Here is a 103,329-nt window from a genome sequence, read left to right as displayed (position 1 = left end):
AAGCAAAGGAAACCATAAACAAAACGAAAAGACAACCCTCAGGATGGGAGAAAATATTTGCAAATGAAGCAACTGACAAGGGATTAATCTCCAAAATATGCAAAGAGCTCATGCAGCTCAATATCAAAAAAACAAACAACACAATAAAAAAACGGGCAGAAGACCTAAATGGACATTTCTCCAAAGAAGACATACGGATGGCCAACAAACACATGAAATGATGCCCAACATCACTAATTATTAGAGAAATGCAAATCAAAACTACAATGAGGTATCACCTCACACCAGTCAGAACGGCCATCATCAAAAAATCTACAAACAATAAATGCTGGAGAGGGTGTGAAGAAAAGGGAACCCTCCTACACTGTTGGTGGGAATGTAAATTGGTGCAGTCACTGTGGAGAACAGTATGGATGTTCCTTAAAAAACTAAAAATAGAGCTATCATATGACCCAGCAATCCCACTCCTGGGCATATACCCTGAGAAAACCATAATTCAAAAGGATGCATGCACCCTGATGTTCATTGCAGCACTATTTACAATAGCCAGGACATGGAAGCAACCTAAGTGTCCATCGACAGAGGAAAGGATAAAGAAGATGTGGTATATGTATACAATGGAATGTTACTCACCATAAAAAGGAATGAAATAGTACCATGTGCAGAGACGTGGATCGACCTAGAGAGTGTCATAGAGTGAAGTAAGTCAGAAAGAGAAAAACAAATATCGTATAATATTGCTTATATGTGGAATCTAGAAAAATGATACGGATGAACTTATGTGCAAAGCAGAAATAGAGTCACAGATGTGGAGAACAAACTTATGGCTACCAAGGGGGGGTGGGATGAATTGGGAGATTGGAATTGACATACATACACTACTATGTATAAAATAGATAACTAATGAGAACCTACTGTATAGCACAGGGAACTCTACTCAGTGCTCTGTGGTGACCTAACTGGGAAGGAAATCTAAAAATGACTGGATGTATGTATGCATACAACTGATTCACTTTGCTGTACAGCAGAAACTAACACAACATTGTAAAGCAACTGTACTCCAATAAAAATTAATTTTAAAAAAGAAAAAAAATGTAAAAAAACAACAAAAAACCTGTGGACTAGACATAAATACATTAAATAAAAATTATTTATATAGATAGCTATATGTCATACATAAGTGTATATCATGCATATATGATAAAATATGTATGTAAGATACTATAATGGTGGATACATGACATTATGTTTTTGTCAAAACCCATAGCATTGTGTAACACAAAGAGAGAACTTCAGTGTGAACTATGGACTTTGGTTGATGATGATGTGTCAATATTGGTTCATTATTTGTAACAAATATACTACACTAATGCAAGATGTTAATAATAGGGAAGAATATGAGGGGGTTGGGGTGCATATGGGAACTCTCTGTACTGTCTGCTCAATTTTTCTGTAAACCTAAAACTGTTCTAAAAAAAAAAAGTCTATTGATTATTTTAAAATTTACTTGTTGTGTATAAATCTATTATTTATAAATGTACCTAAATATATATTCATTATATGTAAATTATATCACAATAAAAAAATGAAGCAAGACACAGGCAATGACATATAATATGATTGCACTTATAGAAAGTGCAAAAATAGGTTTATCTGAACTATACTTTTTTAAAATAAATTTATTTTATTTATTTATTTTTGGCTGTGCTGGGTCTTCGTTGCTGCACGCGGGCTTTCTCTAGCTGCGGCGAGCGGGGGCTACTCTTCGTTGTGGTGCGCAGGCTTCTCATCGCGGTGGCTTCTCTTGTTGCAGAGCATGGGCTCTAGGTGCGCAGGCTTCAGTAGTTGTGGCTCGCGGGCTCAGTAGTTGTGGCTCGCGAGCTCTAGAGCCCAGGCTCAGTAGTAGTGGCGCACGGGCTTAGTTGCTCCGCGGCAGGTGGGATCTTCCCAGACCAGGGCTCGAATCCGTGTCCCCTGCGTTGGCAGGCGGATTCTTAACCACTGCGCCACCAGGGAAGCCCCTGAACTATAATTTTTAGGGATACATTGGTGATAAAACTATAAAGAAAGCATGGAAATGGTTAATGTAAAAGCCAGGATCATGGATACTTCTAGGAGGGATACACAGTGTTGTGACCAGAGACACATAGATTTGATTGCATCAAAATGAAGGTTCCCATCAAATAGAGGACAACTGAGATCAATTTAATTGAGAAATGACAGAATGGGAGGAATTATTTCCTTCATTTAAGCTCACAAGAGCTTTTTAACTAGAATGTACCAAAACTTTAACAAATCAACAAGAAGAAAAACAAGCCATCATAAAAATAGCAAATGACATGAATCTTTATTTCAGAAATGTGGAAATATGAATGGAAAACAAGTCCATATTGAGATGCTCAAACACACTGGTAGTTGAAAAAAAATCAAACCTAAACGAGATACTGCTCTACACACATCAGATTGGAAAACCAAGAAGGCAGATAACAGCAAGGGTAGCAAAGATGTGAGAAAGTAGGAACCTCATGCTCTGATGGTAGGTGTGTAGACTCTTGAGCTATTTTGGGAGCTGGCAATACTCGATATCTCAAACCGACGGTATTTCGTGAACTGAGTGCATTTGCTTTGTGGTAAGTCACTGTGCTGCACACTTACCCATTTGTATCTTCTGAACATTATACACTTTACCATAAAAAATTTTTTTTTAGCTGATACCAAGTGGAAGTAGCCAGGGAAAAAATGTGTACTGTATGATGCCATTCACATAAAGGTCAAAAATAGTAAAACCATAACTTTGAAATCTAGGGATGCATATTTTGTTGGTAAAAATATATTATCCTCTAAGGTTAATAATAGGGATGAGATCAGAATCTTTAGAGAAGTTGATAAGGAAAACTCCACGGTCCTTCTGTGTAAACCCTTTGAATAGATAAATCACAAAGAAGGATTACAGTTAATTTAAAAAGATGGGGAAGGTTGTTTATAATCACATCAATGCAAAGTAAAGAAAAGATATAATACTGTTTCTCTACTCTTGAATTTGCAAAAGTGAAAGAAGTCAAGCATACCGGGCACTCTCATGTGAGTAGGACACTTTTGGAAAATGTCGTGTTGGCTTCAAATGGAATTGGAGGAATCATCTCCACATACTGTATCAATTAGAAATGCATTTCACTCTAAGTTACAAAAAAAGCTGACTTTCAGGAACCTTAACAAATAGGGCGGGACTTCCCTGGTAGCGACACGGGTTCAATCCCTGCTCTGGGAAGATCCTACATGCCGCGGAGCAACTAAGCCCATGCATCACAACTACTGAGCCTGCGCTCTAGAGCCCGTGAGCTACAACTACTGAGCCCACGTGCCGCAACTACTGAAGCCCGCACGCCTAGAGCGTATGCTCGGCAACAAGAGAAGCCACCGCAATGAGAAGCCCGCGCGCCGCAACGAAGAGTAGCCCCACTCACTGCAACTAGAGAAAGCCCGCGCTCAGCAACGAAGACCCAACGCAGCCAAAAATAAATAAAACAAAAAAACCAAAACCAAATAGGGCTTTATTTTTCTCATGAAACAAGAAGTGGGGGGGGGGGGGGGGCGGGGAGAGCTGCTGCTGGCTTTGATTCAGTGGCTTGGCAGAATCTACAAGACTTTCCAGAGAGTAAAGAAGGAAGAAGGAGAGGCTCAGGATCGGCCCCAGACCAGAGGGTTGGCCCCTCCCTGATCTTCTCCTTCCTAGACAGGCCCAGTCCTTCTGCCTCAGATGGTTTTCTGGCCTGAGGTCCAGATCTGGTTCGTGTCTAGTCAGACACTTCTGTACAATCCAGTTATTCCTAAACTCAAGACCCAATACTGCTTCAGCACCACGGACAGCGACACCCCCCCCCACCCCCCTCCACCCCCACCCCCCACTTCCTGGGGACGAGATGGTGTCTTGGCTGGAAAGAGCAATCCCGCTGTGGGTAGGTTCTGATGGGAAGGCGAATTGGGAGAGGCTTGGGGACTTGATATGAACAGGATAAAGGCCTCCCTATCTACGTCTATCTGGACTCCAAGAAACCTGTCTGGGGAAAATAGACCCCCAAACCCCCCATGTCTCTTAAGGGGAGCGGGCGTTGGTCTTCAGGAGGTGAGAGTCAGTGTTTCAGGGTACAGGAAGAGTCCACCCAGCTGTGGTCCCAGGAGAGAAGAGCTTGGCTTTCACTTCTCCCCCGCAGTGGCCTGAGGGAGAGATGGGTAATTCTGTTGAAGGGAGAAGTTTGACATAGAAGCCATACACTTCAACCCAGGAAGCATCCCCAGCTCTCTTAGCACGCCATGGCCGCCCCCATCTCCAAGCTAGGAAAAGCTAATCAGATGGTGTCAGGCGAATCTAGATTATCCTGTGCAGCCCAGAAATGCTGCTGCCACTGTGGCCACAACCATGAGGGCAACAGATGTGAGGAAGAGGTTTCCGGGCGGGGCTGCAGACAGAGACTCTGTTTCCTGCAGTGGTCCCTGGAGGTTGGTGCAGGTGCGATCTGTAACCTTCACTCAGTGATGGTGAAGGAGGACCCTATGCATCCCATCCCATTCTCCATTTCAACCCATGGATTTTCTGGACTGACTTTAGCCCACTCGACATCCACCTTCAGATCCTGGAGGTGGGCAGCAGACATTGTAATCCCCTTCTGGCCACAGACCCCATCAAAACCTGGAGGAAACAATCTGGGGCCAATCCAACCTTCTGTGGGATCCAGGGGCCCACAGTTGCTCTCTAAGCATCAGATTCTCCAAGATGCGGGAAAGTGGGAATACTTTAAGGTAGAGAAATATTATGTGAAAAATGACTCCCAATATATCTGAATGTGACAAGTAGCCAGGGATCCCCAGGAGAGAACCCCAGAGACAGGAACGCATGTACTCCTTATCTGGAGGGTGGGGGACTTGTTGAGGACCCCAGGGGAAGCCAAGGTGGAGTCTCAGGGTCTCCTCCCTGGGGTCTGAATCGTTTTCTCCTCTTCAGCTTGTACCAGATACCCCAAACCTACATCCCTTTAACCTGAAGTACAACCATCTTGGAGTCTAAACAGCCCAAAGTCCAGTAGGAGGCTGCTTCTCTCCTCCATGGGGCCCAAGGTCCCTCATTCCTTATTATTCACCCATATGTTCGGGTCCCAAGATCATGACACCAGGATATATGTATATGTATAACTGATTCACTTTGCTGTACACCTAATACAACATTGTAAATCAACTATACTCCAATAAAAATATTTTAAAAAATAAATAAAATTTTTAAAAAGGATCATGACACCAGCCCTGCGTTGTCAGGAGACCTTCCTAGGAGGTGATAGGTCTGTGTGTAGAGCCATCTGAAGAGTTCAGCTCATGGCTACAAACCTATACGTGATTTTTCAGGCCTGATCATAGGCGAATGCAAAAGCTTTCCTTGGCTGGCCTCATAGGCATGCTGCACTGTAGTCTCTGAAAGGAGTTGCAGTGAAGGACTCAGACTGCTCTGGCCCATCGTGCTGTTCACATTTTTGCATTCCTAGCTGAGATGACTTTATTCTTTGGTCTGTTTATCTGAAGCCTTGGGCAGAGGTCTTCAGGCATCTCTAATGAAGCCTCCTTATGGAGGAGGAGCAGGAAAACTTGGAGACACTTTTCCCCACTCTGACTCAGGACTCAGTACATTTCCATTCCCAACGCCACCCCCAACCCAGGGTCCTTAGACTCACTAGAGCTTTTTGTTCTGGGTCCCTCATCCGTGAGACGACCCCCATGTCTGTGCTGGCCACCCTGACCATCGGCAAAGGTTCTCTCCTTGGCTAAACTCTAGCCAGGCTCTTCAAGCTCTTTTTCAACAAGTTCTTGACTTCTGCATCTATCTTTGCATCGTCCATTTTTTTTCAAGAATCCTGGTAAGTCGGTTTAACGAAAATCCCTTACCCTCAATGTCTGATGGGGTTCCTCTTCCTCCACTAGCCCCCAGCTGATATCCGATCACCCTGGCCTGCCTTCAGCAAGAAGCCTGGTAGGTCGGTTTAGCCAGAATCCCCCTTTGCCCCTACGTTTCCTCTTAGTAATTTTCCATCCGCTGACCCCTCACCCTGCTCCTTGGCAATAAATTCCCACTTTTCCTCATTGTATTCAGAGTTGAGGCTGATCTCTTTCCCCTGCTGCAAAACCCCATTGCAGGGGTCCCTGCACCGTGACAATGGTCCTGAATAAAGTCTGCTTCACTGTTCTTTAACAAGTAAGTGATTAAAGGCTTAATTGTTATTTTCACTTTGACTGATTGCTTTAATCAGCTACTTGACACTAGCAGCTCAGGCTCTCTCTCCCCGCTTGGCTGAGCTCCTGGTCCCATCAGGCTCGGCATCCTCTGTGGGGCGTGGTCAGGACACCTGGATCCCTGAAGAGGGACCCAGTTGCAGAGCCTGTGGGACCTGATGTGTGGCCAGAAGCCTGGCCTGAGAAGGGAGAAGAAAGCACAACCGTCCCCACCTCGCCACCCTTCTGTGGATCCAACCAAAGAGTTAAAGCCACCATATCTTCCCATGATAGAAGTAGAAAATATTTTCTTTCTCTATCCCAAATGCTCCCAGAACCTGGCTATTGGCCCCGTCCAAGGAAATGGCACAGGTAGGGAGGGAAGCTCTCCTCTGCGGCACTGACGGAGGTGGGGTCGGTTTCTGCGGCTCAGGGCAGAAGCGGGGTCTCAGAGCTCAAATAGGAGAGGGCTAAAGGCGGTCAGCGCCATGCCTCCCATTCACATCACCCCTCTGCTTCCGGCCGTCTGGCTGCCGCCCTCTCCCACCCCTGGCTGGCAGAACTCTCACCTGGGTCACCAATAACCACCTTGTTCTCTTCCTCTCTCCCTGGCCGGGCCATCTCAGTCACCACTACCACCTCCCCCTACAACCCACAATTAAGCTTAAGCCCGTGCGCACCGCGCGTGAGAGCGTACGTGTCCTCAGGACTCCGCCCAGGGTCCTCTTCTCCCCCTCGGTGAATGTGTCCATGTGTCCACCTCCAGGGGCAACTCTCCTGCCTTCTCAACCCCTGACTTCCCAGCCCAGACCTGCACATGTATAGTGCTCTTGGCGATGGCAAGTTGTTAGCTGAAATATTCATTATGTGACATACTTTATAAATTTCTTATTTATTTATTTTGGGGGGGGCGATGGGTCTTCATTGCTGAAAAGAGCATGGGCTCAAACAGATACTTGCATGCCATCGTTCATAGCAGCAAGATTCACAGCAGTGGTGGAACCAATCCCAGCGTCCAGCAACTGCAGAATGGATGAACCAAATGTGGTAGACACGTACAATCAAATATCATTCAGCCTTCCAAAGAAACACGTGCGATTCTGACACAGGCTACAGCACCGGTGACTCTTGAAAACAGTACGCTGCCTGAAAGAAGCCAGACTCAAAAGGACAAATATCGTTTGATTCTGCTTATATGAGCTCCCTACAAGGCAAATTCATCGAAACAGAAAGTAGAATGGTGTTGCTTGCAGCTAGGGGATGGGGATGGTGAGAAGTAATTGTGTAACTGCAGCAGAGTTTCTGTTTGGGATATGAGAACATGCTGGAAATAGGGAGTGATGATGGTTGCACTCACGTTGTGAATGTACTTAGTGCCATTGAATTGTACCGTATGCAATGTTTAAAATGGCATTTTGTTTTATGGCGATTTTAGAAACGAGAAGTACTTCTGTCCTAATGGGGATGTCGTTATGCGGACAAGGATTTTTCAAATAAATAATAAGTAAAATTAGAGCATGTCAGCTATTGACAGGTTTGGAGGAAAATCACACAAGGACAGGAGCATGTGACATATTGGCGTGGGGAGGCAAAGGGACTGGGGAGAAGATGGGAGGATTCTGTAGACCCCATGCAAGGCGACTGCAGGCCAATGCAGGATTCTGGAAGCCTTTGAGGAGAGCGGACATATGATTAGACCCTCATTTGGGTAGGATCCTAAGGCTGTTGTGTTCAGAATCAGCCAGAGTGGATCCAGGGCAGCAAGAAAGAGATGTGGCACGACACTGCTGGGTACTCCAGGCAGGAGGTGATGGTGCAATGGACCAAGGAGGTCGTGTAGATAGAGAGGATATATTTTGAATATATTGTGAAGGTCAAGCCAACAGAATTTTCTAATGGACGTTGTAGGTGAAGGGAAATGAGGATCAAATATGATGCAGAAATGTATGTAGAGAGCTGGATATGAAAGTCTGGGGATCAGAGGAGGGGTCCAGGGTAGAGACCTTAAATTGTATAGTTAGTGTAAGATGACAATAGATGAGGTTAAAAAAAGTGGGTGGGGTGGGATGATGAGAGTCTGATACTTCCTCGAAAACTTGAATATAGAATTAACATATGATCCTGACTTTCACTTCTGGATATCTCTCAAAGAGAACTGAGAGCAGGGACTCTAGGAGATATTTGCACACTCGTGTTCCTAGTAGCATTATTCACTATAGCCAAGGGATGGAAGCAACCCAACTGCCCCTCAACAGATGAAGGGATAAGCAAAACCATGCAATATTATTCAGCCTGAAAAAGGAGGGAATTTCTGACACTTGCTACCACACGGATGAACTTTGAGGACATTATGGTAGGTTCAACAACCTAGTGAAAAAAAGACAAACACTACACGATTCCACTTATACGGGGTAGACAAAGTAGTCAAATTCCTCGACATAGAAAATAGAACTGTGGGAAGGTGCACCCTTGGGTGGACCCACAGCGATGGTACCAGCTGAATGCTACAAAAATGCTTCATAGACCGTGGTTTGTTACTATAGTGTTCATCATGGCGAGCTGATGGCACCAGGAGAATGGAGCCCCTGGCCAGTGTGTGTCGTAGCAGTGCAGGAGGGGAGACCCTGGAGGAGGAGAGAGCCCGCCTAAATTGATGTCTACAGATTGAATTTCCAGAGGCTTAGGAGGAGGAGGAGGAGTTCTCCAATGTCCTGTTTCCAGGCCTTGCTCAGGAATCCCTGTATTCATTCAGGAGACCATCCTTTAAGGTTTTCAGATGAGCTTATGAGGGGGCAATCTTTAAAAGTCCAAAGCAGATGCATCCGGGGCCTCCAGCAGATGTGTTGCTTTGAGTGTGTAATCCAGGAGCAGCGATCTCTGGGCACGTGAATGCCAGCAGGCACCTCTCCTGTTCTGGGGTGGAGGTTTTCAGATGCTGCATCTTCTAAATTCAGCCTCCTGTTGTACTAGTTCTGTGCTACGAACCTTGCTTCCAGAGGACTCTTAAGCTGTAGAACATTTTAACGCGATGCCACAACACAGAGTGCTGCCTTGTAGATGGAGCTTGCAGATGGATCCCAGTGACCCTCTCATCTACCCGCCTGCCTTCCTGTGCATTGGTCGGAGGAATTCTTAGTGTGATGATAATCTGTGTGTTGGGAAAGTGTTCAAGATTGAAATGCCTTAGGCAAATACTTAAGTGAGCCAACTGGCAAATTGAGGGGGTCATTGTACTGTGCTGGAGGTACGAGTTGGTCATGCCCAAATTGTGATAGAAATGGCAGGTCTAGTTTGGGCATTCCTACTAAGAAGGGAGTGGTCAGGGTACCCATAGTGATCTTTGATTCACCTTGCTCTATGTACTTTTTAACTTCAATTTTACTTGATTAGATTTCAGAGTAATCTTAGTGTTCAAATGGGAGGACCCTGAGGTGAGGGGTGGTGGGGAGGGAAAAGCCTGCCGCAGGTGCTGGGAGGGGTGGGTGTGAAGAAAGGGAGAAGGGGGGAGGGTTGTGGTTAGGTGTGGGTTGTAGAGGGTGGGAGTGGTAGGGAATGTGGGTTGAAGGGAATTCTCTTGAGAAAAGATCAGTAGGCAGAGCTTTGGGGAATTATATAGAGCTCATGGGCGAAGAAAATACTAGTTAATAGTAAGTTGTTAATGCTAGTTAAATTGTTGCTTGCAAGCACAAAAAAAAAGTTGCTTGGAAAGTTTCTAAAATGCTTAGAACTCTGCTAAGTGCAGGAGAAAGCAAAATTGTTTTGCTTTGCTGCAAGATGGGGAAGACTGAAAAGGTAACTGAAGACCTGGTTATTGGTGATTTGAAAGATTGGTGTCAGAAACTTGCATCAGCAGGTTAACATCCTTCACTGCTTTCAAGCTTAAGTGGTTTATCTGGAGGTGTGTGGTATTTGGGAGAGGTCTTCGAAAAGACTTTAAATACCCATATTGTGGGCTTTTAAAGTAAGCTTGAGATTTTGGAGTGCACTTAAGATGGTGAGATGTACTCTTCTGGGTTTGCAACATTTTTATTCACTGAGGTTTTGCAGTTGAAAACTTGAGCAAAGTGAAAATGCAATGATTTCTAAAGGAATTTTGTGTTACTTCCTGCCTTATAAGCACATCTCTTTTTCTTTGTGATGAGTATTAGAAACAGCAAGAGTTTTAGTTTTCGTCGTCATTGTAACAAGGAGAACTTAATGACTTTTTGTGATCACTGTAAAATTACTGTAATATTTGGTAGCAAACAATCCATGTAGGCTTGCTAAGGTTACAGTTAGTAATCCACTGTATCTTTAGTTTGAATGTTTGTGTTTTTTAAGTGATAACCGTACTAGAGGGGAAACTATCGTCCAAAATCTGTTTGGGAAATAAGCAAAACTGGGGATGGGGAGGCGCTTTATTACTAGATTATGGTCTGTGAAAATTCAGGGAACGATCTGAATCCTTTGTGATAAAGTAATACCAGTGGCTTTTTTATCATGTCCCTCTTCCCATTGAATTTCACTTTGAAAATTTTAAATCCCCAATATTTATGACACTTGGGATCTTTCCGGGTTCTCTTTTTAATGTTTAAAAATATGTTGACATGATAGTTCAGTTCTTAACCCGTGATTTGGGCATGATACAGTAACTGTCATTGGAATTTAAAGAATGCTAGTCATGCATGTATGGGGAAATGTGTTCCGGTAAGCTGTTGTGAAATTGAAACTGTAAAAGTAGGAGGAAAAAGTACTTTTATGTTGCTCTGTATGGGAAGAACCAGTCTTGTTACACCATGTATGTGACTACTAATCGTTTTTCTTCCCCTTTACAGCATGAATAAAGGTTTGAGTTCTAAACTCATTAGAATTGTTTGAAAAAAAAAAAAAAAGAAAATAGAACTGTGGTTGCCAGGAGCTGGAAGAAGGAATAAGGATTCGTTGTTCACTAAGTACAGAATTTCAAGGTTTTCAACTTGAAAAGAGTTATTTTTTTACTAGATTAAAAAAAAAATCATACTCATTAAAAAAAAAATACCCAATATGCTACCAGGACACATGGCGATCTCACATGCAGCTCTAAAGCCCGACACTGCTGCCTGTTTGGGGAGGAAGTGATGGGGCCGGGTGGGAGCATCTCCTGGGCAGGGACCAGGCCAGCCGTATCCCTTCTGGTCTCCAGGTCACCAGCCCAACATGCTCACTGTTGGGTGAAGGAGCGAATGGCTGATTGGCTGCTGCCTTCACGTCACCCAGGAGCCCCTTCTTGTCTTCTGCCCCAGACGCTCACACAGACCGTAAAGAGCCCTACGTCTTGCAGGACCGGCCACCCGAGGGTCTAGGTGAGGCTGTGAGCCTCCAGGTCGAGACGGGGGTTGAGCGGCTCCCTGGTGTGGACAGCGGTGCTCAGACGGGAGGCCCTTAGGAGGCTCGCCGTGTCCTACGTCTCCGTGTCCTCAGAGGCTCTGGGGCGGGAAGGACCCACCCGAGATGGGGGGCAGGGCAGGGGTCTCCTCCTCGCCTGCTCCTCTCTGGGCAGGTCTCCGGGGTCTCTGGGCCGCGGGGTGTCCGTCCGCTCTGCGCGGAGGGGGGACGAGCTGCGGCTCTGCAGTTCCTCTTCTGTGCACAGCTGAGTCTCGTGTTCCTCCCCGGCTACCCGTGGGTCTCCCCGCAGCCCTGCCTCCCTCTCGCCTCCCGCTTCTCTTTTCACACACAGGACGCCCAGGAGCCCTCCGTCTCAGAGATGCCGCCGCTGCTGCTGTCCCTGCTGTGGGCAGGTGGGTGGGCGGCGGGGAGAGGGCTGGGCGGGGCAGGGGCTGCGGCTGACCCTCGTTCCCCCACAGGGTCCCTGGCTCAGGGTTCGAGCAACTACTGGCTGGAAGTGCGGGAGTCCGTGACGGTGCAGGAGGGCCTGTGTGTCCACGTGCCCTGCTCCTTCCACTATCCCCGGAGCTACCGGGACTACGCTGTCCCAGCTCACGGCTACTGGTTCCGAGAAGGGGCCAATGAGAAGCTGGATGCCCCTGTGGCCACAAACAACCCTGATCATAAAGTTCAGGAAGAGACCCAAGGCCGATTCCACCTCCTTGGAGACCCCCGGGCCTACAACTGCTCCCTGGACATCAGAGATGCACAGAGGGGAGACACGGGCACATACTTCTTTAGGGTGGAGAGAGGGCCTATTGTGAGATATAGTTACAAAGAGAACATGATCTTCCTGCGTGTAACAGGTGAGGATGGTGTCAAGGAGAGGACACACAGACGCACGGGCCCTGAGGGCCCCCAGGGCAGGGCTGGGAGGGGACCCCCTGTCTTCTCATCCTGGGAGGGACCCAAGGGGACCTAGGAGGACAGGACGCTGTGGCTGGCCTGGGGTAGAGGCAGCTCTGAGGGGCACACTCGGGGTCCCCCCTCCAGGGCCTGGGTCCTTTTCTCTCTCCTCTTCAGCTCTGACACAGACACCCGACATTCACGTCCAGGGGACCCTGGAATCTGGCCGCCCCAGGAACATCACCTGTGCAGTGCCATGGGCCTGTGAGAGGGGGACACCCCACACCTTCTCCTGGATCGGGGCTGCCCTCACTTCCCTGCACCCCAAGAGTCCCCATTCCTCAGTGCTCACCCTCGCCCTGAGGCCCCAGGACCATGGCACCAACCTCACCTGTCGAGTGACCTTCCCCGGAGCTGGCGTGAGCACGGAGAGGACCGTCAGGCTCAACGTGTCCTGTGAGCGCGGGGCCAGGACGCCGGGTCCCTGAGGGCGGACGGCGTCGGGGCGCGGAGGCCTGGGTGGGATACTTGGGTACTCTTCTTGGAGGCACGCTGGGGTCAAGATGAGGAGAATGCTGAGATCCCACCCCCCCCCACGGTGTCATGTTACTCATGACACGTCATCATACTGCAGGGGGACATTTATTTCTTTCTGTTCCAGACGCTCCACAGAACCTGGACATTCGTGTCTTCCGGGGAAATAGCACAGGTGGGAGAGCACCTGGGTGGAATGGAGGTCAGATGCAGGGGAGTTGTGAAGATGGACAGAATCAAGCCCATCACTCCTCATCCCCTCTCTGCTCCTACGTCTGCCCTCCGCCCCCCAACCCTGTCCCCTGGCAGGACTCACCTTAGGGCCACTGTGGATTCCTAGTGACAACTCACTGTCACCTCCGCTTGCTCCCTCCCTTCCCACCTCTGCTCCCTCCTCACTTTCCCATGATATCCTTTCCCTGATTCCCTGCCACCTCCCTGTCTCCGTCTCCCCCACAAGGAGACTGAGTTCCCAAGCTGGGTACCAGGCTTCTGGCTGATTTCTGCAGGATTCCAAGGGGAAGCTCATCTACCCCGGGGTTTCCAATCCTACCTCTGCCCTGAAGACTCTCACAAACCTCTGTCCTGAGTGCCCTCCACTCCCCCTGCAAGGGACCCTCCGATATGAGTAATCCGAGCCTAAATCTCGGAAATTCCTTTAGACTCTGTGTCTCACCCAACCGTCCCCAGGACTCAGTGAGTTTCGCAAAGTTGACTTTCTGAAAATGACTCACGTCATCGCCCTCATCCATCCCCATGACCGCAGCTCCAACTCAGGCCTCCTTCCTCTCTCTGGCCTGGACCCAGACCAGCCTCCCCTCTGGCCTGTCAGCCTCTAGTCTTGGCCCTGTCCAGCCAGCAAGAATTGGGACCCCAAAGGGATCTCTACATGCCCCAGATCTGACCCTATGACTTCCTTGCTCAGAACCCTCCCGTGGCTCCCTGGGGCCCTCATCGCCTGTGTGCGGGCCTCCAAGTGGCCAGACCCACGTGTGTCAGTGCCCTGCGCAGTTTCACACATCAGGGGCTACCTCCTGGGATGTTCTCTCCCAGGCCTAGATATGGCCGACTCTTCCTCAAGCGTCCACTTCCCCCTGTCCTGGGATCATCAAGTTGCCTCTCCTTCCCCCATCTCACCTCATAGACCGCCCCCGCTCCTTGGCCTTGCCTGCAGTGCTTGTCTCAGAGCCGCTGTTCCTGTGTCTGGGAGGAAAGAGGGAGAGAAGGGCCTCTCAGCCTTGCCCTTCTAGCTCTCTCTGTCTCCCTAGCCCCAGAGGTCCTGGGCAATGCCACCTCCCTTCGGGTCGTGGAGGGCCAGTCCCTGCGCCTGGCCTGTGCTGTCGACAGCAACCCACCCGCCAGGATAAGCTGGGCCCGGGGGTGCCTCACACTGAGCCCCTCACAGCCTTTGGATCCCGGGGTCCTGGAGCTGCCCCAGGTGGTCTTAGGGGATGGAGGAGAATTAACCTGCCGAGCTCAGCACCTGAGGGGCTCCCTCCGTGTCTCCCTGAACCTAGTTGTACAGGATGAATATAAGCAAGGATGCCTGAGTTCTGAGCTAGGGTGGTAAGCAGGGTTAAGGTGTGGACTTACAGGGACTTCCCTGGTGGTCCAGCGGTTAAGACTCCATGCTTCCAATGCAGAGGACGTGGGTTTGATCCCTGGTCACAGAACTAAACTCCCATATGGCAAGCAGCGCGGCCAGAAAAAAAATATGGTGTGGACTTACTGAAACTCACACCTAACGTCCACCTTCCTCTCTCTTTTCGTCCTCCAGGTGTCTCCGGTTCCTGCCCCCAAGTCTCTGGGGAGCGGCAGGGCTCCTGGCCCCTAGTCCTCACCTTGCTCAGGGGGGCCCTGATGGGGGCTGGTTTCCTTCTCACCTATGGCCTCACCTGGATCTACTATACCAGGTGAGAAGCCCTTCTTAAGGTGTCCCTGATTTGGGGACACCTCCATCTTGTCCTTTCCAGAGCAAACCTTCCACGAAACTGGTCCCTTACTTCAGAACTGTGTTTCCCTTACAGGTGCAGAAACTCACAAGGGAATAGTGTTGAGAGGTGTGTCTGAGTCCCCTTCTTCACGGTGGTGCTTCAGAGGTCTATGAACAAGGAGGTCCTGGATGACTTGGCCCTGCTTCCTTTCCAGAAATAACATCTCTTCACATCTGGTCTCCAGGTTTCTTCTTGATAGTTCTATATGAGTTGTTGTGAAGGCAAGGAGGAAATAGATATTTTTATTATTAAATTGAACTATGCTCCATGTAATATTTTTTCTTCTATGTGCTTACCTTAGCATGGTTTTGATATGCCCATAACGTGACCTATAATATATTGTTATAAATCCCATAATATAGTATTTTTTGAAGTTAGTTTTAAAGAGATTTTTTTAATTAGAAAAATTGACTATTTTATATTTATCCACATATGAACCATTTCAATTGCTCTTCACCCCTTTGTTGTAAAAATAAAATCCCCTAAGGAAAAGTAAAAATAAGAGGAATTCCCTGTGGAAAGAACATATTTAGAAAATGGACCTGCTGTGGCTAACAGGTACCCCAAATAAAATGGAGCCAGGCAATCATGACAGACCTAGGGTTCAGTCACGTACTCTTGAGTTCTTAGAAAAACCACGAACAAAAACTATAAGGCCTTCTGATTGTGCTGAAAAAACCCTAAGGAGATGCTCCAATGACAGCCATCATTGGAAACTTCTGGTCAGGCTGCAAGGGCCATCCAATCCCCTTTTACAAGTCTCCCAACTGTGGCTTCTGGGGCTTGTGCTTTTAAAAATCCCTCACCCCTTCACCTCCAAGGAACGTACTTTTGGTTACAGCCAAAGGCTTCTTATCCCTGGTTTGCAAACCTTGCGAACAATAAAGCTGTCCTTTTGCATTAAGATAACCCTGCCTCTTTTCTCAGATTTATTTCTAATTTAAGATGACAGTATAGTTTCTCTATAGTATCATTTTCCTTTTACCTGAAGATCTTTTCATATATTTTTGTAGTGTAGGTATGCTGGTGGTGAATTCTGTCAGCCAGTGTTTGTCTGGAAAAGTTTTCATGTACATTAGCTTTGGAAAGATATTTTTATTGGATTAGGAATTCTAGGTTAAATTTTTCCCCGTTCTGTTGTTTAAATTCTTTTGGCTTGCCTAGTTTCTTATGAGAATTCTGCCTTGTTTTCATCTTTCTTTCTTTGTAGTTTATATTTTTCTCTAGCTGGTTTTAATATTTTCTCTTTTTCACTGCGTTTTAATAATTGAATAATATGTGCCTTGGCATGTAAATGTGTGTGTGTGACAGACAGAGACAGACAGAGAGAGAGACAGAGATTATCCTACTTGGAGGGTGTTGAGTATCTTGAATCTGAAATTTTATAGTAGTGATCAAATTTCTAAAAATAGAAGCCAATGTTTATATATATATATATTTTTTTTTTTTCTATTCTCCTCCAATTTTACATATGTGATATTGCCCAATATTATCTCATTATCAGCTCTGAGCATCTGTTCACCATTTCCAACCTTTTTTCTCTATATTCTTCAGTTTGAATAGGATCTGATGCTACATCTTCAAGTTTACTGATTATTCTTCCACAATATTGAATCTGATGTTAGTCTCATTCAGTGAAATTCTCACTTCAGATAATTTATTTTCTTCTCTACAAGTTAATTTCCTTGGTTTTTAATCTTATGTTTCTTCTTTTATTATGTTAATGTTTTCCTTTACATCCTTGAGTATATGGATAATATTTGTAATCAATGTTTTAATGTTTTTGTCTGCTAGGTCTGTCTCCTCTGTCATGTCTAAGCCTGATTCCATTGAATGGTTTTTCTCTTATTAAGTGTCACATGTTCCTACTTCTTTATGTGTCTAGTAATTTTTCACTGATTGCTGAACATTGTCAGTTTTATGTGGCTGATGACTTGGTCTTGTCTTTCTTTGTATAATAACTGGTCTCTTTCTTGATGGCAGTTATTTGTATGTTGGGTCAATATTTTAAAGGTTCTTTAATTTTTATTGAAGTAGCGTTGATGTACAATACTGTGTTAGTTTCAGGTGTACTACATAGTGATCTGACGTTTGCATACATTATGAACTGATCACCATGATAAGTCTAGTAACCATTTGTCCCAACACAAAGCTCTTAAAATATCATTGACCATTATTCCTTCTGCTGTATATTACATCCCTATGGCTTATTTATTTTATAACTGGTGATTTGCACTCCTTAATCCCCTTCACCTATTTTGCCCACCACCCCCTCCTCACTGGCAACCCACCCATTTGTTCTCTATATCTGTGAGTCATTTTGTTTTGTTTGTTTGTATGCGTTCTTGTTTTTTAGATTTCACGTATGAGATCATATGGTATTTGTCTCTCTGTCTGACTTATTTCACTTAGCATAATACTCTCTAAATTCATCCATGTTGTCAAAAATGGCAAGATTTCATTTTTTATTATGTCTGAGTAATATCATATATATTATATATTCATTCATCTATCATGGATAATTAGGTTGCTTTCATATCTTGACTATTGTAAATAATGCTGCAGTGAACATTGGTGTGCATATACCGTTTTTATAGATATAAATTTATTTATTTATTTATTTTTGGCTGCGTTGGGTCTTCGTTGCTGTGCGCGGACTTTCTCTGGTTGCGGCGAGCGGGGGCTACTCTTCGTTGCGGTGCACGGGCTTCTTATTGCGGTGGCTTCTCTTGTTGCAGAGCACGGGCTCTAGGTGCGTGGGCTACAGTAGTTGTGGCGCGTGGGCTCAGTAGCTGTGGCTCGCGGGCTCTAGAGCGCAGGCTCAGTAGTTGTGGTGCATAGACTTACTTGCTCTGTGGCATGTGGGATCTTCCTGGACCAGGGCTCGAACCCGTGTCCCCTGTGCTGGCAGGTGGGTTCTCAACCACTGCGCCACCAGGGAAGCCCCCATATATCTTTTGAAATTGGTGTTTTTGTTTTCTTTGAGTAAATACCCAAAAGTGAAATTGCTGGATCATATGGCAATTCTATTTTTATTTTTTTGAGGAACCTCTGTACCGTTTTCCATAGTGGCTGCACCAATTTACAATCCCACTGACGGTGCACGAGGGTTCCCTTTTATCCACATCCTTGCCGACACTTGTTATTTGTTGTCTTTTTTATTATAGCCATTCTGACAGGTGTGAGGTGGTATCTCATTATGGTTTTGATGTGCATTTCTCTGAGGATTAACGATATTGAGCATCTTTTCTTGTGTCTGTTGGCCATCTGTTTGTCTTCTTTGGAAAACTGTCTATTCAGGTCCCCTGCCCATTTTTAGTCAGGTTGTTTGGTTTTTTGATGTTGGGTTGCATGAGTGTTTTGTATGTTTTGAATATTAACCCCTTATCGGATATACTGTTTGCAAATATCTTCTCCCATTTAGTAGGCTGCGTGTTTGTTTTGTTGATGGTTTCCTTCACTGTGCAAAAGCTTTTTAATTTTTTGTAGTTCCATTTATTTATTTTTGCTTTTGCCTCCCTTGCCTGAGGAGACAAAAAGATGTTGTTAAGACCAGTGTCAAAGAGCACACTGCCTATGTTTTCTTCTAAGAGTTTTATGGTTTCAGGTCTTACATTTGGTATGTCTAGTGGAGCAGCCAGAACGGACTGAGACACCACAGGAACATTTTCTTATGAGGACATCACATGTTCGGTGTGCCTGGGTAGAAGTCATTTGAGAATGACACTGTGAGAGATATTGATGTGTTTTAAATTTCAGGAAGGGTGGGTTTGCAGTGAGGGAAGCGGGATGGTTGTGGTGACTTAGTGTTTGCTTTGATATGCTCTCCCCCGGCAGAGACTCAGTTGTACTGAGGTGCAGTGAAAAGAGCAGAATCATTATTTGTAGGTTCAGTGAGAATGAATGCAGCCTTTTTGGATGAGCAACGTTTGCAAATGTGTCCAGAGCCTGAGAAATATTCCCTGTAGAGCTGCAGTTCTTCAGGACTCTGGACAGCAGAGATCCTGGTGACTGGGGCTCAAGGGTCAGTGTGTGCCGGGGAAATGGAGCGCCCTCTGGGGGCAGCATCCTGAACTGCAGCACAAGCGGTATGGGCGGGAACTGGGACAGGTGTATCTGAATGATACAAAGATGCTAGCCAGGGGGTGTCTAAGATACTCCCTTCCCCCCAACAAAGGCTCCTAAGCACCCTCAGGGCCTCAACTACAGCCAGACCCAGACTCTTCATTCACCACTGGAATGCTTGCCTACATCTCCTTCATTCATCCCTCCTAATGAGTCCAGCCCCCAGACCCACACCCAGCACCCTTCTAGGGCAGAATCCTGAACTACCTACCTACCTACCTCTCTTCCTCCTCCTCAGCTGCTCCCACCCCATACCTACCCACCCACCCCCAATCTCACTTCCTCTCAATGTCTGTCTTTGCCCCCGTTGTGACCTCAGGGACAGACAAAGCAGGTGTTCAACATCTGTTGAATTAGAGAAGGAAAACCAGAGGCTTGTAGAGCTTTTTTCTTAAGGAACAGGCTCAGAGAAAAATCTGAACATTCTTAGGCAGAGAAGACAGATATGAAGATGACCGATAAAGATTCTCGTGGACTCAGGTAGCCCCTAGTCTGTGGTCTGCCCAAGGGTGGGGTGGGGGGGAAGGGTGGCTTGGATGAGAAGGCAATTGCAGAGTGGGGAGGTGCTCTGGTCACCCTGAGGAAAGGTGGAAAGTTCAGAGGAGGTCAAAGAAATCACCAGAAATCTGGAAAAGTGTACGGGTGGGGAAATGTTGGGGCAAGTTGGTTGTAAGGTCAGGAAAAGCATTTCAGAAGAGATGGCCTTTGAGCTGAGAACAGTGAAAAGGGGGCCAGCCACGGGAAGAGCATTCCTGGAAGAGAGAACAGCTAGTGTCACGTTCTTGAGGCGGAAATGAATTTGGTAAATGTGAGAAGCAGAGTGGGAATCGCCGGCGGGAATGCAGAAGTAAAGTTCTGGGTTCAAAGTGAGTTTGCAGGGGTCATTGGGGGTTACATCAGGTCGAGTTCTATAGGTTATGGTGATTAGTTTGGATTTTCTCCTAAATATAATAAGATGCCATTGAAATGTTTGGGCAAGAGGGTGACTTGATCTGATCTATATTTTAAAACTAACTCTGGTTGTTGTGTTGAAACTGCATTACGGGGGGAGCAAAAATAGAAGCAGGGAACTGTATTCAAGAGCCTGGGATAAACCGTAATGGAAAAGAGCCTGAAAAAGAATGTCTGTAGATGTATGACTGACTCACTTTGCTGTACAGCAGAAATTAACATAACAATGGAAGTCCACTATACTTCAATAAAATAATTTTTTAAAAAAAAGGAAGCAGGAAGAATCATCGATAGATTTTTGTCAAACAGATGAGTGGTGATGGTGACCAGGACCTAGATAGTCATTCTCAAGCAAGGGTGATTTTTATCAACAGGTGACAATGCCTGGAGACATTTGTAATTGTCACGACTGTGATGGGGGGAGGGAGGCAACTGGCATCTGGTGGGTAGAGGCCAGGGATGCTGCTCAACATCCTACAAGCTCGCAAGGGTTCGCATGCCATAACTAAGGAGCCCGCGTGCCGCAACCAAGGAACCCACCTGCCACAACTAAGGAGTCGGCGGGGCAGAACTAAGGAGCCTGCCTGCTGCAACTAAGACCCAGTGCAACCAAATAAATAAATAAATATTTTTTAAAAACAACAACAACAACTTGCAGGAGAGAAGAGGCTCCGACGGTGTCAGGAGCCCTTTCTGCCGCACGCTGGCACACCTGCCACGAGCTTGTGATGCAGGAGTCCTGGAACCTTCCTGTCCGAAGGCCCTCGATAAAAGGCTAAATCCTTCCCTGGCAGCCACGGTGAAATAGACATCAACACACCCATCGCCACATCCTGTGTGTTTCCTATTCAGTCAGATTCATCCACGCCCACTGATTTTGGGATCATCCTCTTACCACGTCACTTGCTTTCCCATCTCCTAAGTGCATACAGAAGAACTTCATTAGAGACACGTTTAGAAGCTATCCCTAATCATTTTCCAAATAGTGACAGAAAAGTAAGCAAATGTGACAGTAAGGAACTGATTAGGCTACTTTATGCATTTTTTCATTCTTCTGGGTGACCAAAGTAATAATCAAGACCTTGTATGTAGAATATAGGTTCTGTAGCATGTTCTTGTTATATATCAGTGTCCTTCAAATTTTGACAAGCTTATTTGTCACCTTGGGAACCATGCTAAAATAAAGATTCCTTCTTTTAAAACAAACAAACAAACAAACAAACAAAAAAACATCCTACAAGCTCAGGGCAGCTTCTACTCCCCAAGCAATTATCTGACTCAAAATGTCAATAGTGCTGAGATTGTGAAATCTTGGCCTAGGGTAATGAATGGTAGTGGGGATGGGGATAAGTGGATAGATTTTTTTTTTTAGTATTTAAAAAGTTGAACTGACAGGTCTTGCAAGGACTGAGGCAAAGGAAGACATCAGAATGTTGCTAGGATATGGGCAGATGTTGGTACCACAAAACAATAACATTTAGACAACTGAAAAGGAGAGGGTTTGAGATGAGAAATAAGAGTGCTGCATGAAAATTTAGATACTGAGTTTGAGATGCCCATTTATATAGTCCTGAGCAGATGTCAAGTAGACAGGAAAGAATTGAAATATATAATTTATGAGTTATCAGCATGTTTCTTTATTGTTGTTGTTGTGCGTCTTGTGATCATTTAGTTTAGTTTGTAGTTTAACTTCATTTTGAAGCAACTAGAGACTCACAGGAGGTCGCAGAGAAATGTACAGTGACGTCTCATGCATTGCAGTTACCCCCAGTGTTAACATCTTACACAGCTGTAGGACCATATGAAAATCAAGAAATTGATATTGGTAGTACAATTCTGATTGCCGATTTCAAAGTGTGGGTCACCCCTTCTGGGAGGTCAGGGATTGGACTGAGATTTCCTACCTTCTAATCACATGGTTCATTCCCCTGGCAAGCAGCCCCCATCCTTATGTGCTTTCCCAAAAGTCACCTCATTAACAAAAACTCAGGTGTGGTGGAAAGGGGTTTGTTGTGAATAGCAAGACATCCATTTCTGGCTCTGAAGTGTTTTCAGGAACTGAGGACAAGAGACCAATATTATAACAAAAGATGCTCTCATTGCTCTTATCACTCAGGAAATTCCAAGGGTTTTGGGTGCGGTGAGCCAGGAACCATGAACAAAGACCAAAATACATACTTACTATAAATCACAATATCACATGTAGCATGCATTTTTAAAGTCATGGATGAAATAGGGCATCTAGGGAGAGTGATCCTGATGCATTCTAAGGTTTAGGAGTCAAGGGCAGAGGCGGAACCATTAAAGATGAAGAAGAGTGTCTAGAAAGGTCGAAGGAAAACCAAGGAAGTAATGGTGTCCTCTGTATGCTATGGGCAGCCCGACTCCGGCAGGTGCCTTCGAGATGGCAGTTCTAGGTGACAGGGGAAGCCAGACTGAAGTGTTTCAAGGAGGAAGGGGTGGCGCTTCCCTGGTAGCGCAATGGTTAAGAATCCGCCTGCCAATGCAGGGGACACGGGTTCCAGCCCTGGTCCGGGAAGATCCCACATGCCGTGGAGCAACTAAGCCCGTGCGCCACAACTACTGAGCCTGCGAGCCACAACTACTGAAGCCCGCGTGCCACAACTACTGAAGCCCGCGTGCCTAGCACCTGTGCTCTGCAACAAGAGAAGCCACCGCAGTGAGAAGCCCGTGCATCGCAACAAAGAGTAGCCCCCGCTCTCAGCGAGTAGAGAAAACCCGCGTGCAAGCGAAGACCCGGTGCAGCCAAAAATTAAATAAATGAATAAATAAATAAATTTATTTAAAAAAAAAAGAAGGAAGGGGTGACGGAGCACACCAAGTGCTGCTGGGCAGGTGGCATCCAAATGAGATGAGAATGGAAATTACCTATGGGTTTTAGCCATTTGAGATCCTTGGTGATCCTGACAAGAAGAGTTTGAGGGATGCAGGAATGGAGGCAAGATTGGACTAAGATGTGCAGGATGGACAGTAAATAAAGGGCAGTTCCTGTGAAGAGAAGAGCGAACCCTCAGGGTTTCCGGGAAAGCGGAGGAGGGGAGCTCAGGACCACCTCCAGGAACCTCTTGGCAGCTGCCTCCGGAAGGGGATGGGTTGGTCCACAAGTGGGGTTACTGAAGGGTCCCCTGGCTCCACTCTGTTTCCATCTCTTCCTGGCCGCTTGGCTATGGATATAAAGCTGCCCAACTGACCTCACCTGGTGCAGGAGACCTCCTCACCTCCACGTGTCAGGGATCAGCTCTGAGCTTTGAAGGCATATCTAACCCTGAGGGTGGCCCACATTTGTCGGTGGGGCGTGTGAGACCTCTGGGTTGGGCTGGAGGAGCTGGGGATTGGTTTCTTTCAGCCCCAGGGTAGCAGACGGTCCTCTCTCCCTTTTCTGTCTGACGGGGTAGCATGGAATAGTGTGGAGAAACCCACGGAAGGCCTGAGATGTTGCCACTCTCCTGGTTCCTACTCCCATCAGCCCCACAGAGGCATGGAGATGCTCCAAGGCAGAGGTGAGGCTGGATCTAAGCTTTGGGGGGTGGGGAAGCTCAGTTCTCAGCTCCTTCAGGGCAAGCCCTCAGCAGGACCCAGGCATCCTTCCCTCCCTCTCACTCCTCCCACTGAGAGGCCCTTCCTCTGTGAACTTGACAGAAGGAAGGGTGTGATGTCCCTGGATGCAAGGGCTCCCCTGGGAGAAGGGAAACCGCTTCCCCCCAGAGAAAGCCCAGGTTGGGCAGTGGGGACCCGGGAGCAGAGTGAAGAGGAGGGTGGATGTTATGGGTTGAACTGCACTCCCCCTGCCCCCAAGTTCATATGTTGAAGTCTTAACCCCCAGTATCTCAGAATGTATATTTGTAGATAGAGTCTTTAAAGAGGTAACTCAGTTGAAATGAGGTCACAGGGCAGAGTCCCAGTCTAGTATGACTGGCGTCCTTATGGAGAACACACATACACACAAGGAAGACCAGGTGAAGACTGGAGGAGAAGACGGCCGTCTCCAAGTCAAGGGAAGAGACCTCGGAAGAAACAAACACTGCTGACACGTTGATCTTGAACTTGTAGCCTCCAGAACTGTGAGGAAATACATTTCTGTTGTTTAAGCCACTCATTCTGTGCTCTTTTATTATGGCAGCCTGAGCAGACTAATACAGTGGATTCAAGGACTCTTTTATTACGCAGCCTGAGCAGACTAATACAGTGGATTCGAGGACTCTTTTATTACGCAGCCTGAGCAGACTAATACAGTGGATTCGAGGACTCTTTTTTTTTTTTTTTTTTAAGGAAATTCTTTTTTGTACATATAAACGTATTTATTTTATTTTATTTATTTTTGGCTGCGTTGGTTGCTGTGCACGGGCTTTCTCTAGTTGTGGTGAGCGGGGGCTACTCTTCGTTGCAGTGCATGGGCTTCTCATTGCAGTGGCTTCTCTTGTTGCAGAGCACGGGCTCTAGGTGCGCGGGCTTCAGTAGCTGTGGCACGTGGGCTCAGTAGTTGTGGCTTGAGGGCTCTAGGGCACAGGCTCAGTAGTTGTGGCACATGGGCTTAGTTGCTCCACGGCATGTGGGATCTTCCCGGACCAGGGATCGAACCCATGTCGCCTGCATTGGCAGGCAGACTCCTAACCACTGCGCCATCAGGGAAGTCCCTCGAGGACTCTTTTATTACACAGCCTGAGCAGACTAATACAGTGGATTCGAGGACAGGGATAGTTACATGTCACTTCCTCTGGGAAGCCCCTCTTGACTTTGCCAGGAAGTAGTGACCACCCTTTCCCCAGGGCCCAGCATGTGGGGGGCGGGGCACTTACGAACACTTCAGTGCTCTTCTGTTTCTAAGGATCTTCGTTTACCAAGCTGGGTTCCCTTGAGGTCAGACACTGTCTGATTTACCTATGTGTGTCCCCCTCCGCCATATACAGCATGACACCTGCCACACACAAGCTTCCAGAGCATGGAGGTCAAATAGGCAAACACAGTGTCTCTACGTGACCAAAACAGAGAGTCATTTCAAGGGGAGGGGAACAACAGTCCACATCTGGGGGAGTTTAACTGACTCACTCCACAAATCCCATGCCCCTTACATTGCCTAAGTCTCCCACCATCAGCATCACCCCTGGGTGTCTGTGTTCTTATCACAGCAGGTGTTACAAGTGTGTGTCGTCCAACTGTGTGACAGAAGGGGAGACTGGGAAGCAGACAAAGACCTTGGGGTGGGTGCTCCTGGGGGACCAGGAGTCAGTGAGCCCATCAGGGAGGGTGAAGGGTTGCCAGATTTAGCCAATAAAAATGCAAAGTGCCCAGTTAAAGTTGAATTTCAGATCTCAATAATGAATGATTTTAGTAGAAGTATATCGCATGCACTCTCTGGGACATACTCATACGAAAAAAATTCATTATTTATCTGAAAGCCAGTTTTAACCGGGCATCCTGCCTCTTGTCTGGCAAGACTAGCCCTGCACTATCACTCCCACCCTCTGCCCCAGAAATCCACCCTGCCCAGCACCCATCACCATCACCAGAGGCCCCTGTAAGAAGGACTTACTGGGGACTTTCACTTCTGCTTCCCCAACGGCTCAGGGTCCAGCGGGAGAGTCCCCAGCTTCCACCCACCCAAAGCCGGGCCCCAAGTCTAGACACATGTCCTCCACTCCCTCCCCCAGAGATGACTCGGGAAGGTGACCAGCTCAGGGACCCCAAACGCCAGGCGAGCCCCCCAGGAAAGAGTGAGTTCAAGTGGGCGAGACGGGGGTGGGGAGAGTCCAGAAAAGGAAAATGAGTAGTGTGGGTCTCAGAAGCTCATTTCATGCATCAGTCCCCCGGGGCTCAGCTTCCGCCTTCTGCCCTTGCCGAGTGCCAGACACAGTGTCTGGGGAATGAGCGTGTCCCAGGGCAGGTCCCCGTGCCTGAGATGCTCCCACCACTGCTCTTGGCTGTACTGTGGGCCGGTGAGTGAACGAGGTGGGGGGCCAGGAGGGGCCCGGTTGGGGGCCGGGACTGGGGTGGCAGCTTGAGCCTCTCTCTGTCTCCCCGTAGGGTCATGGGCTCAGGATCCAGGTTTCCAGCTGCAGGTGCAGGAGTTGGTGAGGGTGCAGGAAGGCCTGTGCGTGGTCGTGCCCTGCTCCATCTCCTATCCCGCCATAGGCTGGGTTCCCTCCACCCCGGCTTACGGCTTCTGGTTCAAAGACCAGACCGCCACAGACAGTGGTCTGCCAGTGGCCACAAACAAGCCGGGTCAAGACGTGGAAACACACACCGAAGGCCGGTTCCAGCTCCTTGGCAACGTCAGACAGAATTGCTCTTTGCTCATCAGAAATGTACGTATGGAGGACAGTGCATTGTACTTCTTTCGCTTGGAGAGAGGCCATTACGTGCGATATAATTTCATGGAATACAAGTTCCGTCTGGAGGTGACAGGTACGGAACTGGCTCGAGCTGGAATGGGGTGGGACCCCCCTCCCCCCTTCTCATACTGGGGAGGGGCTATGGGGAACGGACCATGGCGGACCCCCGGGAGTACCCCCATCGGGGTCTAGCATCCCACCCTCTCTCCCTCCATCCCAGCCCTGACTCAGAAGCCAGAGATCTACATCCCAGAGACTCTGAAGCCTGGGCACCAGGTGACACTCATCTGTATGTTTGACTGGCCCTTTGAGGAATGTCCAGCCCCTACTCTCTCCTGGAGGGGGGCCGCCGTCTCCGCCCACGAGGCCAGACCAAGAGCTTCCTACCTCTTAGCCCTCACCTTCACACCCAGACCCCAGGACCATGGCACTAAGCTCACCTGTCGAGTGGACGTCTCCAGAAAGGGACTGAGCACAGAGAACACCGTCCTGCTTAGCGTGGCCTGTGAGTTTGGTGGCGGGAGGGACGTCAGGGTGCGCAGACAGGCACGGGGGATGCGGAGGTGGAGAGAGGCAGCAGGGCGATGATGGTCAGCTCTCTGCGGATCCGTGGGGAGGAAGGCGTGGAGTCTAGCGACGCTTGCCTCGGCCCAGGGAGGGGGAATGGGGATGCCGTCTGGACCTGTGTCCATAAGCGCGTCTTTGGCACTCATTTGTCACTTGTCTTCCCGGAGGGTAGTCACACTTTCTTCTCCCCGAGGGGGTTCTCTCTGGCGGTGGGGAATCTCTCATTCCTCCCCAAAGCCAGCTCCCCATCCTGTTACAGATGCCCCCAAAGACCTGGTTATCAGCATTTCCCAGACCGATGTATCAGGTACTGAGGGCCACTTGGGGGTGTCAGGAGGGCGGGGGAGTGGTGTTCCCCCCTGCAGTCCTTCTCTCTCGCGCTCTCTCTCTCTGCAGCCCTGGAGCCGCAGGGAAACAGCCCCCATCTGGAAGTCCAGAAAGGCCAGTTCCTGCGGCTGCTCTGTACAGCTGACAGCATGCCGCTTGCCACACTGAGCTGGGCCCTGCAGGACAGAATCCTCTCTTGGTCCCACCCCTCGGGCTCCAGAGCCCTGGAGCTGGTGCTGCCCCGGGTGAAGGCAGAGGATGCGGGTCGCTACACCTGCCGAGCTGAGAACGGGCTTGGCTCTCAGAGCCGCAGCCTGGAGCTCTTCGTGCAGTGTAAGTGTGACCAGCAGGGGCCTGGTTTTGGGGGGGGGGGGGCGGGGGGCGGGGAGGAGGGAGGGGGCTGAGGGCAGGGTCCCAGAGCTCTACGGGGACCTGGAACCCCAGGCCTTATGGGGCTAGGGATTCTGCTTCCAGCTCCGACTGCGGTGCGCGCGGGGGCGGGGGCGGGGGATTTCCCCACGCCACCAAGCAATTCTCCAACATCAGTGGCAGGTGCTACGATTCCACTCAGTTCTGACGCTATCTACCCGGAGGTAGCGTCAGATCCCACAGGTTAAGGGATCAGTTTCTGGAAACTGGCCCCGCCCCCGCTTCAGCCACCAATCACAAGTCCAGGTTGTCTCCTGTGCTTCTGACCGGCCAGCGATAGATTGGAGGTTCCCATGACCTCCTCCTTGGGTTCAGTTAATTTGCTAGAGCTGCTCAGAGAAATATTTTACTCACTAGATTACCGGTTTATTATAAAAGAATATAACTCAGGAACAGCCAGATGGAAGCGATGCATAGGGCAGGGTATGGGGAAGGGGCATCTAACTTCCATGCCCTCTTCCTGGGCACCACTCTCCCCAAATCTCCAAGTGTTCACCAACCTGGAAGCTCTCCAAACCCCATTTTGGGGGGGGGGGGCTGGTTTATGGAGGCCTCATTACATAGGCACGATTGATTAAATCATTGGCCATTGGTGAATGAACTCAATCTCCAGTCCCCTTTCCCTTCCTCAGAGGTCAGGGGGTGGGACTGAACGTTCTAACCCTGTGATCCGTGGTTGGTTCCCTTGGCAACAAGCCCTCACCCTTGGGCGCTTCTAAAAGTCACTTCATTAACGTAAACTCAGGAGTGGTGGAAAGGGGTTTGTTATAAACAACAAGGCACATTTATCACGCTTACCTACCATTCAGGAAATCCAGGAGTTTTAGAAGCTCTGTGCCATGAATAGGGACAAAGATCAAATACCTATTTCTGTTATAAATCACAATATCTTAGGGACCTGCCCTTCTTACCGGTCTATTCCCTTGGGTCATTCATCTGAGAATCACTCAGTGGGTGATTCAACCCCCCTCCCCCTCCCAGCCCTTCACCCCCAGGGACGTTCACTTTGCCCAGAAGGAAACCCCTGGCTTGTTTAGAGTCAAGTACCCTGTCTCTGTTTCAGATGCCCCAGAGAACCTGAAAGTGATGGTCTCCCAAGGAAATAGGACAGGTAGGAAAGGAGATCAGAGGAACCAGGGCTCCTCAGTGCCAAACTGGGAGCCCAGACGTCTGGAATGTCAGCAGGAAGAGGGTCCCTGTGCCCTCAGCTGTTCATCCATCCTGCCTCTTCCCTCCCTAGTCCTGGAAAACTTCAGAAATGGCACATCTCTTCCGGTCCTGGAAGGCCAAAGCCTGCGTCTGCTCTGTGTCGCTCACAGCAACCCCCCAGCCCGGCTGAGCTGGGCCCGAGGGGGACAGACTCTGAGCCCCTCCCAGCCCTCAGATCCTGGGGTCCTGGAGCTGCCTCAGATACAAACAGAGCATGAAGGAGAATTCACCTGCGGAGCTCAAAACCCTCTGGGCTCCCAAAATATCTCTCTGAGCCTCTCCGTGGTCTGTGAGTGCGGGGACCCCTGGGGGCAGGACACCTGGGTCCCGGGGTGGGGGGAGGCACCGCTGACTCTCCTCCCTCTGTACAGACCCCCCGCAGCTGCTGGGACCCTCCTGCTCCCTGGAGGATGAGGGTCTGCACTGCGACTGCTCCTGCCGAGCTCAGCCGGCCCCCTCCCTGCGCTGGCGGCTGGGGGAGGGGCTGCTGGAGGGGAAGTTCGGCAACGCCTCCTTCAAGGTCACCTCCAGCTCGGCTGGGCCCTGGGCCAACAGCTCCCTGAGCCTCAGCGAGGGGCTCAGCTCTGGCCTCAGACTCAGCTGCGAGGCCCTGAACGTTCACGGGGCCCAGAGCGCCACTGTCCTGCTGCTGCCAGGTCAGGGGCCAACTGGACGCCCCGTGGAGGCGGGGGCTGAGAGCGACAGCGACAGGGTCCTGTGGTTGGGGCAGGAGCTGGGGAGCGGGGACACGGGGGGCGCCTGTGGCTGGGGATGCGGAGCGGGGAAGTTAAATCGGAAAGCCTGACACTTGGGCCTGGGGTGTAGCGGAGTTTCCAAGAAGTCGATGGGAAGGGGCTCTAGGTAAAAACCTCTGGAATGGGAGCCGGAAGCCGGAGCGCCTAGTGGCGGGTGGACGTGAGGACCCACGGAGATGGGAAGGGCTCAGAGATGGCTGACCGTTTCCTCGTGCAGATGAGAAGGGATTCGCCTCCAAAGCGTTCTCCAGCGGAATATTTCTAGGAATTGGCCTCATGACCCTCCTTTTACTCTGCCTCATACTGATCATGTGAGCTAGGTGCAGGGGCAGCGATGGAGGGAGCGTGGGATCCGGGACCCGTGGAAAGGGGGGCGGGGCCGGGGCGCACACCAAGGCGGGGTGTTCCCTCAGCGTGAGGACTCTGAGGAAGAAGTGGACCCAAGCAGAGCTTCCGGCCCCGGCCCCGGGAGAGACTCCGAGGTCCAGGGTCTCACGGAAGAGCACGATCCTGCATTACATCAACGTGGTCCCTAAAACTGGCCCCCTGGTGAGTGGTCCCAACCAGCTGTCTCTTCTTCCCCCTCTCTGACTCCTGTATACCCTCCTCCCCAGCCCCGCCCCCGCCCTTTGCCCGAGAGACATCGCAATGGAAAAGGCCCGGGTGCTGGAATCAAATCCTGATTCTGGCACTTAACGTCTATGAGATCTTGACCAAATCCCTCCCTCCACTGAGCCTCTACTGCTTCCTCCCTGAGAGCTGGTTTGAGGATTACAACACACGTTATTGCCTAATAGGTAGCAGTTATTCCATTATTACTACTACCAACGACATTACTAAGTAAAATTAATGATGTCACCAATGATTAATATCACTGAGAGACGGTATGTCCTAGTGATGATTAAGGGTAGGGCTCTGAAGTCAGCCTGCCTGGGTTCCTGTCTGCTTTCATCACTGTGTGTTCTGGGATGAGTCACTTAACTTCTCTGTGCCTCGATTTCTTTAACTGTAAAATGGGGATAATAGTAGTACCGACCACGTAGGCTCATTCTGGGTATTCAATATGCTCATTTTCTACTTGTAAAGCATTTAGAACAGTACCAGGCCCCTGGTAAGTGTTGGGTGAATGCTGGATATTTTCAGGAGAGAACATCTATATGCGGATGATTCCAAAATTTACGTCTCCCAGACTCATCCCTGAGCTCTAGACTCATAGCCAGCTGTCTAGGCAACATCTGCATGTGGATGACTAATAGGCCTCTCAAACTTAGCCTGTCCAAAACCAAACTCATGACTAAGCACCACTTAAAACCCTTCTCTTCCATCCTCTGCATCTCAGCAAATAGCACCACATTTGCCCAGCTGCTCAAGCCTGAAGACTTCAAGTCATTTCTTACTCCTCTCTTTTTTATCCCCCCCCCACAATCAATCCATCTGCAAATCTCCTCCCAAATCCATCCAAACCACTTCTCCCCCCTCGGTTGGATAGAACTTAGGGACCAAGAAAAAAAAAAAAGTGAAAAATGCCAATTTCAGATGGTCACATACACAGGATTCCGTGTATATAACACTCTCAAATGATAAGATTGTAGAGATAGAGGACAGGTTAGTAGTTGCGAGGGGTTCGGGATGGGAGGATGATGAGAAGGACAGCAGGAGGGAGATGTTTGTGGTGACGGAGCAGTTCGGTGTCTTTTGGTGGTGGTTACACCAATCTATCTGCATTAGCTTGCTAGGGCGGCCATAGCGGAGAACCACAAGCTGGGAGGCTTAACCACAGACTTGTCTTTATTGTTTGTTCCTGTCCCGAGATGGAAGGCGAGCTCAGCGAGGGCAGGGTCTTTGTTTTACTGCCTGATGTAACCCCAGTTCCTCCATCGGTGCCTAGCACGTGGTAGGGGCTCAAGTATCTATTGAATGAATGAATGAATGAATGAATGAATGAAGGATGGTCATTTTTCCCTTAGGCTCAGAAACAGAAAGCCAAACCAAGCAGTCGTTCCTGGGCCCCTGCTCCAGATACTCACCCCCCGGAACCCAGAAAGAACCAGAAGGAGCTCCATCTTGTTTCCCACAATTGTCCAGGACCCAAATCATCCCCTCAAGCCCCAGAATCAGAGAATAACCAGGAGGAGCTCCATTATGCTGTCCTCAACTTCCCAGGCCCCAGACCATGGGACACCCAGAGGCTCAAGGATACTCACCCAGAATATGCTGAAGTCCAGTTCCAGTGAGGGTCTACTGGGCTGGAGAACTGGGATCCAGACCAGGGAGAAAGGCAGAGCAATTGGGAAGAGGAGAACAGAGCGTAGTCTGTCTGTCTTTCTGTCTCCCTCTCTCTCTCATTTCATCGTCCAAGGTTGGGATGATCCCATCCCAGATCCTAGCATTTTGGAACAGCTTGATGAATGTCTCCAGAGCGGCCTTCTCCAAATACACTATTCTAAGCAAGGTAAAGCTTTTCCTCTGACAAACCCAGGCACCACCCTGGCTGAATACTCACAGTCTCAGTTTCTCAATGGTGGGAGGGCCTTTAAAGAAGATTAAGCGCTCATCTTTGCCAACCTCACAGGTCAAGTCTGCGCGGCTGCCTATTTTGCTGCCACCTGTGAGCCAAGACTGTGTTTTACATTTTAAATGGTTCAGGGGAAAATCAAAAGAAGGATGCTTTATGATGCATGGAAATGACTTGAGATTCAAATTTCAGTGTCCATAAATAAAACTTTATTGGAGTGCAGCCATGCCCATTTTTTCCTGTATTGCCTATGGCTGATTTCAGGCAGAGTGGAGTTGTTGCCCTGCTAAGCCTAAGATAGCTAGCCTTCGGTTTAGGAGAAGTTTGTGGAATTTTCATGTAATGTAAACTCACCCACTTATTTGTACAGAAGAGCAAACAGAAGCGGAGGTCTAGAGAGAGTTCAAGAGTAGCCAAGGTGACACTGGCTAGCTCTGTGACTAGATGGAAGGTTTCTAGGGTGAGGACTTGTAGGGCGAGGGGACTTGAGTGGCAGTTTAATAGTAAGAGGGAGGAAATTAATATTTTTGAACACCTGCTATGTATCACATTGTGAGCCAACTGTGCTGTAAGATTTAAGAGTATCTCCATTGGGAAGATAATCTGAGACTCAGAGAGGTGAATTAACTTATCTAAAGACACACAGGAGAAATCGACAATATCAGGGGTCCCACCCATGGCTGACTCCAAAACCACTACTGCTCTCCCTGCTTTTTCACAATCCCTCCTGAAGTGGCGCTCTTGAGTGAAAAGGACCCAAAACTCAGGGCAGAACGTGAGGATGGTCAGTCATCTCAGATATAAAGAGAGGCTAGCTGGTCACCTCGGCAGGAAGGAGTGGTCAGGCTGTGTCCATGAAGCTGGCCTCTGTTGATCTTTTTTTTCCTTTCTAAGACCATGGTGGGGGAGTGGGGGTGGAGGGGATGTCTTTACTCCTTAGAAGGATAAGTGCAATTAGATAAAGAGGGAAAGAAAAGAAAGAAAAAGATTTTGAGTTGGAATTTTCCAAGGGTTCCTTTATACAGATATTATCTCTATTATACAATTGGGCAAACTGAGTCATGAAAAGGTTACAGACACATCCAAAGCCACAGGATTAGTAAGGTTTGATTCCAGAGCCCAGGCTTTTGGTCATGACCTTGTATTGGCCTCTTGGTGGCTTGTTGAGCAGAGGGGACCTGATGAGGGGTGGCAGGTGCAGTATATGGAAAGGACAAAGGACTTGCACTTGTGTCCAGACTCTACTACATACTAATCAGAATAAGTGTAGGCAAGTGACTTTCTCTCTCTGAGCCTCGATTTCCCCATGTATTAAAATGAAGGTAACACCCTTACTTGGAAGGCTTGTTATAATGATTGAATAAGAGAGTACAGATGAGGGGGGTGGGGCAGTATAGGGGTAGGGGATTAAGAGGTACAAACTCTTAGGTATAAAATAAGCTACAAGTACGTATGGTACAACACAGGGAATATAACCAACATTCTACAATAACTATAAATGGAATATAACCTTAAAAATTGTGGATCACTCTATTGTACACCTGTAATTTATGTAATATTGTACATCAACTATACTTCAATAAAAACATGTTTTTTAAGAAAAAGAGAGAACACAGATGAAGGCACTTTATAAACTGTAAACTGTTACCCAGACTTGAAGTACGATGATCTGAGTATCAAGTATGATGAGTTATGTATGGTGGGTGTCCTTCTTTGATTCGGCAGAATAGAGAAAGTTATCATCTTACATTTGTTTAATGGCAACTATAGTGTTTTAAATTTTCTCGGCTTGTGGAAGGTATTAGCTGACTAGCCCAGTTGGCTGAGCCATGGAGCTCCAGTCTGCAGGTGGGATGCAAATAGCTTTGGAGAAGAAGGTAGCAAACAAGAGAGCTGTGCTCACTGTGTCCTAAGCGCTCTCTGTTTTTCCTCCATAGTCACCCCCGGAGCCCGGATTTGGTAGTTACTGCATATGATGATATGGTAAGGAGGCCCACGCTGACATGTTTTGCCTCCTAAGTGTGCCAGTGCCTCTGTGTACTGAATAAAATAAAAAACTGAACTAGCTGCAAGCACTGAAGTTGGCCACCAGAAGCCAGTATACCCAGAGTAATTGAATTACAGACCCATGCAGTAGGATCAACCAATGCAACTGCCTCATGTTTTAAAATTTTGTTTTAAAAATTGAGGTATAGTTGATATACAATATTGTATGTTTCAGGTGTAAACATAGTGATTCACAGATTTTAAAAGTTATACTCTTGTTTATAGTTATTGTAAAATATTGGCTCTATTCGCTGCGTTATAAAACATACCTTATAGCTTATTTATTTTATACATGGTAGTTTGTACAACTGCCTCATTTTATAGATGGGGCTTCGAGAGGGACAGGTTCAACACAACAAAACAGCAGAAGTGACATTCAAACTCAGACAGGTCCTAAAAGGGATGGCCACTGCAGGTCCTGAATTCCTTTTAATAAACTTAGAGGGGGCAGAATGCTGGAGGGGCCTCTGTTTCCCTCCCTCTGCCCCCAAATCCTGCCGAGCGACCCTTCAAAATTTGTTTGACCTGGGAAATTGCAAGATTATGTTGCTAGGACAACAGGTTTGACCAGGGGTCAGTAACTTTTTTTTTTTTATTTATTTTATTTATTTTTGGCTGCATTGGGTCTTCGTTGCTGTGCGTGGGCTTTTCTCTAGTTGCGGCGAGCGGGGGCTACTCTTCTTTGCGGTGCACACTTCTCATTGCGGTGGCTTCGCTTGTTGCGGAGCACGGGCTCTAGGTGCACGGGCTTTAGTAGTTGTGGCGCATGGGCTTAGCTGCTCCGCGGCATGTGGGATATTCCCGGACCAGGGCTCGAACCCAGGTTCCCTGCATTGGCGGGCAGATTCTTAACCACTGTGCCACCAGGGAAGCCCGGGGGGCAGGGGTCAGTAACTTTGAAATACATGTGTTGAAGTCCCGACTTCTGCAATAACGACTTGGGACTTGGAGTGGGGGGTTGGGGGAGGAGGGTGGTGTTGTCCAGTCCTCTTGGGGAAAGGCAGGTGTGGATGCATAGACACAGCGACAATGACAACGGGCTTGGAGCCAGTAGACTCAGCTTGGCGATTCCGCATTGCCAGATGCTCTCTATGGCCAGTTAATTGGAGACTGTGAATGCCAGGAGGTATAACTAAACAATAGGTCTACGTTTCTGATTTCTGACTCGATCGTACTCTGTTAAAATTCTTTTTCTCATCTCCTAACAGTATCTCAGACCTTCTGTTACTGTCCAGTCAGCTCTGATTATTAAAACTCAGCCTGGTCTTAAATCTTCACCTCCAACTCCGTTTAAATCCCATCGCCTCCCCTCTCCATCCAGTGGAGGTTTTAAGCAGGGACTGGACTCCGTGGAGAAGGGAGGGAGACCAGTTGTCCCTGACACACCCCGTGTCCCAGAGTACTGGGGCCTAGAGGAGGGACACCATGTATGGGGACAAGTGACTCTTGACCTAAGTGGCCACAGCAGTGGCCTCTTGTTGGTGGAAGCTTCTTCTCTGGCTAATCCTGGATGGCGCTCTGAGTGGCAGGTGTCCGAACACTGGGTCTGTTGTGGAGCAAAAATGTGAGGACTTGGGTGGATGGGTCTGAAGAGGTTTCCTGGACTCTTGTGCTTCTTCTTTTTTTTTTTTTGGATGGTAGTCACCTTTTAAAAAAATTTTTTTTAAATTGAAGTATAGTTGGTTTACAATGTTATATTAGTTTCAGGTGTACAGCACAGTGATTCAGTTATATACAAATATGGAAAAGAATATGAAAAAGAATATTATATATGTATAACTGTCACTTGCTGTACAGCAGAAATTAAACACAGTAAGTCAACTATATGTCAATAAAATTGTTTTTAAAAAGGCTTTCTAAAGACAATAAGAGAACTTGGAGTAACTAACCTTTTATGTGGAATGTATAAGGTAAAGTTCACCTAGTACTTCAAGTAAGCATGATTATAAGTTATATACAACAAACTCCTCCAACATATAGTATGATTCTGATGTGAAATTTTGGGTGCATTTTCAATAAAGAACTGGTGAAAACCTTTAGAAAAAAAAAAGGTTATGACAAAGAGGCAGCACAAGAGAATCTGGGGGGATGATAAAAATACGCTGGATCTTGTTTGTGGTGATGGTTACATGGCTCTATGCATTTGTCAAAACTCGGAACTGCACACCAAAAAGAGTGAATTTTACTGTATTATAAGATAAATAATACAAATGCAAAACAAACAGAGCACTTTTTAAAAGATTATGAGAATTTAAATGAGTTAATGCAAGTGAAAGTGTCTAAGTGATCTCCCTTTCTGGGGCCCTTCGACCTCCAGACTCCCACAGCCACTTGAGCAGACACTTCTAGCAAATCCCAGCTTCCAAGCAGTCTAAAAAGCATTCATGACAGCCACATAAACCTAGGGGCGGGCACTCATTCCAGCACAAACCTCAGCCCACGAATCTCTCACGCCAGTAACTTCTTGCCAAGCATCCCGGCCATTTTCTGGGGTAGTGGAAAAACCCCAAGACTGGAAGGGCCCCTAAGTTGGAGAAGTTGAACGAGTGGGTAAGGCTCAAGGGAGAGAGCAGGGCCCCCAGGGATCTCCTGCACGGGGACGGAAGGCGGGGGTGGGGGTGGGGGTGGGATGGGGACTTAAGGGAATCCGTGAGCCCTGTGGGCTGGGAAGGCCCTGAAGATCTAATCTTGGGACTTTGACAGTCCGAGTCCTGTAGGGGGCAGTGAAAGGAAGAGACTGGTCCTAAGACTGGTAAGGGGCAATGAGGCTCCCTAGTGGGCCAAGAAGACCCCTGTATGGGACTCCCCTCAGCCTGAGGACCCCTCTCCCCTCCAAGCTTCGCTCAGCATCGCTAGGCCTAGGCTGGGTCTCCCCGGACGCGGACGCCGCCACCGTGCCGGAGAGCAGACGAGGGCCACTGCTAAAGGCTGGGGCAAAATAGTCAGTTACAGCCCGGAGAAGGCGCGGAAAGACCCTCGCCGCCCCCCCCCGCCCTCCCCTCCCCTCCCCTCCCCTCCCCTCCCCTCCCCTCCCCTCCCCTCCCCTCCCCTCCCCTCCCCCCGGATTTGACGGACGGAGGGAGGAGACGCGGAAGCAACGTGAGCTTACCCGCCAATCAGAGCTGAGGACTACGTCTCGCGCTGTTCAACGTAACAAGGAGTGGGCGGAGCTCAAACCTATTGCTGCCGGCGTTCCCCAACAAATCGGAATCTTCGTTCCCTCCCGACGCAGGAATTGATTGGTCACTTTTCAGAACTTGCCTGTCAATTTTGAAAGCTGGGTAAAGGGCATTTCCTTAGAGGCGCAAGAACACGCCTCCGCTCTCCCAGCTCGGGGAGGAGGGCCTTAAAGGGCCAGGTACATGGTAAGTGGCGAGGTCGGACCCTGACCGCAGAAACAGGAGGGACAGGAACAGAACAAAACCAGAAGCAGTGCCGTTACGCTGGAATTGAGTTTTATGTCGCTAAAAAACAGAGACTTAGCTTACTTTAGGTCAAGAGCTAGTAAGAAGCGGAACGAGGATTCGAACCCTTATTTCGGAGCCCTGTTCGACATAAGCTTCCTAACCGGATGGATGAGACCTGCATGCTAATCACAGTCGCCAGGAAAGGAAAGCCAGCCTTCTTGGTAAAAATCTTTAAATTCCAGCCACCTAGCCTTTGCTCGCGCCGTTTCTTCTACAGCAAATACCCATTCACCCTAGACCTAGCCCAAAGGCCACCTCCTCTAAAACAAAACAAAACAAAAAAAACCACCAAAAAAACCAAAAACCTCTCCGACCTTCTCCCCCACGCCTTGCAAGCGAGCAACAATGTTTTCCTGGCCCCCGACCTCCCCCTCCACCTCCTTGCCTCCAGGCAACGTTTAATCCGCTTCCGGCTCTCACTGTCCTGTTCCTCCCTGAGTCCCGGCTCCCATCACCCCAGAATGTTACTGTCCATCTCTGTGTCTGTCCCCCACCTCTCAAGACTGAGAGCCCTTCGAGAGCAGGTAGCGGTTCTGCGTCATCTCGGCGTCACCAGCACAGAACTCGAAAGCTAGTCTCGGATTTCTCATCCTCAAAGTGGGATGTTGTGAAGTTCTTGTAAGAAAATTCATATTCAAAGGCGCCGCTCAGGTTGAGAACTTTGCATCATCCTTGATTCCCCATCACTCACGTCCAGCAGCCCTGCAGCAAATCCTGATGGTTCTCCCTCCAAAATACATCTTAAATCTATTCACATCTTCCCATCCCCACTACCCCCACCCTCCTTGGAGCCGTCACCACCCATGCCTGGAGGATGGCACCATTCTCCCTAGGCTTCCTGCTTCCACTCTTGCGTTCCACCACAACCCACTCTCCAAGCTGCAGGCACAGTGCTCTTCTTAAAACATAAATTATGTCACACTTCTGCTTACAAATGTTCAAAGTCATCTCAATGTTCCAGAATTTAAAAAAAAAAAAAAAATTCCAAAGTCAGCCTGGAAGGTACTATACAGTCTGGCTCCTACTTGTGTCTCCATGAATCACAGACTCTGGAGCCAGGGTTCAAATCCCAGTCATGCTACTGACTAGCTCTGTGACCTTGAGTAACTTACTTAGCCTCTCTGAGGCACAGTTTGAACCTCTGTGAAATGAGGACTAAATAAATTGGAATTATTCATTAAAATAGACCTCTAGTTTGTTAAAAGAAGAAACTGACTAGTAGTCCTCAAAGCTGTCAAAGTTGTGAAAAACACGGAAAGACTGAGAAACTGCTGCAGAACAGAGGCGACTGAGGGGATGTGATGACTCAGTGGGATCCTGCCTTGGATTCTGTAACAGAAAAAAGAGGACATTCGTGTAAAAACTGGCAAAATCCAAATCAAGTCTGGAGTTTAGTGAAAAGTCTTAAGAGTCATGTTGGTTTCTTAGTTGTGACAAATGTTCCACGATAATGTAAGAAGATAGCAAGAGGGGAATCGGGTGAGTTACAAAGTTATCTTTGTAACTTTTCTGTAAACATGAAGGTATTCCAAAATTTTAAATATATATATATATATTTAAAATAGACCTGTCCCTCTCCTCCTAGCTTATTGCTTCCCAATCCCTCAAACACTATGTTTGTTTCACCCTGAGGGACCTTTGCACCTGCTTGTCCCTCCACTGGGAATAATCAACTCCCAGGTCAGCTGGCTCTGTCCCACAGTATCCTTCTCTAACCATCTTATCTAAAATAAGCCCATGGGGGGCTTCCCTGGAAGTCCAGTGGTTAAGACTCTGAGCTTCCACTGCAGGGGAATGCAGGTTCCATCCCTGGTCGGGGAACTAAGATCCCACATGCCCGGTGGCGTGGCCAAAAAATAAAAAATAAAATAAAATAACCCTCTGCCCCCTGTGCCTCTGTATCACTTGTCCTGTCTTTACACCTTCACAGCCCTCCTGCATATAGGAAATATACTGTGTCTTGTGTGTTTCTCTCCCAACATGTAAAGTTTCATTAGCGTGCATGTATTTTGTCCCGGGCTAAATCCCCGGCGCCCAACCTGGGGCGTAGCATATAGCAGGCACTGAATAATATTTCTTAAATAAATAGATATGAGAATGACTATTGCTTCTCAATAAAATTCTACCACGACCACCTGCAATAACAATAAGAAACTCTCACTGGTTGAGACTAATTGTAGTCCAGATCATGTGTTGACTACTTTACACACGTGATACATCTTTTAAACCTCACGAGATCCGAGAAGGTAATATTAGTCCCGTTTCTCAAAAGCACAGAGACTAGAAGGGCTCAAGCTCACAAAGTTAAGTGAGAGACGGAGCTGAGAGTGAAATCCAGCCTCTACGATCGCCAATCCATCTACTAACCCCTCTGCCCCCGGGAGAACCCAATGTCCAGACTTCCCTAAATGTCCCTTTAGTCCTAAAGAACACCATCGGGTCCCCTGAGGACACGGCCCAGGAATACAGGTGGAGAGAGAGGAGGGGGCTAGGGACTCCTGGGTCTGAGTGGGGAGGGGCCGGGGGCCTGGATCCTGGGTCTGAGGGAGGAGGGGCCGGGGGCCTGCACTCCTGGGTCTGAGGGCGGAGGGCCCGGGGGCCTGCACTCCTGGGTCTGAGGGCGGAGGGCCCGGGGGCCTGCACACCTGAGGCTCGGGCGCCCGGCTCCTGGGTCTCCGGCAGGCGGGGTCTGCGACGTGAGATACGTGGGGTTGACGGACTGGAACCCCGCGAACTCAGCCGTGCACGCTTTCCTGCGGCTCTGCACGCCCCGCAAACCACGCCCCCTTTCTGACAAAGTCCCACCCATCTTCTTCCAGACGCCTCCCCGTCACTGGGCCCTGGAGAAATCGACGCGAAGGTGCTAGAAAAGACTTGAAAGACCCTGGTGAAGATGGAACAGCAAAAGGAAGGGACTGGGCCAGAGGGGTGAGAGACGCAAGACTTCCCGCGCGGGGTACGAAGACCCAGAAAGAGGGAGGACAGAGAAAATCAGAGAGTTGAACAGACCCAGAGTATCAGGAAAAAAAAAAAAAACGTCTTGGGTATCATCACACAGAAACAGAATCTTCGACGATCTTGGTGACAGAGAGAGTTGAGCGAGATGCTTAGAAATAGGGAGAGAGCTAGAAATATATTTGTGGAACAGAGAAATTTCGAGAAGGAACCAGGAGAATTGAAGATGCCAGACACAGCCGTAGGGCTGGAGAAATAATAATTGTCCACATTTATTGAACACTTCCCAGACCCAGCCCTTTAATAGGCACCTTTGATACCACCAGAAGCTATCTCTTGGTATGAAAAAGTAAGGTTCGGAATGGGAAAATGATTTGCCCAAACACACCGCGAGGGAGGCAGCCTGGAATGGGAACCGCGTTCTGTGGGATGCTAAGCTCTGGCAGAGCTGTCTGTCTGTCTGTCTGTAAAGAAAACGGGAAGAAACAGAGAGAGAAAGGGGCCCGGAAGTCAGAGGCCAGCTCAGTCCTGAGGATGGGGAGAAATGGACTCCTGGGAGAAGCCGGGAAGCAGAAAGGCTGCAGTAGGGAAGGTATATGCAGATGGGGAGACCCACTGACCTGTCCTTTTGTCATTCTAGGAACAACCTGCCGTCCCTGGGGACTGAGTCGTGGCCGCCTGCACCTTTCCCAGCCCTGTTCCCTTCTCTCCTGGGCACCCCAGATCCAGCCCACCTGGGGCTCCCTGAGACCCTGGCCTCTGTCACTGTGCCCGTCCGTCTGGATGCCCTCTCCTACCTCCTGCACAGCGCCCTGATGGGAGCCTACACGCTTCAGCAGTCCTTGCCCTCCTGCCCCTGCGCCCCCAATGCGTGCTGCACCCAGCCGGGCACTGCCAAGAGGCCGCCCAGGGGACGCGGGGGCTGGGATGTCCGACGCAGGCCAGGCCGGGGTCAGGGCCAGCGGCAATGGGGACTTGGGAGGGCTGAGCAGGCAGAGAGGGGCTGGGTGGGGAGCCCTGGGGCTGGCCCCAGGACCCCCCCGGTGACGCTGCCATCACCAACACCACCCGCCCAGGATGGGAAGAAGGACACCCAGGGTCCGGAGCCGCCCCTGGAGACGCCGCCTGCTGAGGACTGGGAGGCCGAGTACTAGGGCCCCAAGGACCCTGCACCCTGGACTCCGGAGGGCGCCCTGGAGGGTCACCAGGAGGGTGTTCCTGGAGCCCAGGGTGGCCTCAGCCCTGCCAGAGACACCCAAGAAACATCCTGCTCCCATCCCTCTTCCTCCCAAACCACAGCCTCAGCAGGGGGTCCCGCGAGTCGCCTGGTGAAACCCAGACCTGACATAGGATCCCAAGCCAGGGAGACAGCCCCGAACCTCAAGCCCAAACCCAAGCCTCTTCCCATTCCTGACACTGTGCCCAACTACAGCGACAACGCTCACCTCACTCTCGATGCCCAGGGCTCCTCCAGCCATGCCAGGCCCAGCCCTGACCCCAAAGCCATTCCCACCTGCCTCTGCCAGCCCCATCCCATGGCCACACTGAGGCCCACATCCCCCAGCCGTTCACCCCCATTCCATTCTCCGTCTCTGCCCTGACCCATCCTCATTCCCAGCTCCCTCATCCCCATCCCCATCTGCCTAAAGGCCAGCCAACCCTCATCCTTGATTTCTCCTGCCTCCAGCCCGTCTTCAACCCCGGCCAGCCCCGCCTCGTCTTCAACCTCCTTTCTGTCCCAGCCCCAAAGGTGACATGCCCTGTGACCCCGCTTGCGAAGAACCCCATTGGCCCAACATATCCAGACCCCTGCAGCCCTACCCCATTTCCTGCCTGTGGGGGAGGGGGGCCGGGTTGAACAATAAACGGCTGAGTGTCCCTATGTCTTGTGTCTGTGTGTGCTTACACAGCTTGGGCTAACCCCGAGGGTGCCGTGGAACGAGGCCTGTGAAAGGGTGCTAGGGTGGCTGGGAGGGTCACAGAGAGAGGCCGGTGGGACCAGGGGCTGCAGGGAGGGAGGGCCTGGATTCCTGCTTCAGCGAATTCCATCTGGGGCGTCTGCCACCACTGCACTTCTGCCTGCTGGAAGCTGCTGGGCCATGGGGCCATTGTATGGGGAGGCTTAAGGGATTTGGGAGACCCTGGGAGCAGAGAGGCCAGCGACCTGACTGGGCTCAGTCTGCACAGAGGGGCCGAGGCAGACGGAGGGTTCAGGGCAGGCTCTGCCCCTCAGGTAGGGACCAGGCGTGGGAGCCATGGGCCCCTCCTCCCCCTAAACCTAGGCGGCCAGGCCTCCTTTCTCTCGCAGGGACTTGGTGGGGTCCTAGCCCTAGCCCCTTCCTCACCTCGAACCTGGGAGTTCAGGCCCCCAGCCCCCTCCATCCCCCAAAGACTTGGTGTCCCAGTGGCCAGCCCCTTCCTGGCTTAGGACCTGGAAGTCTAGGCCCCCAGCCCCTTTCTCCCCCCGGGACCCAAGGGTCTAGGTTCTCAGCCTCTCCTACCCCAGACTCAGGAGTCCAGATCCCTCCCTCTGCCCCCCAGACCCAGGGATCCGGGTGCCCAGTTCCTTCCTCTCATTGGGACCTAATGTCCCAGCCCCCCAGCTCCCTCCTCACCTAGGATCTGGAAGTCTAGGGCCCCAGCTTCTCCTCCCTCAGACTAGGAATCTACACCCCCAGCCCCTCCTCCCCCAGGACATGGGAATCCAGCTCCTGACCCCATCTCTCCCCTTACCCACAGATCACCATGTACAGCTTCATGGGTGGTGGCCTCTTCTGCGCCTGGGTGGGGACCATCCTCCTGGTGGTGGCCACGGCGACAGACCACTGGATGCAGTACCGGCTGTCGGGGGCCTTCGCCCACCAGGGCCTGTGGCGATATTGCCTGGGCAGCAAGTGCTACCTGCAGACGGAGAGCATTGGTGAGGCTCCGGGGCGGGGTCTGGGTTGTGCCTGGGATCAGAGCCTCCCTCAGGGCAGAACCTTACGGTGGAAAGGCCACCTGTTTTGCAGATGGAGAACCTTGTGGCTCAGAGAGGGAAAGCATCCAGCCCAAGGTCGTTCAGCATGGAAGGGGCAGAACTGGGATTTCAGTAGTTTTTTCTAGTACAATTACAGGATGTACCGATTGAGAGGTTAAGTAGAGAGGTGACATTTCCTGGCATGAAATAGAGGTCAGGTATAGCAGTTGGGGCTGGGGTTATCAGAAGAGCATTTTCTAAATATCTACTAGGTGTCGAGAACTATGTTAGGTACCAGGAGGATACAGAAGCAATATGGACCCTAAATTTGCTAATACTGGATGAGATACTTTTTAATACTTGCTGTGAGCCAAGCCATGTAATACATATGTGTATATGTATATATGTGTGTGTATGTATATGTGTATATAGATATATACGTGTATATATTACATTATATATTGTAAAAATGGGGATAAAAATAGTACTTACAGTATAGGGTTCCTGCAATCTATATTATATAATACATATTATTATAATATACTCTGTACCTCTATGTGCCTCTTTCCATATGCATATATATTTGTATATATGTACAGTCTTCCCTCAGTCCCTCAGTATCCACAGAGAACTGGTTCCAGGACCCGCCATGAATACCAAAGCCCCCGGATGCTCAAGTCATGTAGTCGACCCTCTGTATCCGTGGTTCCGTATCCGTGGTTCTGCATCTGGGGATTAAACCAACCACGGATAGTGTAGTACTGTATGTATTTATTGAAAAAAATTCTCATGTAAGTGGACCTGCACAGTTCAAACCTGTGCTGTTCAAGGGTCAGATGTATATACATGCATATACATGGAAAGAGAGATGCATAGAGATGTATAGTATATTACATAATATATATTATACAATATACATTATATAATATATTAATAATATATAGTGTATCACATGTTCTATATTATCTGTATCCAACAATAGTGTAGTAATAATAATAATAACAATAACTGGCATGTATTGTTACTGTGTCCTACGTGCTATTCTAAGCGCTTTGCCTGGATTAACTCCCTTCGGTGTCCCAACAACACTAAGAGGGCTGTTCCGTTGTGTCTATGAATTAAGACATGATACTTGACCTCAAAAAGTCAATTCTTTTGGCGGGGGGTGGGGTTGGGAGGAGGACCCAACCCTCACTGAGCCCTGTGATATGACAGGCTAGTGGCAGATTTCACCTACCCCATCTCACCAAACCTGCCCATTTGCTGGAGGGATAAATTGAGGCAGGGAGAAGTGGAAAGGTTTGCCCTGGGCTACCAGTTTCAGAGCCCCATCTGGCTGACTTGGTGCATCCTTTTCATTTCTGGCTGTCTCCTTTGTCACACTTCTACCACTTCTCCTGCTTCAGACTGGGAATACCACCAGACACTCTGAGTTCCCTCTGCTGGGGATGGGAGAGAGGAAAGCTGGATGGAGGTCTTCAAGTTCATTTGACATCTCCATGACCACAAGACTGAGAGCCTCAGGGACATACCTCACCCCGATTGATTCTTGGGTATTTGTCCAAACAGCAGGTTTAATTTGTTCATCCATTGTAAAGCTGATGTAATCCGATCACCAAAATTAGAGCAGGAGTCCTGAGCTTGCTTCCCAGAGGCCAAACCCAACCCAAGACATGTATGCATAGCATTTTTTAAGTTTCCAAAGTCATTACCAGTATTTAAAAAATCTGGAGATTTTACATTAAAATCTGGACTTGCAGCTCTTTTTGAATAATCCAGTTTTGCCTGTCTTTTCCAGGCCCATGGTCCGCTGGGTATGAGAAGCAAATGCCCCCTTCAAATGGGGTACACCAGTCAGGGTCCCCTCAGGAGACGGAAACCACACTGTGATTTGAATAGGGAAGGTTTTATCTAAAGATGAAGCTGATAATTGATCGCTGGTACATGGGACATACACGTTCCCCATGCAGCCTGCCGTCTCCTGCCTTTATTCACAGCTGCAGCCAAGCCTCAGAGGCATTTGTGTTTTCCACTCCTGCATTAGCCCAGCCATGGGAAAGAAATAGGCTATAACATCCCCCATAAGTCCTCCAGACTTTTAAATACCCAGAGGCATGTGTATTCATTTTCTAAGGCTGCCGTAACAAAGTACCACAAACTGGGTGGCTTAACAGAAATCTATTGCCTCACAGATCTGGAGGCTAGAAGTCCAAAATCAAGGTCTCTGCAGGGTTGGTTCCTTCTGAGGGCTGTGAGGAAGAATCTGTTCCCTGCCTCTCTCTTAGCTTCTGGTGGTTGCCTGGCAACCTTTGGTATTCCTTGGCTTGTAAATGCACCAGCCCATCTCTGCCTTCATCTTTGCGTGATGTTCCCCTGGGTGTGTGTCTGTCTCCAAATTTCCCCATTTTATGAGGACACCAATCATATTGGATTAGAAATCCACTCTACTCTGGTATGACCTCATCTTAACTACTTACATCTGCAAAGACCCTATTTCCAAATAAGGTCATATTCCGAGGCAGTGGGAGGAGGCGGGGAGCAGTTAGAACTTCAACATATGAACTTGAAAGGGGAGACACAACTGCAACCCAGCAACCCATAACAACATCCGTGGAGAAGTATCCAGGAATTGTTCTCCCCTAGACTTTCACAAGACAAAAGACTGCATTTTGCAAAGATCTAAGGCTTTTTCAGTGGCAGGATCCCAGTTCTGCCCGGGGTGATAATTGTCCTGGGTACTCCGAGAGACAGAATAACAAAGCAGTTAAGACTGAGGGCGTGGAGCTTGGCTTTCAACTTCAGTCCCTCTGCTAATTATGGGACCTTGGGCAAATCACTTCACCTCTCTGAGCCTCCATTCCTTCACTTGAAAAATGGGCATGAAAATATTACTTACAGCATAGGGCTCTTGGAAAGAATAAATAGGCTCATACATGGGAAGGGAGCCTGGCACGTACTTGACAGTCGCCAAATGGAAGATGAGATCATGATGAGTGGTCCCAGGGCATCTCCATTCATTCCACATGTTTCTTGAACACCTATTACGTGCCAGGCACTAGGTGCTGGGGATGCAGCAGTGAGTGAGAAAGCCAGGCCCTTGTCCTCACAGAGCTGAGAACTCGGTGGAGAGAGATAGACATCATAAACAAGTTAGAAATAAATAAATGGGACATTTCCAAATATGGGTAAGTGGTATGAAGGAAGGGAAAGGGAGCATGGGAGAGAGGATAGAGAGTGAGTAGCAGGAGGATATGGGAAATCGGCATTCATTCACTCATTCATTCATTGAACAAACACTTCTCCAGGCCCTTGTGCAAATCAAACCTCTGCTGGGTGTGTCTGTGGTGTAGAATCAACCAGGTCCCCGTCCTCAGGGAGCAATCAGGCCGGAGAAAGGAAACAGACAAAGAGAGTCTCAACCCAGAGCAGGGAGTGAGGATGGTGCCTGAGGGGTGAAGGGATGCTTCCCAGAGGAGGGGATCTGGGAGCTGGGCTTTGGAGGATGAATAGGAGTCTGCCAGGTGAAGAGGGAGGCTTTTTCAGAGAGGTGAAGGAGGAGCTAGGTCAGGAATACTGAGAGGGGTGAGGCATTCCTGCCCTCAGAGGTAACAGCCTTCCCCACTGAGGGCAAGGAAGGCACAGGAGTGACTGTGAGGTGCTCCCACAGCATACTGGAATGCCACCCGGGCCTTCATGATCCTGTCCTCCCTGTGTGCCACCTCTGGCATCATCATGGGCATCCTGGCGTTCGCTCAGCAGCCCACTTTCACCCGCTTCTCCCGGCCCTTCTCTGCAGGCATCGTGTTTTTCGCCTCCAGTGAGTGAATCACCCCCTACACCTACCCCTCTCCCAGCTCCCTCTCCAGCTCTGCCCCCAACACCACGTTCATTCCCCACTGCTCCTCACTCTCCACTGCACCCGCACCCGAATCCCACCTCCACCTTCAACGACAACTTCAGGACTATTTCTAATGCCAGTCAGTTCTGACACCAGCTATGTGTACTGCCATTCAATTCTGGCACTAACCACCAGAGCTGCCATCAAACCCCACAGGTTTAAAGGCACGGTTCCCAACCAGACTGCCCCTACTTCAGCTGCAAGTGGGGTCCCCAGCTCACCTGTACTTTTGACCAATCGGCTACAGATTCAGGGGTTCCCAGGACCTGCTCAGGTTCAGAAATGTGCTAGAATAACTCACAGAACTCAGGAAGGCATAATACTTACAGTTTTATTCTAAAGAGTACAACTCAAGACCAGCCAACTAAAGAGATGAATGGCGTGAAGCCGGAGAGGGGTCCTGAACATGGAGTTTCCATGCACGCTCCCTGCAGAATTAGGGCTCGTCAGCCCCCCCTGCCCCCGCCCCCCCAGCTCATCCACGCATTCACCAAACAGGGAGCTCCAGTGAGCGCCAGCATCCAGCATTTCTACTGGAGTTTCATTACAAGGGCATGAATCACTGGCCATGTGATTGAACTCAATCTCCAGCTCCCCTTTCCTCCCCAGAGGCTGGACTGGTCCCAAGCGGCTAGAGCCCCAACCCTCTATTCCCACGGCTGGTCTTTCTGCTGACCAGCTCCTATCCCCGAGTCATCTCTGCTCATCAGCATAAACTCAGGTGTGATCCAAGAACAACAGAGACACTCCTGGTACTCAGAAAAGTCCAAGGATTTAGAGTTTCCCTCCCAGGAACCAGACACAAAGACCAGTCAGATTCTTTACGGCACAGCACAACCCCACAGCATTCCCACCCTAACCCTACTCCTCTTTCATTTTTACTCCCACTTTCAACTCAACCCCCATCCTCACCCTTATCCCTACCTGCACCCATACCCCCTTCTCAATTTATTCATTCCCACCCGTATCTCCAAACCCGCTCCCATCCCCATTCCCCGCCCCCCCCACCCCCCACCCCACCCCGCCCACCGACCTCTCTCTCCAGCCTTTTTCGTCCTGCTGGCCTTGGCCATTTACACTGGAGTCACTGTCACCTTCCTCGGTCGCCGCTTCGGGGACTGGCGCTTTTCCTGGTCCTACATCCTGGGCTGGGTAGCCCTGCTCATGACCTTCTTTGCAGGTACTGGGTTTGGGGGTGGGAGGGCCAGTGTCCGTGGCACTGCGGGCAGCACTCAAGAGGGTGAGATGATGGGGGGGGGGTCACACACAGGTGCCCCCGGCACTGAACCAGAAGGCAGACCCCAAGCCCTGTGGACACCAGGGAGAAAGGGAATGCTGTGTCTTTGTCTTGCGCTGGGAGCAGGGGCTGGGAGGGCTGATGGGGGGCTGGGCGGGGTCAACCGGGATCTCTTCTCGCGCAGGAATTTTCTACATGTGTGCCTACCGGATGAATGAATGTCGGCGCCTGTCCACTCCCCGCTGAACCCAAACGTGTGCCCCGACTTCATCTGGACGTCAAAGTCAGGTCACTGAAGAGGAGGGGGAGGGTCTAGAGGCCTGAAATCCTGGTTCCTAGGGCCTGGTGGAGGCAGTTGAGGAGACCCAAGGCCCCAGCCACCAGGGGGGCTTGTTAGAGAAATGGAATATCCATTAGAGAGACTTTTTGGAGTCTAATAAAACTGACGGAAACTACTGACGTGTGGTCCCTGAGGGGTTCGCGTGGAGAGAAAGAGGGGTGAAGTGTGGTGAATGGGGCAGGGGTGGTGGCATTAGAGTAGACCCGCCTGCTCAGTTCCTGTAGGGATGGGCACAGAGATAAATTACACAGTCCCCACCCTACTAGGTTCACCTTTTTTTTTTTTTTTTTTTTTGGCTGCACCCCTCGACGTGTGGGATCTTAGTTCTCCCGCTAGGGATCGAACCTGGGCCCCCTGCAGTGGAAGTGTGGAGTCCTAACCACTGGACCGTCAGGGAAGTCCCTGGGTTCAACTGCTAGGAAACCGACGTGTAGGTCCAATTCTGATGGGTGTGCTTTTTCCCCACACCACCAAGCGAGTAACTCAATTCTGACATGATCTCCCTAGAGAAAGTGTCAGATCACACAAGTTAAAGACACAGCCCTAGAGGACCGCCTCCCACTTCAGATGCCAATCACAAGCCCAGGTTGTCACTTGTGCTCCTGATCAACCAGCAATAGACTAGAGGTCCCAACAGCCCCCTCCTTGGGTTCCATTAATTTGCTAGAGCAGCTCCCAGAACTCAGGGAAACATTTTACTTACTAGATTCACCAGTGTTTTATAGAAGGATATAACTCAAAACAGCCAGATGGAAGAGATACACAGGTCAAGGTAAGTGGGAAGAGGTGCGGAGCTTCCGTGCTCTCTCCAAGTAAGTCACTCTCCCCCAAAAAGCACGTGTTCACCAGCCCGGAAGCTCTCTGAATCCTCTCCTTCTGGGTTTTTCTGGAGACTTCATTACATAGTTATGATTGATTAAATCATTGGCCTTTGGTGGTTGAACTCAATCTCCAACTTCTCTCCCCTCCCAGGAGGTCAAGGGGTGTGACTGCAAGTTCTGACCCTCTAATCATGTGGTTGGTTCCCCTCGCTCTCACAACTTAGGAAATTCCAAGAGTTTTAGGACCTCTATGCCAGAAGTGGGGACAAAGACCCAACAATATATATTTATTATAAAACATAATATCACAGTAGGATAATACGATAAATGAAAAGATCTGTGGAACTTCCCTGGTGGTCCAGTGGTTAAGACTCCACATTCCCAATGCAGGGCGCATGGGTTCTATCCCTGGTCATGATAGGGACAGAATAAAGGGACAAAGTAGGTAATTAAATAGGGGATTAGTTAAATAGGGGATTTACTTACACTAGGGGATTGTAAGTAAAGAAGAAGTATGGGAGACCCCTGTAAGTTAATGATCACTTAAGAAAGCAGGTTTGCTTAACCACAAAACCAGGCAGGCTTGCTTAGCAACAAAACCATGCAACAGAAGCATGAGACATGCCCCAAACAATAAAACAATGGTGGCCTGAGACCCACATCCTGTCCAGTGAGCTCAGTAAGTTAATAACCCCTATGACATGCTCTCTGCACACATAAAAAACAATAATTTATGGAAAGGTGACATTTCAAAGTGAAAGACCCTCATTGTACTGAGACCTGAAATAATTTTTCCATAGTGCCATGACAGTCCTGGCTTGACCATGTAGGGACAGAAAAAACTCCCCTGCCCAACCTGGAGGCGGAGCTGCTGATGGAAGCATGACGACTACTCAAGAATGAGGAAGAAGGTGGTCTTCTCCTCCTCCCCACTTTTCCTTTGATTATAAAACTGTAGCCCACTAAGTTCTTGGGGAGGCACCCACTCGCCCACCCGCTTGTAAGCCTCACAAGTGTCCTATTCTAATAATCTAATAAATCGCTTCTTATCTCACCACTTTGCCTCTCGCTGAATTCTTTCTGTGCTGAGACAACCAGAGCTCCTTGGAGCCCTCCAAAACGCCGCTGAGAGAATTCAGCCTGGGAACTAAGATCCCACATGCTGCCCAGCGCGGCCAAAAAAAAAAAAGAACAACTGTGAAAAAACAACCTCCTTGCCCACTCGCGCCATCTCCAGTTGGCTCTCCCAAACTCCTGTCCCTTCCCTGGATGGACCCTTCCAAGGAGAAGCACCAGAACTCTGATCTGCACCTAGTCTTGCACCTGCCTCTTCATCCATCATTCATGACCTAGATCTTCTCTTCATTCACTCATTCATTAGTTCATTCAACAAACTCCTGCCAACTGCCATGAGATTTACTAAAGCTTATCAAAAAATAATAAGACTGGGCTTCCCTGGTGGCACAGTGGTTGAGAATCTGCCTGCCAAAGCAGGGGACACGGGTTCGAGCCCTGGTCTGGGAAGATCCCACATGCCGTGGAGCAACTGGGCCCGTGCGCCACAACTACTGAGCCTGCGCGTCTTGTGCTCCGCAACAAGAGAGGCCGCGACAGTGAGAGGCCCACGCACCGCGATGAAGAGTGGCCCCCGCTTGCCGCAACTAGAGAAAGCCCTTGCACAGAAACGAAGACCCAACGCAGCCAAAAATAAATGAATAAATAAATAAAAAATAAAAATAAAGGAATTCCTTTAAAAAAAAAAGAAGGCTATTTAGGGAGGCTAATTCCAATAATAAGAATATTTATTACAGCCTATGCTAGGAACTGTTATATTAATAGAGGCTTACTCCCAAGAAATATTTATTGGGACCTCCTCAAATAACAAAAATACTCTATTTATAGAGGCTTCCTCTAGTAATAATAGCAACTGAAGGCTTCTTCTCTAATTAGAATTTATTGAGGTCTATTTAAGTAGAAATATTTACCGAGACTTATTCCAGGAATCATATTTCTAGGGGCTGACTCTAGCAATAATAATGATGTTATAACTTCAGACTCGTATCTCCAACTACTTACTCAACATTTCCACTTGAAAAGAAGCGGCATCTCAATTTCCGCATATCTGAAGTTGAGCTCCCGATCTCTCTTACACCCCACGTCTGCTCCTCCCGTGGTCTCCCCCAACGTAGTAAATGACAAGTCCACTTTTATCTAGCTGCTCAAGCCAGAAACATTGGGATCGCCCTCCATAGCTTTCCTTCTGTTACATCTCACATCTGATTCATCAGCAAATCGTGTTGGCTCTACCTTAAAAATGTATTCGGAATTTGACCCCTTCTTGCTCAACCATGGTTACCCCCGATCCAAGCCACCATCATGTCTCACCTGGCTTATTGCCACAGACTTCTAACCAGCTCAACCTCAAGCCTTACCCACACCCCACCCAACCCCTGCCCCTGCAGTCCATTCTCTACACAGTATCTAAAGGATTTTTTTTTCATTTCTTCTTTTTTTAATTTAATTTTTATTTTATATTGGTCAGGGAACTAAGATCCCGCAAGCCATGCGGTGTGGCACACACACACACACAAAATAAATTAAATAACTAAATAAAAGGATGGGATTGAATTTGTTGTCGGGAATGAGAATGGGGTTGGGTTGGAGGGTAGGGATGGGGCTAAGGATGGGATTGGAGCTGCCTGCAGTTGGGATGGGGTCAAGATCACAGATGGGGGGAATTCCCTGGCAGTCCAGTGGCTAGGACTCCTTTCTTTCACAGCTGAGGGTCAGGGATCAATCCCTGGTTGGGGAACTAAGATCCCACAAGCCATGCAGTGAGCCAAAAAAGAAAAAGAGAGAGAGAGAGAGAGAGAGAGAGAGAGAGAGGAGGAAAAAAAAAAAAAAAAAAAGAGAGAGAGAGAAAAAAAAGATCTCAGATGGGTTCTGTGCATGTGATCACCACATGCCCTCGGCTGCGACTTCCTGAAGCTTGTCCGGCTGCTAATCACAGGAGCCATGTCCAGTGCCATTTTTGTGATGGCACCCCAGCTGCCCCAGACCTGGATCCCCTTCTGGGAGCCTGTCCTCATGAGCATGGGTGAGGGATGGGGGCCTGCAAACTGGAGTCTCCAACCGAGGAAGAGGACCCAGCCTCCTGGGTCACTCCAGTTCTCCCCTTCGCCAGCTGTCCTGGGACCGTTAGCTCAGATCATCTGCGGGACAGAAGTCCTCTTCCAGGTCATTCCTGCTTCACAGAGGTCAAGTTTGTCTGGGCCTTCTACCTGGGCTGTGGCACCTTCACCTTCTATTTGAGGTGGGGCCCAGGACCTGATGCTGCCGTGAGGGGAGGGCCAGAAAGTCCTGCACTGACATCCTTGACCCCCAACTCCCGCTCCCTGACCACAGAAACCCAGATCCTGTTGATGAAGTGCACCAGACTGAAGGCCTTGCTCAAAACAGCACTAAGTGTGAACTCATGTGTCAGATGAGGATGTGGGCACGTCTTCCCTCCACAAACTCAAAACTGCGATCTCTGTTTACCTGCCCTGGGCATAAGCTCCAAGCAAGGAGCCGGGAGTCTGAGTGTCCCCACGCTCAGGACCTGGAGTCTAGGCCTCCCAGTAGCTTCTTCCTTCAGCCCCAGGTTTCCTAGCCTCCTGCCCCCTCCTTTTATGGAGACCCTAGAATTGGGGCCCCCGTCTGCCAGAACGGAAGGTTGCAGAACCCACAGGAAAGAATGATGCATCCACCAACTGTCCCCTCTGGCCACACCTCCCCCTCCCATTTAACTCACACCCTGGCCTCACTCACCACACCCCACCTCTGGGCCTCCCAAGCCTCTCTCTCACCTCTTCCAGGAAGCCCCCTCTGGGTGTGGAGGGCTCCAAGGGCAGGAGGCATAGAACCTTCTGTAGAGACAGAGAGGCACGTTCCACCCACCCAAACCACTGACAATGTGACATCTCCAGGGCCCTCCCCCCGACCATATACTGTGAGGGGAACCTCAAGGGGTGGGGGGCGGGTGCCGATGAAAGCCGGGAAGGGAGGATGTGTGACAAGAGTCAGTTGCCAGGAACTGGGTGAGAGCAAACTAGTCTGATCTGAAAGACCACAGGTCCCCCAGCTGCCCCAACTGCTTGACTCTCCCAGGAGTCCGGGGGGCATAGCTTCCTCCTCTCTCAGAGACCCAGGAATCTGCATCACCAGGCTGTTCCTCACCCAGGACCCAGAAGCCCAGCCTTCGCCCCCATGGAGCCCTACCGGTCCCTGGCCCTGCTCACTAGCTCCCTGGGCCTGCTGTCTCTCTTGGTGGCTCTGAGCACGAATTTCTGGTTTGTGGCCGAGGGGCCCAGCTCGTCTCACTCGGGCCTCTGGCCAAGGGGGGATCAGGGCTCAGTAAAAGGTAAGGGGGAGCGGTCTCCCTCGGGGTGGGGAAGGGCCTGAGGGGACGGGCACTCAGCGGTCCCGTCTCCGAGCAGGCTATATCCACGTGACACAGAGCTTCTGCATTCTGGCTGCCCTTTGGGGCCTGATCTCTGTGAGCTTTCTGGTCATGTCCTGCATCCCTTCACTGTCTGCCCCTGGACGCGGCCCCATCGTCTCGACCTTCACAGCCTTTGCCGCGGGTAAGGACTCCGGGCTGCGCTTAGGGCGCTGGGACCTGGTGAGTTTCTGCGGAGGGGCTGAGCCATCTCTCTTGTCTCCGTCCCCAGCCCTCTCCCTGACAGTGGCCATGGTGGTCTACACTGTCGAGCGGTGGAAGCAGCCTGGACACCCCCAGATCCAGTCCTTCTTTTCCTGGTCCTTCTACCTGGGCTGGGTTTCAACTGTCCTCTTTCTCTGTGCAGGTGACTGCTGCCCTGGGGAGTTCCGGGGGTGGATAGGGGCCCAGCTGGGGGCTCTGAGGGAGCAGGGCAGGAGCAAGGGTCTAACTTCTCTCTGCCAACCCAGGTGGCCTGAGTCTGGGAGCTCACTACGGGGCCCACCGGCCTGGCTATGAGGCCATGTGAACCACAGGATGGCTTTGGCACTCCATTCTCTGAAGGCATCATCAGGAACCACGAAAATAGCTGGCTCTCCTCCCTGCCCTGACTCCCAGCGTCTGCAAGCTCTTTCCTTTGTGTCTTCATTCATTCAACAAAAATTTGCTGGGATCTGGTTATTCCGAGGTTAATGCTGCCACAACAGAAGGAGACGACACTCCAGCTCCACAGTGGATGACACTGGGCACCCAGAGAGGAGTCAGTCCTGCTACCTGCCCTGCCCTAGAGATGCTCCCACCAGAGCGGGGACCAGTGTGGGCTCGGGCATGGCCCCAGGGCCCTCGTCTCTCCATCCTTTATCTCTTTTCTTCCCTTCGTCTTTCTCCCTTTAGCTCTTTTCTTCTTGCCCCCTTTTTGATCTTGTCACCCTTGCCTTCACCCTTAGTGTGCCTTGCTCATTTCATTAATAAATTCCCTCTTGGGACTTCCCTGGTGGTCCAGAGGTTAAGAATCCGTGCTTCCACTGCAGGGGACACGGGTTCAATCCCTGGTCAGAGAACTAAGACCCCGCAAGCCGCGGGGTGCAGCCAAAAAAAAAAAAAAAGAAAAAGAACAAATTCACTCTTTCAGCTGGCTTTTCCTGAGTGCATCCTTTCTGCTGGGCCTCCCACTGGGGATGCTGAGGTGAGTCAGATCAGGCCCTGCCCGCCAGGGGCTCCAAGTCCGGTGGGGGCAGGCAGAGCCCAGGGCGGGTTCGGCAGGAAGACTGGCTGTGTCTGGAGGAGGGGTGCGGTGTGGAGGTGAGCTTTCTGGGGAGATGGTGTTTAGGAACTTCTCCAGGGCCGAGGGAAGGTAATGCAGGCAGAGGGACCCTAAGGTGAAGGCGTGGAGAGGCTGGGAGTTCTCAGAGGATGGAGAATAGTGCTTTGTGGTCCACTGTAGAATGTGAGGGTCCGGGGAAATGAGGATGGAGAGGCGGGTAGGAGGCAGCGCCTCTAGCCCAGCAGTTGACTGTCTCTTGAGGGTGATGGGGAGCTAAGGGTGTGAGCAGGGGAGGGACAGCGTCTGGTCTGGGTTCCAGAAAGCTCCTTCTGGGGCCCATGGGGGAGGCTTGAAGGGGAGAGAAGAGCTTGGCAATCCAACAGGCGGGACACGAGACAGGACAAGGGTGCACTGGGGCCAGGGCATGAGAGGGAAAGGAGGGAAGGAGCCAGAAAGTTTCAGGGGGTGGGAGGAACTGGACTCAGGGATCCAAGGGCTTTGTAGGGTGAGAGGCAAGAAGAGGGCAAGGATAGTGCCCGGGGGTGTGGTCCAACGAACTGGATGGGATGATGGTGTCCTCCCTGGTTTGGTGGAAGATGCTGAGCTCAGTGGGGGTGTGGCTGAGTGTCAGGGTCTGGGAGACGGTCAGAAGCAGGTGAGGACCTGGGCTGGAGATGGAGTTTGGGATGCTCTCAGAGCATCAGAGGTCACTGGAGCTCACCTGGTAAGAAGATGCAGAATGGAGTTCTCCAGGAGAACCGGCCTTGAGAAGTGGAGGGAGGAGGAGGGGCAGGAGGCTGCATGGGGGCCTGGGAGGGCACAGAGAGCTGGGGATCAGGAGAGCTTATGGGGTCAAGGGAAGAGCAGTTTCTAGAAGGACATGGGCTACCATGTCATGGCCCTCAGGGTCCCCCAGACTTGCCATCTGACTCTGAGCTGTCAGTTTGCCAGAAGAGCTGCCTCTGTGTGTGTGTGTGTGTGTGTGTGTGTGTGTGTGTGTGTGTGTATGGGTGGGTGGGTGGTTATCTCTTTAAATGGCCACTAGAAGAGGGGGTTCTGGAACTCCTGCTGCCTCACAGAGACCCAGTCTCCCTTCCCCCACCCTCTGGGCTCTGTCTGAGAAGCCCTGGGAGCTGTGGGTGAGTCATTTAGGTGGGTGTGTGGTGGGGAAGGCAAGGGACAGGCCAAAGTCACGTCCACTGGGGGATGGAGGTCTCTGGAAGGCAGAGGTTCCTAAGCAGTGATGCCTGAGGGGGCAGGTGGTCTTGGGTCTGAGAGGGGCCTGAGGGGGGTGGTCCCAGAAGTAGGGGCACCAGGCAGGGGTGCAGGGGTAGCCATCTGGGATATGGAGGGACATGCAGGAAGGGGTCTCAGGGACCTGGGGGTGGGAGGAGCGTTGGCCAATCCTGCACGTGTGGTCCTAGGCAGCAGCCTGCCTGGCATGGGGGTGAAGCGGAGCCTTCAAAGCGGGGGCACCTTGCTGGGCTTCTTGGCCAACATCCTCACCATTCTGTCCACGGCCACCAACTACTGGATCCGTTACTCTGGGGGCCACAGTGGCCTGTGGCAGGAGTGCAGCGGGGGCACCTGCTCCAACATCCCCTGCCAGAGTGAGGCCCGGCCGCCCAGCTGTCAGACCCTCCCCCCCTACTGGAGAGACAGCCCCCCAGCACTGACCACAGCTGGCCCCCTCACCTGACACCACAGCCCGGCACATCCTGCGGTACCCCCGCCCCCAGCCCTTCCACTTCAGCCTAAGATCCGGCTGCTCCTCCGTGACCAGGCCACCAGGAACCCCAACTCGGGGACCTGCCTCCCTGTTGCAACATTAACCGCCACTCACGATGTAACTTCCAAGGAAGTCCCCATCCAAAACCCTGACTCTGCTCCCAGCTCCGAGCCGGCGGATGGGGGTGGTGGCCAGGAGCGGCGCCAGCGGGGTTGATGCGGCCCGCTCTCCCCAGCCATGCTGGCGGTGACCGGGGCGTGCATGGTGCTGGCGGCGGGCTGCAGCATCGTGGGCTTGGTGATGGGGCTGCGGATCCTGTGCCAGGAGGGCGACTCGCGGGGCCGGACCACGAGTGCCATCTTCTTCCTCTGCGGTGAGATGGCATAGGGTGGGCCTGGTAGTTGGAGGAGGTAGGGGCCCAGGGGTCGCGCGCGACTAGAGGCACCAGGAAGAGAGCCAGAGACCCGGGGCGGCGGGGGAGCTCGGGGCGGGGGGGGGGGGGGGGGACCAGGCCTCGAGGGGGAGGAGCTAAAGAGGCGGGGTCAGGGGCGGGGCCAGGGAGGTGGGGGACGGGAGGGCGGGCAAGAAGGGCGTGGTCTGAGGCGGTGGGCGCGGTGAGGGTGGGGCCTGGGTGCAGCCCCCTGGCCGCCCTCACCTGGCGGGTGGGCGGGGCCCAGGCCTGCTGCTGCTGATCGCCATGACAGGCTACACAGTGAAGAACGCGTGGAAAAACGACGTCTTCTTCTCCTGGTCCTATTTTTCGGGGTGGCTGGCTTTACCCTTCTCTGTTCTCGCGGGTAACCTGGATAACGGAAGAGGGTGGAGAGGAGACTGCCCCGAGGACCCCCCCCCCCCTCCCTGCAGAGACTCCCCAGCTGTCCTCCCAGGAAACACCACAGTGACCTCCCAGGGACTCCCGAACACACTCCTGGGCTCCCGCGGACCCGACAGAAACGCCCTGGGAGCCCCAAACCCCAGTCCCCGGGGCCCTTCCGGCCATCCGCGCTAGGACCCACCCTCCTCCACCCGCCCTCCGTTCCCTTCCCGCCAGGCTTCTGCTTTCTGCTGGCGGACATGATCATGCAGAGCACGGATGCCATCAGTGGATTCCCCGTGTGCTTATGACCGCAGCTGCCTGGGGCAGAATAAAGGAACTGCTTCCATGGCCGCGGCTCCACGTGCCTTTCTGGGGGACCTGAGGACGCGGACACGGGGGTACCTGGAGGCTCAGGGAGGAAGTAAGGACACGAACCTATAGGGAACGTGGAGACATGGGGGGACACGGGAACGGAGATTCGGACACGGACAGGACAAGGGTTTTGATGGGAACAGGGACAGGGGGTAGTGGGGTCAGGAGGGGACAAGGGCTCGTGGAGAGGATGTAGGGACACAGACATCGAGGAAAAGTGGAGACAGGGACGGGGGAGGACGGATATGGGGGAACGTAGAGGCACGATCATAGAGGGGATGAGGAACACGGGCATGGAGAGAATGGGGGGACTCGGACACATAGGCACCGCGACTCGGAGAGGCGAGGAAGAGGTGGGGAGCTAGGGGAGAGGGCTAATCCTAGGGCACTGGGAAAAGCTTAGGACGACTCGTTGGAACTCCTCCCTGGCAGCGCTTCCCTCCCCCGCAAGACCTTTCCCCTAGTTCTCGGCCACGCCCCCTTCACGAAGCAGTTTTTCCCTTCCCTTCCGGGTTCCGCCTCTCTCCCCAGGATCCTCTCCCCATTGGCCCGCATCCGCTTGCCGCACCGCCCTCCCTTCCGGCCTCCTGATTGGTCCTTTGTCGGGGCGGGGAGGCGGGCACCGCAGTGGTTGACTGGCTGGTGACACGGGGCGCCGGCGCAGAGAGGGACAGGGGGCGGGGCGTCCGGACGGGGAGGCCGAGGGTGAGGACCGACCCGGCGGGTCGCCGCGGCGGGAAGATGGCGGAGCTGCGCGCGCTTGTGGCTGTCAAGAGGGTCATCGACTTCGCCGTGAAGGTGACCGGGCCCCCCTCTCCCTCCTCCCTGAGCCCCGCGGCCGTATACTTCCGGGGTCAAGAGCGCACACTGTATGAGGGTCTTCTGGTACCTCTGATCTCTGCAGCTCTTCCCTCAAACGTCAAAGTCACACCTGAGGGCAAAGATCAAGAACTGAGAGGTTCTGACGCCCCTTCCCTCTTCATTCAAACCCAGCCCTTCTGGGTCATGACCCCGTTCCCCTTCCGCCAGTTCTGTACTCACTCTCTTGAGAATTGTCTGCAGGGCGAGTTACCTTCTCTATTTCTTACCTGCTGGAGGAGCCATGGTTCCTGTTTAACACACGCAGAAACTGAGGCACAGAGGGGTCACTCAGCTGGGAAGGGGCACAGCCCGGATTCCTATCCAGGTCCCTCTGACTCCTCATCCCAACTAGTGCTTTGCGCACAATCCAGGCTTTTCACCCACTCGGCTGCATTGCACACTCAATTGACTGTTCAGCACAGAAAAAGTGCTGTCATGGAGGTCCTGTGGGAACCCAGAAGCTCTCACAGCGCCAGGGCAGGTGAGGAGACTCTAGCTGGGAAGGGAGAAGTGTGTTTGCTAGACATGAAAACCAGTCTGACAAGTTGGTGGTCTAGCTTACAACCTCCACGAGAAGGGTGGAGGGCAAGGTCTCTGAGGGCCTGACTTGTCCCCAGACAGAAGCTGGTCCAGACAGAGGTAAATCAGACACAGTCCCTCTAGCCGCTTTTTCTCAATAGTTGGCCTAAACCAGACTGAAGGCAGTGACTTTCCATCCATGTATGTCCCCACCCCGCAATGCCCATCAGACTAGGAGTCCACCTCTGTGTCCCCAGTATTGCCCAGTACAGGGCCTGGAGGCCTGACCCTAGCATGAAAACTTACGCAGTCATTAACAACTCACATTTAGTGGGTCCTTACTATGCACTAGGCAGCGTTCTGGGTCCTTGATGGAGATGAACCTATTCAGTCCTTTCAATACCGTCTAGATTTTTTTTTTTTTTTTGGCCATGCCACGTGCCTTGTGGGATCTTAGTTCCCCAGCTGGAGATTGAATCCGGGCCACGGCAGTGAAAGCGCAGAGTCTTAACCACTGGACCGCCAGGGAATTCCCCTGTTTAGATGTTATTAATCCTGTTGGACAGGTGAGGACACAGGTCTGTGGAGGTTCTGTTAGCTGCCGGATCACCCGGCTAGGCAATCGCAGTCAGGTCAAAACGCAGCCAAGTCCTGCTCTCACTCAACAGCCACTTGGCCTAATGACAGCTCTGGCAGCGTGTGGCAGGGGGGTTGCTTGTTTGGGGGACAAGCTCGTCTTGGGGTCCTGGGACCCGATTCTTCTGGTGTCCTTCCCAATCTGACTGTCCCTTTGGGCTCCCGTAGCCTCCCTCTGCCCCAGCCCTGGGCCCTGGCCTGAGATGTCTGGGGTCATATCTGTCTCCCCCGCCGGACAGGCTCACATTTGACTCAGCTCTGGGTCCCAGCGTTGCCCAGCCCAGGACCTGGCCCATGGGTGCCTCTGGTGTTCGTGCCGAATGGGGAAGTGTGAACTCGTTCTGACATGAGCTCCTGTACTTTTTCGCAGTGTTGGCAGGGCCTGCCCCTTCCACAGTGCCCCAGGGCATCTCCCTGGACGTGTCTGAAACGAGTGATTCAAACGCTGCTAACTACCTAATCACCAACCCGGGCACCACCCCAGCCCTCCTTCCCTCATCTCCCAGAGCCTGTCATTTCTCAGCCCCGTCCCCCGCCCCCCCCCCCACCCCCCGCCGCCCTCTCCATCTCTCTGCCCTGCTCCCTCTTCTCCAGCAGTTCAGGCTTCATCTTCTTCTACCTGAACCCTCACCGCTGTCTCCTCCTGGTTCCCCAGTCTCTCCCCTCCAGTCTGTCCCCTCCCAGCCTGGGTGTGGGGGGCTTCCTGCCCCCAGGGCTGACCATGCCCCTCCCCTCCTCCTCATCCCACCACTCCCAGCACCCTGAGGACAAAGTCCCAGCCCCTCCGCTGGGTGCTCGAGCCCCTTCGTGGTCCAGCGCTGGCCCCCTGGCCCTCCATCACCCCTTTGTGCCTCCCAGGTGCTCATACTTTCCTGACAGACCCGGCTGCTGCTTGCCTCGGGCCTCTGCCCCTGCTGTGCCTTCTGTCTGGGTGCCCTTCCAGCTCCCCCCTCCCACCTCTGCTTCTCACCCCTCCTTTGTCCTGCCTAACTCTGATCCCACTGATTGTAATAGGGTGTAGGGATTCTCTGGCATCACCACGTCCAGGAAGCCCCCCCCGCCCCACCGCCCCATCCCCTCAGGCTACCCTGATGTGTCCTTGGGCGCTCCTGCAGCCCCCTGGGCTTGCGTCTCAGCCCTTCCCACACTGGATGGAGATCCTGTTTGCCCAGTTGTCACCCCCTGCCCCCAGACTGGCAGCTCCTTTCGGGAGGGGGTGGTGGTGTGCAAGGTCTGACGCAGCATTGCTTCCTCACTGCCTTCCAGACTTTCCTCAAAAGTCACCTTGTCTGTGAGGCCTTCCATGGTCACCTGCTTGGCCTCTTTGTGCCTCAGTTGACCCATCTAGCAAATGAGGGTGGTGGTGGCAGTAACCAACCTCCTGGGCTGTCCGGGCGGTTAAATGAGTTAACGCCTATAAAGCCCTTGGAGGCTTGCCTGCCTGCCTGTTTCTGGCTCTTTCTTTCTTTCTTTCTTTCTTTCTTTTGGCAGCGCTGTGTGGCATGCGGCCAGCCAGGGGTTGAACCCATGCTCCTCCATCCCCCAGCACTAGAAGCACGGAGTCTTAACCACTGGACCACCAGGGAAGTCCCCTCTGGCTGTTTCTGTTGAGAGTTAATTTGTTACACCTTAGAGAGAAAGCCTGGAAGCTTCACTGAATCATCTCCCTCAATTTATGAAACATCATTATTTAAAAAAAAAAAAAAAAAAAGACCGTCACTGATTTTTCAGGCCAACCATGGTTTCCCGACTTATGTAATTTAACTAAACAGTGTTTTTGAAGCTTGAAATCAACTCAGGCTTCAAAGGTCGTCCATGGAGAAGGTGAGCTGGCACGGGTCCCTGGTGCTGGAGAGCTCGTACCCCTTCCTCCTTGGGGGTCAGGAGTCTGGGGCTGAGAGTCCTGCCAGGGCTGGAGCAGGCTTGAGGCCCTCTCTTGGGCCCCCTGGCTTCCCGGTGAGGCCTTATACTGATGGACTGCTTTCCTATTTATAAAGGGGAAACTCCCATCTTGGATTTTATTTTTTTCATGAAAGACAGGGCTTTGGCCTGTTAGTTTCCATGCTGTTTAGTAAGTGTTTGATGAACGGACAGGTGCAGGTTTTAATGCATTACTCTTGTGAGCAAATTCTCATTCATTCACCAGACAAATATTTCCAGTGCATCCACCACGTGCCAGGCACCACCGTTCTAGGCCTTGGGGGATACGGTCATGACCAAAACGCCCGTAAATCCCTGTCCTCGTGGAGTTGACGATCTGCTGGGGAGAAGACAGCTAATCAATACAGCATATGTCATATGGCAGGTGTGCTCCAGAAAGAAACAGAGGAAGGGGGAGGGGAGAGTTAGGAGGGATGCAGTTTGAGGAAGATGACCAGGGAAGGAGGTGAGGGATGGAGCCAGGGGCGTGTCTGGGAACTTCTGGGGAAATCCTGGGTGACATGCCCAGCCCAGGTTCCAGTGAAAAAAAAAAAAACATGGACTCAGCGCATGGTGTTTGCTCCGTGGCTTTTTCTGTAAAGTGCATTTATTAAGTTCTGGTGTTTGAGCCTTACTGTTGGTGCTAAGGTGGCTTTTTCAAAATGAAGTGACAGTGATAGAAAGTGCGAGTTGTCCTTTTCCTCTTTCTCCTCCTCCTTTTAATGTTACCGGTCCCTGAGGTACAGCCAGACTGGGGGACCCCTGCCTGAATCCCACATTCCCATCTCAGTTCTGTCCGGTGGATGGGAGGAATAACCGCATCCTTCAGCCCCAGAGAAACAGGTACAGGGAAATAGTCCCAGAGAGAGAGTCCCCGCTGTCAGCCCACATCTGCTCCGGCCAAGGAGAAGAAAGAGGTCAGGTCCCGAGCCAGATTATGCAGGCTCCCAAGCCAGGCTTCTCTGAAAGTCTCTCTCTCAGGCTACAGCCAAGTTCAGCATCCTCGCCCGCTGTACTAACGTACCCACCAGAAACCCGGGAGTCTTGCTAGACTCTTCCCTGTCCTCCCCGAGCACCCTGTCAGTTTCACCTCCACAGACCTCGCCAATCCATCCCCTTCCACACGTGGATGGATTGTCCGAGCCACTGTCACGGCTGTCCGAAGCACTGTCATCTCTTATTTCGGTGACCAACAGCTGCCCAGCTGTCTCCCCACTTCCGCTCTTGCCGTTTTTCCAGTTTTCTACACCAAGAATCCAGAACGACCTTGTACAAACTTAAAGTTGGATCCACTCACCTCTTTCCCTTTCCTTGTTGTTCTTTGGACCAAGACCCAGCTCCCCGGCATGGCCTGCTGGGCCCTGCGCAGTTGAATTCGTTTCCTGTTGCTGCTGTAACTAGTTACCATAAACTTAGTGGCTCACAGCAACACAGATTTATTCTCTTAACAGTTCTGGAGGTCAGAAGTCTGAAATGAGTCTACTGGGCTAAGATCAAGGTGTCAGCAGGGCTGCATGGCTTGCGGAGGCTCAAGAAGAGAATCCGTTTCCTGGCCTTTTCCAGCTTCTGGAGGCCACCTGCGTCCCTTGGCTTGTGGCCCCTTCTTATGTCTTCGATCAACAGTCTAGCGTTTTCTCTCTTGGACCCTGATGCTCTCTCCCCTCCCTCTTTAACTTATAAGGACCCTTGTGATTACTTTGGGCCCACCTGGATAATCCAGGATAATCTCCCTCTCTCAAAATCCTAAACTTAATCACTTTTGCAAAGTCCCTTTTGCCACGTAGGTGACAGTCACAGGTTCCAGGGATTAGGATGTGGGCATCCTGAGGATCTGTTATTGTGCCTGTCACCCCGGTTCAGCCCCTGCCAGCTTCTCTGACAGCACGCTGTGTTCCCCTGGCCGCACCAGCCTCCTGGGACTCCGCAAACCTCAGGGCTTTTGCACGTGCTCCTCCCCCACCCCCAGCACTGTCCCTCACACTTCACCTGCTCGATGCCAGTTCCTGTTTCAGGTTCAGCTCAAGTGCCACTGCCTCAGGGAAGCCTTCCCTGATAGCCTCCAACATCAGACTGGGTCGGGCCCCGATCGTGCTGTCTCACAGCTCCTGGACTCCCCTTCAGGAATTGTCAGGTGGTACAGCAGGGGACTTGAGTGCTTGGGACGCAGAGCACTGCTGACTGGCCGTGTGACTTTGGGACAGGTGCTTCCATTCGGAGCATCAGTTTCCTCGTCTGCCCACAGGGACAGCGACAGCTCCTGTTTCACGGGGCTGTTGCCAGGACTGATGAGTTAGGGTGCGTGTGATTGCTTAGAACAGGGCTCCTGCGAGATGCTCCTGCAGTGGCCAATACCGTCGTCCCTGTTTGCTACCAAGAGGATTGTAGTGGGAGGAACAGTGGGCCCCCCTGGGCTATGAAGTTCCTCATCCATGGAACCTGTGACTGTTACCTTCTTTGGAGATAGGGTCTTTGCAGATGTGACGGAGTTAAGGATTTTTTTTTTTTTTTTTTTTTTTTTTTTGGCTGCACCGGGCGGGTTGCGGGATCTTAGTTCCCCAACCAGCGACCAAACCCAGGGCCCTGGCAGTGGAAGCACGGAGTCCTAACCACTGGACCGCCAGGGAAGTCCCGACTGAGTTAAGGATCTGGAGGTGGGGAGGTTCTCCTGGATTCCCCAGGTGGACCCTAAATGCCATCTCAAGAGTCCTTACAAGAGAGGAGTCGAGTTTCGACACACACTCACACGGAGAAGGCCGCATGAAGACGGAGCACAGAGTTGAGGGTGAAGTGATGCCACCCCAAGCCAAGGAATGCTGGCAGCCCCTCCAAGTTGAAGAAGCCAAGGAATAGATTCTCCCCTTGAGCCTCCCGAGGGACCGCAGCCCGGCCGACACCTTGATTTCACAGCGAAACCTGTTTTGGCCTTCTGGCCTCCAGAACGGTGAGACGGTAAGCCACCAAGTTTGTGGTCATTTGTCACAGCAGCCTCGGGAAACTAACAGAAGCAGTAGTTAGTTGTTCCTGCCATGCCCCCCTGTGCCAGACCAGGAGCTCCCGGGCCAGCAGACCTGTCTGCCTTGCACACGGTGGTGCCTAGGAATCCAGCGCGGGGCCGGTGTTCAGTGAAGACTCACCATGTGAGGAAAGGAGTAGACGAGGTTTGCTTGCCCTTGACCTTAGCCTGTTGGGCAGAGAGAGGCTTTCAATGCTAGTGTTTTTCAGACTAGATCTTAACCATGTGTCGGTCAGGAAAACCATGTGGCAGGCTGGCATTTAAAAAAAAAGAACAGAAAATGTCAGGGTATGGTGTGTAATGGAAGGGTTAGAATCGATCACCAAACCTTGCATTGCCTTGGTATTTATGTTTATGTATAAATGTATGTTGTGCATTTATAATACCCTTGGGGATATTGTAACATGTACCTCTCGCAGTGGGTTATGGTAAAGAAAAATTTGAGAAACACTCTTTCAGGCCCCAGGAACAGCCACAGAGTAGGACGAGCGTGGCAGGTGTCCCTGGTGCTCAGCGAATGTCTGAGTGAGGAGGTGACCTCCACCCGTCTGTGACTTCTCACCCTCTCTGTCCCTGGAGCTGTGGGACCCTGGACAAGGCCCTGCCCCTTTCCAGATCCCTGTGGTCCCCATCCAGCCTGCGCGAGGCTTGGTGTCCCGGCCACCACCCACCCCCGACCCCCGCCTTCTCGCCTGCTTCCCCCTGACCCTGCCACCTCCCCTCCCGGCTGAGCAGATCCGGGTGAAGTCCGACAGGACGGGTGTGGTCACGGATGGCGTGAAGCACTCCATGAACCCCTTCTGCGAGATCGCCGTGGAGGAGGCCGTACGGCTCAAGGAGAAGAAGCTGGTGAAGGAAGTCATTGCCGTCAGCTGCGGGCCTACCCAGTGCCAGGTGCTCGGGGGCCTGGGGAGGGGCTGGGACCCCAAGTCCCGGGTCTGAGGGAGGAGGGACTGGGGCCTGGACTCCTGGGTCTGAGGGAGGAGGGCTGGAGACCGGGCTCCTGGGTCCCCCTAGGGCTAGAAGCCAAGTCAAGCCCCTTCTCTGCTCCGCAGGAGACCATCCGCACCGCTCTGGCCATGGGTGCAGACCGAGGCATCCACGTGGAGGTGCCGGCTGCGGAGGCAGATCGCCTGGGTCCCCTGCAGGTGGCCCGGGTCCTGGCCAAGCTGGCAGAGAAGGAGAAGGTGGACCTGGTGCTGCTGGGCAAGCAGGTAGGTGACAGAATCGTGACTCAAACTGGCTGAAGCCCAAAAGCAAGTTCATTAGGTTATGTAACAAGCTTCAGGCACAGCTTGATCCAGTCCCACGTGCTCTACACTCCTCTCCTGTGTCTTGGCTTCACTCTGTGTATCTCCAGGCTCACATCCCACCAGCCTAACAAACCCAAGAGAAAGATAAGAATCTCTTTCCCAAGGGCTCCAGCAAAGCTTCTAGAGCTGGCACTTCATCGGTCCAGCTGGAGTCATGTGCCCATCCCTGAACCAATCACTGGGGTCAGGGGTAAAACGTTCTCATTGGCCCAGATGCCATTTCGTCTAGTTCCCTAGTGTGACTGGCACAGGGTTTGGCTAGAGGGAGGCCTCTGGAATATTTAGACGGGGGGCAAAGATTTGGCATCTGGGGTGCCAGGTGCCCTCATGTGCCCCTGGACAAGTGACTGCCTATCTCGGGGCCCAGGTGAGGGGATGGGATCATTCTAGACCAGGAGTCAGCAAACTGGGGTCCATGGCCACCACTGATTTTATAAATAAAGTTTTATTGAAATGCTACTGCGTTTGTTTACATAGATACTTACTGTCTGTGGCTGCTCGTGCAATTGACTATGGCCGCTCGTGCACTGCAGCAGCAGAGTTGAGTGACTGTGACAGAGACCTTATGATATTTACTACCTGGCCCGTTAGGGAAGACATTTGCCAGCCTGCATTCTAGAGAAAGGCCCAAATGGTACGTGAGAAGCTCCGTCATTGTACAGTCTTCTCTCTTTCCCCACCCAGGCCATCGATGATGATTGTAACCAGACAGGGCAGATGACAGCCGGATTTCTGGACTGGCCACAGGTGAGGCCGGAGTGGGGAGCATCTGCTGAAGGCCAGGCCTGGGGGCTCAGAACACAGCCACCCCTGTCCTTGCCCTTCTGGAGGGAGGCAGGTGTAAAGCAGGACGGCCACTCCAGTGGGCAGGAAGGAGGGGCGCACAGCCAGGACCCCAGGCCACATCTGGGCCTTCACATGCCGCTTCCCCAGCCTGTTGCTCCTCAGCCACACCACTCAGCCCTGCCTCAGGGCCTTTGCACTGACTGTTCCTCAGCCTGGAGCAGGGTTCGCTCAGATCTCCTCGGGGCCTTTCACTCCCCACCGGGTCCGTCCTCAGACATCGCCTCTTCGGAGAGGCCTGCCTTGCCCACTGTCTGTGAAAGTACTCACGCCCCCTCCCCAACCCCACGTTTCCCATTCCAGTCCAATAGCAATGCAAGCGACATGAGTCATTTAAAGCTTTTCACAGCTACATTAAAAAAGTAAGAAAGGCCAAAATTCATTTTAATCCTATATTATTTCACACAACATATCGATAATACTATTTCAGCATGTCATCAAGAGAAAAAATATTGAGCTGGGAACTCCCTGGCGGTCCAGTGGTTAAGACTCTGCTTTCACTGCCGAGGGCCTGGGTTCAATCCTGGTTGGGGAACTAAGATCCCACAAGCCGCGCGGCGTGGCCGAAAAAGAAAAAAAGAAAAAGAAATACTGAGTTATTTTACATTCTTTTGGCTTTTGGTACGAGGTCATCGAAAACCAGTGTGTATTTTATATTCACGGCACATCTCAATTCACACGCTCAATTTCCATAAGAAGTACTTAGATTCCTAATACCCGTTGTTGAAAAAGTAGATTCACGCGTCCAACTTGTTCTAAACAGACTTAAACGTTTTCCAATAACTGCATCGAGTATCCTTTTTTTAATCAGCTTTACTGAGATAAAACTGACCTGTACAATAAACTGCACACGTGTAAACTGTACAGTTAGGTAAGCTTTGACACGTGTAACACCTATGAAACCATCACCACGATCATCATAATGGATCTCGCTTATTGGTGTTAAACTGTAAATTAATGAAATAAAATGAAAAATTCCGTCCCTCCCTCGATGGAACTAAACACATTTCGCGTGCTCAGAAGCCACATGTGGCCAGTGGCCACTGTGTATTTACTTGGTTACCGGTGGTCTTCACTGCAGGATAAATGCCCCCAAAAGCTGGGTCCTTGTCGGTTGTGTTCATGGTGCATCCCCAGAGCCGGGCTCATGGGACATTCCAACTAAGACCTGAAAGATTTGTCCGGTGAATAAGTGAACAGAGAGAGCAGGTTGGTTAGACAGAGAGGGTGTAGGTCACGTCAGGAAATGGTGGTTCAGGACCGAAGGGCAGAGGAGCCTTGGGCCAGAGGGTGGGTGCCGAGGGGGCCCCAGAGGATGTTTTGAGGATCAAGGTACACAGGAGGCGCTGTCGTTGGCTCAGCAGAGGGACCTCAAAGGGAGCTCCTGGGGACAGAAAGGTGTGTAAGTGAGACCATGACATGGAGCCTGGAACCAGGCTGGACACATCTTTGAGCCTCTCTCTGCCTCAGTTTTCCCCATCTGTAAAATGGGAATAATAGCACTTACCTCCTAGAGTTCCTACGAGGATCTGATGACTTAATACGGTTGCTTAGAACAGTGCCCAAAACTCAATACATGTTCATTATCATTAAGGAAGGGAGATCCAACGGGCAGGTTCAGGACATTAGGACCTACACCCTGGGTCCCAGGAAAGACACCCTCCCCTGGATTTTGGAGTTCCCTTCTTGTGGCTTCCTCCTGTTTTTGAGCTTGATGTCTGTAGGTCACCTTGCGGGACTCTCCCACTTCTCTTCTCATTCACTGGCTCATCCGTGTGGCGTGCACTCAGCAGCGGCCTGCTCTGTGCCTGCCCTGGGTTAACCTCACCTGTGCTCCCGCAACGCTGTCCCTCCCCAGGGCACATTCGCCTCCCAGGTGACAATGGAAGGGGACGAGATGAAAGTGGAGCGGGAGATCGATGGGGGCCTGGAGACCCTGCGCCTGAAGCTGCCTGCCGTGGTGACCGCTGACCTGCGGCTCAACGAGCCCCGCTACGCCACGTTGCCCAACATCATGGTGAGTGCTTGGCAGATGGGCCGCTGGGGGCCTGGGGACGGGTGAGTGCTGCAGGCCCAGCGCCTCCCTGGTGGTCAGGTCGGAGGAGAGAGGACCCAAGGGACGTCTCCTCCAAAGGAAGGGGTCACCCGGTCAGTTTGACTAACGGAGCGGGTTCACTGAATCATTTCTGCCAACAGTGGGAGTTCGGGGTTGGGGGGTGTGGCTGTTTTGGCGAACAGGGAGGGTTTGCTGGTTACCTCAGCCAACAGAAAGGCTTCACTGGACTCCAGGAAGGGTTCCCCTGTCATTCCAACCAATGGGAAAAGTTCATTGTGTAATCTTAGCCAAATAAGGAGGATTCATTAAGTCATCTTGGTTTGTCAGGGAAGGTTCCCCCGGTAATCATTACCAACAGGAAGGAATCATTTAGGCCATCATGGCTAACTAGGAGGAGTTCATGGGGTCTCTGTTCACTGTTCACCATGGCTCTAGAATGGGTTCATTGGGTCATCTCAGCCAATAGGAAGAGTTCAATGTATCATCTCAGCCAATACGGAGGGTTTAGTGTGTCATCTCAGCCAATAGCGTTTAGTGTGTCATCTCAGCCAATAGCGTTTAATGTGTCATCTCAGCCAATAGCGTTCAATGTGTCATCTCAGCCAATAGGGTGAGTTGTCATCTCAGCCAAAATGGAGAGTTCGGTGTGTCATCTCATCTGATAGGGGGCGTTCAGTATGTCATTTCATCCAACAAGGAGGGTTCATTGAGTCATCTCAGCCAATAGGTGAGTTCAAGTGAGTCATCTCAGCCAGTAGGAAGGTTTCAGCATGTCATCCTAGGCAATAGGGAGGGTTCAGTAGGTCATCTCATCTAATAGGGAGGGTTCAGTGAGTCACCATCTCAGCCAACAGGGAGAGTACAATTGGTCATCTTGGCCAAAAGTCTATTGAGTTATTATTGCCAGAAGGATGACTTTGCCAGTCCGTTCCAGCCAGCGAAGGACTTCCCACGGCGGTTGACTAAAGGTGGGCTCCCACGATGGGAGGGCTCCCCAGGGCATCCCAGCCAGCAGGAATTGTCCACACCAGGTGCGGCCCTGTAAGAGGTCACGTGTGCCCTGGCCAGTGGGCAGGTCCAGAAGGGTTCAGCCAGTGGGAGTGGTTCTGCAGACGTGGCACCCATGGAAGGGGGCTGCAGGAGTGTGGGCAGGGGCTTGGGCAGCCCTGTGAACCGTGGGCCTCCCATGTGCAGAAAGCCAAGAAGAAGAAGATCGAGGTGATCAAGGCTGGGGACCTGGGCGTGGACCTGACCTCCAAGCTCTCCGTGATTAGCGTGGAAGACCCACCCCAGCGCACGGCCGGTGTCAAGGTGGAGACCACAGAGGACCTGGTGGCCAAGCTGAAGGAGATTGGGCGCATTTGAGCCCTTTCCCTGAAACCCGGCAATAAAACCATGACCCTTCCGACGTCTGTCTTTGTTAACTCATTCCCCAGAAACCCATTCTTTGATTCATTCAACAAACGTTTACTTAAGCCTCCTGTGTGCCAGGTCCTGTGCTGGGTGACACTGGGGAACCAGGGGAGTCACATCAGGCCCCTGCCTGTGAGGAGCTTCCATGGTGCAGGGGGCACAGACAATGGTGCCAGGCTCTTGCTGAGACTTGGGACACAAGAGGGAATGCGGCCAGAAGGTCTGGTCCTGGTTGGGGAGACAGACAAGCAACAGACAATCAAAACCTAGTGTGAGGATGAAGAGGGGGGGCCTGGAGTCAGACATAGTGATTTTAGACCCTCACTGTCACACTTACCAGCTGTGAGATCTTGAGTGAGTTACTTCCCGTCTCTGATCTTCAGTTTCCTCATGTGGACGATCGAAATAGTAAGAGCTTGGTGTAGTGGTTGGGGGCCTAGGGTCTAGATCCCAAGGCCCTGGGTTCAGCTCCCAGCCTGGCCAGTCCCTGGCTCTGAGAGGACCTTTGGCAGGTTCCTATTCTCTGAGCCTGGGTTTCTTCCTCCATCAGGTGGAGTTAGTAATAATACCCATTTTCTGGTTGTCTGTCATGGCGTGACAGACCTCTCCGCAACTTGGTGGCTTAAGCCAAAAATCATTTATTTTGCTTGTAAATCTGAAATTTGGGCAGGGCTTGGCGAGGACAGCTTGCCTCTCCTCCATGTAGCATCAGTCTGGGTGGCTCAAATGGCGTGTCTAAGATGCCTCGGTCATGTGCCTGGCAAGCTGGCTGGGGATGCTGACTTCAGCCGGCTGTTGGCCAGGGACCATGATTCCTCTCCACTGGGATGATTGAGCTTCCTCACATCATGGCGGCTGGGTCCCGAGCGGGAGCATTCTGTAATGCGGGAAGTGGAGTATGCCAGTCTCTCAAGGCCTAGATGCAGAAACTAGCACAGGGCCACTTGTGCTGTACTCTCTTGGTCTGACAGTCACAGAGCCTACCTAGATCCAGGGGAGGGCGAGATAGACCCTATTTCTTAGCAGGAGGAGGGTTGAATTTGTAGCCATTTTTAAGCTACAGAACCTGCCCCATGGGTTGTTTTTTTTTTTTTTTTTTAAATATCTATTTATTTATTGGCTGCGCCAGGTCTTAGTTGTGGCATACGGGATCTAGTTCCCTGACCAGGGATCGAACCTGGGCCCCCTGCACTGGGGGCGCGGAGTCAACCACTGGACCACCAGCAAAGTCCTCCCGTGGGGTTTTGAAGGGTCATTAATGTAGTATCTTCAGAACCATAGCTGACATGCAGAAAATGCTTACTCTGTATTATCACCACTATTAGCATGGGGTGGTAGGGAAAGCTTTCAGGAGGAGTGAGCAGCCTGACCTTTGTGGACCAAGCTCTTCCCTCTGGCTGTGCAACCTCCAGCAGTTCCCTTGATGTCTCTGAGCCGTGGTATCCTTGTTTGTAAACACCCAGCTCATAGAGCATTTGGAAGTGTTCAGCCTGATAACGCCCAGGAAGAATTTCGCACAGTTCCTGGACCACAGTACATGGGTAATTATCATTTTGGTTCTTGATAAGGTGAGACTTGAAGGACAAGTTGTGGTTAAGCCGGGTTGGAAGGGGTGGGGGAGTGAGCCAGAGCTTTCAGGCAAAGGAAACTGTCCCGGCCAAGGCTGGGAGGGGAGAGATGGCCTAAGAATGGCAGGGTGTTCAAAGAGGAAGTGCTGGAGGGGGAAAGGAGGGGGTGGGTGTAGGCCATGCAGGGCCTGGAAGTTCTGATGAGGAACTCGGTTGTCTTCCAAGGCCAGGTGCTGGGGAGCCACAGGAGGGCTGTGAGGGATGGGGGGGTGCCGCTCTGGGGGTAGAAAGACTCAAGGACCATCTGGGGGGCCACGGACTGGAGGGAGGAGGCTAGGCAAGCGGACAGAGGAAGTCAGGGCCTGTGCTGGGGTCTGGCTGGTAGAAAGAGGAAGGGATGGAGCAGAGAGATTGAGGGGGCCGGAGGGGTGGGATCCAGAGACTGACAGCAGTGAGGGGAAGGAAGAAGGGAGGAAGGCTCCCAGCATCCCCCTAGGTGGCAGAGCCGCACTGGAGATGGAGGATGCAGGAGGGTGGGGTTGGGGGGAAGACTCTAAGTTTAGTGGGACACGGGGCATGTTAAGACCTGGGGGTTGAGGGGACACAGTGCTGGCTCTCAGGAGAGACAGCTGGGTGGAAGATAGCCACTTGAGACTTGGCCCTGAGGGCAGCAGGGGACCGTGGAGAGCAGACGAGGAGCAGGATCGGACCTGCGGGCGGGTGGGGGCGTGCTCTCCTCCAGGAAGTCTTCCTGACTTCACCTCCCCACCCCCCTCCACGAGTTTGTTACTAAGTTTCCAGCTGGGACTCCAGTCTCACCGTCTGCCCCCAGGGGCTGGGGAGTGCAGGGGTTACGCTGGGCCTAGCTGATGAGGACAAGTGGGGCAGGGTGTGGGTGGCTCAGCCATAATATCTGGGTGGGGGATCCTGGCACCTCCCCATGGATCTGGCTTCCTTCCCCGCCCAGGAAGCTATCAGTCCTGTTGGACTCGTCTAGCCCGGGAGGAACGGGTGCAGGCCCTGGGTCTTGCCCCAGTATCCTCGCGGGTGCAGCTGGCACCATGGACACCTCGCGGGCTCTGCTGCTCTTCCTGTTCCTGGGTAAGCCCCCCTGCTCAGCCCCTTGCCCATCATTTCCCTTCTCTGCAGCCCAGCAACTCCCTCCCCTCCTTTCCTCTGCAGCCTCGGGAGTAAGAGTCCTCGCCGTCAAAGCCTCTTCTGGAATTCAGAGAACCAATCTCTCCTCGGACTCGGAAAGCTCTTCCCAGGGCCCGGGTTTGAAAGTTCCCTCCATCAAACCCCCCAGCTGGAAATTTCCAGATCAGTCTCCAGGTTCAAAAGCCTCTGCTGATATCCCTCATTCTGAATGGTCTCCTGAGGTGCTGAATTTGAAGGAGGTGCCCGGGTCCTTCCGGTCCAGTGTTTCTGCTGAGAGCAAAAATCTGAACCTGGACCCCTTCTCCGGAATCCCTGGCTCCCAAGTATTTCCTCATACCTCGGGTTCTCAAGTTCCTGCCCCAAACCCGGAGCCTTCCTCCTCTGTTAAGACCCCAGCTTCCAAAAGTCAAGTCCCCAATACTACCGTCTCTGTGCAGGCCCCAGTTTCAAAACTCTCCCCTCAGGATCAGGATCTTAAATTCTCTGCCTGGAGCCTGGACTCCAAAGTTACCTCAGAGGCCCGCTCGGGGCCAAGCTTGCCCCCGCAAGTGGGGGGCCCCCTGGCGGTGCTGGTGGGGACCACAATCCAGCTCCCTCTGGCTCCAGTTCCTGGCCTTGGTCCCCCTTCCCCTCTGCTGGTTTGGCGCCAAGGTTCCAAGGTGCTGGTAGCTGGGGGTCTGGGGCCAGGGGCCCCGCTCATCAGCCTGGACCCCACGTACGGAGACCGCCTACGATTTGACCAGACCCGCGGGAGTCTGGAACTCTCCTCTGCCCAGCTAGAGGATGCTGGGCTCTACACAGCTGAGGTCATCCAGGCCGGGGTCTCCCGGCAGATTTGGGAGTTCATGGTGCGTGTATATGGTAAGTGGGCCCTGAGGTGCCGAGTGCTGGCTGCAGGGGCTGCTGTGGGCAGGTTACTGCTGTTCTGAGGATGTGTTTCCTGCCCCAGAGGAAGGGGTTCCTAGACAGGGGAGAGGGACTTCTGGGCTGGAGGGAGGGAGAAGAGGAGCTGGGGGTCAAGACGGGTGCTTGAGGGAAATTGGACCTGGGGACCAAAACTCCTGGGAGCCCGGACTCCCGAGTCCCAGAGAGGAGAGAGCTGGGTACTCGGACTCGGGTCTGTGAGAAGAAGAGGACTCTTGGGGCTAAGAGGAGGGCTAAGAGAGGGCCACGGCTGGGGCGAAATCCTGGGTGTAAGAGGTGGAGGGGGCTGGGGCTCCCTGGGCCTAAGGGACGAGGGGGCTGAGAACCGAGTCCTGAGTCCGTTCCCCCTCTCCCAGAGCCCGTGTCCACGCTGTCGGTGAAGCCTGAGGTCCCGGAGACCGAGGAGGGGGCGGCGGAGCTCCGGCTGCGCTGTGTTGGGTGGAGGCCGGGTCGCGGGGAGCTGAGCTGGACCCGGGACGGACGCGTCCTGGGGTCAGCGGACCCTGCGGGAGTGGAGCCACTCCGGATCCGCGTAGAGGGCGACGAGCTGCTCATCGCGCGCCCTACGCGCAGCGACCAGGCCCGGTACACCTGCCGCGTCCACAGCCCCTTCGGCCACACGGAGGCCGCGACCAACGTCAGTGTCTTCTGTGAGTGCGGGTGTGCCTCCGGTCGGGGACAGGGATCTGAGGGCTCAGGCTCCTGGAGTCCCTGGGGAGGAGAGGGCTGGCGGTCCAGTCTCCGGAAATCCTGGAGGAGCCCCAGTTGACCCCGACTCTCGCGGTTCCGACCCCCTTCCTCCGCCTAGACGGCCCGGATCTGCCGGTCATCACTGTCTCCTCGGACCGCGACGCCGACCCCTCCCTCTTTGTCACCGCGGGCAGCAACGTGACCCTGCGCTGCACCGCCGCCTCGCGGCCACCGGCCGACATCGCATGGAGCCTGGCCGACCCGGCCGAGGCCGCGGTGCCCGCCGGCCCGCGCCTCCTGCTGCCCGCGGTCCGGCCCGGCCACGGCGGCGCCTACGCCTGTCTCGCAGCGAACCCTCGCACCGGCTACCGCCGCCGCTCGCTGCTCAAACTCACGGTGGCGGGTGAGGGCGGCGGGGTGGGATGGAGGGGCGGGGTCAGCAAGGAAGGGCGGAGATGCCCGGGAGAAGGGGCGGAACCGGCAAGGGGCTGGGATACCCGGGGGGGATGGGCGGGGGGGGGGGGAAAGAGCGTGGTGGGGCGTGGCCGGCAGGGAGGGGCGGAGATCCCCGTAGAAGGAACGGGGGGATGCACAAGAGAAGGGGAGGAGCAAGGATGGCCAGGAGAGGGGGCGGGGCCAGCACTGAGAGGGCGGAGCTTCCTCGGGATGAAGGCGTCTCATCAAATTAAGCAGCGGACTTCAACGGCAAAGAGTAGGAGACAGAAAGGAAAGGGACTAAGTTGCTTGGGCCAGTAAGTGGGATCAGCAAGAGAGAAGTTACCTGGGAAAGGGGGCAGAGTCACGAGAGAAAGGGGTGGAATCATTCTAGAAAGGGGCAGAGTCGTCCTAGAAAGGGGGCAGGGTCCACTAGGAAGGGCAGGGATGTCAAGAAAAGGGGAGGGTTCAGTAGGAAGAGGCTACTCGCGGAGTAATCAAAGAGGGGGGGGCCAAAGTAACCTGGTGGAAGGGGTGGAGCTAGAAAAAAGGGTCGGGGTTACGTTTGGAAGGACAGGTATCAGTGTGGGAAGATGAAGTTTCCTTCGGAAAGGGGGGCAGTCAGTGGGGCTGCGACTGCCCACCTAGCCCAGGAGTTGCCGGGGAAAGGGAGCGGGGTCTGTAAGAGAACGGGGCGGGGTCAGTGCCTACAGGGCGGGCCCAGGTGAAGAAGGGGTGGAGTGAACGCGCGAGAGGCGGGGCTAGAGGGGAACTGGGAGAGAACTGACTGACCCCTTGATCTCTCCCTCCCCTCCACAGATCTGCCCCCCGGGTCCCCACAGTGCTCAGTCGAAGGGGGTCCTGGGGATCGCTTCCTCCGCTTCCGCTGCTCGTGGCCCGGCGGGTTCCCTGCCGCCTCCCTGCAGTTCCAGGGTCTCCCCAAAGGCGTCCAGGCGGGACCGGTGTCCTCTGTGCTCCTGGAGGCTGTCCCCGCCCAGCCCCGGCTCAGCGGCGTCCCCGTCACCTGCCTTGCTCGCCACCTGATGACCACGCGCACCTGCACTGTCACCCCGGGTGAGAGCCTGTGGGACTTCTTTCCTGTTTTCCGAGGAGGAGGGGCTATTTCTTTCCTCCTTTAGAACTTGAGAAAAGGGGACTTCCTAACTACAGGAAAAGAGATTTCCTCTATCTTTAACCCTACAGAAGGTATGAGGTTTTCCCTATACCTCAAGCAGGGGCGGGGCCAAAATTTCTTTCCTGGACCCAGGAAGAGGACTGACACTTTCCCACGTGTTCAGAGCAATACATGGTTGAGAACAATATGAGTTTCCCAGGCCAGGACCTGGCCTGTCTTACGTACTTCCTAAGTCCTTGTTAAGGAAATCAGATGAATGAATGAGGGAGTGATTGAAAGGGCAGATCTTCTTCTTTTGGCTAAGGTGCCCTATTAGATTCACCAAAGGGCACAGGACTTGTTCTCTTTCTTGATTGGGTTTCTTCCACCTGCAGAGGCCCCTCGAGAGGTGCTGTTGCATCCGATGGTCGAGGAGACACAGTCAGGGAAGGCGGAAGTGGCGCTGCAGGCCTCTGGCTGTCTCCCACCTTCTCGAGCATCTTGGGCCCGGGAAGGGCGGCCCCTGGCCTCCAGAGACCAGGGACGCCTGCGGCCTAGCCAGGATGGGCAGAGGCTCCTCATCGGCAACTTCAGCCTGGACTGGGACCTGGGAAATTACTCCGTGCTGTGCAGTGGGGCGCTGGGTGCTGGGGGCGACGAGATCACCCTCACTGGTGAGCCCCATCCTTTCCCAGAACCCAGGTCCTCCAGCCCTCTCTTCTCTCAAACCCAGGAGACTGGGATTCCAGCCTGTTCCTCCCTCAGACCAAGGAGTCCAGGCCCCCAGTTCCCTCCTCCCTTGGACACAGATATCTTGGTCCCCGGCCTCTGCCGACCCCAGACCCTAGAACTCCCACCCCCAGATCCCTGACCCGTCAGGGAATCCTGGACCCCAGTCACTTTTTCCATGAAACCCTCAGACCCAAGAGTTTGGGCCCCCAGTCCCTTCCTTTCTTAGACCCAGGAGTTGGGGTCTCCAGACCCTCTGCCCCTGGGACCTAGGAGTCCAGGCCCGTGGCCCTCTTTCCTCTCCCTGCTAGGACCCATGAATCCAACCCCCACCTTGATTCCACCCCCACCCCCCCAGGACCTTCTATCTCCTCATGGAGGCTGCAGAGAACCCGGGATGCAGCAGTGCTGACTTGGGATGTGGAGCGAGGGGCCCTGATCAGCAGTTTCCAGATCCAGGCACAGGTAGAGAACCCTGACCTGAGCAAAGCCACCGCGTCCGAGGACTGGATCTCCCTGCTCACCCTCGGACCTCGGGATCGCTCAGCTGTGGTGCCCCTCCTTCCTCAGAAGCCTCGGGCCTGGGTCTTTCGTATCCTGCCCACTCTGGGGCACCAGCCAGGGACCCCATCCCAAAGCCAGATCTACCGCGCCGGTGAGTGAGAGCTGCTGGGCTTCCAGCTGGGCTGAGAAGCCCTTCTCCTGGGCTTCCTCCTGTCAGTCTGTTTTGTTGGATCTTCCTTCTTTCTCTGTGTTAGCTTCCTGGGCTTGCTGTAAGAAGGTACCATGAACTGTGTGGCTGGAAACAACAGAAATGTATTCTCTCCTAACTCTGGAGGCCAGGATTCTGAAATCGGGGTATCTGCAGGGCCATGCTTTCTCCGAGACTCTGCATAGACCCCTTGCTTGCCTCTTTTCTAGCTTCTGACGGTGACGGTCAATCCTTGGCGCCACTCCAATCTCTGCCCTCAGCTTCTCACAGCCTCCTCCTCCTCCCTGTGTGTGCCTCTGTCTTCTTCTTCTTCTTCTTCTTCTTTTTTTTTATAAATTTATTTATTTATTTGTTTTTATTTTTGGCCATATTGGGTCTTCATTGTGGTGCGCGGGCTTCTCATTGCGGTGGCTTCTCTTGTTGCGGAGCACGGGCTCTAGGCGCGAGGGCTTCAGTAGTTGTGGCGCACGGGCTTAGTTGCTCCGTGGCATGTGGGATCTTCCTGGCCCAGGGCTTGAACCCGTGTCCCCTGCATTGGCAGGCGGATTCTTAACCACTGTGCCACTAGGGAAGCCCTGCCTCTGTCTTCTTGTAAGGACACAAGTCATATCAGATTAGGGCCCACCCTCATGATCTCATCTCGACTTGATTGGTTGAATTGTGTCTCCCCCCAAAGATACAGTAGTCCCCTTTTATCCTCGGTTTTGATTTCTGAGGTTTCAGTTACCAGGGGTCAACCGTGGTCTGAAAATATTAAATGGAAAATTTCAGAAATAGGCGATTCATAAGTTGTAAATTGCGTGCCTGAGTAGCGTGATGAAATCTCACGCTGGCCCCCTCCATCCCACCTGGGATGTGAATCACACCTTTGTCCGGAGTATTCTGCCTGTTACTTTGAAACTGTCTCAGTTATCAGTTCAACCGTCATGCTGTGTCAGTGCTTGTGTTCAGGTAACCCTTATTTTAGTAATGGCCCCAAAGCGCAAGAGTAGTGATGCTGGAAAAAGCATAGAATACATAGGGTTTTGCACTATCCGTGGTTTCAGGCATCCACTGAGGGTCTTGGAATGTATCCCCTGAAGATAAGGGCAGGGGGAACTACTGTATACTGACGTCCTGACCCTCAGTACCTGTGAATGTGACCTTCTTTGGAAAAGAAGTCTCTGCATATTATCTTGACTTGATTACATCTGCAAAGACTCTATTTCCAAAGAAGGTCACGTTCACAGGTACTGAGGGTTAGGATATCACTGGATCTTTTTTGGGGACACACAGTTCAACCAGCAACAGTCCCCACCTTCTAAGTATTGGATGTGTCAGTCCTCAGCCCTCTTCTCCACCTATATTTCTCCCCAGTGTGGCCTGTCCACTCTCATCACCTTAAATATCATTAATACTCAGAGATGACTCTCAAATGTCTGATCTCCAGCCCAGACCTCTGAACTCCAGACTTGAAAAGCCACCTCCCTACTTGACATCTTCACTTTGGATGTCCAGCTGGCATTTCAGACTTTACATGTCCAAAATAGATCTCTTGAGGTTTTTTTCTCCCAAACTACACCCTCCCCCCCCACCCCCCCCCCCCACCAACTCTCCAGTCTTCCCATCCTGGGACATGGCACCACCCACGTGCTGACGTCACCTCCAACATCCCAAATACCAGCAGGGTCCCATCACTTCCTTCTGAAATGCTTTCCCAATCCATCCACTTCTTTCCATTACACTCTGGTCAGACACCACCATCCTCTCTTGCCTGGACTGCAGCAGCCATTTACCTGGTCTCTATATGCCCCCTCTTGCCCTCTTACAATCCATTCTCCAGGTAGAAACCGAAGTTATGCAAATCCGATCACGTTGTTGCTGCCTTGCTTAAAAGCCTTTCATGCCTAGGCTCTGGCCCCTGTTAATCCCTCTAACTTCACCCTTTACCTCTTCCACCTTCATTCCGTGTCCGCCACCCACAGTTTTCATTGAACGCAGAAAACTCTTTCCTACGTCTGAGTCTTTGCATGTTCTGTTCCCTCTGCTTGGAACACCCTTCCCCCTGTTTAGCATGCCCGGCTCCTTATTCCCCAGCTCTCTGCTCAAATGTTCCTCAAGGACCTTCCTTCACCAACTTTTCTAAATGTCACCTCCCCTTCCATTATTTCTATCATAGCCCATTTACTTTTTCTTCTGAGCACAATCTGAAATTATGTTATTTATTTGCACATTCGTTTCTGATTTCCCCCCTAAAATTAATCCTCACGGTAGCAGGTATGTTGGTTTGCTCACCAGCGGAGATTCACCACCTGGCGGAATGCCAGGCACACCACAGTCACTCAGGAAATGTTAAATGAATTGAGAGTGCTGGGGTCCCAGATTCCTGGGTTCTGAGGGGGGCTGGGGCAGGGGGCTCAGGAAACAGGTCCGGATTTGGCTCCTGCTCCCCTTATCCGCCTTCTCTTGGTCTCTTCCAGGCCCCACCCTGGGCCCCGGGGCCATCGCTGGCATCGTCCTGGGCTCCCTACTGGGCCTGGCGCTCCTGGCAGCACTTCTCATCCTGTGCATCTGCTATCTGTGCCACTTTCAAGGTGAGTGAGTGACCAACTGGTAGGTTCCCTACAGAGGGTCCCATTGGTTCAGGCTCTGAACCAATCAGCAGCAGTTACCTCATCCAACCTGCCTTCCTACCTCCGTATCAGCCAATCAGAGTAAGGCTCCACCTCTCAGCCCAGCTTCCCTTGCCATTGACTGGGTGGGCATGGCAGAGCAGCCAATCAACTGTTTCTATTTCTCTTCCTGTCCCTTTCCCAGGAGAGACTCCTAACAAAAAGAAGCATCCTCCCAGGTTGACCCCTGTATTCTCCCTGCCGGAAAGGAAGTTTCAGAGCGACACCCCAGAGCAGACCCCACAGCCTCTGCCCCTCAGTGTTCCGCTGGAGGACCCTAGCCCGACCAGGGCCCACCCAGTGAGTGTGGGTGCCCCAGTGTCCTGGAATGGAGGTGGAACTTTTTGTGTTTTAGTCAGGCAGAGGAGATGGTTTGAATTCTCTTCCTCCAGCTTTTCTTATTGGTTTACAAAGTTGGTAGATTTTCCCTGTCTTTTTTTTTTTTTTTTTTTTTAAATATATAAAAGTTGAACGGGACTTCCCATCCAATTTTTATATATATTAAAAGAAGTGCGAAATTCCAATTCCCCCCCAAATGAAGGAAAACGCCTTCATTCTTCTCCATAAAAATTGGCAAAACTTCCATTTTCTCTCCGAAGTGGGATAGAACGTCTTCTTCCCCATAAAATTTGGGTTGTTGCATGTCTTATCTCTCCCAAGGGTGGCTAGACATTTTTTCCTCCTTGCAAATGGAGGGAACTCAGCTAATTTCGGAATGGTGCGAGCTAGCTCTAGAAAAGGGTGAGTTATGTCACATCCAGGGTAACCCCTGAAGTTGTCCCCCATCCCTCCTTTCTCTTTCAGGCCACTGATCCCAGGACAGTCAGCTTTTCACATGGGGTCCCCAAGACTGTTCGGGCAGCCACGCAGGTGTGACCAGGGCTAGTGGCCTGCTCTGCACAGGACTTTTGGGACGGGACTTCCTGTTTCACCCCAGCAGCAGTAGGGGACCTCCTGTCCTGCTGTGATTGAAGCTTGGACCCATAAAGTGGGACTTCCTGTCTCCCTCTCTCAGTGCAGAAGACTCGCCTTGTATTTGTGCAACTAAGGAGATGGGACTCCTGGGCTAGGAGAGACTCCTGCTGACCTAACAGTGTGGCTTGCACAACTTTCAAGCAGTCGAGGATCTGTGGCCGACTGGCAGGGCTTGCTGTGCTGCCCCGAGCTGGAGGGGGCGCCCTGCCTCCATTCTCTGGAAAGGTCTTCCTATATCAACGTTTGCCTGCTTCAGGCCACGCTCCGTCCAGCTCCCAGAGTCTTCATCTTAGATCAGATCGCGTTCCTCTTCTCTTTAAGCCCTTCTATGGCTGCCCGTTGCCCTTCAGATATTGTCCAAACTCCTCATCGTGACCTTCAAAGTCTTATGGTTTGGGCTCTGTCACGGCCTCTCTGACCTTCCCTTCCAGAAATTTCACCCCTGCTTCTCTCCACCATACTTAAGTTTGCCTCCAGGCCTTTGCTCCCAGAGTGTACTGTGCCTGCAGCAGCATTCTTTGCTCTATGTCATTCACTTTTCAAGTGTAAAGGTAACCGTTACCATCGTAGAGGACCCTTCCCTAACCCATGACCCTAACATGCCTCAGTCGTGGGTTAGGTCCCAGAGGCCCTGAGCCTCCTACTCCTCGTACTTAGATACATAACTGTTTGCTTAGCCTCCGACCCCCTCTTAACTGGGAGCTCCACGAAGGTAGAGACCGTGTCATTATCCTGAGCACTTAACACAGAGTTTGGTACACCGCAGGCCATCCATATTTGTTGACTGATCAAATATTTGGGGCCAGTGAAGGCCTGGGCTTGCTGCTACCATCCCCAGCAGGATGCCTTCCTTTTCCACCTGGGTTTCCCATTGGAAATTTAAGGAGTGCATCAATGAAGATTCTTCTGGCTGTAAGTAACAAAATAAATGATGGCAAGAGATGGAGGTAGGTGGTTTCAGGCTGGCTCAGCAACTCAGTGACCCCATCAAGTACCTGGGCTCTTTGTGTCCTTCTACTCTGCCACCCTCAGTGGGTCAGCGTAGTGTCTCACGTAGCAAGATGGCTGCTGCAGCTCACACAACTGTATCTGACGACAAAAGGAAGGGAGCAGGGTTCCTCTCCTCTCATGAGTGGGGGAAAAAATTTCCTGGAAGCCTAACAGTAAACTTCCCTTATGTCTCATTGAACAAAAACTGGCCACATCACTGCAAGGGAGGCTGGGAAACCAAATATCTCAGCCTGTATCGTGGGAAGTGGGCAAAGAGGTAAGTGGAAACAACTAAAGTATAGGCAACCAGCATCTGACTCAGGGAAGGAAAGGATTCTGGTTAAAGATCGGGGTGAAAGCGGCCTTTAGGAAATACAGTCCTTGGATCTTTTTAAAAAGGTGGTGCCTGGGGTCCTGGATACCTGGACTCTCTACATCAGCTAGAATTTTCATTTCCTTTTTAATCACTAGAAACAGAAAACCTAGCATGAGTAGGCTTAAACATACATGGGACTTTATTGCTTATGTAAGTGAATGTGGGCATCAGGTAAGTTTTGATCCACTTACTCAAGTGATGTCCTCATGGACTCAGTTTCTCTAGACCTTCCACTCTGCATTCCATAGTGTTTCTGTCATTCTCAGGCTCCGCGTGTTGTCTTCCCCACCATCGCTATCCCCATAGACCCAAGATCTCTCCATGCAATGGAGAAAAGGAACCCTGCAGATCTAGACTTCACACCATTGAGCCACATGATCCAGCAGAAGACCATCTCTTCTTGGGAAATCCACACAGCTCTGGTGTTCACTCTCTCATTAGTCTGGCTGGGTCACGTGCCCACCTCTAAACCAGTCACAGTGGGAAATGGGCTATGCTGAGTGGCTTAAGCCAGTCGGGTCACCTCTGCAAATGGATCAATCCCAAATCGACCAAAGAGAAAAGGGAGGGCAGAAATGATGCTGGGGGCGGGGCACCACCCATGACCACAACTCTCTGCCCTCCACTCACCCATATCCTTAATGACATTGACACCTGCAGGCGGAGACTTTGGAAAAAGGCGTTTATTGGTGCGGTGGTCTCAACACTCCCCATGACTTGGAACACACGGCCCCCAGGGCCCCCCGTCCCCCCTCCCTTGCACCCCTCCCCCTGCCCTCCCTGTCCCCCGGACCCTGGGAATGGAAGACAATGTGGGATGGGGCCCACGCCCCCGTCTGAGGTACAGTCACTGCCCCTTGCCCCTCTGCCCCTGCTCTGCCCTCTGTCCCCATCCCAAGCTCTGGGTGGTGTAGTTCAGGGTGGGTGTTTATAGAGGGTCTCCCGGGAGTTGGAGCTGGTGACTTGGCATCTTGGTCTTGGCTCAGGATGTCTGTGTGATGCCCCTCTCTCCCCCACTTTGTGTGATGTGGTGTGCCAGGGCGGGGTGTTCCTACAATCAGAGCTGAAGTTACAGCCTCAGAGCCCCTTCCTGATAACAGTTGCCCATCCCGGGGGGAACTACAGCTGGTCACCAGCTACAGGACAGCTGGAGTTTGGACAATTGCTGGTCACAGCCGCTGGTGTGTGTGTGTGTGTGTGTGTGTCTGAGTGTGTGTGAGGGCGGTCAGGTCAGCCTTTGGGAGGTTCAGCCGGTGGAGAGGCCAGGGAGTGGTAGCCCAGCAAGCCCACACCTGTGGGCCGGCTGCAGGGGGGCTGAAGGCAGCTGGTTGGCGCTGCAGGTGGTCGAGGGGAGGGGGCAGGGTGGGGCAAAGCACTGAGACAGACAGGTGACAACAGGCACCAGCCGGACAGTTGGATGGAAGCACCGATTGGCCCAGGAGGGGGCCAGAAAGTCCAGGGTGGGGAGGAACAGGAAAAGTGGGAAGGTCTCAGGCCGCTGAGCCAGCGATGGGGCCTCTGGCTCCAGGCGGCCGGCCGGCTGACAGCAGGGAGGCCCAGAGCCAAGATGGAGGTCCTGCACCTGCTCACAGAGGCTGAGTGACAGCTTGACAGACAAGCGTGAGGTCCTTGCCCACTCCCAACCTGCCCAGGAGACGGCCTTTCAACAGGGTGGGGAGCGGGTGGTGTGAATGCATATACTGGGAAAGCAGGGAGCCTGGCAAACCTCTCCTCACAGCTTCCGCCACGAAGCCCCCATACCTACCTCTAGCCAGAGGTGAGAGACAGCAAGGTTGCGGGCAGTGGATGTGCGGGGTGTCGAGGAGGGAAGAGTGCTGAGCTCCCTTCCCCACCCATTCACACACACACACACGCGCGCGCGCGCGTGCAGGCTCACGCTCACACCCACTACACACACGCGATCCAGTTGACAGCCTGAGCTAAGAGAGGGGTGTGGGGTGGCCGGGGGTGGGTCACAATCAGAAAGGTGAACGGTGGCGAGAATGGCTGTAGAAAGATGCATAATTTTGCGTTATCCCTCACAGTGATGGGTTCTGTAAAGATCTTTCCTCCTTCCCTTCCTTTTCCTCTCTTCTTCCTCGGCGGCCGAGAGCTCCTCTGCCCCCTCGAGACCCGCGGCGCTTGTTCCCCCTTCTCCTCTTGCTCTCGGCCTCAGGCCCCCCGCGGGGGGACTCCAGGGCACTGGATTCTTCCTACATCCTCCACCACAGCCAGCCCAGGGCGGAGAGGAGGGTCAGAGGCCCTGGGGGCCTCGGGGCCGAGTTCTCCAGGGATCCTGGGCCTGGGGAAAGAGAGGGGGTCAGGGGAGGAGGCCCAGAGTGGGGAGACCCCATGTGTGTCTCTCCCGGGCGTCTTGTCTCTGCTCTGAGGGTGTTGTCTGAGGATGCCTCCTGGGGACCTTTCTGGGCTTTCACTCAGTGCGCCTGTTCTCTGACTCTGTTTTAGTCTAAGCATCTGGCAGGTCACTGGCCGCTCCGCCTACAAAGCTCTTCCCACAGATCTTGGCAGGGCTGGCTTCTCTTGACCATTCAGGTCTCAGTTCAAAGGTTACCCCCTCCAGGAAGCTTTCTCTGATGAGCTTATCCAACGCTACCATCCCCAGTTCTATTATTTATTTTCTTCATAGCCATTATTGATATGCAAAATTATTTTTTTGCTTATTTATGTATTTGTTGGCTTTTCAGTCTACTTACGTGTCTACCTGTTTATTGCTTTTCTACTACTGCTAGACCGTAAGCCGTGCGAGTCCCTAGACCTTGGCTCTTTTGTGCGTTGCTGTGTCCCCAGCACCCAGTGCCTGGCCCTTCGTGGGCGCCCAGTGAATACGTCTGTAGAAGGGATCGGTTTCTTGCTGAGTCGAGGGTGCGTCTCTTTCCTAAGTTCGGGGACAGTCTGGGGGCGGCCCGGCATCTCCACCTCCCTGGCCCCGCCCATTCAGCCCCGGCCCCACCCACGCCGCTCCGGCCCCGCCCCTCCTGCCGCTCAGTGACGCACGCAGGAGCCGCATGGAGGCGCTGGACATTCCCAGCCGGTTGGCTGCGCGACACGTGTAGTTGCCGTAATGCCGGGCGCTCACGTTGGCGAAGAGAAGCATCGAGCGGGTGCGCTCCGTCTGCACCTTCAGGCCCTCGGCCGTGCCACTGCTCAGCCTGCCGGGGATCCGGGTCAGGGACCAGGCCGCAGGACCCCGGCCCGGGGCCCTCTCCAGGCGGAAAGCCCAGCCCCCTGACTGTCAGGCTCCCCGATTCCCTGGAGACCCTACATTCTGTCCCCTACCCCAGCGACCCGTGGATCTCGGGCCACTCCCACCGACGCCCCTCTCCAGGCAGCCCAGCCCCTCAGGGACACTGGACTCTCTCAGTGTGTACCTCCGACCACTAGGGGCACCCAGGCCCCGCTGGACCCCAGACCCAATGGTCCCCTAACCCTAAAACTTCTCTGCCAGATCCTCAGTATCGACCCCCACCCCAGACCTTCTTCCTGAAGAGCCGGAGGAGACCAGGCTCCAGCATTCATCATCCTGGGACCCAAATTTCCAGTAAGCCACCACAGTTTCCCTGGGGCTCAGAGGACCCCAACACCTAGAAGCCGGACCCCCAAGTTCTCAGGAGCCAGTACTCTGCTCCCTCTGCCCCCCCTCCCCGCGGTCCAAAGGACCAAGGACCCCACCACCACCACCATCACCACCACGGCGGGCCCCGGTGCCGTCCTCACAGTCTGTCATCCTTGTACCACTGGAAATCCGCGGGGGGCACCGCCATAGCTTCGCAGCGCAGGAGGGCGGCCCGGCCCACGGCTGTGCGGGCGCTGGTCACGTCCGTGATGGTCGGAGGATCTGGTGAGGGACCAGGGTCAGCGAATTCTCCTAGCCGGCTGGGGACGAAGGGGTCCCACCCCCAGCCCACTCCTCTCTCCTTACCAGGAGTCCAGGTCTCCAGCATCCCCCCACCCCCCCCCAAGACTCCTTCCTCACGCAGACCCCCCCATACCCTTCATCCCCAGGGGCCCAGGACCCGCCCCGCTTTCGTGCCCAGTGCCGGGGGCTCACAGTTGACTGTGACCAGCACGCGGCGGCTGTCAGGTGCAGAGGTCACCCCGTTGTGAGTCACGCACTCATATTCCCCGGCCTGGCCCCGCTGGATGTCGTAAATCTCAAGGATCTCGCCTTCGGAGGTGAAGCCATCTGTGGGGGGAAGGGAGGGGAGGGGCGGGGCCAGACACAAACACTTAACACGGGACAACACGGGCACAACACGGACACACATCAGCGGGGCGGACAGCGCAGGGCCTGGAGTGCCCGGGTCAGTGGGAATGGGGAGGGGCTTGCCGGGCCTGGGATCTCCTGCTAGGGGTGGGGCAGAGAATGAGCATCTGGGGCTTAGTAACTAGAACCCAGTGGGGAGGGTCCTAGAACTGGGGGCGTTCAGGGGATACAGTGATCTGGGAGTCCATAACTCAGATCATGCGGCTCACAGGACCCAGTGGGGAGGATCCTAGGATCTTGGGGCTCAGAAAGATCTAGAAAATACAGACCCAGTTGGGGAGGATCCAGAGTTCTGGGATCTAGCCCTTGGGACCCAAGGAATCAGGATCTGGTGATTGGGATCAGCAATCCAGATATCTGGGGTCTTATGACAGAGCGCCGGCTCAGAAGACCCTCTGGGACTCAGAGCATCCAGGGATCCAGAAACTCGAGACCAGGACTGTGGGGCTCAGATGAACCAGGAGGGGAGGATCCAAGGATCTGAGACCTAGTTATTGGGTTCTGGGGTCCCAAGGGATCTAGTGATTGGCACAATTGGTCTCCAAAGACCCAGTGAGTGAGGATCTAGGGATCTGGGAAATGGCAGTAGAGATCTAGGTAAAAGGGGAGTGGGTGACGTCTGCGATCTGGAACGTCCCTTTCAGGCCCCTTGGCACTCTGTTCGGGGGCAGCCGTGGTTCTTAGCCCTATCACTGGAATCACTTGAAGGGCTTGTTCAGACAGGTTGTGGTGGTGATGCGGGGAGGGGTGGTTCGGACTCATTAACTCTGGGGTGGGCCCAAGAATGTGCATTTCTGGCAAGTTTCCAGGTGATGCCAATGCTGCCAGCCTGGGGACCACACTTTGAGAAGCACTGGCCTAAGGCATCCGGCAGAGATGTAGTGATGTGCGCAGGAGACAGGAACATGGGCCAGGGTCATGGCTGTAACCTGGCTCTGGCCATCTAGTGGTAGGGGTCTGAGTCCCGGAGAATCCTGTGAGCTGGGGGGGAAGAGACTGAGGCCACTGGGGTCGGGGATGTGGGGCAAGTTGGGATCTAGGAGGTGATTTGGAGGAAACAGCCCAGGCCTGGGATGGCAAGTGGGGAAGGCTCTAAGGCTCTGGGGTCTTCCACTGAAATAACAGGACCAGGGTAGGAGGGGGAAATCCAGTCATCACAAGGGTTCCGGGGGGGATCAAAGGAGGGGGGTAATGGGAGATTCTGGGTATCTAGCTAGGGATATGGGGAATTGAGAGGCCCAGACTGCGGAGTGGGGGAAGGGGCTTTCGGCCAGGAGTGGGGTCCTCACCTCGGAGCTGCCTCCAGGTGACCGTGGGCTCCGGCCGCCCCACGGCCAGGCAGAGCAAGTTCACATTACTCCCCTCGTTCACAGTCACAGGCGAAGAGATATTCACGATGCGGGCGGGGACTGCAGGCGGGAGGGAAGGTCAGTGAGAGGCCAGATGTGGGCTCCCAAGACCCAGGATCCAGGCCTGGCCCCTCCTTCTTCAGACCAGGATCCAGGCCCCCAGCTCCTCCCTCCTCAGACCCAGGGGTCCAGGCCCCCAGCCCCTCCTCCCTCAGACCCCGGGGTCCAGGCCCCCAGCCCCTCCCCCCTCAGACCCAGGGGTCCAGGCCCCCGGCCCCTCCCCCCTCAGACCCAGGAGTCCAGGCCCCCAGCCCCTCCTCCCTCAGACCCAGGAGTCCAGCTGACATTCCTCTGTCTTTCTGTAAGAAATCCTCTGTGTTTTCCATTCCCTCTGGGTCTGGCTCCTTCTCCAGCTGCTGGTCTTGTCTTCCTCACTCTTTCTCAGTCTCTCTCCACCTTCCTCCTAACTTGGTTTCTATTTTCTATCTTCTGGTCTGAATTCCTCCTTCCCCGTCTCTATTTTTATTGATTAGTATTATTATTTAAAAAAATTATTTAACGAATGCTCGTATGGTGCTTACTGTGTGTAAGCTTACAGTGTTCTAAGTGTTTGACAAAAATTAACCCATTAAACCCTCACTACTCCCTTTTGGGGTAGATGTTGCTATATTCATCAATTCTAACACACAGGGGCGTTTCCCACCTCGACCCCACCCGTTTGCACATTTCTCCAATCAGGATGGCTTTACGATGTAGGACGCCAGTGTTTAATTGGAAGGGTTTTTTTTTGTTTTGTTTTGTTTTCCGTTTCTAGCAAGGCATAAGATAAAGGTGCCCCTTCCAACTGACGATGTTTTGGACTTGATACATGACAGCGTCATCCCCATTTTGCAGATGAGGCGTCTGAGACCGCCAGGCTCGCTCTGGATCCCTCAGCCACTGGGTGGTGGCGGTGAGGTGGGAAGCTGGGGGAATCTGGCTTCAAGTCGGGGCTTGTCAACGGCCCCGCTGGGCTGTCCCTGTGGTCCTGTCTCTCCAAGTGCTCCCTGCCTTCCAGACCACCTCTGAGGCCATGTGAGGCAGCCTCCTGCCCTCTCCGTGGATCTCTCCAACCCCACCTCTCCCACTCTGCGCATCCAGCCCCCGCACGTGCTGTTCTTTTTCCGGGACCAGCCCTGCACCCACCTGAAGGTCTCGGCTCGGACGTTATGTCTGGGAAGCTGCCTCTCCTTGGAAAGTCACCTCCAAAGGGGCAGGGACAGCCTGCCTGGCTCCTTCTCTGTCCCCAGCCCGTGGAGCAATGCTTGCACGTGGTAGGTGCCCCATAAACAGGGCTGAGTGAATGAATGCGCTCTTCCTCCGAGTTCACCCTCGCCCCTGTAGCTCTCCTGCCCTAGAAGTTGCCTGTGACGTTCCCTCCCTCTGCTTGGCTGGAATTCGTGAGGGCAGGGTGTGTGTCTGCCTCCCCATGGCTGTGTCCCAGGGATCGGCGAGGACATGAGGGTCCCCCGTCCCCTGCGCCCGCCACCCGGGCCCATCCCGCCCACCCCCCCCCCAGGGCCTCAGCTGGGGGCTCACCGTGGACGATGAGGTAGACCTGAGTGGTGTACGGCTGGCGGCGGGTCTGGAAGGAGCAGGTGTAGAGGCCCTCGTCGCCCAGCCCCACCTGGGTGATGAGGATGGAGAACTCCTCGGGCGTGTTGGTGAGCAGCCGCACCCTCGGGTCACTGGTCCAGCGGTCGTTGCCCGCGTACAGGATGTTGGAGCGGTTCAGCCAGGCCACTCGGGTCACATGCTCGTCGATGAAGCAGCTGGCGGGGAGGACGAGGGCAGGGTGATTTTCTTCTATCCCTCACCCCCGCCTGGCCCTCCAGGGTCCCCCGTCGCGGGGGCTTGGTGGTGGTGGGAGGAAGGCCCACTGCAGTGCTTGGAGGCAGGTGTGACTGCACCCACTTTACAGGTGGGCAAACTGAGCCTCAAAGAGGGAGAGCTGTGAGCCCAAGTGCACAACAGAATGACAGCTGATGGTTATTGATTGTTGTGTGTCAGAGACCCAAAAAGAGGGGGACAGACACACTGGGGGAGAGGGACAAAGATGCAGAATGATGAGGGACCCAGAGATAGAAGGACAGAGACCCAGAGAGAGGGGGACAGAGACTCAGAGAGAAGGGGACAGACCCAGACTGGGTAGGCAGAGAGCTGGGGGAGTGTAAGCTTGGCTCTCACCAAGCAGGCACAGTGTGCCAGGCTCTCTAAGCTCAGGGCGTGTGTACAGACTCTTGAATCCTCACAACAACCCAGGTGGTGGTCACCATTCCTCCACCCATTTGACAGATTGGGACACTGAGGCCCAGGGGTGGACCTGGGCCCAGAGTCTGGGCCCCAGTGACCTCTCTCTTGACAGGGGAGGTGTGGGCTGTGCCTGGGGGTCAGGACCATTTCCCCCCAAGCAAGGTGAAGGGGCAGTACCCTCCGGGTCTCCCTACCTGAGCGTGGCGTTGTCACCTTCGCACACTGTGTAGTTGTCCGCAGGGGAGCTGAACTCCAGGCTCTGGGACAGCAGCCCTGTGGAAGGGAGGGCAGCTCAGCTCGGCGGGACTGTACGCATCTGTACACACGCACACACACACACACACACCACAGCAGATACAGACACTTCCCACACCCACTGGCACACACATTCACTGTTGTTTTCAGAGACACACATGGCAGACACACTCAGAGCAGACACACGCAACACTTTCCCACAAGCCCACACTGACCCAGACAGACTGGGATACACAAACCTATGCACCTCCAGAGACATTGAGACAACACACAATCACACACACAAACACACATGTACGTGCACACAGACACACGCACACCAATACATATACACACTCAGAGGTGCTGTGTACAGACGTGCACACACACACAGACATATGCACAGATTCACAATTACAGAACTGCATACGCGCAGATACAAACAGATATGCACAGGTGTGCACACAGGTACGTCTACAAGCACAGATACACATGTACACAGACACACACGCAGACATGGCACAAGGCACACACATACATGTTCACAGTGTACAGACACATACACACAGATTCAAGAATACACACATACACAGATATCCGTGTACACAGGCACACATACACATATTCACAGACTCACGAGTACATAGATACACATACACACAGATACAGATACAGATGTAACAGACATGTGCACACGGATACACACAGGTACACACATTAATTCAGAAACACGTGGAAAGACATGCTTCAGGGAGATACTCAACACCCAGACATCCAGACATGCAAATGCAAACACGCACACAAACACGGATGGACGCGAATATCCACGCGGACACACGTCTATCACAGACGCGCAGGACGCGCTGAGGCGTGCTACAGAGACCCTCGCGTCTACACAGACTCCCCCGTGTGCCCGTGCCCGGTGGGGCACGCCCTTGAGGGCGCATGCCACCTGCCTGCGCGCTGCAGCGCCGCCCCCCCCGCCCCCGCCATTCATCTCTCTGTGGACCGTGGCCAGCGGCTGGACCGGGGCCAGGGAGTGGGAGCTGGGCACGCGGAGGCGGCGGATGGAGACAGCACCGGGAGGGGAAAGGAGGCGGCCGATGACCTTGGACGCCTGAGCGGCACGGGCCTACACCGGGCTGCCCTGGCCCCCGCCCCAGGATGAGGAGCTCATTAATCTAATGAGTTAATTGCCCGTGTCCCGCCAACGACTCCCGGAGGCCCTCTCCATCAGCAGCCCCTCTGGACGGGGCTGGGCCAGAGCCAGTGCAGTGGGCTCGCCAGGCCCTGGGGGTTTGCAGCCCCTCACCCTGGGCTCGCCCGGGCCAGAGTCGCTCCTGTAATCTGAAGGGCCCTGGAGGGAGGGAAAGGACTTGCCCGTCCTGAGCTGTGCAGAAAGGGTGCTGCCACGCACAACCCTAGTAACAGGAGGGGGCGGCCAGGGGACAGACAGACAGACACACACACAGTCACCAGGGTCCGGGAAAGATGCGCAGAGCCCGCCCGGGGGCCAGGAGATAGCCCCACGCATGGCAGTGGGTCCTGCTCAGAGGGACAGAGACCTACATACTCATGCTGACGCACACAGCCCAGGACACACACCCAGGAGAAGGTCAGTTAGGAAAGACAACTCTCTCCCAGAAGCATGCGTCTCAGCCATCAGAGGGAGAGCTCCAGGCCAAGCAGCCACGGCACCCTGACCCTCCCCACCATATACAACCGGACCCACACGGTTACCCTGACACCAGCGGGCCCACACGCGCAGGTGCAAAGTCTACACACGGTTACAGCCCTACCTGGAGGGCTGTCTCTCTCTCACACACACACACACACACACACACACACACACACACACTGGCTGATTCGGTCACAGTGACACTACCAGCGGGAGGGCTGTGCTCACCCCCGGCCCTGGAAAGTCGTGCATGAAGATACGGCCTGTGCAGTGAAATAGCGACACAGTTGCAGCCTCTTAAATACAAAGGGGCTGCCCTGGGCCAAGAATCGGGCGCATGCAGTCAGGCTGTCACCTATGATCAGATCACACACAGCCCTATCTGCACACACACACCCACACCCCACAGGATTTGTCATACCCCTGGTCACACACATCCTAGACCAAGCTTTCTCCATCTCGGCACCACTGACATTGGGGGCTGGATGATTCTTCATTGTGGGGCCGTCCTGTGAGTGTAGGATGTTCCACAGCTCCCCTGGCCTCGACCCCCTAGACGCCAGTAGCTCCCCTGCCCCAAGCAAAATTACCTCTGGACATTGCCAGATACCTCCCAGGGGGCGAAATCACCCCACCTGCCCCCCCTCCCCCCAGCCCTGTGACGGCCACTGCCTAGGGTTCAAGGAGGACAACCCCAGTCTGGGGGTTGAAGAGGAAGCTGTCCAAGGTGCCCCACTTCAGGGAAGAACCCAGGGCTCCTGAGCTCAGGCTAGGGCCCTGGGGGGGGGGGTGTGGACCTCACAGAGGTGGGCAGGATCTTAATCATATGTCCAGCAGACAGAAAAACAGACAGACACACACACACTCCTTGCCAGAGGGATCTTTCCAACACTCGGAGTGGCCCCCAGGACGAAGTCCCAGCCCCTCAGCCTGGAGTCCGGGGTCCCGGCGTCACTCTCCTGCTTCCTCTCCCCTAGTGTAGCCCAGCTCTGCATTTCCCACTTTTCTCCCCTCTCCCTCCTTCCCACTGTTTCCCATCAAAACGTTTCTCCTTCTCCAGGGACCTAGTATATGGGGGCCTCTCCTAGGAGAGATGGCCCATCCGAGCCCATGTGAGCTCCCGCTCTGCTCCCAGAGCTCCGTGGACCAGAGTTCTCTGCCTCCCCCAGCTGCTCCTCCAGGGCAGGGCCTGGCTCAGACCATCTGTTTCCCCAGCACGCCCAGCTGGGCCCTGGCTGCGGGCAGTCTCGGGAGATGAGTGATGAAGTTATCTCAAGTGGGTCTTCGATTCCTGGTCTGTGTGTCTATACATTTGGATGTTGTGGGTCTGCATGTCTGTCTCACGCAGTTCCCAGACTCCAGGCTCAGGAGGACCCTCCGTGCTGTGTGACCTTGGGTAAGTCCCTTCCCCTCTCTGGGCTTCGGTAAATGGGGGTGGGGGTCAGGTTAGCCATTCCACCACCCTGTCTGTCACCGGGCCCGGCCCCTCCCTCTGTCTCAGTCCCAGTCACCCTGCACTGTTTTCAGGTCTGCTTTCCTCACCAGACGGGAGCCTCTTAGGGCAGGGCCTGGGTCTCCCCACCTCCAGCATCACCCAGCTCAGGGCCTGGTCCACAGGAGGCCTCAAGAGATGTTTCATATAAAAATAAACAAGCTAGTGCACATGAGGTCCCCTCTGCAGGAATTCTCCTTGGGAAACTCTGACTCCCTACCCCCTCCAGCCCTAGTCTGTGTTCCCACAATGCCTGGACTACCTCCCTTACAGCTGTGGTGACTGTATCTGTCTCCCCCAGCAGGCTATAAGTTTCTTTTTTTTTTTTTTGACCATACCACGCGGCAGGTGGGATCTTTGTTCCCTGACCAGGGATTGAACCCGTGCCCCCTGCAGTGGAAGTGCAGAGTCCTAACCCCTGGACCGCCAGGGAAGTCCCAGCTATAAGTTTCTTGAGGGCAGAGCCTGGGTCTGACTCAGGTCTGTATCCCCAGCATCTTCCAGCACAGGGCCTGGCCTGGAAAGCCTTGGGAAATATTTGTTGAATGAGTGAATGTAAATGGATTCCTACAACATGCTTTGCCACCTCTTGGACTCTTACACATTCTTCAAAACCCCAACTCAAACGCCCCCTCCTCCAGAAGGACCTCCCTGACTGTTCAAGGCAGAGAGTCTCCACTCTCTCTACTGCGTACCCTCTGACTCAGCTGGGACACTGTCCAGTGGTGTCTTCCCTACCTGACCAGGAGTTCCCTGAGGGCCCGAATCTTGGTTGTGTCCCCCAGAGCTGGGCTTAGCTCCAAGCGGGGAACTGTTTGTAGAGGGGCTGGATGGTCTCTAGAGACTCGCTAAGAAAGCCCTAAGGAGCCTGGGTTGATAAGATCAAATGTCTGTCCCCCTGTTTCCTGGCTGGGTGACCCCCGGCCAGTCTGAGCCTCAGTTTCCCCAACTGTAGCAAGGAGAAAAATAGTAGTTCTTCCCTCGGAGGGTTTTTTGTCAAGGATTCCATGAGAATGTACAAGCAAAATGTTTAGCTCAGCACTTAGCAGGCAAAAAGGGCCCAAGAAATGCTAGCTGTTCCTAACAGCACCTTCTTTTTAAAGAAACATCTATTGTTATCCCCTGGTTCGGTGTCGGTCCCCCGGGAGTGGAGGGAGGGGGGCAGAGCGAGTCTGGCCTGTAGGTTGCTCTATGCCCAGCACCCACCCCTGAGTCGGCGACGCATGTAAAGACGCGGTCAGCATCTGCTCTGCCACGACCATGCCAGCGTGACCAGGCTGCTAAAAGAACGGACCGGGGAGCCGGGCTGCCAGGGTGGAAATCCCAGCTGTGCCACTGGGTTGCACAAGTTACTTCCCCTCCCTGAGACTCAGTTTCCCCACCTGTAAGTGGGGACGATCATCGTGCCTCCCTCATTGGGTTGTGGGGGAGAGGATGAAAGGAGGTCACCCAAGCAATGGGCTCAATACAGTGCCTGCTAGTTAAGTGCTTGCAAACAGCTCTATGTGTGTTGGCTGATGGGATGGTTACGGGGCAGGTGCCAGCCTGGCGGGAGATCCAGTGGTGATGGGACGGACCACACGGGTCTCTGCCAGTCCAGACCAGTGGCTCTCATACCCGTTTGATAAACCAAGGGATGAAGGTTGCAGTGGGTGAATTCCCTTCTCTTGAGAGAAGGGGATTTCTGGGACTTCCCTGGTGGCGCAGTGGTTAAGAATCCGCCTGCCAATGCAGGGGACACGGCTTTGAGCCCTGGTCCAGGAAGATCCCACGTGTCGCGGAGCAACAAAGCCCATGAGCCACAACTACTGAGCCTGTGCTCTAGAGCCCTCGAGCCACAAATACTGAGCCCACGTGCTGCCACTGCTGAAGCCCGTATGCCTAGAGCCTGTGCTCCGCAACAAGAGAAGCCACCGCAACGAGAAGCCCACGCACCGCAAGGAAGAGTAGCCCCTGCTCGCCGCAACTAGAGAAAGCCCGCGCGCAGCAATGAAGACCCAACGCAGCCAAACAAACAAACAAACAAAAAAAACGAAAAAAAAAAAAAAGAGAGAAGGGGATTTCTAACAAGCTGAGTGACCTTGAGCTGGACATAAGAACCTCCTGCCGCCCCTCAAAGGAACTTAGGTGGAAATGGGACCCTCCAATGCAGGGGATGCTTAGATTCCACCATCCCAGAACTCACAGATGGGGAAACCGAGGCCCAGGAGTGTGTGTGAACTTGTGGCGGGTGCTTGGGGAGAAGACGCCGGGCTGCAGGGAGGGGTGGGGGCCACGTGAGTGCGGGTCCGTGTGGCTTTGGCAGGGAAGAGCCGTGAGAAGGGGCCGGGCCTGGTCTAACAGCCATTGAGGAGCCCCCAGAGCCCTCTTCCTCTTTGCTGATCTCCCAAGTCCTTCTTAGCACTGATGCCCAGAGTCTGGCTGCAGAGCCAAGAGCCCGGGAACCTTCCACATGCTGGCTGTTTCTTTCCGCTGGTTCTCGCCGCAGGGCCTTTGCCTCTGCCGTTCCCTCGGGATCTTTCCAAGGCTGATTTCTCCCCTCCTTTCAGTCTGAACTCCCCTCAGCTGCTCAGACACCACCTGAGGTCACAAGGCCAACTTCTGCCGGGTCATTCTTATTTTCTCTACGTGACTCATCACATTCTGAAATTACCTGTTTACTTCTGAGGGTTTTTTTTTTACTTTGTGGATCTCTCTCCATCCCACGAGGATGTAAGCTCTGCGAGGGCAGGGACTTCACTGCTGTGTTTATAGATTCCCAGGGCTTAGAACAGCGACTATGTGCTCAGTAAATACCTGTTAAATGAGCCGATGACGCGGCGCCCACAGTCCAGACAAATCGGGGGCCTGGGGGGTCACCCACGCCCAGGTTCACCCTGTCCCCACTCCGTATAATATGGCAAAGGAATTGCCCCCAAATCTCCTGCAGCATCTACTTTTCTAAGCGGATGTGTGTGTGTGTGTGTGTGTGTGTGTGTGTGTGTGTGTGTGTTGGCATAAAGAATTTGGGGGGGGGGAGGCACGATAGAACAATATCTACAGATGCTGGGGAGGTAGAGTTAAGTGGAAAAAAAAAGCCAGTTTTGCAGAGAAATGGCTTTATTTTGTTTCTATCTGGGGAAAAACATCAACAAACTAACCAATCCCTTACAGATGCTGAACTGCGCGTCTGACTGTGTAGGTGGGAGAAGGCTGGGGACGCTGGGCCAGGGCTGTGGACCCCGGCTCCCTCTCGAGAGTGGGTTTGGGGAGGGTAGGGGAGCGGGACGCAGTGGGGTTTGCTCTTATGCATATTTGTAGTGGATGGTTTACTTGTATGCTTTCCTCCCGTAATCTGGAAACCATCCAATGAATAAAAGAGAGGAGGAGATGCAGTTTGGTGTATCTTCCACCGGCTTTTTCTCAGCCCCAACGGTCAGAGGGTGGTGGGTGAGTGGGGCTCTCTTTCTGCCTCCCTAATCCCGTCTCAGCTCATCCCCCACTCTGCCCTGTCCCCCTTGCTCGCAGTTCTCTGATGGGGGACAAAAGGCCCAGAGATGGGACTGGACTTGACCTAGGTCACAGACCACCTCCTGGTTCCACTAAGATCCCAGCCCAGCACCTGTGAACAGCAGTGATTTCTAGGGTTCTGAAGAGTAAAAGTAGAAGGAAAGTGGGAAGTTACTTGAGAGTAAAGGAAGAGAGAGAGAGAGGGCTAACGGGAGACAGCCAGAGACAGTGAAAGCACAAGGAGGAAAATGAGTGGGCGAGATGAGACGTGAGTTCCCAGAAGTGAGTGAGGACCAAGGCACATCTCAGGGGCCAGAAAGAGACAGAGAGACACACGTGGTGTGACATGGAGAAGCAGTTCCAGAGGCAGGGAGGGACAGATGTGAAGTTGTGCTGAGCCCAGCAGGGATGGAGAGAAGGGGACCCAGAGACAGAGACAAACGGAATGTCACCCAGAGCCAGGGAGCCTCCGGAAGTGGCCGAGATGTGAGAGAGACCTAAGGAGACAAGTGACAGAGACAGAGACACAGACAGGCAGGGATTCGGACGGGTCAAGTGGGAGGGGCACTCAGACGGTCTGCACCAGGGGGGGAGGGACCCTCCGGCTCAGCATCCTGTGTCCTGTGTGTGCAGGGCCGGGTTTGTGTGACCGTGGGTGTCTGCAGGTGCGGCTCCGGGTCAGACCGGGGGGATGGGTGTTTATGTGGCTGTGCGAGGCCGGTGTGTGTGGGCGGGTGGCTCAGAGCCGCTGGCGCTGTCTCGCTGAGACTGTTGGGGGTTCTAGGGTGTTCCCGATTGTGTGTCCCTGACTCTGTGATCCTGGATTGGGGGTTCTAGGGTGTTCCCGATTGTGTGTCCCTGGCTCTGTGATCCTGGCTTGGGGCAGGGCCTGGGGGAATCCTCTGGAAGCACCGAATTAACCCTGTCCTCTGCCCCCTGCCTTCTTGCTCTCCCCTCCTCTCCTTAGGGGGCATCTACTGGACCATCCCCAGTTTGCCAGCCCACTGGGGAGACACAAGATCCAGCCACACGTCCTCTAAACAGAGACTGCCAAGTTCACTCCCCAGCCCCCCCCTCCCCACTTTCCATTCTCCCCTTCCTGCTCAACAAAAGACCAGCCCCAGTCCCCCTCCCCCACTGGGAGGGCTGAGTTTAACCCTTTGACCCCGTGTTAACCCTTCCCTTCCCTCCCTCCTCAATCTGCCCGTCTCTTAGGCTCCGTCCTGCCCCGAACCCAAATATTCAGCCAGAGCTTTCCACATCTGAGTCCCCAGCCCAGCACCCCAACTTCTTGGATCTCCAGCTCCATTGCCCCCCACATAACTGCAACCCTCCAAATACTAATACTTTCTCCCAACCTAGACCACCCAGCTGGGGAATTTCAGCCCCTTCTCAGCTGGGAGACCAGACCCCAGCCCCTTCTTTTCCCGGCCCTGGGACGGAGGTCTATGGACACCCCTGCCCCCTCCTCTTACTGACCCTGGGAAGACACCATCCCCCCAACCTTTCCCCAGAAACGCCTACCCCAGCCCTCAGGCAGGGACCCCCTGCGGGACCCTCTCCACGCAGAGACGAAGACCCCCGACGGGGCATACCTCTTCCTACCCTCCTCCCACCCCCACCAACTCAGTTCAGAGATCCTGCCGGGGGACCCTTACTGAGCTTCTATCTCCCTCCCCGATCCGGAGCCGCAGACTCCCGCCCCCAGGCCGGGACCAGGTGTCCGAGACCCTCTCGCCGGCCCGGAGAAGCACACCTCCGCCCCTAGGCCCAGGCTCGGGCCCCAGGACGCGGACCCCCGCCCCCGGGCATGGATCCAGACGTCCGAGGACCCCTTTCCCAGCCAGAGGATGCAGCCCCCGCCCCCGGGCCCAGACCTCCGCGTCCGGGGGCCTCCTCTTCCCTGCCCAGGGTTGCACCCTCCCCCGCCCCCAATCCCCGCCCGGGACCCTGGAGTCCCGGCCGAGCCCCCCGCCCCCGGCGCTGCGGTACCTCGACTGATGACGGCCAGGCCGGCCAGGGCGGCGGCGGCGAGAAGCCGGAGCCGGGCCCCGGGCGCAGGGGGGGGCATCGCGGCAGCGGCGGCGCGAAGGGGGAGGGGAAAGGGGGGGCCGGTCCGGGGCGCGCGAGGCCTGGGGGGAGAGGGGGAGGGGGAGGGGGGACCCCGCCTGCGGCTGCACCGGCCCGGGGGGCGGCGGGGGCGGGGGGAGGGGGCTGGGGGGGCGCGACGAGGCGGCCGGAGCTGCTGCAGACCCGGGGAGGGGGCGGTGCTGACGGGCAGGAAGGCCGACCAATCAGGGGAGGCGGGGGGCCGGGGAGGCGGGGCCGAGGAGGGTTGCTCGGTGGAGGGAGAGGCCTTTGTTACTGCGGCCCGGCCCCTACCCCCTCCCGCCCCGCGGCGTCCACACGGCTTCCCACCTCGGATCCCTAGAACCCCGGGTCTGGGACACTTTTCCTGGAGCCCACCTCCCTCCTGCTTCAGGTCCCCATTTCATCCTCCCTCAGACCCAGAAATTCCGGCCCCCCAACCCCAGAAGTCCGGGCCCCCAGCCCCCTCAGGCCCAGGATGTCGGCTCCCCAAGTCCCCACCTCCCCCAGGCCCAGGAATCAGAGCTCCCAGCCCCCTCGTCCTGGGGGACATAGTTCCGCTTCTCCATCTACTTTCATGAATAGCACTGACTTTGGGGTGAAATTTCCTTCTTCCGTCCATCCCAACCCTCATCCCCAGGATAATAGGGGACCGGGGAGAGACTGGGGGACTTGACCTTGGGAGATGGGAATCCAAGGTTCAGGTACGAAGAATCCCCACTGCTCATTCTTTCAGTCACTTGGCTGCGGCGGGACCTTGGACAAGTGACTTCTTTCCCCAGAATCTCGGTGTCTTCCCTGCAAGATGGAATCATCTCTATTTATCAAGGTTATTGAGAAGAATAACGGAGGTCCTGGGGAGGGTGCTAGCTCAGCCCGGTGCCCTAACAACCTGAAGTTAGTTCTTCCTCCTGGTCCCACTATGCATCCATTTACCGGGTATCGTCCTCCCTCCTGGCCCACCAGCTGAGGCATCCCTGTGCCCTGTGCCCCCATCTAGGCTCTGAGGCAAGAGAACAATCCCTGAGCCCACTCCATGTCTGGGGCACTTGGAGGCAGAAGTTTTTGAAGTCACCCCCTAGGGGCTGTTTAACTGCAAAAGCACATCCACCCTCTATTCCTACCGCCCCGCCCCACCCCCCAAATCCAATCTGTCTGCAAGAGAGGCTAGCTCGGCCTCCACCTTCAAAACAGATCTCTACTCTGTCCTCTTCTTCCCACTCCACCGTTCTCTGAGCTGTCACGTCTCCCCTGGATGACTGCTCTGAAGGCAGCAGCCAATGCCCTGGTCTCTAGGCCTCCACCTTCAGATCAACAAGCACTGAACTCATAAACCAGCTGATGCTACTGCACTGCCTCACTCACTCAGCTCCAGCTGCTGTGGCCTTCATTTGGCTCCTTGAACAAGCCCAACTTGTTCCAACCTCAGGGCCTTTGCACTTGCTGTACCCTCTGCCGGAATGCTCTTCTCACCAGATTGACACAAGACCCTTTCTTATCATTCAGGTCTCACCTTTCAGAAGCCTTTGTTGGGACTTCCCTGGTGGCCCAGTGGTAAAGAATCTGCCTCACAATGCAGGGGACGAGGGTTCGATCCCTGGTCAGGGAACTAAGATCCCACATGCCGCGGGGCAAGCCTGCAGGCCACAGCTACTGAGCTCGCGCACCTCAACTAGAGAGCCTTTGAGCCACAACTGCAGAGCCCACGTGCCCTGGAGCCCATGCGCCACAACTAGAGAAGGGAAGATCCACCACCACAACCAGAGAGAAGCCCGCGCGCCACAGTGAAGTGACGGCGTGCCGCAACTAAGACCTGACCCCCGCCAAAAATAAATAAATAAATAGAATAGAATAAATAAATAATAAATCTTAAAAAAAATAAGCCTTTGTTGATCATGCTATCCAAAGTAACCCCCGCTCCCAATGCAACAGCTCTCTGTGACATCGGTTTTGTTTTCCCCATAGCCTTTACCATTCCCTTATTTCATGTGTTCACTTGTTTGTTTCCAGTCACTTCCCTTCCCCTCCACCTCCCACTTCCAGAATGTAAGCTTTGCTAAGGCAGGGTTTTGTGTTTTTGTTTGTTTGTTTAATTGAGGTATAGTTGATTTGCAATATTATATTAGTTTCAGGTGTACAATATCGTGATTCAAAATTTTTACAGATTATACTCCATTTAAAGTTATAAAATAGTGGTTTTATTCCCTGTGCTATACAATATAATCTTATAGTTTATTTCTTTTATACATAGTAGTTTGTACCTCTTAATCCTCTGCCCCATCTTGCCCCTCCATCCTTCCCTCTCCCCGCTGGTAACCACTAGTTTGTTCTCTATATCTGTGAGTCTGTTTCTGTTTTGTAATATTCATCCATTTATTTTATTTTTTAGATTCCACATATAAGTGATATCATACAGTATTTGTCTGTCTGACTTATTTTACTAAGCGTAATACCCTCCAGGTTCATCCATGTTGTTGCAAAAGGCAAAATTTCATTCTTTTTTTTTTTTTTTTGGCTGAGTAGTATTCATATATATACATATATGAATATTTATCCATTTATCTGTTGATGGACACTTAGGTTGCAACCATGTCTTGGCTATTGTAAATAATGCTGCTATGAACTCTGGGTGCATGTGTCTTTTCAAATTAGTGTTTTTCATTTTCTTTGGATATATGCCCAGGAGTAGAATTGCTGGATCATATGGTTGTTCTATTTTATTTTTTTGAGGAACCTCCGTACTGTTTTCCACAGTGGCTGCACGAATTTACATTCCCCCCAACAGTGTAGAAGAGTTCTCTTTTCTCCACATCCTCACCAGCATTTGTTATTTGTGCTCTTTTTGCTGGTAGCCATTCTGACAGGCGTGAGGTGAGAGCTCATT

General features: G+C 52.8%; 9 protein-coding genes and 1 long non-coding RNA gene across 16 annotated transcripts; 8 read left to right on the top strand and 2 right to left on the bottom strand.

Annotated features, from left to right (window-relative positions):
• Positions 1 to 11,416: 11,416 nt before the first annotated feature.
• Positions 11,417 to 14,605, top strand: LOC137752473 (sialic acid-binding Ig-like lectin 13). The gene is made up of 6 exons (XM_068527168.1): positions 11,417 to 11,573; positions 11,948 to 12,008; positions 12,075 to 12,461; positions 12,679 to 12,957; positions 13,163 to 13,210; positions 14,304 to 14,605. Exons 2-6 carry the CDS (start codon positions 11,975 to 11,977, stop codon positions 14,603 to 14,605), a joined length of 1,050 nt encoding a protein of 349 aa, XP_068383269.1. The 5' UTR covers positions 11,417 to 11,573; positions 11,948 to 11,974.
• An 11,281-nt stretch (positions 14,606 to 25,886) lies between these two features.
• Positions 25,887 to 32,472, top strand: SIGLEC10 (sialic acid binding Ig like lectin 10). 2 transcript variants are annotated; one of them, XM_068527547.1, is made up of 11 exons: positions 25,887 to 26,059; positions 26,148 to 26,528; positions 26,676 to 26,960; positions 27,282 to 27,329; positions 27,419 to 27,682; positions 28,842 to 28,889; positions 29,019 to 29,276; positions 29,359 to 29,643; positions 29,960 to 30,053; positions 30,156 to 30,291; positions 31,710 to 32,472. In XM_068527547.1, the coding sequence occupies exons 1-11, from the start codon at positions 25,918 to 25,920 to the stop codon at positions 31,974 to 31,976; spliced, it is 2,208 nt and encodes a 735-aa protein (XP_068383648.1). In that variant the 5' UTR covers positions 25,887 to 25,917; the 3' UTR covers positions 31,977 to 32,472. The 2 variants fall into 2 exon arrangements, with proteins under 2 accessions (XP_068383648.1, XP_068383649.1); XM_068527548.1 differs by lacking the exon at positions 29,359 to 29,643.
• Positions 32,473 to 34,891: 2,419 nt separating this feature from the next.
• LOC137752623 (uncharacterized) lies at positions 34,892 to 49,427 on the bottom strand. Its single transcript, XR_011071238.1, has 8 exons — positions 48,616 to 49,427; positions 47,804 to 47,848; positions 46,642 to 46,795; positions 43,459 to 43,626; positions 37,413 to 39,099; positions 36,735 to 37,231; positions 36,193 to 36,337; positions 34,892 to 35,948 (listed from the first exon to the last, which is right to left on the bottom strand). It is a non-coding gene; the product is annotated as an uncharacterized lncRNA (long non-coding RNA).
• C19H19orf84 (chromosome 19 C19orf84 homolog) lies at positions 36,731 to 42,607 on the top strand. 3 transcript variants are annotated; one of them, XM_068527331.1, is made up of 3 exons: positions 36,731 to 36,853; positions 40,590 to 40,698; positions 41,366 to 42,607. In XM_068527331.1, the coding sequence occupies exons 2-3, from the start codon at positions 40,664 to 40,666 to the stop codon at positions 41,877 to 41,879; spliced, it is 549 nt and encodes a 182-aa protein (XP_068383432.1). In that variant the 5' UTR covers positions 36,731 to 36,853; positions 40,590 to 40,663; the 3' UTR covers positions 41,880 to 42,607. The 3 variants fall into 3 exon arrangements, 2 of the variants coding, with proteins under 2 accessions (XP_068383432.1, XP_068383433.1); XM_068527332.1 differs by lacking the exon at positions 36,731 to 36,853 and adding an exon at positions 37,587 to 37,931; XR_011071237.1 differs by lacking the exon at positions 36,731 to 36,853 and adding an exon at positions 37,655 to 37,931 and having other exon boundaries at positions 40,590 to 40,726; positions 41,366 to 41,453.
• LIM2 (lens intrinsic membrane protein 2) lies at positions 43,471 to 51,031 on the top strand. Its single transcript, XM_068527333.1, has 5 exons — positions 43,471 to 43,780; positions 47,352 to 47,501; positions 48,628 to 48,762; positions 49,004 to 49,107; positions 50,781 to 51,031. Exons 1-4 carry the CDS (start codon positions 43,471 to 43,473, stop codon positions 49,063 to 49,065), a joined length of 657 nt encoding a protein of 218 aa, XP_068383434.1. The 3' UTR covers positions 49,066 to 49,107; positions 50,781 to 51,031.
• A 3,197-nt stretch (positions 51,032 to 54,228) lies between these two features.
• NKG7 (natural killer cell granule protein 7) lies at positions 54,229 to 55,010 on the top strand. 2 transcript variants are annotated; one of them, XM_068527330.1, is made up of 4 exons: positions 54,229 to 54,382; positions 54,459 to 54,605; positions 54,693 to 54,827; positions 54,931 to 55,010. In XM_068527330.1, the coding sequence occupies exons 1-4, from the start codon at positions 54,229 to 54,231 to the stop codon at positions 54,987 to 54,989; spliced, it is 495 nt and encodes a 164-aa protein (XP_068383431.1). In that variant the 3' UTR covers positions 54,990 to 55,010. The 2 variants fall into 2 exon arrangements, with proteins under 2 accessions (XP_068383431.1, XP_068383430.1); XM_068527329.1 differs by having other exon boundaries at positions 54,459 to 54,979.
• Positions 55,011 to 57,165: 2,155 nt separating this feature from the next.
• On the top strand, positions 57,166 to 58,691 carry CLDND2 (claudin domain containing 2). The gene is made up of 4 exons (XM_068527334.1): positions 57,166 to 57,334; positions 57,689 to 57,826; positions 58,131 to 58,250; positions 58,505 to 58,691. The coding sequence occupies exons 1-4, from the start codon at positions 57,166 to 57,168 to the stop codon at positions 58,576 to 58,578; spliced, it is 501 nt and encodes a 166-aa protein (XP_068383435.1). The 3' UTR covers positions 58,579 to 58,691.
• A 625-nt stretch (positions 58,692 to 59,316) lies between these two features.
• On the top strand, positions 59,317 to 71,211 carry ETFB (electron transfer flavoprotein subunit beta). The gene is made up of 6 exons (XM_068527849.1): positions 59,317 to 59,440; positions 66,327 to 66,485; positions 66,647 to 66,805; positions 67,589 to 67,651; positions 69,606 to 69,764; positions 70,998 to 71,211. The coding sequence occupies exons 1-6, from the start codon at positions 59,384 to 59,386 to the stop codon at positions 71,166 to 71,168; spliced, it is 768 nt and encodes a 255-aa protein (XP_068383950.1). The 5' UTR covers positions 59,317 to 59,383; the 3' UTR covers positions 71,169 to 71,211.
• A 2,519-nt stretch (positions 71,212 to 73,730) lies between these two features.
• VSIG10L (V-set and immunoglobulin domain containing 10 like) lies at positions 73,731 to 82,219 on the top strand. Of its 3 annotated transcripts, none has more exons than XM_068527734.1 (10): positions 73,731 to 73,885; positions 73,967 to 74,803; positions 75,223 to 75,516; positions 75,675 to 75,959; positions 76,811 to 77,065; positions 77,501 to 77,779; positions 78,193 to 78,489; positions 81,006 to 81,119; positions 81,343 to 81,503; positions 82,002 to 82,219. In XM_068527734.1, exons 1-10 carry the CDS (start codon positions 73,846 to 73,848, stop codon positions 82,071 to 82,073), a joined length of 2,634 nt encoding a protein of 877 aa, XP_068383835.1. In that variant the 5' UTR covers positions 73,731 to 73,845; the 3' UTR covers positions 82,074 to 82,219. The 3 variants fall into 3 exon arrangements, with proteins under 3 accessions (XP_068383835.1, XP_068383836.1, XP_068383834.1); XM_068527735.1 differs by having other exon boundaries at positions 73,732 to 73,885; positions 81,343 to 81,497; XM_068527733.1 differs by lacking the exon at positions 81,343 to 81,503 and having other exon boundaries at positions 73,773 to 73,885; positions 82,002 to 82,080.
• Positions 82,220 to 85,520: 3,301 nt separating this feature from the next.
• IGLON5 (IgLON family member 5) lies at positions 85,521 to 100,428 on the bottom strand. Its single transcript, XM_068527810.1, has 8 exons — positions 100,350 to 100,428; positions 91,659 to 91,737; positions 90,751 to 90,983; positions 89,113 to 89,232; positions 87,608 to 87,742; positions 87,274 to 87,394; positions 86,554 to 86,708; positions 85,521 to 85,840 (listed from the first exon to the last, which is right to left on the bottom strand). Exons 1-8 carry the CDS (start codon positions 100,426 to 100,428, stop codon positions 85,752 to 85,754), a joined length of 1,011 nt encoding a protein of 336 aa, XP_068383911.1. The 3' UTR covers positions 85,521 to 85,751.
• Positions 100,429 to 103,329: the final 2,901 nt, after the last annotated feature.

Source organism: Eschrichtius robustus, chromosome 19, assembly GCF_028021215.1.
Source record: "Eschrichtius robustus isolate mEscRob2 chromosome 19, mEscRob2.pri, whole genome shotgun sequence".
Lineage (NCBI taxonomy): Eukaryota > Metazoa > Chordata > Mammalia > Artiodactyla > Eschrichtiidae > Eschrichtius > Eschrichtius robustus.
This window is presented reverse-complemented; position numbering and strand designations above follow the sequence as displayed.

What these genes read in the sequence shown, in the direction of transcription:
- LOC137752473 (XM_068527168.1), top strand. Translation starts at nt 11,975, where the DNA reads ATGCCGCCGCTGCTGCTGTCCCTGCTGTGGGCAG. An exon ending in CGTCAGGCTCAACGTGTCCT is followed by an intron (nt 12,958 to 13,162) that starts GTGAGCGCGGGG and finishes TTTCTGTTCCAG; the next exon opens with ACGCTCCACAGAACCTGGAC. An exon ending in CTTCCGGGGAAATAGCACAG is followed by an intron (nt 13,211 to 14,303) that starts GTGGGAGAGCAC and finishes CTGTCTCCCTAG; the next exon opens with CCCCAGAGGTCCTGGGCAAT.
- SIGLEC10 (XM_068527547.1), top strand. Translation starts at nt 25,918, where the DNA reads ATGCATCAGTCCCCCGGGGCTCAGCTTCCGCCTTCTGCCCTTGCCGAG. An exon ending in CCTGGAGCTCTTCGTGCAGT is followed by an intron (nt 27,683 to 28,841) that starts GTAAGTGTGACC and finishes TCTCTGTTTCAG; the next exon opens with ATGCCCCAGAGAACCTGAAA. An exon ending in CACTGTCCTGCTGCTGCCAG is followed by an intron (nt 29,644 to 29,959) that starts GTCAGGGGCCAA and finishes TTCCTCGTGCAG; the next exon opens with ATGAGAAGGGATTCGCCTCC.
- C19H19orf84 (XM_068527331.1), top strand. Translation starts at nt 40,664, where the DNA reads ATGGAACAGCAAAAGGAAGGGACTGGGCCAGAGGG. An exon ending in GAAGGGACTGGGCCAGAGGG is followed by an intron (nt 40,699 to 41,365) that starts GTGAGAGACGCA and finishes TTGTCATTCTAG; the next exon opens with GAACAACCTGCCGTCCCTGG.
- LIM2 (XM_068527333.1), top strand. Translation starts at nt 43,471, where the DNA reads ATGTACAGCTTCATGGGTGGTGGCCTCTTCTGCGCCTGGGTGGGGACC. An exon ending in GGGAAAGCATCCAGCCCAAG is followed by an intron (nt 43,781 to 47,351) that starts GTCGTTCAGCAT and finishes GTGCTCCCACAG; the next exon opens with CATACTGGAATGCCACCCGG. An exon ending in GCTCATGACCTTCTTTGCAG is followed by an intron (nt 48,763 to 49,003) that starts GTACTGGGTTTG and finishes CTTCTCGCGCAG; the next exon opens with GAATTTTCTACATGTGTGCC.
- NKG7 (XM_068527329.1), top strand. Translation starts at nt 54,229, where the DNA reads ATGGAGCCCTACCGGTCCCTGGCCCTGCTCACTAGCTCCCTGGGCCTG. An exon ending in GGATCAGGGCTCAGTAAAAG is followed by an intron (nt 54,383 to 54,458) that starts GTAAGGGGGAGC and finishes GTCTCCGAGCAG; the next exon opens with GCTATATCCACGTGACACAG.
- CLDND2 (XM_068527334.1), top strand. Translation starts at nt 57,166, where the DNA reads ATGGGGGTGAAGCGGAGCCTTCAAAGCGGGGGCACCTTGCTGGGCTTC. An exon ending in TGCCATCTTCTTCCTCTGCG is followed by an intron (nt 57,827 to 58,130) that starts GTGAGATGGCAT and finishes GGCGGGGCCCAG; the next exon opens with GCCTGCTGCTGCTGATCGCC. An exon ending in ACCCTTCTCTGTTCTCGCGG is followed by an intron (nt 58,251 to 58,504) that starts GTAACCTGGATA and finishes CCTTCCCGCCAG; the next exon opens with GCTTCTGCTTTCTGCTGGCG.
- ETFB (XM_068527849.1), top strand. Translation starts at nt 59,384, where the DNA reads ATGGCGGAGCTGCGCGCGCTTGTGGCTGTCAAGAGGGTCATCGACTTC. An exon ending in GATTTCTGGACTGGCCACAG is followed by an intron (nt 67,652 to 69,605) that starts GTGAGGCCGGAG and finishes GTCCCTCCCCAG; the next exon opens with GGCACATTCGCCTCCCAGGT. An exon ending in CCACGTTGCCCAACATCATG is followed by an intron (nt 69,765 to 70,997) that starts GTGAGTGCTTGG and finishes TCCCATGTGCAG; the next exon opens with AAAGCCAAGAAGAAGAAGAT.
- VSIG10L (XM_068527734.1), top strand. Translation starts at nt 73,846, where the DNA reads ATGGACACCTCGCGGGCTCTGCTGCTCTTCCTGTTCCTGG. An exon ending in GCTGCTCTTCCTGTTCCTGG is followed by an intron (nt 73,886 to 73,966) that starts GTAAGCCCCCCT and finishes TTTCCTCTGCAG; the next exon opens with CCTCGGGAGTAAGAGTCCTC. An exon ending in GCTCAAACTCACGGTGGCGG is followed by an intron (nt 75,960 to 76,810) that starts GTGAGGGCGGCG and finishes TCCCCTCCACAG; the next exon opens with ATCTGCCCCCCGGGTCCCCA.
- IGLON5 (XM_068527810.1), bottom strand. Translation starts at nt 100,428, where the DNA reads ATGCCCCCCCCTGCGCCCGGGGCCCGGCTCCGGCTTCTCGCCGCCGCC. An exon ending in CCTGGCCGTCATCAGTCGAG is followed by an intron (nt 91,738 to 100,349) that starts GTACCGCAGCGC and finishes TCCCTTCCACAG; the next exon opens with GGCTGCTGTCCCAGAGCCTG. An exon ending in TGGTACAAGGATGACAGACT is followed by an intron (nt 86,709 to 87,273) that starts GTGAGGACGGCA and finishes GATCCCCGGCAG; the next exon opens with GCTGAGCAGTGGCACGGCCG.